The sequence below is a fragment of the Acanthopagrus latus genome, chromosome 9 (assembly GCF_904848185.1).
Source record: "Acanthopagrus latus isolate v.2019 chromosome 9, fAcaLat1.1, whole genome shotgun sequence".
Taxonomy (NCBI): domain Eukaryota; kingdom Metazoa; phylum Chordata; class Actinopteri; order Spariformes; family Sparidae; genus Acanthopagrus; species Acanthopagrus latus.
In genome coordinates, this window is record NC_051047.1 from 18,098,904 (window position 1) to 18,243,082 (window position 144,179).

Here is a 144,179-nt window from a genome sequence, read left to right on the forward strand (position 1 = left end):
CTTTTTTCCCATGCAGTAGTGCACCTGTGAACACTTGTTTACATATTTACTGAGCCAGTTATGATGCTAAATAACTCCAAAGAAGTTGATGAAATTGAGTTGAAGATGCTGAAAAGAGAAATATTAGCTGTACATTTTAATCTTATTTTGGCGAATTTAATGTTTTAGGTCAAAATTAAGAAGAAGAAGAAGAAGAAGAAGAAGAAGAAGAAGAAGAAGAAGAAGAAAAAGAAGACGCTTCCTACCAACAGAGCTTGGGGGCGGGTCGAGTAGAACGTCACTGCCGTTGTTATGACAACCATCACAGCTTACTTCCGCAAACGTTTGGCGGGAGATGCAAGTATCCAGGAAGTAAGTTCGGCCTGTTTTGTAATCTTCGGTGCACACGCAACGAGAAAACAAAGGCGTTAAGAGACGAATAATACTTTTTTTTGCGAAGAAATGGATAATGATGTTCTGGTGCAGACAATGGATTGGAAGAACACGAAGGAGGCGGTCTCGAACTTTCGACGACTGCTTCTTTGCTCCAAGTGGTAAGTTACGTTAACGTTACTGAAGACGTTGTAGAAGGAGCGTCCATTGTTGAGTAAACGTAGGCGCTAACATTATCTTTCCGAACGTTCACATGTTTGTTCGTCAGACTAAACTCGGGTTTATTGTCAGGTCACAAACGTAACCTTAGTTGTCAACAATATATATATATGTGTGTGTGTGTATGTATAAAACTAAGTAGGTAAAGGCTAGTATTTAAACAAATGGAACAGTCTGGTAAGTTCAGAAAAGTACATCACTTAACTGTAACACAATCTTAAGATCCAGCAAACAAAATCACTCACAACATATCACAATATAATAACATCTAAAATATAAGATGATATCTGGTTATCATCATGTGAGACCAGATAATATCAATATATTGCTGACCCTATACTAGAAATTCTTTATTTCACCTATAAATGGTTTATTACGATTTACTATGAATGCTAAGTCGCACGTTCCACGACCTGACACTAGTTCGTTCCATAGTATGTGCTAGAAAGTTGCCATGGCTGCTTTTCAATTTCGCTGTGACTCCTTTTGAAAGTCTGCAGGGTGCACAACAATAGACTGAGCAAAACATTTAGCTCAATGTAGTGGAGGTGATGTTGCCTCTCCTTACTGTACTGACCACTTTTTAAATGTTTTGTTTTTTTCCCCAGCTCAATGTTAATGAAGGATCCTGTGTGTCTGGGAATGTGCGAGCATATGCTATGCAGGTATTGTGCCCTCAGCTGAATGTGCTTTACGCTGACATGCTCTCTAACAGTACACCGGTCACATTTTAGACGTTTCTTATTTGTCAAACACAAGTGCGACTAATAATGTTAATTATGGCTCAATTCCATCCAGGTGTACCACTGCCAGGACTCTGGTATTATGCTTGTTCACTGAAGGGATGAGAGCCGTGATAATGTTTTGTTTATTTTGTATTGAACACCTCCACTTTGCCTTTCCTGTTGCTATAGAATGAAATGTCCACATTAAGGTCATTTGCCTTCTCTTCTCAAATTTGAGGAATCTTTTAATTCACTAAGATTTAATTTCACATATAGTGCGAAGGTGACTAATTACATATTTGTAAACTTATAAAAGATTAAGTAGGGATTAACATTGTTATTCTACTCTTTATCCAGTAATAATAAACATAATTATATTGGCACTAATGCAAGTTTTTAGGCCACTTAGGTTACAGGTATTTAACGCATATTTAAGGACCTGGAAAATAAAGTAATTTTACAGCTCACTTTCTACTAAATGATAAGGAAGTTTTGTAATTAACATGCTTTTATTTTGGCATGGTGCTGATTTCTTGTACGGATGAAATACTGCATAATATCCATGGTAATGGCAATTAATGTCCCCATAGGCATAAACTATATCCTTAATTTATGCTTTCCCTTCATGACTGAGTGGTTTTAAAAGGTGTATCAATCAGCTCATTGCATTACCTCTTACTGAACTGTGAAGTAGCTCCTAATCCAAGATATGTCTGTTGCCCAGGTCCTGTGCTGGCGCCCAGGCAGGAGATGGCTGCGTGGTGTGTCACAGTCCTGCGTGGGTGAAGGACATCCAAATCAACAGGCAGCTCAGCAGCATCATTGAACTCTTCTCTGGTTTGGAGTCTCTGCTCAAGCCCATAGAACAAACAGGTAGGTGGTTGTCATCATACTGTATAGCAGCTTGAAAGCATAAGTAGCTAGTTATCTTCCAATCCATGTGCCTAATTCATTATCTAGTCTGCCCACATACCCTTCTATCAATTGTTGGCTGAAACATTAAACATTTTTCTCCGCCAATCTAATCTCTGAATGACAGTATTAGTGGCTTGTTTGAGTGTTTTTTTAAATCTTCATTGCCCATCCAGCATCCCGATAATGACAGTAATTATGCAATGCAATTTACCACGGGAGTGTTTCGTTTGTAGATCTCAGCTTTGACAAAGAACGACAGGGCAAATTTCTAAGCCCTGTGATTAAAATGTGAACAACTTTGCAGGTTGTTGCGGTGTCTAAATGTACACAGAAAATGGTTAAGTGTTGAAGAAGAAGTTGATAGGGTGTGTCATTACTTTTGACAGAATGTCAGTATTACTAGTTGGCAGCACATCATTTTAAAGTTTGGAGTTTTTTCATCTCAACAGGTAGTGCATTAGAGAGCATTAAAGAGCATTTTTGATGGCTGTTCCCAAAAATTATGGTGTGTGCAGGAGGGGAACATTTAGTTTTTACATTTTTTTTGTTTTCGTTTTTTCTTATCACATTCCAGACTCCTCTCTGACCGAGATTCAAACACGACCTGAGAGCACTGTCTTTCGGCAAAAGAAGAGCTTCAAGATCTGGTTGAGCCCCCGCAGCCGCAAAGTACGTTGCGTGGTAGAGAAGCCCTCAGAGGTCACAGTACCGGAGAGCAGGTCTTCTGGAGAAACGGCTGCAGCACAGCCAGACACCATTACTGCTCAAAGCCAGGACCTGTCAGTTTTCAATTTCACCTCGTCCTCCCAAGACTCGGGCTCTTCTTCTACTCAAAGATGTAGAAATGAAAGCAAAAACGTGAAGAAAAGGTCAACTAAGAAAAATGTGGCCAGCAGGAAGGTGCCGGTGCAGGGAGCCACGAGGAACACACGAAAGCAGACCAATCAGATGATGAAGAAGAACAGGCTGGAGACCATCAACCAGCAATGGGGGATCACCAAGGAGGTAGATCCATTAAAAGGAAAGGAGCAGCCCTGTGCTGAAGGGGCAAGGAGGTCTAGTAAGAGAGTTTCCTTCCTGAGCCCTCCTGTCGCATCTGAAGAGCGTCAGCCAGAAATGGCACAGGGGGGTACTAATGAACTCAGCCCTAGCAGAAGCCCCATGAGGAAGAGTCCCTCAAGGGGTCGGGGTATGTCAGACAGTGTCATTCAACATGACAGACTGTCCACAAATGACTCCAACCCCACTGACAATCCTGAAAAACAGGACGATGTGTCTACCCCGAAGCATTCCTCAAAAAGATCCAGAGCAGAGGAGAAGGTCGCCCCACTGGAGACCACCCCAAAAAGGCCCAGGCCTTCCCTGGGCAGGAGGAGAAAATCACAGATGTCCCCAGCTGTCCTTAACCCTCCAACTCTGTGTAGCCCCAGGTGTGAGAAGATCATCAAAAAGTCAAGACAGGAGCAAGGAGACAGCCCCTCTGCCCTCGCCACTGCTGGCAGAAAATCTCCCTGTGGTCACGGTCGGCCCACCTCAGGGAGCCCTGCAGTTATGAAGAGGAACCACAAGGGAGAGACCCTGCTGCATCTAGCTGCTATAAAGGTCAAGAGGTTATTGAATAATTCACCTTGTGTACCTAAATCCATTTTCTGTTGCATTCTGAAAAAGCAAACGTTAAACAATTTCCAGACGCAATTTTGCAATTTGCACGTCATACTTGATAAAGTGGGAAATTAAAGTGGAAATGGACAACTTATCACCCCTTAACATTTCCAACTGATATTATAGTTTGCACCGCTGTTGTAAACACAATCAGATCACTTTCCATTTTCTTCAGGGTAGCAACCATCCACAACACAAGGCAAATGTGTGAGTTTATTAATTAATGTAGTCTATGGAGACGTGAAAGCAATTATAAATGGTGCCAGACTGACTGGATCTTCACTCAGCCTTCATTTTTCTTGGATATTTTGTGCCCGGTGGCATACAAAATTGCATGATGTAAGCGAGATTTACTGGACACCAAGTCATTATTCTGTAGCAATTACTATGTGTAATAATGAAACAAACTGTGTCATCCTTAAAATTCCTGCTCCATCTATTCTTTTATCATTCAACAAATGATGAAAGTAAATTGTAAAGATATGTCCGTTACAATGATGCAAATATGGCCCTTTAATATTTTTCATTATCTTTTAGTTTCTTTCAAAATGCATCCAAGATAAATCTGCTGCTTTCATTGTCTTCTCTTCCTGTTGGGGGTTTCCCCCCTTAATTGAACGTATTAGTCTTCAGATGATCAGACTGTTCTATTCCGCACTGTTGAGAATAAACTGTCTTGCAGTAATCCTTGTAAACATAGCCATAATCCCCCTCTGGATCCCAGACAAGGTAATCAATGGCCCATTGCAGAGTGTGATTGATAAACACCGGGGCTTTGGTACACTGGGATCAGTTGCTGTGTTTGAAGAGTTGCGTTTACAGGCCTGCAATTCTGACCTCAGGTTTGTTGTTCTCTCTGGATCCTGCAGGGAGATGTAGAGGCTGTCAAAGAACTGCTGGACCAGGGGGCTGACCCCAACCTGAAGGATAATGCTGGGTGGACACCTTTGGTAAGACTAATACACCAAGTGCTATGTGTGAAAGCTTTATTTGTTGTGTGGAAAAACTCTGATAAAATGTTTTGTCAACAGGCCACAGTTGCTTTGTGGTCCATCAGACTTTGATAGCAAGACTGTTTTCTGCACAAGGGCTTGTCTGTAGCTTTTCTTCTCTTACCAACTATTGAAACATTTATCCAACATTTACATTGGTGTATTTACTATTTATTGTATTGTCCTCTCCAGTAAACATTAGTTTTCATTTTTAGAATATGCATGCATGCAAGCTTAGTTTTCCTCTCTAAGTAGCTCTTTTGCCACATCTCTGGCATTCCAACACCTGTTTGTACCATATGATGATTGAGCTGTTTCTCGTTGCATTAAGCCCAAGTTGAACTGCAACCAGAAATGTCAATCTATACTGTTCTGCTGTGTTCATCACTTGTGCTCCAACTGAACGGAACACATGCAAACAGACAAAACGCGGTTTGACAACACATGTGCAGCACAACCAAGCATGTTTGTCCCTGTCAGCCACTGAACTCTTCATGTCTTTGTGGAACAAAACCACAGCAATTTAAGCTGACTTTGATTAGCAGGTGAAGTATGAGTATTTTCATGTCGGAAATCAAGGAGTGAGTCCATCACTGCAAGTGTAAATTTGCAAAATCCTTCAGTCCTTTTTTTCGTTTTAAAAATGAGTGGGTTATTGCTCAGCTAATGTTGGAATTACAAAGCATGAAGAACTTATGGGAATTCTTACACAGACATTATCAAAACAATAATTTCAGACCAGACAATGTTTTCAATTATTTATACACAATCATTACAATGTTTTTGAGGCAAAAAGATTTTTCTCCTAGCTCTGTTAAATGTATTATTAAAAATAAAATAGATCTGTCTGCATAAAAACGTTATCAATATGACCTTTAAGTGTTCTCCTCAAAAGGGTTTTGTTCTATGAGTTAAATCTACAAAATTAATTAGGTGTGTTTAAGCTGTAATATCTGATTGGCAGCTATGAACTTACCTTAGTATTTCATATTTTCAAAACACCCCAGGGAAGCACATTTCATCTAAAACATTCACTTAAAAGATCCAAATTCATTTGAGCTCTCTGAAGCATGTACATCACCTGAAGTAGTTTCAACTTAGCGATTAACAATGGAAGAGAATTTAGAATGCATAAGAATAATAAACCTGTGTTTGGAGGATAACCGAAAAAAATGGAAACGAAGAAGAGCAGGATAACTTCAGAGTGTTATGCCTTTTGTTCCAGCATGAAGCATGTAACCTGGGTCACCTGGCTGTTGTGGAGGTCTTGGTCTCCAAGGGAGCCCTGTTGAATACACCCGGCTATGAAAATGACTCTCCACTCCATGATGCTGTAAGGAACGGACATCTAGCGATTGTCAAACTGCTGCTGCAGCTTGGAGCCTCGCAAAGCGTACTGTAAGTTGTTCACGTTTATGATATGCTTGGCCTTGACTGGATTTACATGTGAAACGTTGTCATAACGCTGCTTGTAATGGGAATTATGTACTTTATAGAGTACTGCAGATGTGTGGCTTTTATAAAGGGTTGCTACAGGTCAAATTGATCACACAGTGAACCGACACAAGATCAGGGTCAGTCTTGCATACACAAAACATGTGACGCTATATATAAGGGCTTTAGCAAGTCAAGTGAATATCTCCCCAGCACTGGTCTTTTGTGCTGACCATGAATTCTGACCTTAAACCAGTTAGCCTTGAAATCATCATTACTTTGTGCTCTAGCACATTCAGTTGTCACACTGGTGCCATTTGTATTTGAATAGCATCATCATCGATTATGTGTAAGATGCAGGTTGTGTGCTGCTGAATGGTGGGAATCTCTAGGCACCTTACGTTTCTCACTGTGTGGCCACTATCTACTTAAACATAGTGTATTTATAGTGGTCCATAATTTAAAAAGGCAGATGAATTCACTTCCCTTATCTTTGTTCACACTCAGCCATCTTCATCAAAGCTGATGACATGACACACGTACACATCAGTTACATTTCACCATCATTTACTCAGCCAAATACAAATAATACAGGCCATCCGTCCAATGTTGGAAACTGGCTTTTAAATCTAATCCAGTAAGTGTGCTTGTGAATCCAATTTGATGCTTCACATTGAGAGTGAGGCTCTTCAAGCAAGCACTTTCTGTAGGCACTAATGAACAGATCAACTGTCAGAATATTGATTTAAAGTTAAACTTTCATATGAATATGATAAATAAGATGTAGTGCCTCTACATGTCTAAGCAAGTCTTGCTGTCCACAGGGACGGGGATGGCAATGTAAGATATAATGAGACATATTACAGTAACAAAATACCTTTTTGAAAATACATTTCAGAAATGCTGGCTACTAGCTTACACACAAATGGCTCACATTTTTCTGCTCATGTAGTTTTTAATTACTGTGGTAAATTCATGCATCAGCCCACATCACTCAGACTGCCGTTTCAGCTGTTCATAAGACACTGACTTCTTTAAAACTGTCACTATTTGGGAGTGTTTTTTCAATCAAATGTAACATTTTTATGTTAAAAAAAGACAATAAAATCTGATTTTTGTTCTAGATTAAGATTCTATTACTCTGTTAATGGTCCACAAGCTTTATACTACCATGAGTAATTTGTTGGCCATACTACACAACTTTCTGTCTTGTAATCCTGGGAGTTTTGCAGTCACTGTGGCTTTCACGTCACGCAACTGATCTGCGATGGGGGTTCATGCATTGTAAGATCACACACTTGCAGTGTGACAGGAATGATGCTGGCTGAGATTTTTGGTGCCCCACTGCCTGCGTGTTGAAGATCAGCTAAAATCTTTTAGTGTGAACTTGATGTGATAGACAAACAAAACCCCTATTTCCAGTAAAGCAATGTTCTATTAAATGAGACAATTTGTGAACGTTTGAAGTCAGTGAGTTAGTTTGTAGTGTTGTACTATAAATTTAGATTTCACATTCATTTGTGAAGTTTTTAAGGTGTTTCTGCTTCTCCATATATATTATAGTAAAGTAACACCTTTTAACTGAGCTGGACAACTTAAGTAGAAACCTCAACAGAAGCAGAACATTTTAAGTAAGTCAATAATTAATGTCTGTCTATTGTATTTCATTGCATTACATCATAGAGGTGCTCCTCTCATTCTCGACCAGTCCTCATTTTACCTTTTAATGAAATGTCAAGTGCCTGGCTCCCAGTTATTGTACTAGGCATTCAGCCCTTTATTTTCAAGAACAGCAGTGTAGTTTATAGTTATATGGATATAAAAAGCAACTGAGGCTGATTAGTTGTTGGTCAATCACTGGATGCTATGTCAGCATTACTGGCCTGTGGAGGCAGGGTAGATGTGCAGCACAATGTCCATAATGAGGGAGGAGATGCTGGCTAATCATTGCAATCAATAGAGGAGTTGGTCAGGGCCCGTATGCTGGTCAGTTAGCGCTCTCTTTGCATCATTTTACACCAATAATCCTCTGTCTTCTCCTGGCTTCATTAATTTAGATTTTTGTCCTTCCCTCCATGATTGCCAGATCTTACTTTTACTTTGTTACTTGTCTGCAAAAAAAGGAGGCAGTAGTTGGGACTATTTGTTTGTCAGGAAGCTGCAAGATGAATGCAATCCTTGCCTAAGTTTTGCCACTCACCACACACACACATATACTCACACAAGAGGCGAACCAAGACATCTGCCAAAGCAATCCCTAATGGATTGACTGGCACACAGCTCAGGGTTTGGAAACACAGGTTTTGCAGAGATTCTCATTGTTCCTTCCTGTATGTGTGTGTGTCTGTATGTGTGTGTGCACTTTAGGTTTGAATGATTGGACTGCATCTTTTCATTGTTTGGGCCCTGTCCCCTAAATCAGTGACTCAGAGTCCACTTTCTGTCCTGCTCAAGTATTAAACTTGCTGGGCAGCTTATTAGAAATACCAAGGGAACTCTTGAATGCTAATATGTTTAATACAGTCAAACATTCCTATTCTTATCTCCAAAACAACAGGTTTAAGCATTTTCTGAGAAACTACACAGCATGCACAGCAGGGCTCCTGACTATAAGTCTCAGTCCTGTCCTGTGAGCATAAACATCTACCAGTGCAGCACATTTGGACCGCAGAGATGAGGTCTGCAAGTTGTACCGCTGTACCATATGTTATGTTCACAAACTTAAAGAAATATGTTAGTATTTTGCGTATTTTCAACATGTACTACACATTTTGTATACATTACCTTATATCCATTTTCTTATATAAATGTTCTTATCATACCTTGGTTTCTAGATTGTCACTTTTCATGTCATGTCAGTGTGAAAATTAGTTTGTGTTAATGAGATGGGGAAAATGAGAATGCATGGTGAATGAGTCCAGTCCTACCGACCACCTTCATTCTAGAGCACTGAGTCCATACCATAATTAGTGTGAATGCTGAAGGCACATATCACCTCTATGTGTGGTGTAACTGAACTACATGCAGAGGCATTGAATGATGAATAAATTTACCAGCTGGCAATGCATTGCTATTACTGACTGTAATATAACCTTACAATATTTGTATTGACATTTAAATGCTGTGAATAGGGCTGTACTGAATAGTTTAAAGCTTCATTCATGATGTTGTCATTCAAATGCATGTTTATTCATTCTGCCTGAGCCTGGTAATTCTGCACAGTTGCAGATAAATATCAAGATACACTTGTATCATAAGTTCTCTACTATTTACAGGATTATATTCCAGTGGTAGATGCATATGATTGTTTCAGTTGAATGTGATCTGAACATTTCCAATAACTCCAGAACGATGTAGTACAGAAGTCAGAACTTACTGTAAAAAGGTAGATGTAGCCAAAACTCACAACATATTTTTTTGTCAAATTAAATATTCAGCTTCAGTCCCTGGTATTCAGCCTTTTTCGATTTTACATGGCAGTTTAGCAGAAATCATAACAGCACTCAAGATAACATTTATATAACCACATTAACAAAACATGGATTTCGGGCTTTAACACTTTTAAAGCAAAATACTCAAGTAGTAACAAAATAGGATCATATTCGCTTTGCAATTGGTGCTTCATCAAGAGGTCATTTCTATACCAACAACACAAGTTTTGTTTGGTCATATTCATTAAAGCACGTTGATTTTAATGGTGTTGTTGATAACATTCAGACACTAAATGTGGCATTTCATCTCCATCATCAAAACTGCTGTTGTTCGAATCATCTGCCTCCTCCAGTGGTTGCCAGTTTGTTATAGTTTACGTTGCCAGTGCTAATGTCGCTAACTTTTGCTAGCTAACTTTAAGGCAGCACAATATACTATAGAAGTTGGCCATTTTTCCTTTTTTTTACATAAACTGGCAACTACTGGCCAGTACTCTTGATTGCTGATGAAACACAGATACAGCAGAGTCCATAGACAGAGTTATAGTTTTGGCTCACAAACGTGGTTTGATGCTGTAAATCAAAAGTTACAATTCTTGCACAGAGATAAACAAAACAATCATTTTGCACCCAACAAACATTTTCAGATTATTCATTCAAAGTCATAATCATGTTTTTCAGGAAGAGAGATACTTTAATTATGCACCTTTCCATAAGCTCTGTAGATGTATTATTTTTGAAGAATGATTTATCTACATAAAAATGTTATTTATCTTTTAATTAATTTGATGATTTAGTCATTTCATCCTGTGATCACTTGATTGAATGGATTTTTACATGAGATTGGTGAATTTGATCAGCAAGCCCTCTCTTGAGATGAAAGATGAAACAATGAAACAATTCTGTCACTTGAATGATACCATTATCTAATTTCTAATCTCTGACATGAACGCAGTTAGTATATAAAGTTTCATCTCATTGGTTATTTTTATGTGATGTGTTGCACAGTTGGGTGTCTGAGACATAACACTTACAGAACAATACACAATGTGGCTACATTTTCCAGTGGAGCTGGGTGTGTCTTGGGCCATATCATAGAGTATTAGCTGTGATGCCAAAGCTGATCCAACCATCAGGAGAAATGGAGAGTGGATTATTTAAGAATCGTAACTAATGAACCTTTTGATTAAAAATGCATTCAGGCCTCACACACTGCTTCATCAGTTTCTTGCCACGTATTTCCATCATTAGACATCTGAATCCTTTAAAGACCTTCCGCTGAGCAATGTACAGACCAACAATAGGCTATATTAGTATCTCTTCTGTTGCTGTTCTCTTGTTTATTTGTGTGCAAAGGCTATGAAAGGTAGTGTTAGGTGTGAACTGAACTCTGAAGTCCCCCTCCCAGTTAGAATAAGATTCATGGTTACAGTGGTGATCCACTATAACTGCCACACATGCCTCCCACTTGTGTTCTTAAGCAGAGGCTTGTGGGAGTGTTTGTGACTTCACCTCCTGCACAATTTTCCATGCTTCCTTACTTTTCTTCAAATATTCATCTCACGTGCAGCTGCTTAAACCAGCGTGTGTGTGCGTGTATGTATAAGTGTCAGGGACATTTTATTTTTGTTTGTTATTTGTGTGTGTCTGGGGTTGGGGGTATGAATCCAAATGAAATATTTTATGGACCAGTGGACCTATTAATTGTCCCCCAGGTGTTATCTTTGCTGACGCCTAATCTTTTAGAGACGACCTGCTGGGCTTGGTTCTTCTCTCTGTCTCCTTCTCTCCTCCTCCTCCTCTTTTTGCTTTTCTTCATTCTCTACTCCTCTTCCTCTTTCCTCAAGGTGACCTCAGTCTTGTTTCATGCAGCTGCCTGCAAGTCACATACAAATGTGTATGTTCAGTATACCTACAATAATGCAGGGGTGGTGGCAGCTTCATCCCCTATACCCAGTTACATCTGGCTTTTGGCTTCAATGGGAAGAAGCTGACATTTACTCCAAGGTCAGACGACTCAGTAGTGAAGGAAACGTGACATTCTGGTAGACACTTACATTTTTGCCCCTTTCCTGGTGCAATGCTATGTGTGAGTTGAAGTTCTGGACTTTAGCACATAAATAGTTTTCTATCTGTCTCAGTCGGCATTAATTTTGAAGTGACAATAAAGTAAAATATATTTTTAAAATAAACCACCTGGAGGCTGCTCTCATCTTTTTCTGATAGAGGAGAGTAAAACTTTAATTTCCCCGTGGGGCAATTTGCTTTGCAGACAGTAGTCAAACACAAATGCATAATACATCAAACCCATACACAAGACAAATTCCACATCGCTAACACTGTCACCTTAGATCATGGAAGTTTGTTGTTTTGTTTAAAAAGCCAATAGCTGAGGTATAAAGGACAATCTGTATCTGTTCGTACTGCCCTCAGGGAGACTGAACCTCTGCCCTGATAAAAGCATTAAAAACTCAACATATAATGGATGTTGAGGTTCCAAAGCAATAGTCTTTGCATTTAAGATGACTCTCACTTCAAACAGATGTGGAAGATCTTTAAGGGTAACCTCTGTAATCTTACTGCACTGCCTAACAATTTTTACCAGTTTGTTCTTGTTTTTGAGACTCAGGCTTCCAAACCAAGAACTCATAAGAGGAGAAAGAACAGACTCAATAAAAGCAGAATTGAACATTTTCATCAGTGTGATGTCTACATTACAACTTTGCAACTTCCTTAAAAAGAACAACTGTTGGCTTGCCTTTTTACATATAGCATCTGTATTAGCATATAGCTCCTGTATTAGTTAAACTTAGCTCTGATGTGTTTGAACAAGACAAGACAGGAATACACAAACATTTCCTGGCTCATTTCCATATTTTGAATATATTTACCTATATTTATGCACAAATCTTATTGTGAAAATGGTATTTAAAATGTTGCTTTTGTGATGAGTAGTTATGGTTAGATAACTACACTAAATTTGTAACGGTGATTTGGTCTCCTCAACAGATAAATATTTATAATTCAAAAAGCTTTGTAATGTTATCAAGCCAGCAGGTCTAGTGCATCGCACAAGAAATGACCTCTGAATGAAGTAAGCACAGATTTCAGCTCACCCTTATATCAAACAATTATGCTCCAACAAGGGACTGACACACATGGGTGCACACTTTCACGGAACAAGCAGGGTGTGACATCGCCAAATTGTTTTTCTCAGAGCTTTGGACTGGCAAATATTGATTTTGTTTTATATATTTTTTTGTCTTGCTTGGCCATTTATATAGAAAACAAATGCCAAATGTGCATGGGTTGTGATGAAATGGTATGACCAATATCTTGTTGGAGAGTTCTGACTTATCATGTAAAACCAACAATGTGTCAGTCTCTGTGAAAGCCTTGTCACATAGGCAGGCAGAGAGGGCAACAACAGGTTGGTTTCACACATTAGTATGGTTAACTTTGGATTTAAGAATAAAACATTTTACGTCAGTTGCTAAGAGACAAGAAGAGGGAACATTGCTCAGGCTGTCACTGGGCAAGACGCTTTACTTTGGCAGATTAAGATGCAGTAAAAGGCATGATTTTCAATTTTGGTCTTTGTGTTCAAAATTGTGAAAAAATGCTCATCACAATTTCCCAGAGCCCAAAGTGACGTGTTCAGATTGCTTCTTGTGTTCTTCCAAAAGTCCATATCCAAAAAGACCCATCATTTACTCTCATAAACAACAAAGAAAAGCAGCAAACTGCCACATTTAAAAAAAACTGGAAACATTAAGTGTTAGGCATTTTTGTTTTTAAGATGACTGAAATTAATGATTTTTTTCATATTAGTTGGCAACTAATCTTCTTCTGATTGACTAAAATCAAGTAATCATTACAGCTCTAATCTGGTCCACTATGAAGTCGGTGTTTTATCATCATTTGAAAACATTTCTTTATTTGCAGTACTTTGTAAAATGCTCAAAAATATGCTTTTTAATTGGTAGTATTTTATTTATTTTTATTTTTTTTACGGTTAGTGTCAACTTACTGTTCTCTTGTGTTTCAGCAGAAATGGAAACAACTTAAAGCATGACAGATCAATATTATTTTATCGCTAGTAATGGCAATAGTATTTTATCATGTCATACAATGCCATGAGCTACATAGGCCTTACTTTATCTAATGTATTTTAAATGAGAATAAGGCTTATAATATATTTCAGACTCTGCATCAAAACTCACAGACACAGCACGGAGCCAGTATTTTCAGTACTTGTATCCATGAATTTGAGAAACCACTGACCACTTGAAAAATCTCTCTTGACTCATATGAATCCTAATCCACCTACAACATTTGTGCAACTACATAACATCATGCTGCAAATTAGCCCAGGTTTTAGCTTTGATGTCTTATTATAAGTTAATGGGAGTTCATTATCACAGTTATTAGAAATGTATGTTCATCAGTTTAAACATGTCTGACGGTCTCTTTGATCACCACCACAAATGCATAAATACACAAATGTGTGCACACTGTGAGACACTGACACACTTCATCTTTTGAATTTTCTTCTTCGCAGTAATCTGTTTGGAAAGCGGCCCTCAGATTACGCAGTGAGTCTGGAGATGCAGGAGATTTTCCAGAAAGCCTCAGAAGGAACCAAAAATGCTGATGCCACTCTCAGCCCCTCAGCCAGTCTCTCCGTGGTACGTGTCTATGTGTGCATGCAAATAACCTTTTTCATTTTCTTACTTTCTTGGGAATTTTTTTAACCCTAGATGGCTAATAAAAAGACATATCTAAACCATGTCCTCTGTTAGGTGAGCGACTGTGTGAGAAAGGATGAAATGGTGGTGTTTCTGGCCAGCAAGCTGTCACAGCTTGAACAGCATCGCCTGGCCAAACTGGGAGAGCTACTGGGAGGGACAATGACTGAAACCTTTTCTGGCTCAGGTAATGTTTGGTGCAGAAACACCTCTTTAGGGGGCCTTATGTGTCTTCAGTGTTCCAGTCAAAGCCTCGTAGGCTATTGCTCATGTATGATTGCTTTTTAATGTAGTTGTTTGAGATATGTGGGCTCTCAGCAACACCGCAAATTAACAGCAGCTACCAGCCAATTGCTGGTACGTTGGAACCATGACAGATGTGTTTACTCACTGCCATACACTCTGATAGGTAATCAGCAGTAATCAGTCATTATTTGGATGCCCTGTTCATGAAAGATGTATTAGATAGGTAAATGCTGGCTCAACCACCCAAAGGCCCTGCAGTCTTGAGGCAGACTCTATCCCTTGTCATTATGTTTGTTAGGAAGATTATATAAAGTACCTTTACCACCACGAAGATGGGATTTTTTTCATCTGAATACAAAGCAAAGACATCAAGGTGTTACTCCCATTCCACAGAGTCTTTTTGCATTGTGCACTCCAACAGTAGGCGCTTATCACTCACAAAGGATCAACAGTAACTAACAAGTGCTTTTGGAGCTGTATACATCATTGTGATACAGCAGGTCCTTCATTGTTGCATAATGGCTGGGAGGAACACCAGAGAGCAAAAGTAATTGAAATCATTCTTCATAAAATGTTTGGTACTGTCAGGGTGATGAATAAGCACTAATGAAAAACACAAGTGTGTCTCACAACTCTGCCTACTCTGACCTGAGGGATGAACGTTGAAGCTTTCAGAGAATTTTCTCTTTTAACTGAAGGCAACAAATCCATGGTCAATGTGCAATGTAAGACAATTTTGACTTGGAGATATAATTATGTTCATTCTGTACTTGTCAATGCTTTTCACAAGTTGAATGAAAAGGCAAGAAGCTCCTTTTTAAACTTTAATTAACCTTCAATTATGCGTCCTTGTCTCAAGCTCTTTTGTGCTATGAAATGCCTCACCTGTTCACTCTGTACATTTACATGCACAGCTTAGTCAGATTACAGCCATAGTTCGACTATGCTACTCAATCGAGCAGCTGCAATTGTCTGAGTATACATGCTGGTAAGAAAAACAAATTAGTGGCAGAAGCGTGTACGCTACCGGTACGCTAGGTGGCGCTGTACCCATTTCAACGAATGGTAATAGAGCAAGCTTCGGCTGACCTCTTTACATCAGCAGCAACTTTCGAGAAAGATGGCGTACAAAGAGCAAGATGAAGCCACGTCTTTGTACATTTCGTATATGGTGTACATAATAATTACACAAACTAGATGCACAATGGCGCTCTTGCTTGCGGTTATTTCGTAGGAAAGACGCTGCCGCCGCCCTTCTACTTCTGGCTCACAACCCCAGGAAAAAAATCTTGAGCCTGCGCAGAACGCAAAATCAAAGTCCAATCTGGTAGAACATATACGTGCACGAGTAATGTGACTATCAATCAAATAATCTAGGTGTTTTAATCCAACGATGAGTAATCCGTTCCAGTCCGATGTTAGTCAGATTTACAGTGTATACATGGATCTTAAAAATCCGATCATAGTTGGACTAACCCGGTAATTCGGTTTTCTTGAGTGTCATGTAAACACACTGACTGAGGCAGTGAGGAACATCTACAGATTATTAGCTGTAGTTGTGTCAGGGCTGATGAATCGGTATCACCGATCGGTTTTGAAATGAAATAATTGCAATATCTTGCTACGTTTTTCTTGATCAAGTCAACATTTAGCACTTTGTTTTCTGAAGTCATCCTCAGCTGGACTTTGTGTAAGTGCTAATTAGCTAGCATTAGCATGTCATCTCATGAAACTCGGATGATTAGGCTATGTCTGCCAAACGGCTATCATGTTGGCGCTTAGATTTGTTTTCTGATATAATATTCTTTTATATTTTTACATAAACAGTTTGATGACATTGAGCCACTAAATGTTGCATTCCATTTCCCCCCTTCTATTGTATTCAGGTCAAAACACCACTCTTGTTCCAATCATCAACTTCCTCCAGTTTGTCGTACCAGTCACCGTTGCTATCGCTGGCTAAGAAACCGTTAATGTTTCTAACACTATTAGCTAACATAAGGCACAGAACAGTATGCGTGGCACATATTGTTTAATTTTACATTTTCTTTTTTTCCATAGTACTCTTGATCACTGACGAAACAGATACCACATGATACCAACTGCTATATAGTACTGGCTCACAAACATCTTTGTAGATGTCATCTCTGACACCTACAACATCATCTCTGTAGCTATATGATAAAAACAAAAAAAATATTTGTCTTTATAAGATGTTATTAATATGACATCTAAAGTCATTTATGTTGCTGGAAGAACTTTGTTTGTCCAAATGAGCGGGGCCTCAGCAGAGCTGTCCTTTTCGTCGCAAAAAATATTCAAGCATTCTGGTACACCAAAAGAAGCATTTAATTTAAAAGAATGAATCCGATATATAACATATTGTACATCAGGGATCTTTGCACCTTTGCAGTCTCTGTCTGGTTAAGTCTCCATGCAGTGAGGCTTCACACTTCAACAGAGCCAGTGGCATGCATGTCTGGACATAAGCCCTCGCTTTCAGTTCTGCCTCTACAGACATTGTCCTCAACAGCCCTTCGGCTTTTGTACAAGCACAAGGGATGTCGACCAAATCCAGACATGTCAGGAAACAAGTTAAGATGTGTCCTAATGTTATTCTGTTGAGATACAGAGTTGTCTCAGTCTTAGCTCGACACTCAGTCTTGAGAGATAGACACGGCAAAGTGGACGGCAGCATGTGGCAGCTATTTGTGTATGTGCAGGTCAACTCATTTGTACAAAATTATAGTGTGTGTGTGTGTGTGTGTGTCTTTTCTTCCTCCAGTGAGCCATGTCGTGCTGCCAGAAGGACACATGCCCACCACCTACTCCACCCTCCTGGGTCTTCTTGCTGGCTGCTGGGTTGTCAAATTCAGCTGTGAGTATAGTGTGAGCCGTCGACAGGGTACTTCTCTGTAGATGCTATTTTAGGGAGCCATGTCAAATAATGTTGCTGTTGGGACCTAGGCTACTTGCTAATGCTGCAGTTAAACTTAAGCAGATTATATCCAAAATATCCAGAAATGTTAAATGCACATGAGGCCAAAGCTTGGCATTGCTTCTGTTATTGTTCTGTTATTATATGCTGCTCTGACCTTAATATTAATCAAAACACAAGTGAAGTGTATATGACCCCACTATCAAAGCAGGAAACAACAGTCTTGGTTAAAGCTGTAGCTGTGGTTGCAAAAAATCAACAATAATAATGATAATAATAATAATAATAATAATAATTCTAGTATAGATCCAAAAGTCCAGTATTTACCTCATCATTTCCTTGATACCGGATTCGAACGGAGAGGTTAGAGTTCATCAGGAACAATGAATGACAATCTTAGCTGCTGACATTGGGCGAGTGGCGGGTTATAATCTGGTGATTCATAGACACAATTGAAGTCAACCAAACATCAAAACGATCCTGTCACCATATTTATTAGTCCCCTGGAGTTAAAATTTGCAAGGGTTAAATAATCACGACAGAAAACATACAGCCAAAGTTAATATGAAGCCAATACACAATACATACCAATATACATACATAACATGTTAGATGTGCGATAAAGGCTTTGAGAATCAGAAATGTTTCCTTTTAATCTACCTTGAAAGTACTTAAAAGGTACTTTTGATGGTGGCGGACTGTTTCTTGCCTAGGAGCAGAATCCCTGCAGGCTGCCAGGTGAGAAACAGTGTGACCGTAACCTTAGATTTAGATTAATGCATGTGAATGGCTTGTGATGCAGAAACTTCACCTTTTGTAATAACCATCTAAGTGAACTACTTTTGCTATTGATATTTATATTATCCATGTCCATTTTTATTTGTGTTTTCATGTTTATGTGCTTCCCACAAGGTCATATTTGCATTCAGCTCAGCTATTCAGTAACCGAAAGACTATTTCTATCTGCATTGAGAGTAATGTTTACTGCAGCAAGGTGACTCTTGGTATGGTATAGTACAAGGAAAAAATGTAGGAGGTAAATACTGGACTCTTGGAACCACAGTGCAGAACAAATGGATTGTGCTGCACAAGCTGTTTGGGATCAGACGAGGAGCACAAAACCCATAAAATTACTCCAAAGAACATCTTACCAGCCATCTTTCTCTTAGAAAAAGCTATGATGGACTTGTATTAGCTCAAGTGTAGCATTGGAACCTCACTGTAAACTTTTTGCAACCTTTTTATTTGGTAAATGTAGTTAAATCCTTCTGAGGCTAGAGTGTTAATTCCTCCTTGTCTGAGATGTGTACATTTGATCTTTCACTTCCTCTTCTCTGCACCCTTTCAAGTGAGTTCAGGCTCCGTGTTTGGAATAAGAACTTCTAAATGCATAACTTTTTATTTTCTACAACACGGAATACCCTGAAAAACATGAAAAGAATATTTGGCATCCAGCTATTTTCAGGTAAATTGTTTTTGCCTGCTGCTGCAGCTGCTGCTGCGTGTGTGTGTGCTCAGACCTGCTTACATGTCTGACAGCCAAATAGAAGCTTGCCGATGACTGGGGGAATTGCTGTGTCTCAAGGCTTCAATATCAATAGCGATGAAAAGATGGCTAACTCTCTTTCCTCTGTTCGATTTATACCAAGTTGAATACTTAGCAGAAATTTAGCGATTCTCAGCCAGTCTCCCCGGCATCCCTGAACCAAGTCAACAAGCTGATTTTCAGAGGAAGTCTTCTTTAGGGGGGAGTAGAAAGAGACTTGCTGTCAAAGAGTTTGCTGGCACCTTGGTGTGCCCTTGACTGGTGTATCCGTCAGTAGCATCTCCTCACTGTGTGGGTGTGTGTGTCTGCCTGCCTGCCTGCCAGTAAGTCATTTCAAGTTTGAATGTGTGTGGTTGTGTCACCATATAAGACTTTGTGTGTGTTTGGACCGTATTGGGCCCCTCCCCTCATCTTTTCGCCACGCAGACTGAGCACTTGACACAGCTTGTCCCCCTCATGACAATCACTGTGGCATCTTATCTGTCTCTGTCCTTGTTTTCGTGTGTGTGCACGCACACACAAGCAGCCAAGTTTTCTGTGTCACCTGCCTTTGTATACCATTACCTGAGCTTATACCTCTTTATTGATCTCATGATTTGTTTAAAAATGTTTTGTCATGTTTTGTTTAAAACCCATAATGAAAATGTAATCCCGCCCTAGCATTCATCAAAGATTAAATGATTGTTACACATCATCTGTACATCACTTAAACAAACAAAAAAAAACTAATTAGAATTTCAAAGAGTGTCGAGAGAAAGAGGTTTTCAGGCCCAGCGCTAGCCTGGCTAGCACAATAACTCTAGTCGATGTCTCCTCAACACAGTACATAGATTTCTTTGACTAAACATCAAAACATTCATTGCTTCACATTCTGCTGATATTTTTTTTAAATGGAGCACCAGTGCTAGTAGTGGAAAAAGTTGGCCTGAAGCCTTGTAGGGATGCCTGATGTGACCACTGAAGATAAGAATCGATCTTGAAGGCATCCACGGTCTACTCCGCAGGCGAGTTTGTACACTTGCATCTGTTTCCATACTTCACATTACCTCGATGACTAGAAACTCCTGTTCCTGTGAATAAGCCACTAGAGTGGAGCAGCCAACTCGATAGCTGTGCTGACTGGAAAAATTACTTCACGTGGAGCTTCCTTCATTAATGATGTATTTTAAATAATAGAGTTATGGCTGGCAGTCGTGGTGGATGAGGAGCTTGTGTAGAGTAATATTGTGTTTTAATGGATACATTTAAAGGCTTCTTTAAGTGTGACCAGAGTCTACAGGGGATATCAACACTGACAAGCAATATTGCAGTTTAGATCTTGGATCATGATTGTGATCCAGTAAACATCCACCCTTCGATCCTAGCTTCACTGAACAGGGAAAAACTATCTCAAGCTGTGGCAGTGTGTGGCTTCAGTAGGACCTGAACTCTGTAGTTACCAGGTTGGTTTTTATTTGGAAACCAAAACTTCTGCTTGCCATTTATCTGGCAACCCTGTCCTATATCTGGAGATGCTGCACAGAAGTTCTGCACTGTTTTTGTTGATGTTTTTTTACATTTCTTTTGTAATGTGGGTCAAACAAACAAGACGCATTATGAAAGCAACGTATACATTGGATGTATACATACATATTTTATTCACTTCAGACAGAGCCAGGCAAAGTGTTTCCTGTGAGAGACTGATCCTCTCATTTCACACAGAAAGAAAACAAAAAGCACATTTCCCAGAATGTTCCTGTTAATATATTTTCCCCATTATTTCCCAATTTGTATTGGCTAATATCCCATCATGCTTGTCTCTGTTACTCCCACTGTTGGCTGGGAAAGGCATGTGTGTGCCCCCACGTGCCATCCTCCCCACACACAGAAGGTTCTAAATGCTTTCTGCAGCTTCTAGCAACGAGCTTCACTCAGGCAGCTGCCCCCAGCTGGACACTTGGTCCTGCCGGAGGCATCGCTATCAGGGATTGAACCCCGGCACTCAATTGCAGGCCGATATTTTGCTTTCTGTGCCACCTGCACACACCAGAATACATAATAGATAATTTTTTCTTGTAGCATGACAGCGGTAAGTTTTTAGAACGCTGACAGTCGATTAAGAATGAGCGACTGTCCTCATAATGATGGCACAGTTGCAGTTGGTCTCATGGTTAATCGGGAAAGTGGGTTCATCTGGCTGTTCACTCATTCACTGACTCAGGAAGGAAGGAGTTGGAGATGTTTTCTGCATTCAGCGTTTGTGAATGTAATTAGCGAATATGCTAATGGCTCCTCAGCTCTAAGCGCCAGCGTCCGGAGCGATTAACCCCAGTATCTCCCCTCTCTTCTGCCCAAGTCTCTGGCAGGGTCCATGTAAGTGACAGCTGTAATTAAGGCGGATGAAGAAATGTAATTACATTGTACCACATGTTCAGGAGACTGTGTCTGTGTGTACACGTACTGTATGTGTGGAATTTGCTGTTTCGTGACGGGGGGCTGTGTTGTGACAGGGTGTAGACTCACACACATTTACCTTAATGTGTTTATGTCACCGTATCTTGCAGCTGGAAGCAACTGTGTGGAAATGCATGTGAAGGTGAACTTAATCACAAATATAGATCCTTTGCAGATGTGTGTTAGGTGTGTGGGACTGTTTGTATCTCTTGCGTTTGGAAGTGTCACAATCAAAATAGTTATTCAGGTCTCGGGTCTGTTTGACATCTTTTATATGCTTTTTTTTTTTTTTAACAAGCTGCAGAGTATTCAACCAAAACTAGTTTCAATATGATGGATTTTTTTCTTAATATACTCCCATTCTATAATATTCAGTAATAAAACACTTACGGAGAACAGTGGCTCTGTGATCTGAATCGTCTTTTTTGTGACAGTGAGGGGTCATTAAAATATGACTTTCTCCCCCTCTGTATCTGCCTATACTTTTTGCTAAAACTTTTCTATCTTTTGAGATGCTTTTCTTAAAAGATGTAGAACAAAAAAGATTCTTTTCCAACTCAAAAGAACGCCGGGATGCTGGCTGTCACGCAGTCACAATTTGACTCTAAAACCTCAAGAGACGGGGAGAGAAGAGATGATGCTCGAGTTCTGCTTAAGCTTGAGATACTTAAAACGAGGGTTGCATCATTAACTCCATCACGCTGTGGGCATCTTTCTCTGTCAACAGTGGCAGCTTTGCCAATACTTGAAATTTTCCAACTCGTCATGATAAAACAGACATGAGCTTTGTCATCCTTGCCTTGTCACACTCTTTCAAGTCAACATAATTAGCTGTAGCTTTAATTCCCCCCCCCCTCTCTCTTTTTGATGCCAGGGGTGGAGGCATGTCTGCAGGCGGGCGAGTGGATGCCCGAAACGGAGCATGAAGCGGGAGAGGGCCCCCAGCGCAGTCGCATCAACAGATGCAGCTTGGTAAATGAGAAACATACAAACAAACAGATGAAATAGACGAGTATAGATGGTCTAGACACACTGTCCTTGGGAGAAATGTGTTTTTCCAGGCAGTGACTCATGGTGATTGTTCAGCAGCATAGAGCACTGTTAACAGTACTCTCTCTGACTTTTTCATGTTTGTTGTTTTAAAGACTGTATATCACAGTGTAATTGTGCTGTTTTTGAGAGAAAACAACAAGTTGAAATCTCTACAAACTGATCTAAATGAATTAGAGGATTAAATTATAGAAATGTAAGTAGTATTAACCCCTTTGCTATGTTGCACATATATCTTTGATTGTGCAACCACTCATTTCAGATTGACACATGCATGCAGAAAAACAAACAGAAGTACCAATTAGGGAAGGCAGTGTAGTCGACACTATCTAAAGTTATAACACCATACATCAGCAGAAATGCACCATCGCCAACTCAAAGCCTGGTGTTAGCAGGATCACGCCATCGGGATGCTTCATTGCAGCAGGCCCCTGTAAGGTTTGTGAGGGCAGAGTGTATAATGAATGCAGCAGAGTCGCTGCAGTCTGCAAGAGAACTGTGATGATTTGGGAGAGGATTTGTCTTCGGAAAAGGCACCTACTCCAAACAAAGCCACAGCTACTCAGGAGAGGCTCCAAAACGACAACATTAATGTCCTGCTGAGGCTGAGGCAGAGTCACGACCTCAGTCCGAGCGAGAATTTGTAGCCGGACTAGAAAATTGTGGTTCACTGGCCCAGGCGCCATGAAACCTGACAGAGGTGAAGAAGAATGGGGACACGCGGCGTCATCGAGATGACAAAGCCAATACAGACTATTTACGCATGCAGACATACACAAGGCTTTACTTCCGCTACAGCTGCCTCTGAGGGGGCTGAATACCTACACGGTTTTGATAAGTCAGTAGAAATTTGGTCCATTGTAAGTCAATGTCAGTGTTAAGGTGCGTTTTTGCCTAGATCTCAGGTTTATGTGTAGATATTGTTATTATGTCTTTAAAATAATGAAATATAAATAAGGTGAATACTTCTTTCAGGCATTGTTTATACAATATGTTGTCAGAGATTACCTTTTTATATTTCTTGAAAGGTGTTAGCGCTCCGAGCGTCTCGCTCACAGGGGACATGATGATAAACTGTAGATTTAAGACGTCCCCATTGTTGGTTTCATCTGTTTTCTTCTTTCTTTTGTACAGAACACTATGTCCATGGTAGCAAAAATGAATACAAATTTAGGACACACATGTGAACGAGCAAAAGTGAAATCAAACTAGAGTGTGACTACGCAAGGAACTCTTGCTAGAAACTGAGAGAGCCAGTTAACACCCCAAAACAGTTGAGTTCATTGATGCTGTGGAAGGAACAGTCTCCAGTGGCCTAATCACCGAACCACTTAGCATTGCTGTGTAAAGCAGCAGAGTCTGTCTGGAGAACGCTGCTGATAAAAAATGTCTCCTGGCTCTGCAGCAAAGAAGTAAATACAAAGCATCCACACAGACACTGGGTAATAGGAGAGCCTAGATTTAGTGGCGATGAAATTAGTCGGTGTTTAACGTCATCATAAACAAAAGAGGAGACTTTAATCCTTTGCCACTGTTCTCACAGGGAGGCTTTCTTCTGATGCTGGCGCGGACTGACATGTTTTTTAAAGGAAGGGGATGATGGGTAACAGATCTTTTCAGGACATGGCTTTTGATGCACAAGAAAGTGTTTGGAAATTCTCTCTAATGCTCAAATTATTATTATTATTATTTATTTTTGTAGCTCCCTCCACTGTTCGACGGCTGTTTCTTCTTCCTCCTCGGCTCTTTCAAGGCACCCTCAAAAGACGAGCTCACCAAGCTGCTCCGGGAAGGAGGAGGTCAATTCCTGAGCCGGCAGCCCAAGCCCGACAGCGATGTGACACAAACCCTCAGTGCGGCCGCCTACCATGCGCTGCCAGGCTCCGACCAGGCGCTTTGCACCCAGTACATCATCTTTGACCCACAGGGCCCACACAAGCCGGCAGTGGTGAGGCGGGGCAAAGTGTGGTCCGCTCCCTCCAGCTGGGTCATCGACTGCATCGCAGCGTTCCGCCTTCTCCCTGTGCCAGACCCTCAGGCATCAGTCTGAGCAGTTTTTTTATACATTTCATAATCATTTTGCACATCACTTTTACATAAGCATAGTCATTATGTGTTGTTTGTGTTTTTGATAATGCAGTGATGAAATAGTCACAAATCACTTCAATGGTAATAAACAATTATGTGTTTCCCTCCTCTGCACAATTTGCTGTTTCTGTATTTTTTGTGCTAAGAGTGTAATGATGTCTCCTGCGTGTGCTGCACAGCATAAACCAATGTTTCCCAAGCAGCCCCTTCAAGAGCCCGAGACAAAATCTGAGGGGATGGGGCAAGAAAAAAGCGAAAACTTGGGGGAGGGGGCATTTTTATATACTCCGTCGAGGAGTTACTCGCCATAACGTGTACCGATGCAAAGTAAATGGGGTGGATCAGAGGTGATATTTGAGTGATATGGCCAAATTAGTTCCTCCATATAGTGTTGCGGAGTATGTTTTGGGTCGTTTGGATTCGATTGGTACATATATGTATTGATACTTTTTTGGATCACATAGTTTGATCTATGGTTAGGCTCAGGCTCAGAGAAAATACTCATCTTTTTTCATCTTCTCTTCTGGGTTCCCAGTTTGTTAACCTAGACACCTCTCGTCTTCGAGATCCGTCTAAGCCTGACCACCCTGTGAAGGACACTGATAGACATTTTGATTCCTTAAACCATTACCCAAAGCTCTTGACCAAAGGTGAAGGCCAGAAAAGTGGATCCGCTGACATGTTGCTCCCTCTTCGCCACAGCATTCCAACACAATGCCTTCTCTCTCTCTCTCTCTCTCTCTCTCTCGCTCTCTCTCTCTCTCTATTTCATCAGCTGCGCCCATCTCTCTTTCGTCTGGAGTTTTTGTTTTGAGTGGTTTCACAGTGGAATTGCGTTCCATAATCTGCATAGTTTTTATACCGGGAAGGAGATAATTATCTAATTGTCTAATTGAAAATGCCTGTTGGATATAAATGGAGCAAGTGGGTCCCTGAAAATGATCGATGAAGATTCAATAGAAAGTGTACAATAGGAAAAACAAAGCAATTAATTGTTCCATCACGCCGCCGGCACTTGCTGTGTCCACCTATTGTGTCCACACTGTGGTTGTGTAGTGGTGTGTGTGTGTGTGTCTGGGGGGCCGAAGGTGTGTGTGCTTTAAGAGGTCTTCTGCTGGCCATCTCCCAAGACGCCATTTTCAATGGGATTAGTCAGGGATGCACCTAATTGCTATTGATTGCTATGTGCTGCATAAAATTGCTTCCCTTTTCTTGCCCACATTGGGAGGTGGGAGAAGGCAATTAGTAGTGTGGACGAGATAGAAGCCCGGGCCGAGTTGTAATGAAGTGGAATGGGGGAATGAACCAGTGAGTAATGCCCTTGAACTGTCTGAGCATTACAAAACCATTAAGCACTGGTATCTGCGTGTTTTTCTCTCCCACACAGCCGAGAGCGAGGAAAATACTGTACATGTATTTTTTTTATTCTATTATTTTTTTTCTGTGTTCTGTTTATAGAAAAGGTTACCTGGAGTTTTCGCCGGGTCCTGAGTCAGCTGTTAAGTTTCACACCGTGTATTGTTTGTATGTTTCTTGCACGGTTTGTAGGATGTGTGGCTAAATTCAAGGAGGATTCGTCCCGCAGCCTCCCCCGAGGGGTTCAATTGAATTTCAGCACACACGCTGCACCCAGCGTACATTCAGTTGGCAGGAACAGCTGTGCTTTCCGCAGTGAGGATTTTCACGTTTTTCAGCAGCTCACAATGGTGCATTTTCATTCCATTCTTAAAGGGACAGTCCAACCCAAAATTCAAAAACATGTTTTCCCACTTACATGTAGTTCTGTTCATCCGTCTAGATTGATTTGGTGTGAGTTGCTGAGTTGAGATGTCAGCCGTGGTGACGTCTGCCTTCTTTGGAACATTAAGGAAGTAGATGGCACTCGCCTTCTTGGGCTCAAAGCACAAAAAAAAAAAACAAAAACGAAATACATTTGAAAAACAGCAACGATTATGATCTGGCTACTCAAGATAATCCACAGACTGTATTGTAAGGGGCTAATTTTCTTTCTTATTTCTTAACAACCTGTCATCTGTGTCACAGGGCTAAAAGAAACTTGCATCTAATCATGGACGAGAAGCTGGTTAATGCAACACCATTAATGTTTATATCTTGTGTTATCGCGAGCATGAGCCTCTCGTCCATAAGATGGCCTGGATTGGGGGTCAGCAACCTGCTGCTCCAGAGCCTCGTGGCATCGACGGTTATTTTTTGACGTCATTGTTGACGCAGGCCTGAAGTGATCATGACTAGAAATGTATATCGTTAGGATTTTATCAATACTGATACCAATACCGATACTCCTTATCGGTACCAATACTTACTGATACTCTTATCGATACTACAACATGTAATTTTGTGTAAAAAAAAAAAAAAGACTTTACAAGATGTTAAAAGATTCAACCTTATTTTTATTACCACAAGGTAATAATAAAGCTTCAACAGAACAGAAGCTAAGCTATTACAAATCCTCCGCAACAGATAGCCATTACTTCTGTATCTACTTCTGAGCACGACGCAGCAATTTAGCTGAATTCAGCACCGAGCAGGCAGGAAGTCAATGACCGAAATAACAACATAACATCCGGTTACTTTTCAAATTAAAACACTCCGTGTTGACACCAGCACACAAATCGCAAAAAAGAGACAAACACAAGCTCTTCTGCTAAGCCTTCGGTCGGGAACACTTCCTGTTTTTTTTTTGTTTTTTTTTTTTACAACACACACCTATAAATGCGCTCGTGAGTGATAATGTGATTATCGCGGGAACTCGCCACACCAGCTGTCTACCGTACTGCGACATGGCGACTCTATATGCGACCGGTGGAGGTGACCGGATGGCGGATGGCGGAGCAAAACCGGACAGGAGCCGTAACGCAGCGGACAGTGTCCAGTGGAAATTCGGGGTAAGCAACATCACCAAACACTTGAAACGCGCGCGTAGTAAGAAGCTAAGGGAGCGCAGTGTGTTTTAATTGCTAAAACAAAGTAAAGTTCGCAGTCAGGCTAACGCTAAAGACTGCAGCGCCTGGCAGCAGCACCCGGTTCGGTTAGGTAGACGTTCAAAAACCATCTATATTACAAACGGATAAAAAAAAATCATCGAAAAAAAGTAAGTGCTGATAACAGTACCAGTAATGGTACCCTGGTAACTATCCCTAACCCAATTAGGAGCCGGTACCAAAAAGCACTGGTCCTCCATATACATCCCCTAATCCTAATGGTGACACTCTTTAATGAAATAAAATAAATTTAAAAAAAAATACATAGCCTACACACAGAACAGTATCCGCTCTAGCAAACTGTGATTTTGTCAGTGAAGTGAACGACCCAGAACTGATACAGCTGTGTGGTATGATTGGACTCAAGGGCTGGTTATTGTGAGTGGCCCAGAAAGAAAAGAAAAAAATGGATGATCAATGAAAACTGAAATGAACTACTGGCCAAATTAAATTTAAACCAGCCTACACCTATTGCACTGTAGTTTTGTGTTGCTAAACTATTTCAGAAGTAGGCTCACACATGCTAGTGGATATTTTCTTCACTTCACAATTGTTCAGTTTTGGATTTTGTTGGTTAAAGCAATGCTCCAATAAAGTATCTCATTATTATCTCTATAATTTCAGAAATGTACCAAAACACGATATTATTGTCATGGAAATGTAAAGTTCAAGCACCCATTAAACATAATTATAGGTTAATGTAAACCTTTTTAGGTGGTGTTGGCTTTATTTTAAAGATCCAGACCACGGAATGCCTCTTTTGTTAGTACAGGTAGTTTACTCGTCCCCTAGATGCACGCCTCTGTGCTGTGATATGGCTCCCACATGAAACTGATCTTGATAATCATTAAACCTCGATAATATCTATTGATTATAAATCCAAAACAAATAACACCGAAGCAGTGTAGATGGATTAAGAGCCACAGAGATAAGAGGAAAGATACCAAGTCAATACATATTCGATTATGGGGTGAACTGTCCCTTAAAGAGAAATCTTATTATGAAACGTCAACATCCCGATTAGACACAACCCCCAAAAAAGAAAAGAAATCCACACTCACTTTTTGCCGAATAACACTTCTTTTCAAGTCTATTTAACAAAATAGGTTTTGTCTTGATGAATGATACACATTTTCATCTTTCTGATGTCTTTTTTCTTTTTTTTTTTTACTCCACCTCAGATTTCAGAATACACATTATACGTTTGAAGATATTTACATATGAACAACATGGGGAACACCAAGGGCTGTTTTTAACTTTTTAAAAAATTTGGACCCTTTTTTGTTTCTTGTACAGCTTAGTAGGGGGATCCTGTGCGAGCATGTGGTCATATACAATCAAAGATGCTCTTGCTTTTTAAGCATACATTTCAAATTTCATAGCCATAGAAATGATTTCCGCATTTGAGTCTGTCACGAAACAGCTCTTGGTGCCCCAGAAAACTAATACAATTGATTGTATAATAACAGTGTTTCTCTCTTCGTATCCCAGATAGTACTCTGTGTAGGTTTTTCAGGCACACTTCATGTAACAGTTTTGTTGCTGAAAAAAATCGTAAGGGACAAGAAAAAAAACAAAAAAACAACAAAAAAAACAAAACATAAAACAATCTTCCATAGTTTCCAGCTACAGTAAGTCGGTGTCTCATGGAAAGGGCGAATGGTATGCTTTTACAAAAAATGCCCATGTACAAGCCTGAAGTGTGGACGACGGGGAGGACAAGTGGGGTCGTCTGAACAGACATAAAGACTTGAGTGTCTTGGCTGAAAATGAACAAAGACAGGCTGATCTGATCTGTCCTTGAAACTGTGCGGCTTCATGTGTTTGCAAGGAGAAATGTTTGTTTGCTCAGGCAGAGGCTCCCTCCCTCCCTCTCTCTCTGAGCCGCACCGTTTCCATTGTGGCGTTTACATGCGGCCTATGCTTTCAATGACACAAACACTGGGAATTACACTGCATGTGAATCCACGTGTGCCTAAAGTCCTTCTGTACAGCTAAAGGTAGCGTTCATGAAATCCGTTTGAGAAGTCAACCTACTTTAACAGTGCAGAGTGACGTATGCTCCAGTACAGTCCTGCTGCATGCCTGCATCTCATTTTCTGTGGCGCTTTTAACTGTACGACCTGCACTGAATGTACGATTTTGCTTATTTGATTTGGTATCTCTGTTTTCCCCCTCTAGCTTTCTAGCAGCTCAGATCGCAGCTCAGGTTTTATGAACCTGACCCTGACGTTACAGAGTTTTTCCGTTGACAGCCGCGCTCTTATCTTAACATAGAGTTTATGATGGCAGCCATGACACCCCCCAGTTTAGTTTAGCTTGGTTTTAGTTCAGTTTTTGCACCTCAGAAGCATGGAAGGACACAACATAACAAAACACTGAAACAAGCTGCTATGTGACTACGTTAAGATGCACACAAACACTCCACCATCATTCCAAATAGGACAACATTCCTAATTTGATATGGGTTGATACAGCATATCCTGATCGGGTATTTCAAATGAGACCTTTGATCGAATTAAGTGTTTTCTTACTTGGGGTGTGCCGATATTATGGCTGTGGGAGCATGTTTTGGACATGTGTGCGGTCCCAGTGTGTTTATGGTCAGCTGTGTGTTGCCTGGCCGACAGTCTGCAAGGCCGGCCGAGACAAAATGCTGGCAGTTCACATTTCTGCGAGCCACAGATTAATTCAGATCACATCGCCCACATTTACTTAAGGAGGCAAATTACGCCTTTCCATTTTGTCCCTTTACTCGAGTGTTTTATACGTTTTATGTTCCTGTGCGTGTAAAAGATTTTGAAAAGGTCAAAGTCTGCACAGAAAGGTTCGTAGCATTAAAGCATGTGAGCCTATTCTAGTAGTGACCCAAAATAAAAGCATGAACCTGAAAGTGAGCATAATATTTCTCCTTTAAACATAATGACAGCACGTTTAAAGGAGAAATGTGAAAATCGGATTGTGAATGTCTTTTTCGGAAATAAGGGCAAGAATCAGAGTACTCTGCACGTAAACAAAGTCAGCCATTGTCGTTAGGATTATCTGCTCCATCGAAAACAAAACAAAAAAAGAAACAAAAACCGTCGACCTGGCATGTTCATCCCTGCCCTTGTACTCTCGTTAATTCACTCTCCTGGAATGTGTAAGGGGTAACTCGACGGCTAGCATTTTTTTTTTTTTTTTTTTTTTGGTAATCCATAACAGTAAACGATTGCACCGACCAGTGCGAACAAAGTAGCACTTAAAGCAGCCACTCATACCGTATGAAGCCTGAAGGCCATGCTGTGTGAATTGTATCTGGAAGAGTAGCAACAAGGCATCGGCGGTGTCCCGTCAACTGACACGCTCACTTCCGTCTCTCTGTGTTGCTACCCAGTAAAGTAATTCCAATATATTTCTGGAGACATGTACTATAGGCTGAGTAATTATTTGGCATTTAAAGTAATTAAGACGAATGACGCTCCTTTTATTAATCCTCAGATGTCTGCGGCGCTGAGGCTGTAACCGATAAACCGCAGATGTCAGTTTTGTTTTATGAGTCTGCAGACCTCAAGCCAGATAGATGAGGTCTGTCTCTTCACACTGAAAGACACTAAATCACTGCAGCTTAATGATGAAAATGACCCAAACTCCATTGTTGCACCTAAGATTGAACTCCACCCACACTCTTTCAATTCGGTGATTGGTTTCGTCACCCACATGCCGCAGCTTGAGACGGCGTGGCGGACTGGATATTCTTCCAACAAAATGAGTTTTAGTGCCTTTTTTAAGGTAATCTGCCTCTTTTTAGTCATTGGTCTTTATCCTATGTTCATTTCTGTCTCATTACAGAGTGCTGGGAGCTGCTATTAAGCAGCCCATCCATCACCGCCCAGGAATAGGGTCTAAAAGGTTAACGGGAACGGATTTTCTGGAAATGGAAAAGAATCTGGTGATGAATGGCGTGAGCTTACTGGAATTCACCTTTGAATTAATGACTGGTATTTATCATCTCAAAAATATCGTGTTTTGGGGTCTGGTTGGCTGCTTTTTTTTCTCCCTTTCCAATTGGACCACTTGAGGATCACTCCGCTCTGGGAAAATATCATGGCAATATATATTAGCCTGTCTCTGTGTTATAGCCACCACATCGCGGGAGCTATTCTAACACATCAGGGAGGGGAGTGACTTAGAATTTATTACGTAATCTATAGCTGGTGGGATAACGCAGTGGCTTTGTATCCTAACAAGCCTTATGGGTTTAAGTGCCTGGGTGGGTGCAGATTCACAAACCGTGGCTATGAGATTGCGGGATGAGTGGCGTGCTTGTGTAAATGCTCACGTGGACAATGTGTGCGTGAGGAAAAGCATTCAGACATATGCAGATTCCCCCCTTTTGTCTGCCGGTTCTCGTAGAGTGTTCCCAGCATGCAGCGCCAAGCACCCAGCTGGATGATTTATCACAGAATACTCCTTGATTAAGGGAAATTAAAGCAGGCTGCTCTTGGCTCGCTAATTGCTTTGATAACAAGTTCAAGGAGTTAGTTAGTGGGAATATTTTGGAGGATATGGACCTCCGAGAGAAAACAATAACTACAATTAAAGCCGGGAAAAGGGGGCTGCCCGAAGTCGTTTGTTTGATGCAGTATTGCAGACTTTTCCTCCTCACAGTTGCCTGCTACCACTTTTTTTCCTGCCTTCCAGCTAATTCTGCAGAACTTGTCCTGCCTGCGCTGCTACTATAGAGAAACATGACTCAAAACCCATGGTATGTTGATGAATAAACTCAGCGTTCTGGGGTTTTCTTATAGAGCAGTTTATAAAATTGACAGTAGCATTGTCTAAGTGTTAGAGGTGAGTTCCTGCCATAGCGGTAAAAAGTCTTAAAGTCTTATGAAGACACAAACATTTATGTCGTGATGTGCGTCTTGTAAACAAGCTCTTGGAGTGAAGCTGTGGAAGTCAAGCGCACACACACCTCTGCAGTGCTTGACCGGTGTTGATCCCCGCGTTGACCAAAAAATAAGCGCTGTTAAGTGTGCTTACGGTTTTGTTTTTCCTGCTTTTGGAATTTTACAACACCTGCGTGACTGTGACAGACGGGTACAACAAGCGAGATGACACACAGACAGAAATCAAAGTGAGCAATTCAACATTGCCAATGGTTAGGAAAGAGTTCGAGGAGCTTAGAAACTTTTTCGTGTTGAGAGCAGCGAGTCAAGCAAGTCAACTTCTGAAAATATATAGGACGATTAAAACTGTACGGAAACAGCCATGAGACAAGTCCCGTCTTCTTCCCAGTGGCTAAATTTCTATTTGTGTGTAGCTTGTGAGAGCATCTCGTCGATGCTATGCTGTCTCAGGTTGCTTAGGAATTGTGCTCCTGCCCTGTCAATCATACAAAATGGTGCAGTAGGCAGGGCCTTGCCTGAGCTTTTCCACCATCCCCGGCGGAGTCTCTCTATGACAACGACTGGCCGTTGAGGCACTCCCGCCGCAAGCACTGCGCCGGCTTCCACCAGTCTCCGTTGTGGCAGCGGCAGATGGTGCAGTCGTCCACCTTTACTTCAATTCCGGCTGGGATGATCGTTGTTCCAGCAAAGCAATTTGGACCTGCCGCATGGGAAGGGGAGGGGAAGGAAGAGGAAGAGAAGACAGGAAAGAAGGAATGAGAACGACTAGAAATGGATGTGGCTCTCTGGAGAGCTTCTCTTTTTTGGAGGGGTGGTGGAGTGATGCAGAAGAGCTGCAGGGAGTTAGAGGGAGTCAGAGCAGACGTACAGATCTTTTCACGGGCATGCACCGATGGGCTTGTTTTTGCAACACTAAAGCGCTTTTGTTAGTCTCCCCTTCTCCCTCGACATGGAGCGCTTTGCATCCTAATGCGCCGCGAGCAGAGGAGCCTGCCAGGCGCTGGCTTGGCAGTATAGAGAGGCTGGAGTACAGAGAGAGACCGAGAGAGAAAGAGAGAGAGAGAAAGAGAGAGAGAGAAAGCTGCTTTTGAAAGGCAGTAGGGAGGATGGTGTTAATCACTTCAGTCTGTCTGAAAAGGCCACAGAACTCCTTAGCAATTCCTTACATGGTTTCTTTTCCACACACTGACTGCACTGACTTTCAAAACAATAAAGAACTCAAGATTAATTCTGACGTCTGATTTATCCTTAAAACACTGTAGGATATACTCGCGTGGAGCCCTCCTTGTTGTTAAGTCTCCTTTCATTCGAAAACGTGTTTGATTGTGTACCACCGGAATACCTCATACCTTTGTGTTTGATCGTCTTAACAGACAGAGAGACGGAGGAACCTGGGAACATTTCAGGATTTGTGCTCGGGAAGCCAGAAACACTGGCTACGTTTGTGGCGCGTTCATTATTGGTAAATACACACATGAATATTATATCCAATTTGTTTTCTCCTGCCTCTGGGGCGATTTGAGGCGTCTTCTTCGACGTCTTCTGACAGAGGAGCCAGAAGGTGCCAGGAATTCGCACCAGTTTTAATCATTTAAATGAAGCAATCAGCAGCTCAATTGGTGTGACGGTGACTTTGGATCGCTCTCGCTACTGTAAAACCTGCAAGATTCAAGACTCCTCTACGAGCGGTCATAAAAACCTCATATGTCTCATAACTCTTGAAGACATAGTAGCTTGCACGGCTAATATTCATGGACATCTTAGTCTCCCAGTGAATTTGATTTAGTACAGGCTAATATAATGCTAGCAATGTAAATGTGAAACAGGATAGTCAGTTGAGATTTGGGGATACAAATCTGCACATTCCTCAACTTTGGCACAATATGGGACTTTTACATGGAAGACGTTTTGACATGGGAGTAGGGAAGGCACAGGCGTAAATAAGGTAATGAGGAATGGCTGAATTCCATTTAGTTGCTTTAGTCTCCTGGTGCAGGTATTGAGGTATTGAGGATAGAGCTGGAGTTAAGGGTACATCTTGTTAACACTTTTTAATAATGAACCAACGATTTTGAGTAGTCACTACAGAACAAATTAACAACAAGCTAAGGATCTAGCTTGTGATTGACGATATTAACACGGCGGCTGTTTTCCTCTGACACTCAGGGCAAAAGCGCAGCTGTGGTACTGCTGTGCTCTTGATTGACAAAAAAAAAACATATTTGATAACCCATTTGCCTCTGTTTGACAACAGCTAACATTAGCATTCAACCACTTTCTAGATAACAATACAGTTTTATAGTGTATCACAATATGAGAGGAGAGGTATACATTTGTTCTAAAATGTCTACATTTATCTTGGACAAAGTTATTTAAGCCTGGATGTAACCAAATGGTAGTGATTCATTAGTATGATGCACCAAAAAGATTAATTGATTGCAGAAGATGATGGTGAAGGAATAAGAGACTTATTAGTAACTGATCAGAATAATGTAACACTACATAAAAGCAGTAACTATTATTTAAGTACTTAGTAATAAAAAAAGTAATTTGTTTTGTGGTGTTCAATGGCTGGTCAGAAGTTAATCAGGAACCACTCTGAAGAAAGTTGTTCACAGATAATTATGAACTAATCATTACCTAATGATTCATTAATATAGTATCTCCCAGTCTGTTCTCCAGTAACTCATCATGAACTATTACTTGGGTCCCTCATTAGGAATTATAAGGGAAGTACATTCATCAATTAGGATCATCTTGATTTGTCCCTCACTTATTTTCTTAATCAATTAATCATTAACTAATTATCAGCAACACTAAAAACATGGATTAGAAGTTACTCATTAAGTAATAGTGAACTAGAAGATTTGTTCCCAAGTAACTACTCAAAACTTTCTGTCCCGTATAGTAAAGTGTTACCCAACTTTCCACTGAAATAATCTCTGTCAACAGATAACTGTATATGAATGCAGACACATTTTTAGGAAACTAATAAAAAGCCTAATTTGGGCTAATGGGATTGGCAGATTTGCATTCCACCTCTTTTTGAGCTCCATATTGAAAGCCTGCTATGGTCGACACTTCTCAGTCTACAAATGGAAACCAGAACATTATACATCCTCAGGCTGACTGTCATTAAAGCTTCAACCCAGATCAACACTACAAATCTGTTTTGTTTTTTAAAACATCACAAAACTTTCAACTCAGACTCCTAAAAAAAGATATTTATTAGAAACATTAGCTGTAGACCTTTTATCCATGATAGGTATTTTGACATGTCCAAGTGGGGGAATCGCAGGAGTTTCACCATAAATTATAACAGAATTAATGATTGCTTTATTCCATTGAGCTGCTCCAGTTTTGGGGACCTGCATTGTTCATGCTGGCTTAGTGTCACACTGTCATGACTTACTGGGACACGTGAACAGAGCAGAGCCATTGTTGATGTTATTATTAACTACTGTGCTTTTCCTGTGTTGACAGGTCAGAATATCTGCTGTGAAAAAGGGCCTTTTAGTTGGATTTATTAATTGCTTTTTTTTATGTCGAGGTCTCGGCAGCTCAAAGCGGTTCAATGTAGGGTAAGGTAAATACCAAGGTCTTGGTTAAATATTGAAAAAGCACGACCTTTTCAATATTTTACCAAGACGGTGACTTTTACCAAGCCCCAACCAAGTATTTAATAGCCTAATAAAGATAAGTAATGGGGTTTGGCCAGTAACTCACAGTATTTTGCAAGCTTCTGCTTCAGGTGGGATTTGGTTCCATTTGCTGCAGTGTTTATGAGTGAAAATAAGGTGCAGGAGGGCCATGCATCTCCATGTGACACTGACAAAGGGAGCTGCTGGCTACCCAGTCATCCTATCCTTTGCCTCTGCGTGGTGGAGCCCCGTGCTCTATTTGGACCTGATAAAAACCCCTTTGATCTGAGCTTAGAGGAGACATTGAGAGAGCGCATGCCAAGTCTTAACTCTCATTGATCTGCCTCTGGACAGCTGGCACAGGTTACAGGACAAACTCGGTGGAGGTAGATGAGGGGAAGAGGGTGACTGGCGCCGCTGCCAAGTGTGATTGTTTATAGCCGGCTAGATTTGAAGCCACAAGGACGCAAGGTTTCCAGCTACCTGTCACCGTTCGAAGGACACGCTGTCACCTGTGATCAATTCATGGCCTGTAAAGTTTTTTTTGGGGGGGAAGTCAGAAAATGTTTGTCTTGCATCAAAAACTGTCTCGGCACGTCATACTTTCCCCCGTCTACAGCTTTAAGGAGCAATGCATATTAGGGCTCATTACAGTCTATTTGGCTCATATTCTATTAGTGTTCTTGCCTGGAGGTAAAAAAAAAAAAAAAAAAAGACTTCCATAAAAACTCACCTGCCCAAAAAGCCTCTAATGCATAAACAAAAAAAAGCTTCAACTTGTTCATGTTACCTAACATCTCTGTGACACTGCTGCTCCATGATACGTCTGTTTAAAAAAAAAACAAAAAAAAAAACAGCGGCCCGCAGACAGATAAGACATGGCAGATCCATAAAAATGGTTTTAATCCCATCACACTGACGAAACAATGGCCGTCTTCACACCACCTCTCATTACCATTTTCCTCACGACAATTACGCAATTACGTGTATCCCCTGATGAATTTACAGTATATAAATCGCGATACAGATCAGAGCTGATTCAGTTGGACAATGAACGTGGAGAGCGGAGATAAGCGCTCCCACTCGCTGACTACTCCATTGTGCAGCTTTTATGCTCCGTGTTGCTGTTTTTCAGGGTGAAACTCCTCGAAGCGCACAAGCTGAAAGTCCTAAATAATGGAAGGCTTCGACAAAAAGGTTGGTGATTTGTTGGTTAAAAGACACCCAATTATCAAGGTTACAACCAGAGTACTTATAGTTGAAATGTTTTTTTGTTTGTTTTTTTTAGATGCTGGAATGCGGTTAAACTGAAATAAAGTCATTGATCCTGTTAAAAATATTCAGTAATTAACCAAATTTGGTCTCATTGTAACCCAAGTATTGAGTGGAGCTAATTAATAACATGCAAAACCTCAATAATACATCAACCTTTGCCTTGCCTTCATGTTTCCGATGAAACAAATGAAAACAACCCAAAAGCTTTTCTTGCTGTGTGGAGATACTAGATCTGAGCTTCCCTCTGGTGTAACGTTTGTCTGCACATGCTACAGCCCGTCAAACTACGCCACTGTGTCTGATGAGAGTAACCCGGCAGATAGTCAGTAATCCATAAAGCTTCCTCGTCTCTGGACAACACACACGTTCTGTGTGACAGTATGGCTAGAAAATGAAATGGAACTGTTGACAATTAAAGAACCTTTTCAGCTTTGGTTTGAGCCCCGTCCACCTAAGCTGTAATCTCTAAAACCTCCTATTTTGTATTATTTGACCTGTCCATGTATTATTTCTTTATTTCTAAGGCACAGGGCAGGAGCTGAAAATATCTTCTGTTGCACTGTATGATATAGCCCATGCCCAGTCACCAGAATTAACTGATGAATATCCCCTGATACCTTTACGTTTGTTTCTGTCATGGACCTTCGTATCATATTGACATTTCTACACACATGACATGTTTCTGACTTGGCTTCCATATTGGGTGGCGGAAGGAGATGGTGGTGGAGTTAAAGGTCCTATTTTTAAGAAAGGTTGGTGAGTTCTGAGTCTCATCCCCAACTCCCAAAAACTGACGCTTTGGGACTGTGGGACAGGTCGGCCACCACCCCAAGGTTGTCGTTTTTTGACGTGTTAAGAAACCCGGAGCTTCGTTATTTGACGCTTCTAACAAACAACACCTTTAAAGCAAGAAGGCTGGCCAGCTAGAGACCACAGCTCAAGACTTTGTTTGTGTGAAACCACTGGATAGATAGCCAAAAGGTTTCAACGGTTCAGATTGGCACCTGTGGATATTTTTAAAGAGACCTCAGGACATTGGGACTTTGATTAGAAGTCGGAACATCTCTGGCTGTGATTGTGGCTACCAAAACAGGTATCAGCCAATTAATGACATGATATTTTCCTCACCCTAACCAAGTGTTTTTTTTTGTATTGTTCATTATAGATAATACTGTTTTTGTTTTTGGTGACTGAAAAAACATTGAACCAAGCCGGCACCAGATCGGTTGCGATCGGGTTTCTCATTCTGACGTTGGCGTTCGGCTCATCATGCTATCGTGATTGTTTACTGAGTAAAGCAATTCTGAGTGGTCTGCGGCTCAACAGACCATCATAGCCACCTCGCTGTAATCTCCTTCATAAAGTCCTCCCCCGGTGAGAAGCGGCTGGTGCACAAACACTTTAAAAGTGTTGTGCTCATTTTGCATAATTATTTGAAACGCTCGCAGCAGGTGAAGTAAAGAGACAAATGTCTGACCATCTTCCGCTAATTGCATGTCTAACCGCAGCACGTAAGTGGATGTCTTCCTTTCACAGTCCCCTGTCCCTTGGCCAGAAATGAGCGCTAAACAGCATTCCTCATTGTCCTTTCTCAACAGCCCTCAGCCATCCACTCCCATAGAGATTTATCTGTCTGCCAGAGCCTGACCAGGCACCCTTGGGGAGCCTGGAAACGGCAGGCCTACCCTGAAATGCCAAGGGTGTCACTGTGTCCTGTCAGCCTGGATTAGCTCTCTCCTAGAAGCTTCTGCAGCCTTGTTAGTGTGGGTGTTTGTGTGTTGAAAGAAAAGAAAAGCAAGCAAGCAAGCAAGGGGGGGATAAGGAAGGAAATGAGAGATAGTGTGAAGGGAAAATGTGGGCAGTTGTGGCGAAATAGCCATTTAGCAGCCGCCTCAAACTACATTCCTTTCTTCACATTTATAGGTCAACCGCAGCTTGAAAGGAAAAAAGGGAAAATATTTGAGGATATTTCTTCTTTGCCTTTTTTCAACAGAACAATTTCTCTATTTTTGGTTGACACCCAACATAATGAGAAGACTGCATTGCAATAACAAGGCGTATAATCATGAGAGCGCATCACATTGTCAACCGGGAGAGGGAAAAACTTTCTTTGCCAGCTCTTTTCGGCTCTCAAATTATCTGAGGGGGTTTACATTAGAGTTCTGTCGTGTCTGCATTCGTGCTCCCTGCTGATGATCCTTTCCCGTTAGGACAACGTCGCAGTTACTGTACTTCGGTCATAAAGCTCCGTCTGTCCCTCAGGATCCTGCTGGCAAAGGGAAATCTCCCACCTTGCCTTGTAAATAGCCAATGAACCATTGGAATCCTATAATTCTAATTTAGGGATTGGCTGTGTGTGACAAGGGCGTCAGGGCACTGGGAGATAAAAGGCTCTCAGAGGACCCATTAGTCCCTCCTACCATGCCTTTAATCAATGGGCTAATGTTTACTCTGCTTAGTGTGTCATTTATAATTAAAACTAGTTCTGCTCATTAGTGTCCAACGGGCCCAAGGTAATAATTTTAATTCATAAAACATCAATTACATCCTAATCCTCTAAAGGCGCGGCCATCAAACGGCGATATACAGATAAACTTTCCGTCATTGGTTTAATGAAAATTTAATGACTTCGTAAAGGAGAGTGCGTTGAATTCCAGAGATGAGTGTTTACCGTTTTTACAGATGGGGCAGCATTGCTCCGGCTCGTACACAGGGTTGACGCACTCTGGGACGGCGCAGTCGGACACCACGCAGTGCACCTCATTATTTGGTTCGCAGCGGCACCATTCACAGGGTGACGGCTGTGGGCAGAGAGGTGGAAGAGAGACAGGGAATCAGGGGTTAGATGATTCAGAAGGTGTCACTGAGGCTCTGCATGGCACTCTGAAGAAACAGCCCGGCTCCTATGTGCATGTTTAGTGGGCGTTTCCCTCAATTAAAAGTGTCACTGCTCTATGCATCGCGTCCTGTCTCCATAAACAAAGCTGCAAGTTAATAAATGATTCACAAAGGCAGTTATATTAGGCCCGCTTGCCTCTTAACAAACAGAGCCTGTAGCTGACTGAATAAAATCACAAGATATAACCTATAAGGCAGTGTATAGACTTCGTGATATTTAGTGTTTTGCTGCATCCTTCTGCGGCCAGCCTCAGGAAACAGTTCAGAGGCTTATCTTACCACCTCTGCAACATGTAAATCAGTGCTATGCAGCTCTCCCTGCTGCTGCTGCTGCTGCTGCTGCTGCTGCTGCTGCTGCTGCTGCCGCCTCATACTTGACTCTATCTTTACAAAGTCTCTTGACCGGAAAATGAACTGTAATGCAATTACATGGAGTGGAAAAATACAAACTGTTTCCAAATCACGAAAGGTCAGCTGTTCATCATATTAGATTTTTCTTTCTGCTCATCATAGAAGGGGGCCCTCTGCTCCGTCTACTCAGTGCTAACCTTGGAGGGTAGAAGTGCTTTTGATAACCCTCTCACAGTCTACGTCGGATAAAGTATTGTTTTTCTTTTCTGGGTGGGTAGGTCAATGTATGTGGAGAGCAGCAACAGCGAGAGCACAGAATTTTTCGGATAAGTCATAATTAACTGAGCTTTTCATTTTGCGATCACCCACAGATTGACGCAGACCCCATTCATATATTCAAAGCTCCATTGTGAGCAAATTTTGACTCTTGAATGGCGTTGAAGTGATTGACTTTATGATTAAAAAAAAAAGCGCTGCTATGCGCTGAATCGATTTTAAGCTATAGTTAAACTGAGGGTTAAAGTGAGGATATTAACAGCACTCTAAAGCTGAGAACGTATGAAAACAGAAGCACAGCTTGTCCAAAGGTCTGCCAGCATTCTGGAAGCCCACTAATTACACTGACATTACATATGTCGTTTGATTAGTTGCTAGGTAACCAGCAGAGGCAGGAGGTTCCTGGTCAAACCCGAGGAACCTGTGAGAGAAAGAAGGGGCGTCACATTACGTCAGAAGTCTATGGGAGATGCACGAACAGGCAGATTCAAACCCAACATACGAAACGTCGTATGACCTTTGGTGAAGACATGCCTTGACAAAATGAAAACGCCTCAGAGAACCGGCTGATGGCTCATTTTTACAAATGGGCACATTTAGTTATTTGCTGTTGGTCTCCCAGCAGTATTGAAAACATGATTATAGATGTACTTTACAGTGCACAAGGCGTGTCCGAAGAGATTACTCCACAAATCTCTATCCCTCATTCCCTCTCTCATCCTTTTATTTGATCTGAGGATGATTTGTGATGATTGACAGGTCTAACAATGGCTAATCTTACAGATACGTGCTGCTAACATATTCAAATGAAATATTTACAAACGACCTCCGACTACTAATTATGCTTTGAAGTAACCTTTAGCGATAAAACAACAAAGAAGCTTTCAGGAGAGCAAATTTGATCTTCAGAAAGTGATGCATTCAACACATGGCTAATCTCCCTAACGCCTGGTCAGCATACCAAAACCTGTAGGTAACATCACCTGGTGAGTTAGTTTGGTTATGGTATTATCATAGCTAAGTTAATCTCCAAGGCAGGAAGTAACAAATACTTATTGTATTTAAGCAGACTTTTCAGGTCTGTACTTTTTACTTTGACTCCCTACATTCAACACAAATATCTTTACTTTCTACTCATTTTTAGTTTGAATACATTTGAGGGGAATTATCAGTTATTTTTATTTTTTTCATCTGCAGCATTCCCAACATCACAAGACTGATTTCAAGCTAGGTGTTTAACGCCCTGGAAATGAGACTCAACAATCGGCTAGCTTCCTCAGCTCGGACAAAATCCCACTGATGCTACCTTTAGGTTTAACAGTCGTAGAATTCTATTAATATGAGGTTCAGTTAGGTTTGTACAGAAAAGGCTGGTAGAAATGTCCTTCAGAGGGATACTCTTTACTTCTATACTTGAAGTTGAATCAGTATTTACCAGTTTTACCAGCGTTGATTTGTTTTGTCAGTACTTCTACTGGAGTAAAACGTGTGTGTAATTTTGCCGGCTGGCTAACTTACAAACATTAATCTGTTACTAACCTCAGTCAGAAGCTCCAGTCCATCATAAATCTAGGATAAGATTAATGCAATGCAATTCAATTAGCATACAGATTAAATGAAATGAACTTTAAAAACACATGAAACGAGCAAATCAACAACATTCTTGAAATAAAGACTTAATTAGTGACCTACAGAGGTGCGCATACAGAACGAAGCTGAATTCCCTCCTGGTTTTTTCAGTCATTCAACCAAGCTCGCTAACCAGCTGCCGGTTTCAGCTACATATTTACTGTACAGACGTGAGAGTGGTATCAACATCAGTCAAACTATTGCTTTTAAACGCCGACTGTTCAGCTCTAGTTTGCTGTATTTCTGTCTCATACAACTGAACAGTAGCAGAAGCAGCAGCAGCAATGACAAGAAGAGACGCACTGTTTATAATCCAGTAGAGACCAGTGGAAGGGCTGTAGTGATGCTGGATGCTTTAATGCGACTTTTATCAGCCAATTTTGCCAGGACGCATTAGGAGGCACCAAATGGGAAGTAGCCAGGCTTGTATTTTCTAATGGAATCCACGGCAGTCTAGATGTGCTGCAGCCCCGAACTGAATATGAGTGACATTCAGTAGAGAGGGGGGAGGGACACTGGAAATGAAAGTGAATACGTAACCCCTCTCTCTCACTTTGCTCGTCCTTCCTGAAGTTAAAAAACAATCAAAATGCAGAATGAGATCCACGCGATCATGTTGAAATGACTGTTTAACTGTAGAGCCAGTGGTAGAATATGTCCTGTTTATCAGATGTAGCTTCCTCTGATATGTCTGACAGCTGCCTGCTGGGATTAAAAACAAAAACGTGTATGTGAAGCTGTTTATCGGATGTGAAGTTTTCTAAAGGGGCGCCGAAAGTTGTCAGAATATTTAGTTAAAAATCAGACTTTCTCTTTTTTTTAAAAAAAAAAAAGGGCAATAAGAGCAGAAACAGTGTCTCCACTTTCTGTGCTGAAACGTCTGTCGCCTATTTGTGTTCTGGTGTAAGAAGCCGCGCTCCGCGTCCCGGCTTTAAAAGCTTCACGCTCCCAGTGATGTTAATGATGATCGATTTTGTCTGCTCGCTCATTGCGTCTGTTGCATATTTTAGAGCCGCTGCTCCCTGATGTAGAGCACTTCTCCGGGCCTTTCTCTTTTTCAGTGGCGCTGCACTGAAATGATAAAGACTTGTGAGCGTGCGCATCGATGGCACCCACACTTTGAAAACTTTGCTCTGCCCTCATTGGAAATTCTTGCAAAAAAAAAAAAAATCAGCTTTGCTTTTTAACACAGTCGAATTGCTTGTTACTGATGGTGCACCAGTATTGTGGACTGATAAATGTATGTAGATGTGTTAAATTGGGGAACCTGATGTGTAGAATAAGGTGCATAAGGTCCATTTTACCTACAAGTGGGTGACACTACTTTACTGGTGCATCATTAGTACAATTACACTATAAACTGTGAAGAATCGTGTTGTACCATAATATGAAGCTTTACCACACATTCCTCTCATATTCTACCCACACAGGCAGCTGTCACCAGACACTAAATATACCCCAGCAAGAGTTAAACACACCTATAGTCCTCCTCGCTGTCACATTGAGCGATCATACAGAAATGTAGCAGCGGCGTCTCATACATATGGACGATGGACTGCATTTTGACAGAGTTAATCGGCCAGGGGCAGGCGAGGTGGGATTCAGGGTCAGCAGTGGAAAATATATAAGGGGGTTGCCGTGGTGTGCCGTGGCTGCAGTTTGGCTTCACGGCTCTGCTCATTTCTCCTCCAGCTGCGGTGTTCCGGCTCCGTCTTGTTGTCGGTAATTAGATATATAAAGCTCACTTAGCTCTGTTGTCCATGAGTGAAGATGAAGTACTCTAACCTTGGGCAACATATAACAGCAATTACACACCTCACTTTATATTGACACTTCCAGCAGCAGAAACCCAGAGTTCAGTAAAGATTATGTTGGGTAATAATAAATACGCCTCGTTGGGGAGTTGAGGCAACGGCAGTTTGCAGTAATGAGCTTGTGTGTTTATTGCAGCCTTTAAATGGGTCCAAACTAACATGGTGTGTTTACATGCACACTCACATCCCTGTTATGATCTTTCAGAACAAATGATTTGCTTTTCATGTAAACATTGTATCTTTTCAGAAACCTGGATAGGCATCTCTAACCCCTCCTCTGAGAAACCTAATGTCAGAGTTGTATAAAGAACTCAGAAGTCAGACTTTAAGAAGCATAAAGATATTGTGTCAAAGCAACAATATGTAACACTTTCGTGCACCACCACTTGTGGCAAAAAGAGGCGATGCCCATAGAATTACATATTACCCGCAACCCCCTCCAGCCTGATTGATGGTCACTTCTGCACCCTGAATTCTGTATATTTTCTTAAGAGAAAGTCTGGAAAAACAAAATTCTGACTCTCTTAACGCTTTATTGTTGCTCTCGTCCTTTTATTACTGCTGATAAAATGGTTGAAACTAAATGCAGAATGCAGCAGGCTCCTTGCAGCCAGAAAACAAAAAAAAAAAAATTGACTCATTCTTAAATGCTGAGAGAGCTCAGCTGGTGCAGAGATGAGAACCGGCTGGATGTGGTGGAGTCAGACGGACCTGCATTGATGCAGATGAACAGACGCTGGGATATTGCTGCAATGATATGTAAAAAGGGAATGAGTTGCCAGGTTTTTTTTCAAGGTGTCTACAAGTTCACATCTCAGTTGTGATCATTCGCAACGCTGAACACTTAAAACCAGGATACTAGTGTCAAAGTTAGGTTCATGTCTGATGACCGTCCTAACGAAAGCAGCAACAGGCAGGGTCAACACAAAAACATCCATCTAATGTTTATAACGTCTTTTTTCTTAACATAACATTCCTGTCCAGGACAGAGCCTTTACTCAGCAGTGGATGGTCGATCACATGTTAGTCCGAAGTGTCTAATTATGGTTAAAAGCACGGCACAAACATGAATTCTCTGTAGCAGCAGGACAATTAGTTAAGTGGATGGTAAGGATCCAGCTAACACCACTTTGGATTAATATTTGATCAGCTGCCAGACATGCAGCAAGGACATTCCTCTAAAACATAACAAAGGGAATAATTAGACACAGTTTTTTTCCAGTCTGCATATGGCACAGATTCAGTCTCCCCATTTTCTCCCTATAAGGCATATCGCTATCTTAAGAGGATAGAGGAGGAGACGATTAGACATCTTATAGTCCTTAGAGCGCAAATTAGTGATGCAGGACTAAGTCCGCTAAACCTTTCATTTGTTTTTCTGAGCAAAATGCTTTGCCTCAAATAGCGGCTGCTGGTAGATTGTAGGAATAAATCGGAATTTAATTCAACATCAGTATTAACATATATTACTCATTTGGTTTGAGGCGATGCGATCAATATTTTTTGAAAGTGAGTGTAAGCTAGGAGGATGAAAACTAAGACTTAGCTTTGTTGTCGCTCACATTCATATTTATAATTGCCAAACTAACCTAAGGATAGTAAAAGTCGGCTGGCTTCCCGACATACTGTATGCATCGTTGAGTTTTCTCCTCCGAGGGTATGTTTTGCTATCACAGGCATCATTTCATCCATTACTGACCATAACATTACTGCTGGTCACTTTTTCAAAACCTTCTACACTGTCGGCACAACAGAGTGCCTGCATTGGTTCCTGTTTTGCATTCAGTGGCCACATCGTTCAAACCAGCCCAGTCGCCAGGATAAAATGGGCACCAATCATTTCTGCACACCACTGATCCATTTACGTGTGTGTGTGCCATGTTATTACATGTTTACATTACATGTAACCTGACCATCACATTGGTAGGTAAGGGGGATGGTGACGAACTTACAGGCAAGAAGTCTGCCAAGCCACTGACAACGGTTCAAGACTGTGTTTCAACATTTATAATTGAGAAACCGTGCAGTGTTTTCATTTTCCAGCTGTGTTTTTGTGGTTCAAAAAACACATTTCTTGTGGAGAAATCGGAGCAACTGAAGTCATGTTTATGACCAAAGCAGCAGCTATTTTAAACCAAAACACAATCTTGTAATTTGTTTTGATAGAGTGAGCATAACCATTATTTTCACAACATAAAGTAGACGAATCAAAGAAATGTGAATCTGCAATGTAAAGAAGCGCAAAGATTTAATTTCAGTGGTTTGCAGAAACGCATTTCCAACATTGACTGTATCACCAAAACTGTGTATTAACTCTCCTTTTGGCATATTTACTTAGTTTCAGGTTTATGTTTAACGTTAAATCCAAGTATATTAAACTGGAATTTCTTGCATTCACATCTTTATCTAAAAAGCCATAAATGAATAAAATCCTAAGTATGAAATTTGACACTGAGCGCTTCTTTTCAATGATTCATGACCTATATGGCAGACCTGTTGCAGCTGAGGAAAGAGGACACTTGTCATCGCTTGGGATGATGTGGCATTAATGCCATTCTCCTCCGGTCACAGAGTGGTTTACAGTCTTTACTCTCCATTCCTCAACTCCATACTGGAATTCTTTTCATTGTGGAAAGTTGGAAAAGGTCAAAAGTTGACCACTGCTCATGTGACAGGATGTTATGGATGTCTGGACGTATCTGCATATGATTGTTAGTGAAGATCGTGCATGCAAAAAACATTCTCCCCCACATAATGTGTGACGTTGATGAGAGCAGACAGGGTTGACTAACACTGTAGCTATCCAATGCAAATGTATATTGACTACATATAGTTTTGTATTGTGTTACGTAATTAGTCTCATTTTGTGAGTTTGAAATGACTGTGCAAAAATGGAAAAAAAATACATCATGATTAAAAGACACTTCAATTAAAAACAGTGATACACACTGTAATGCTAGCTGTTTTTAGGCCGATTGTGTAAGAGTGACACAATGTTACTCCTGGCTGAGTAATGTTGTCGGTGCTGCGGCAGAAGGGTTGATTCGGAGATGTGTATGAAGTGCTGCATTCATGCATTCTGAATGTGAAATGACTTGTCGGGCTGGGCTGCATGTCTGTAAAGAGAACGGTGTGAGGAGATTTGAACCTAGTCCAGACCATTGTGGTTTACCAATTGCACAGAACTGTGAAACACAAAGCAGAGGGCTAACTGTGAGAGACGTTGTTTGTTCACCTCACGAGTGGCCTTTAAAAAAGAAATCATTTCAGAGCAGAAGTGGCATTTTTTTCTGCTGGTCGTGAAGCGGCTGAGGTTGAAGCCTGCTGTTGCCACTGCCTTATAGCCATGAGTATATTAGAAATGCCATTTGAAAAAGAAAACTACGGCAGTCCTTCAATGTATTCAGCAGTGCCTTCGTCCTTTTGTGTGAGGTCCACCATGAAGAGGATCAGTCATGGCTCAGCCCAGACACACAAAAGAAAATGGAGCACCGGCACCACTCTTAGACGTGCTGCCAGATGTTTTGGTGAAGAAAAAGTCTCCTGTTGTCGCCGTCTTATTGGCCGGGTATTAGAGTGAATCGGCCGTTGTGCCTTTCAATCCTGCTCTGAGACAAATGGAGACGGGGCTGGGAAGCAATGAATAGTCTAATAACCTTCAGTTGGGGCAAATGGTAATGTGAAATACTCAAACGCTGCACAACAGGGTCATGTGAACCTCACCCATGCGGCTAATGGGAGTGATGGGAATGGGCTGACAGTCAAACTGCATGCTGCTGTTGACCAAGACAAAACAGTGTTTGACTGGCGGTCAGGAAATACAGAGAGAGAGAAAGAGGAGGCACAAGTTGGATGCTAAAACACCCCTGATACTTGAACGAGGGTACTTTAAGTGAGTTCAGACCAGAAAAGAACTTCTTTTAAAATTCTTTGTGGCCTAATTGTTTGCGCTTAATAACGTCTTCTAATTAGGACCTTTGTTGCCGCTGGCAAATTGGATAGGAAAATCAATTTGAGCAATCATTTTTACAGCTTTTATAGCTGATTTGTCTCATAGGTGTCAGTGCTGAAAAGCAGAGTCACTAATTACTGTTGTGTGCGATGTGTAGGCAGCGCTGTGTATATGCTGTTTTAAATTCATTGTTGTGACTGTACATGTGCTTCATCAGTACGTTTCAGTAATTACGGTACATCAATTTCTGCAAAGACTTTTGTTTTATTGAAAGAACAATTAAAAGTTAAGAAAAACTGGGAAATTACAAAGTGTATTCTATTGTTTATATCTATTATAAGTGCAGACTGGTAATAAGCAATATGTTTTTCTCTGGAAATGAAATTGCCTCAACTCAGTCATGAGCCTTAGCTGCACTGCACAGGATAGATTAGTACCTGTCTCCTGGGGATTTAAGGAAAGGTGCGTAGAAATGAAAGTACTAAGGCTGCCAGTTTTATTTCCAAATCAAGCAATTAACATCACTTTTCTCTAAATTAGAAACTATTCAAGATAATCTGACTGTGTGTACCTTTGTCACTGAAAGAGTCGGAGCCCTCCCCCACTTTTTCAACTCTGCATCCCTTCCCTAGGGGGGATCGCAGGAAGCACGGACGGGATTGTTCACATTTGAGTTCACATCCCAGCCCTAGCCTGACGATCTGGGATCTGAACTCACCCTATAGCTCCTGGTTCTTGATTGCAGCTGCGCTGAGGCCAGAGGCACGCCGGCAGCCGTGCTGGGGGCACTGGTCCCTTCCTCATCTGACGGGGAACCCTGTAGGTGAAACACCTACTAAGGTTGAGTGGCAGGACTAAGAAAACAAGAGTAGAAAATACACCCACTGCTAGAAAATCTACATTGTATTAAATATGATGTGGCTAAAAGTAAAAATCTGCGCGGACAAGTTGGTGCTGGGAAATTCATACCAGGTTGCTGATGCATGAGTTATACCAGCATTAGATTCAGCTACTGACATTGCGCTGCAGTCAGCAGCTTTGTGACTTGCCCAATACCACTTGCATGACAATAACTGACCTATTGCATGATGAGATTTTTCAGCATAATGAAACAGGGAACTTAACCAAGAGTTGCTTGATGACAAGCAGTGATCAATTACTCATTTAAATTCTCAAGCATCTGGGGGACCCAGAGGCTCCAAACTCCAAACATCTCAGTCTTAGATGCTGTGTCTCTGCATGTCCATCATCTGCTACTGAATATAAATGCAAAACCTTTAGCAAGTCGCACAATCACGGCAAAGGAAATGCCACGAGGCCCACACCAAAGGTTAACCTGTCGCCATCTCTAAGCAGGGTCTGTATACCAGATAGTGGCGACCTTTGATTTCCTTGAACACTGCAGGGGTCTGACGCTTTCATGCACTCACTGAAGATCCCCAGCCTTCCTGCAGGATGTGGACTAAGACGTAAGAGTTAGGTGTGTGGTCTTCGATAGGGGAGGGCGGGCGGGGGACAGATTCACGACAGATGCACGACAGATTCCTTCTCTCCTCCTTTCGGTCATGTCATTTTCACTGAGATAATCAATAAGAACGAATGAAGGCTTTTTTTTTCCACCCTCAACTACGAAGAAATGCCCTTCCCTCTGCAGGCCTCCCAGTCAAGGTTAGCAGGGGAGCGAGCCGCACTATTGATGGACTTGATCTCACAACAAACTGCGAGGTTTATGCACTCACAGCGGCTCCTCGCAAAATCTGTGGGGCTGCATCCTAATGTGGGACTGAGCTTGATGCTGTCTGACGTGCAAATGCACCAATCAGTGCAGATTAAGTACATAGGTTTTAAATGGGCTGATCTCACACGCCCGATATCAACAGCAACACTATGTCACTATAACCCTGACGTGCCGATCATGAAATATGATGTTTGATATTTTGCATGATCAATTTCTTGATTGTTCATTTTTTTCAGAGCCCTTGGTAAACTCTTTAAAACGCTTGTTTTCATCCAATTAACAATTTAAATCCCAAAGGCATTCATTTTTAAATTTTCTTTGAAGTTGACCCATTTCTCATGGATGTAGTATGAAAAGTGTCAGGGATCATATATGTTGTATCACTTATACTGCATGACAGTTCATGGGGATGTTGAAGTGGTGCGTTTTTGCATGTTGTGGATCATCAAGCTTGTTTTCACTCCCAACATGTTGAATACAGCAGCCTGGTCAGTGGCCGTATGCTTTCATGTTGGACGCTATAGGTGAGCCTCTAGTCCAGTCGTATAACCAGCAACAAGTCCAAGTTAGGGGGTGGATGGGCGGGTCATTCATGGAAGTGAGGTTTTTTTTTTTTGTAGTTTTAGTGCCTAACCCTTACCAAGTGTTTATGTTAGCCTAACCCTGACCACGCAGTATTGATGCCTAACCCTAACCAAGTAGGTTTTTTTTTGCCTAAACCTTACAAAGTATGTTTGGTTCCTTCACATAATCAAGTTGTTTTAGCTCCTAATCCTAATCAAATTGTGGCCTTTTGATAACATAATAATAATAATAATAATAATAATAATAATAATAATAATAATAATAATAACAACAACAATCTAAATGTCCCAATATGTTTTTGTTGTTATGCTTTGTTTTGAAAGTGTAACTTAACGTTGTAGATTACATATCGTTGCTAACTCGACTGCAGAAGCCTTCATTTGAAAGTCAAGCCAGACTTTGCATGAAGCTTGACAGTGCTAAGTTGAGGAGCACTTTGTGTAAAAATGAATAAATAACTGACATTAGAGGAGTTTGTAGAGTGTCACAGTTTGTAGCTTGAGGTCACCGAGCCAACCAAGCTGCTGTGTTTGATGAGCTGGGAGTGAGAACGTGCTGCAACCGCCATGTAATTGTGGACTGTAATCAAGAACTATGCTACTTTGTGATTGTTGAGTCTTGAGAAAGCTCTTTTTGACCTAAACAATGACCTTTTGTGATAAAAGTGTGCGGGGGAATTGTTTATTTTTCCATTAGAATTAGATTTTTCTGGGGATTTGATCCCTGGCGCCACAAAAAAGGAGTCAAAGCCCTTGATGCGCATGTTGTCTTTGACTCATTAAACACAGAGAAGCATAAATTAGACTTTCTTCTTTGATGAATGCCCCAAATCACAATCCCAAATCAGAACACTGTGACTTGATGCTCATCCAGCTGAATGCACTAAAAGGCAGATGAAAAATTAAAAGCAATTAAAAAAAAAACCAAACAGTTTAACATTGACAATTGAATCCGTTGTTTTTTCTGTCTGGTTCTTTGTTGTTTTTTTTTTGTTTTTTTTTTGTGGTTACTCAAGGATTTCCACAAAATGTACCTGAATGGTTAACGAGGATGCTTGTCTGCATTTTATTTGGCTGAACTCACCGTGTCACCCCCCCTGCCTGCTTCAATTTGTTTCGGTGACATGAAATGCTAATATTCACAGGTGCAACACGCTCCTACATCTTCCCCCGCTTCGCCCCGAAGTCATGAAACCAAACGGAAACAATTACACTGAGATGACAAAAAGTTTGTGCTGGAGCATTGTGTGTCAGCTAAAGAGAAGGAGACAATGAGACGTACAGGGTTTTTTTTTTTTCATACTGATAACTAGTTGTGATTTTTATCTAAACATTGATTTAAGTTTTGCATACAGTCATTGTTGTTGTGTACCCAGGTTCATGCTCCTGTCATACTAGTAACACTGCAACGCTTTACTATATCTTCATACTGTATCAATAATGGGCTGAATTACTTTGTATAATGTGAAAAGTGTTGCTTGAAGTGACACATCCGCAGTAAGTTATCACAGACTCTGCAGTTTTGCTCAACTCTGTGAGACATTTTAGCACCTTTGAACAAACTGTGTTGGTTTAACAGCTTGCAGTGTTAATGTTCTAGTCCAGTGTGTAGGATTTATGGGGATCTATTAGCAAAAAAGGGATGCTACTTTTTATTTATTTATTTATTTTTATTTCATTAGTGTTCATTAGTTATCACCTGAAACTAAGGATTGTTGTGTTTTTGTTCTCCTCCATGGAGTCAGCCATTTTGTACCACCGCGTTTCAACAGTTTCCACATTTTTCGCTGCCACTGTAAGGGAGGTTGAGATGACAGGGTACTAACTCGGTTGGCTGCAATCTGCCACATCACTGCTAGATACCACTAAATCCTATGCACTGGACCTTTTAAACTCACGCCAAGCTGCACCAAACAGCAGGTTAAACCACCTTCATGCTACCTGTGCAGATCCAAACAGCCAACAGATAAAAATAGTGCAGAGCTAGTTGAGCATTTAGAGCCGGACATCTCCTACAGAGGTCTTAGAGACCAAAAACACAGCTAACAGAGAATGACTACTGGACTGACATTCATCAGCTGGGCTAGAGTCCAAATGAATGCTAATGTCTGCTGGATGTGTAAACACCTCCACCATAAAAACTACAGGTGGACTTCATATGTTGAGGTCGTCCTCATGGCTTGTTCTGATGCCTCCAGGTGGACCCAGAAATAGAAGCCTAAAATGTTTTAGTTGGAGTGCTGAGTTGCATCGACAAATTGTATCCACTGTATTTTCCCAGTGTCCAGTTGTCTTTGACGTTGGCTTTGAACGTTTTGCGGATATGAACAACGCAAAAATAACATCTGATCCTTCCACGGAAAAAAGGGAAAGTGCCAGATTGACTTCGGAGAGCGAAACAGTGCTCCTTGGAAACTTTTTCTATGACTTATTGATCACAGAGGAAAGTACAAGTCTAACCACCGTTTCCTGGTTTCACACTTCAAATGTGAAATATTTGCAATATTTACAGGCTTATCTGTCTCTACAAGGCTAGAGGCATGAAACGTCCAAGCTCTGACAGAAGAAGAAAAACGGCTTTTAATGAGATGGCATGCTCAGAGTTCAAAATTGAACAAATGTTCTCTGTTGTTTTAGATGAACTGTCTTTAAAATGCCGATATGAAATGTTGTACGTAGGTGTCATGTATAGATGCAACATTGCATATTCGATTCATTGGTTTTCTTCCTTTGAATTACACATTATTTGATCTCTTAATGTCTCTATAATGGTGAACACTCACGACGGTAGTCCATCTGAGATGCCTTTTGAGGCTTAATTTCAAGTATTCATTTATTCCTGGAGAGTGTCTGTCATTTCAAGTTGGTTGCGCACAATACATGTTTGAGAGGTGCACTGACATTTCAACTCTTCTACAACAGATTGAAGGAAGCGATTACATTGTGAATCCAATATTTTAGACGGGGAGAAAAAAAATGATGAAATAAGCCAAAGAGAAAATTGGCAATGTCATCCTAATACCAATTTGCTGGCTTGAAGACGTCGGTTTTCTACCTCTAATATGATGTCAAAGCATGTAATAGCTAAATCCAGAAAAAAAGGTACATTCAGGTATAAAATAATAAGAGAAGAAACCAAGAAATCACGACAGATCCGATACTTAGAGACTTGCAGCATTAAGCTGATACAACTACAGTGGACACACTAATCTTAACTGGTTGCTGATATTTATTCTCAAAGACACGAACAAGTGCCATGATTAACAATGGAGCGACACCAATGTTTAGGCTGCATTGTGTCATATTGTGTCTCAATCACTTATAGCCCCGACCCACATGTGAGAAATGTGAATGAGGAGGGTTTTTTTCCTCGTGGCCAGCAACAGTTTAAACGCAGACTGCCGTTGTCATGCTCATAGTGTCATTTTAAATCAGACCGTGCTGTCATGCTCCATAACAACCGCTGAGACGCCGGTCTGATGGGTAAAAAAAAAAAAAACAGCGCTCCCTTTTGCAGGAGACACAGGGAAACTGATTGTGCCAGCAGTGACTCAGTGTCCACAAATCAAAGCATTAAAAATATGGTTATAGCATCTGTCAGATTGGTGATGCTGGGTGAGTGTTCAGTTGATGGGTGCGAAGAGGGGGGCGGGGGGGTATGACATCACTCTGGGTGGCAGCCATCTTTGTGCCCTTGGCCAATAAACACATTTTCATGATATTTTTTACAGTACGCCAGGAATCGATATGTATTCACACCAACCCGAGAGCCTCGCTGACCCGAACCCTACCACCTCACTCCACCCACCCCCACCTCAGGTCAGTGCTGCCATTGAGCTGCGTATGAACAGTATTTACACACTGGATTCTGTCAACAAGTTGCAACAACAGAACAGGGTCGCGAAAGGTGTGAGATTTTCACAGTACGTGCCATCTGGGAAAATATCACAGTTTCCACGCTCCAGCGGTCTTACACAATTACTATTACTAATTACTATTACTTGTGGGCTCAGATCTGGCAAACAGGAGTGGACCGTATGTGGGCCGGCTGAACACGTCTGGTGTGGGCCAGATCTGGGCAACAGCAATTTTGCTATCAGGGAAGCCTAAAAAATTTGATGGATACAATCTCCTGGCAGATATAACTATATATTTATATTTTCAAAAATAAGACTAATATGGTAGAATTAAATACCAGAGATGCACCGTGTGATAAACCTCACTTTTCATACCATGGTATCCCTGCAATCCTAGGACCTGAAGCAGCAGTGTAAGTTGATGCCATATGTATGAATTTTTGTTGAAAACATTCCAAAAAAAAAAAAGGACTATAAAAGGATCGAGAGGATGTGAAGAAACACTTCTGACATTATGTCCAAGATGTCTCTGCATCATGTGGCAAATATATCTTTAGAAGTTAGCATGCTAACCAGCTAGCCCCTTCTTGGATGTAGTCTGATGTAAACATTGCTCTGAGCTCCCAGTCCAAGCAGAGTCAACCGAAACGACTCCTAGCTGCACAGTTAACCATGCGGCTATAGTTAGTAGCAGTTAGCAATTATGTTGGTGCTCTTAAAGGTTTAGTATGTAAGAATTGGTGCTCCCTATTTATACTCCATACAAATCTCCTGGCAGATTTGTACTCCATACAAATCAGGGGCACCAGTTCTTACATACTATGCCTTTAATATCGGCCTCTGTCCCCCTGAGACATGGCTGCTGCCACAATGACACCATCATGACCTCACATCTCATTTCACATTTAATTCATTGATCACTTTTTATGAACGTGCATGTCCGGTTATTTAGCGTTCATATTCCTGTGTGTATGTGACAGGAAATGTAAGATGGTTCCCTCAGTGGCTTCCAGACTGACTGACTCAACCCTGCACGAACTCAACTCATGAGCACCAGTCACTACAGCCCTTCAACTGTGATCTAAACGGTTCAATCATTAAAAGAAATACCAAATATAATGCCAGCAGAACAAAAAAACATATATGCATGTTCCCTCTACTGTATGAGGCAAGTTGATACCGATTATGTTTTATACTTCTGCCATGACTTTGATTCAAGTTGACGAATCTAAAATGTAAAAAAAAAAAAAAAAATGCAATGTATAATGTTTTAAGAGAGCTTACCTTGAATTCTTCCAGGATTTTATAGGTTTTCCCTCGGTACTCGCAAAAGTTTTTAACCTCCTTGCACTCGGGGCAGCATCCGTTGTGCTCCACTTTGGTGCACTTGGGGTGAAGTTTGGGGCACTCCGGCTGGTCGCACACGGGCCCGTCCTCCGTGCACACGCACGGACAGTTCGAGTGTCCCGGGTAGAAGCGCTCCCCGAGTTTGTAGACGAAGCCGCTGTCGTCCACGCATCCTTTCCCCCGGTAGTCGTCGAAGACGATGTTCTCTCCGGCGCTCCGCTCCGCCTCATCCGCAGCGTAATCCTCGGGGTTACCCACCGAGGCCGGGGACACGGCGCTCAGGGCCAGCAGGAGGACGGAGGCGGCCGACAGGAGAGGGCCCATCCTTCGCCGTGGCATCGAAATCCACACTGAGCAAAGATTATGTGGACGTCATCCCTAGGCTCCCGGTATCCTCTCCGGATCCGTCCTGCGCTTCATTATCACCATCATCATCATCATCATCATCAAGTGAGGAAATGGGGCTGCAGTGAGAAATAAGAGGTGGTGTGATGGGTGGTGACTCACTGCTGTTGTTTTGAACACCCCAATAAACCAAACAAATACTTTACATCCCCTCCCCTCCTCCCCCCAGGCCTACAGTGCGTCCTGTCCTGCTGCTGCAGCCGGTTGTGTTCATTTCTTTATTATTCTACAATCCAGAGACTAACGGGACCCCCCACCCCCCACATCACGGCTGCTACTCAACAGGCTAATGCCACCTATCATCTCTGAAAGACAAACCCTTTTCTTTAACACGAGCTGTGTAGTCCACTGTATGTGCGCTTGTGTTGGTGTTGGTGATGGAGGTGGAGGTGCTGATTCACATGACATCTCTCGCAAAGAATCTCTAAGCGACGGGGTTAAAACATCCATTATGTGAGGTGGGTGGAGTGGGATCCTCAACCGCGTTCTCCCTCCACATTCTCTAACGCCCAACCTATTTGCTCAATTTCTTATTTATTTATTGTATAAAACTCCAGGAGACAACAGGTAGCTTCATCCGTCTATTTCAGCCGATCAAAAAAAAAGAAAAAGAAAAAAACAACAACAAAACACACAAAACATAAACGGATCACAAACGACTGCTCCAACATCTGGACTTAACAATAACCTGTTCAGTCATGTGACATGCAGATGTTCTGATTCATAAATGCGCAATGAATTGAACCCAAAATGCATCACTCGCCTTTTTTTTCTTTCCCTTTTCTTTCCCCCTCCACACACACACACACACACACACACACACACACACACACACACACACACACACACACACACACACACACACACACACACAGAGAGAGAGAGCTGGATACAGACAGTTGAGCAACATACAGCTGCAAATAAAGACCCCCCCCCCCCCATCCTCATCCTCCTCCACCTCCTCCTCCTCCCTTCTTCCTCTCCTCCTCGGCTTAGAATCGCCTGGTCTCTAAGTGTTGCGCGTCCTGACAGATCAATCGCAAACGCAAGTGACAACAGGAATGTATACTCAACTCACCGCGGTTTTTTAGCGGGGAGGGGAGAGGTTGGGGGGGGGGTCGCCTGGTAGTCCGCTGAGTGTGAAGCAGCAGATCGGAGAGAGAGCCGCCTATAGCCTGTGGGAAACTTCACTTTATCCACCGGGTTTTGAATTCACCCCAAGACTCCACCAGATACTATAATCCTCCCTTCTCGGTCGTGATGGTGGCTTTTTGATTTTTTTTTTTTTTTTTTTTTTTAATTATTTTTTTTTTCTTTTAAGGAAAGCAAGCAATTTAACACCACAAGCCTCTCGGAGGTGTGCTCCCCTCCTCTCCGGCGCAAAGACAAAAAAAGATATCCACATAAAAGTAGGTCTGCTTCATGGTTATCCTCCCCGGACTCACCTTATTCGAGACAATATCACAGTTCACGTCCGAAGGCATGCGGTACAGAGACACACAGACAGAGAGAAAGAGAGAAAAGGAGAGAGAGAGAGAGAGAGAGAACGAGAAAAAAACCTCTTTAACGTTCCCTGAGAATTAAAATTCAGTATTTCCCAACGAAGCAGGTGGACGTTAGAGAGCGACCAGCAGCAGCAGCAGCAGTCAGTCTTGTTGCACACATGTGTGCGCGTACATCCAGCGGTGGTTCGGAAAAAATGAAAATGAAATAAAAATCCACCAGGGCAGAAGTTAGATGAGACAACGAAACCGAGCGGGATCGGAGTTCGGTCATCGCTCGAGGGTCGCGTTCAATCGTGCGTCAGGCGAGAGCCCGAGAGAGGAGGGAGCGCTCCGACTTTCAGCACCTTGGAGAGCGACTGTCCTCCTGCGTCCTGCGCCGAGCTGAGCAGAGCCGAGCCGAGCAGAGCAGAGCGCCCCCCTCCTCCCCCTCTCTGTCATCCACAGACACAACACATCCCGCCAGCCGAGAACTCCCACTGCATTCCCTGGGAAAAAAAAGAAGGGCTGGTCGAGAATAAGTGGTCAGTGGCTGGTCAGAGAGAGAGAGAGAGGTTTGTCCTGGAAGAGCAGCGCGTAAACGGACGAGGTGGCCTACATGTGTCAAAAACGAGTGCCGTGTTGTGTCTGTGCGCGTGTCTTCACGCACGACCCGCGGCGTGTTTTTTTTTTTTTTTTCTTCTTCCCCCCCTGACTCACTCACTCACTATTTGCAGCACAGTTTACAGGAACACATTTGTATTCTAGGTGCGACGCAAAAGGAAAAAAAAAAAAAAAAAAAAGCCAGTCCTACTTCTCAGCACTCACAACAACAACAACAACAGAAAAATACAGTATAAGTTTTTGGTTTTTTTGCAGAGCAGCCTCAGCTTTGTTTTACAGACGGTAGCCCGTAGGGGCCACTGCCTGACTACATTCAGTGTGAGAGCAGATGACTGAGTGAGACCCCCCAAGACTATCACTTAATTAGTTACTCCCAGGAGGAATAGTGCACATCTTATCAACAGCAACCTTATGGCCCTGTCTTGTTCAAATATAACCACGTGTCCAATGTCTTTATCTGAGTAATGATTAAAACCTGCTTTTTCTACAAGAGCTCTTTTTTAATTGTTGCTTGAAACACCTGACAGTCCCCATGATACCTCTGCTGAAAGCTCACCTTTGCAAAGTATTACAAAATGATACCTGTGCTGCACACTTGACCCTTCGCGGAGAAGGTTAAATCCAAACCGAAGCAGCCTCATTAACAGAATGTATCTGCATGCTGGGCCATGGCAATGGATCCTGGGTATTTACTGCACATTATCTACCCCACTGAAAACTAGCTTTCAAAAGATTTCTACATCCACTTAGTGAGTCATATGCACACCAGGCATGGGATGATATGAAACTGCCACGTCACAATGATCCTGTCTCGTATATCGTCCCAGTAATCATCGAAAGTCTACTTTCTTGCAACTTTAAAGGGGCACTGTGTTGTTTTTGGGAAAAGAAATGAAAGATATTTGCTGTTCTCAGAGGAACATAAGGTCCCTGGAACACTGTCTGAAGATGTGGCAGGGTCCGCCACGCATAAGCAAAGTAAAACCGCGTGAAACTACATCATCCGTTAAGGTCAGTTTGTTTATTCAGTCATGAAAACAAAGAGAGTTTGTTAATCTAATTTGTTTAGGCATAAAAACTCAGTCAGTGGTCGAGACAGTCAATTGTCTTCTGATTAAAAAAACTACATAGTGCCTCTTTAAAGTAAAAACTAAAATTGCACTGCAACATAGTGGAATCAGTTTAACTGCACATTTCATTAGGAAACAAACCTTTCTGTCGCATCACAGATTGGACACATTAGTTGCATAAATAAATGGTGGTAACCTCATCTCCGTGTTTTGGTTATTTTGAAGTCTGTACTATTCACACACATCTGATTTAACTTGTTTTTACGGGTCTACATTGTACAAACCATGGTGTGGGACTGCACATCAGCGAGCTTGACAACTTTTTCGTTCGTGTCATTCATGTGAGGCATTTCACAATCATCTCGATTCATTATAATCCTGATTTACCACAACACATTTACTCTGAGTGTGTTTAATGCTATCCATGATGAAAATCCCCTAACATACACAAATGAGTATTTAGAACTTGTGCAGCTTCAAGTTGTTTAATTTGTCAAACCAGCAGTCCAAAGCCCAAAAACTCTACATTTGCTGTCATAAATGACCACTGGTAGACGCCAACCCTAGTATTTAAAAATCACTGTGAATGTGCCTTCAATGGTATAAAACATGATAAAGAGCCATCTGAGGTGCCCTTATATCACTTGGTGGTGCCCACCGCACACAGCTAATGCTCCCGTCTCCCAGACATCCTGAGTCTGCCACTGTTAATGACAAAGAAAATATGAATATCCTTAAATTTAAGTTGCTGGAACCAGTAAACATTAGTAATATTTGCTTGAAAAACGACTGAAACATTTTTTTTAAAAGTAGTCGGTAACTAATTTTCTTTTTATTGTATTCTAATCCATGAGTGCACAGACTTTTTCCACTGAAGGGCCAAAACTTAAACTAAATAATGGACTGCCAAAAGATGCAAAATGGTACTATATGGAAGCCCTGATCAGCTAGTGAGGAATAAATGGTGGTGATGCATTCTCTAAATCTGACATAAATTGTTCTCTGTCCTGTGTTTATGATTTAAAAACAAAAAAAAAAAGCTAAGGAGGAGGATCTTTTTTAAGTTCCTTTATTTATTCTTCACTTGTTTCTCAGGGCCTCTGCAGTACAATGATCCCAAGTTCTATTAAATGATTATGAAAAATGAATAAAATATGTTTTATTTTATCATTATTATTTATTATCATTATTATTATTTTATTATTATTATTATTATTATTACATTTTGGTCAGGCCAGCTTTGGGCTGTGGGCCCCACTGTGAGCAGCCCTGGTCTAATCAATATATAGGGTAATTAGATGCAGCAGGGGTAAAGAATAGACGGGGAACATCATCTCATATAATGTAAAGAACAACGGGGCACCGCATCAGCTGATGAGGTGAACTCACCCTCCATCCTACGTTGATTTCCCTTATTAAATCTTCATTAACACAGAGGGAGATGTGGACATAAAGAGAAGCAGGCCAATTAGTTTGAGACTTTAAAAATGTTCCAGACAGCTAAAGTGTGGTTTCGTGAAAAATAAGGGCTGCAGCTCAACATCAAGAAGATGTCCCAAATATATCAAGTGTATATGCTCATTAATGCACGGGCACATCCCAGGCCTGATGTCCTCTGAGTATGAGTCTGGGCGGCAACCAGCAAGCCTGCTCTCTGGTAGTGTTTATTAAGTAAATTTAGCATCAAGCTAAGGCTTGATGACATTCAACCTCCGTAGCTACGACTCCACCTAAACAGCAGTGTGTTAGTCAGCTCCTCTCATTATTTCCCCAATGCAACAGAATCTACAGGCTCAGACATTTCCGTCATAATATATATATGATCTCTATCATTAGACAGAAAAACATAGAATCCGAGCGCAGCGCTAGGGCACGGTCTCCGGCTGTGAGGCCGTGCAGTCGGCGCCATCGGCTCGGATCACGCGCGGGGGGTTAGTTATCTCTAAAAGGTGGCAGGTGTTTGATATGCAGATGACGGCGAGGCTGCAATCACAACAAAACCTGTGGCAAGCGGGGGGTTTGTCGAACTCCTGGTGACGCGCACAAAGTGCATAATTACTGTGTCAGCCGAAGCATTTAGCAGGCAAAGGCACGAGGGCGAAGTGAGGTCACGCCGTTAAACTTTTTTCCTCCCTGACTGAATGCAGAAACGAGGAGGGCATCTTTTCATTTTATTACCTTCCCTGTTAATCACCTCAAACGTTCACCGCTCTTCTCTCGTCATTTCCAATTCTGCATTTCGTCAGGTTCCGTGTGTGGGCTGCTTTTTCTTCCAACTTCGCTCTTAACAAGACTCTTTCTGAGACTTTGTTTCCTCTCGTCGTTCCTCCTCCACAAGCAGACGTGTTTTGTTGTCGGATCGGATTAGGAATCTGTTAATGACACCAAACAATCCCCTCTGGTTCTTTGACAGCCTGTCTTTCTCCCAGCGAATGTCTGCCAAAGACAGCGGGTGATACAAAGGAGCAGTGATAAAAAAAACTTTTGCCTCCTTGCAAGATGGTTTTGGGCTCCAAGCGTGGGCCGGCTGAGTCTGTGGAGCTTGTAGAGGCTGTCTGTCGTGAACTGGCAGTGTCCAATGATCGCAGTGATCGTCTCCAGCCCCTGAGAGAGGATAAGTGGTTATAGATAATGGATGGATGGATGATGGAATTTGCCTTTATCAAGTTGCATGCGTGGGCTGCATTTCCCTCTTCACTCGAACAAGACATCAAAGCTCATTGCATTCCTGACTTTGATTCCTCTTCACATTACTCCAGAAAACAGATGTATGAGGAATCTGTTAATAGCACCAAACAATCCCCTGTGGTTTCTTCTCCCGGTGCATGTTTGTCCAAGAAAATGGACAGCTCGACGAAGCACTGCTGCCTCACAGGGAGACGGCTCTGCATTCAAATCATCTGAGCTGGCCGAGGCCTTGCTGCGTGGAGTTTATATGTCCTCCTCCTGTCTCCGTGGGTTTCCTCCGGGTACTGTCGCCTCTTCCCACAGGACCGAGGACCAGGTTAACTGCCTGAAAGTTTGGATGTGAGCGTGAATAATTGTCTGTCTATGTATCACCCCTGTGATGAACTGGAGACCGTTTCCTGAGTCTAACTCGCCCACTAGCACAATGTTAGCAGGGACTGGTTCTGGAAAACTCCAACAAGAGGATTGGTTCCCTTCTGAAGCCGTTGCTCTACTGATCAGAGTTGGTCACATCGGATTCTCCTCATATCTAGATCCCTGATGGAAACCACAAATGGAAAGCTCAGAGATGACTCTTTTTTTAACTTTTGGGGTTAAAAAGCAGATTTCTACACTCCTATCTATCAACCTGACTGTAGCAGCAATCTGCAAAGGTGACCTGTTACTTCACTTCCTGGACATTGCACCACAGAGAGGGGAGGGAGGAAAAGAGAGAGAATCAGAGTCTCAGCTGAGTGCTGAGTTAAGTGATTGACCTTGTTTGCTACCTCACAGCTCATGTGCAGTATTTTGGCTAGTTTCGCTGGTGATGAACACCATTAAATGACCACCATTAAATGACCACCATTGGTGATGAAAATCTACCTCATGTGATTCGGGCCCATATGTTCATGGCAGGGGTTAATGTTAGCGTTTAATCTGCTGTACATTTACTCTGCACAGGGTAGTTTTTCCTCTCTGTTACCTTCAGCAAACTTGTGATGTCTCTGGTTTCGAACATTGTTGGAAACATTTGGAATCCTGTAAGTACACTACTCAACTCAATAGGTAACACTGGTCGAAGTACTTTTAGACATTTCAGTGCATAATTCTTACATATTATATCTTTAATGACACAAGGCCCATCTTCTTCCAGCGCTTGTCTTGTCCAAAATGTGCATGTTTGCCTGGGATAAAAACATGCATTTTTCAGCCAGTACCACACTGTGTGGTTAACTATGCATCACAATCTCCCCTCAACCACCCACCCACCCCCGCTGCCTTCCCCGCCCACATGCCTTCCCCAACTCCTTGTAAAGAAACATCTTGGTCGCTGACCTGGTTTCAAAGACAAGGAACACTTATGGTTCGTGAAGTCTCTCATCTTCCAACCACTTCTCACACCACTCTCTGCGATGGAGCTGGAACAAGTATATATATCATTTATTAAATCTGACATTGCACTTGGGTCCTAATGTGAGATGTGTTGTCTACTCCGGCACGCCATGGTCCATTAGGCCTTCACTCTAGCTCACGAAAAACATCGGGCGGATGATACAAAACAACACCGGCGCTGAGAGATGTGCTGCAGCAACCACCTCTATTAACAAACAACCTGCTGGAAGTAGTCTCGTTGCTGGGGACAATGCTTTCATATGACATTTTTTCCTGAGCACTAACAGGGGTGTTTACATCTCGGTTGTGTTTGATGTGAGGCAAACAGTCCCCGGCACACAGGACTTGGTTCCAATTCAATCAGCTAATGGAAAGGGAGCTCTTCATCCCCCAGCCTCCTGTCATCCACCACCTCCGTTTTCCTGCAGCGCCACATTCACCGCGGTAGACTCTGTACCAAATGCTATAATGGTTTAGCCATTAGGGCCACATTTATAGCCTGCTAGCAGGTCTGAGGCATTATATTCTGCCACAGCTATTCACGCTAACTTATTAAACTGAATGCCAGAGAGGGGGAGAGCAGAGTGAGCGGAAGCAAGTGAGAAAGAGAAAAGGAGCAGGAACAGATAGTAGGAGGGGAGGTAGGCCTCAGGCAAATCAAGACTTTTGTGTTAGTGATGCATCCATTTTTTTTCTCTTTCTTTTCCATGGAAATGGGTTATGCTTAATAAAGCGAGGGGCCCTGTACTAAGGTCTCTAGCAGGGAAATTGACTTGTAACGACGCACTTATGCCTCTCACTTTTCTGTTGGTGCCTTTTAAATTAACACTAGTCATACAATTTCACTGTAACAAATTTAATCCTTGGCCTTAGCTCCTGCAATCCCCTGCTGATTTGACTGGGTAACAATGGGACTCCATGTCTCTCTCACTGATCCACACACACTACTTAAGAAAAAAAAAAAAAAAAAGGCTTGTCGAGTCTTCTTCCTGGAGTCTCTAAAGTCATTTTGTCATCCTATTGTGTGTTAGCAATTAAATCATTTGGATTTTTATACACAGACTTCCCATTTTCATCCTCATTCCTCCAGGAATGTTGCCAGTGTTTTGTATTATTAATATACTTCTATTAGTTTAATAAAACTACAGAGAATTTGTATATTACAAATGGTATCAATTTTACAAGGCTGCATAATGGATTTGCTACAGTAGTCAAAGAATAAAAAGAGTGCCTTAAAGGAAAAATTCACCCAAAATTGAGAATGAAATCAGCCATTATCTCAGAATCAGGAATCCTTTCATGTCCTACAACCGGAGAAATGTGTTGTCCCAGCAGCCAAATGACAGAATATTACAAAAGACAAAAAAATAGCAAAAATAAACAATATAGTTAAAAAGGTAAGAAATAAGATAGACATATATACATATAAACATGATGTAGTACCACATTAACAGCAGAATTTTGATTGACAGTATACAAATAATAAATGTGGGTGTTTATTAAATTACCAGATTGTGCAAGTGAGGTCTATATGGAGCAGTGCTAGTTGTACAGTCTGACAGCAGCAGGAAGGAATGACCTTCAATACCTCTCCTTCACACACTTATGGTGCATCAGTCTGTGGCTGAAGGAGCTGCCCAGTGCTGTGATAGTGACCTGCAAGGGGTGGGACTTCTGCACCAGCAGTGATGACAGCTTGTCCATCATCCTGCTCTCTCCCACCACCTGCACTGGGTCAAGAGGAGATCCAGGGTGGAGCTGGCCTCCAGCAGATGGAGTCTGCTTTGAACTTTCTTGTATGTAGCTGCAGTGTGATCAGTCCAGTCCAGTTTATTGTTCATGTGAACTCCCAGGTACTTGTATGATGTCACTATCTCAATGTCGGTTCCCTGGATGTTTACCTGTGTGCAGGGTTGTTTGTGCCAGCAGAAATCCACCACCAGCTCTTTGGTCTTCCTGGCGTTAAGCTGGAGGTGGTTCCGCTGGCGCCAGTCCACAAAGTTGTTAATAAGTTCTCTGTGGGCTCTGTCGTCCCCGTCCCTGATGAGGCTGATGACAGCAGAGTCATCAGAGAACTTTTGTAGATGGCAGTGAGTTGATTGGCGGTAGAAGTCTGCGGTGTACACAGTGAACAGGAAAGGGGCCATCTGCTCATCCCCATACAGATGGAGAGTTGGGTGAAATTACGTAGTGGACATTACAGCTATGCAGCATTATCCCAAACATCTGGAGAAGATGGGGACTCGTTTAAAACCTAAAAATACAGCTTAATCAAAAAAACATAAAACAGCTCGTCCGGCATAATCAAATTATCCAGAGAGCCCCAAGATGCCAAAAAAAAATTGATTTGAAAAGACATAATTTACACCCTTGACACAAAGGTTCTTGTGCACCCACGTCAAACAGGGAATATGCTAATGCTTTTAGCCTGGCAGCTAATGTGAAGATCTCAGCTTAAAAGAGGGCGTAAATAATATCTTTCCAAATCAACTTGGCTCTTCCAGCTTCCAGAGACTTTGATTACACAAGACAAGTTGTGCGAGCAATTTTATGTTTTCTGCAAAACATTTTTTTGCATTTTATACAAGTCTCCATTTACTTCAGGTGTGTGGGAGAATGTAGTGGTTGGAAAATAATGACAAAGCTTTCATTTTTGGGTGAACTTATCCTTTAAGATTGTTTGATTTCTTGGTTCTAAAGTTTCAAAAGATACCAAATATGTGATATACATTTAAAAAAAAAAAAACTTGGTTGGTTTCATTTTTTTTTTTTATTACACATGCACACATCATGTAGACTGATAAAACACACAGTATGAAGCTGTCAGAATAAGATGATTTTAACCAGCTTAAAGGATAAAAAGAAGGAAACTGTGTGTCGGGTTGTGAAGGGAAGTATAAAACAGTGTAATAAATCCAAAGTGTGATCCTCTGTATGTGCTCTGTGGATTATATGCCTAAGTGTTTCAATTCAAGTCTGCCATCCAGAGCGTGCATCTCATAGCCCCACACTGTTTCACCCCATCCACTTTCCCCTGTGGTCCTATAAACCACATCCTGTATTACATGGCACACTGACTCAGACATTCAAATAGCCCTTCCAAAGCGGAAAGGGAAAAGAGATTCATTGGCTTTTTGGGATGAGTCAGCTTGGTGGCAACACTGAATGGGGGAGAAATCCATGCCCTGGTCTCAGATTGCTGGTGGATCGTGGGTCTCCCTGTGATACTTATTATCCCAGCTGTGTGTAACAGTGCCCCTGTGGGTGCTGGCATTTTCCACCAAGTTAGAATAAGAGCTCTCTTCTCCTCCCATAGGGGACCTGTAGAGACTCTCTTATTCGCTTTCTCCAAAGGCTGACGATGCCTGGGCTGCTCCAGGGAGGTGCTGAGCACTGAGACTGTGTCACCGTGGTTGGTTGCCTCTTAATGACTCTGCTGCTTTAGACATGCAAATGGAGTTGAAGTGGAGAGAGAGCGCCCAGAGGGACAATTTGGCATGTGCATCAAATGTAATGTGCTGGATTTGCAGTGTAATGTGTGACACAGTTATGTGTGTATGAATGACTGAATTAATGAATTCATGAAAAAAAATAACCAATTGACATGGCTAACAATAGTGTGTGCATGTGGCTATTCAAGATTTTTGACAGCCTCAAAAAAAATTGCATTTTTTTATGATACAGAATTAATTCATGGAGGTTTCACTGTGGTGAAGATGTGACGAGAGAAGCGACTGTATGGTTGAAAACGACGATGGCGGCTCTCAGAGATGTTAGAATAGATGCTGCTCAAGCATCAGTTATACCCTCCAAACTGGAGAGTTTGTCTTTATTGCAAGAAGCACAAAGAATGGCACTCAAGGCTTTTCTCAACAGATTAACCAACAGGCTCCGCTTGTGGCAAGGCTCTCCTACTGTTTGATGTTAGCCTCTGATTGACAAATGGTTCCTCAAATGACCTACTAAATACCTTTTCCTATACTTTTGATTTTTTATATACTTTTGATGATTTTGGTTGCCCACCAGTTTACAATTCTCTGTTGGACAAAGTTTTACCACCTTCCTTAAGTTACGCTGTTACTGACAGAATTCTGTGCGCCGGTTGTCACTTGTTTGTTGTGCAAATGACATTAGAATGGAAAAAAAAGCTACTATAAGTCCTTGTTCTCTCCAAAATGTTGCTCTTTTGTATTTGTTCCTCTGCTTTGTGAACACTTGGTCACACAAGAATACAAGGTTTTGTTTATCTTCCATTCCATATCCAGTTTGAAAAACGTCTGAAAACAGCTGTCCAGATGTGTGTACATTCATCTCGGTTTAATCTTTCGGCACCGCAAACACTCAGATGAAGACAGCATTACGCCATGTGCAATTAACTCATTATGAATTAGACCAAAGGCAATCATTACGAAAATTAACTCCCAGGACTTGAATTGCTGCTCTCAACGTGCAAGAATGCCAAGAACTGTTTTCATTGTACAACATTTTGCAGAGCTGATGTGAACCTCCGCCTGACTCACTGTATTATCACTAAATGACACAAAGCAGGCCCGTTTTACTTAGCACATTTTCCTCCATGATCTCCTAAATTACATGCAGCCAGTGTGGGTGTAGAAATCATCCTAATCACTTCTGACAATCATTCAAATGAATTTGCATAGGTGACACCCGTATCCACTTCCTGTACAGTCCCCCACAGCTCAGGGATAACTTATAATGATTACCAGTATTGACTGCTGTAAGTTGGCTTTACACAGTGACGCACTCTGTTATAGCATTAACTTCCCTCAGGTTTCACGACACACTCATGCAGCACAAGGGAGTAATGCTTCCCAACATTTGGCAGCCAATTACATTGATTGTCACCACATACAGAGGCTGTCAAAAGATGTCAGTCATAATGTATTCAGCAGTAATTACACAAACCCCCGGGGGTGTGAACTACCAAATTGTGGCCTTTCCTGCTTCAGACAGAATTCTCATGGTTGTTGTCACAAAACTTTCATTGCTAGGCTGTGATTAAAGGTCATTTTTGCTCTTTTTTTTAATTTCACTTTTTCATCAACCACCACTGCTACAAACCGCCAGTATTAGTGCCTCCAAATGGCTGCTTTGGCAAAGCCCTTTGAATGATGATGATGAATTATTCACTCTAAGGTTTTGGAGTACTTACTGTCCATTAATGGGTCAAATTGAATTAATGATGGCCGAATTTTAAAAGCACAAATCTGTTAAAGATTATTTCAAAAAGAGAACCGTGCACAGGACACACAGAGGCAGGGAGGCGATAGAAGAAAAATCAGATTTAATCAAAAACTGATGTCTGAAGTCCAAAAACTGAAAATGCAAGCAACAAAAGAAAAGGCAAAAGAGAGTCCAGGAAAAAAACAAAGGACAAATACAAATACTGAGGACAAATCAGATACCACAGACAACAAACCCAGCTTATTGTTCCAAAAAAGTACGTTACCCAGTATGTTACCTAGAATGTTCTTGTAATGTTTTCAATGGGAAGTTTTCTTAAAGTTCCCAGAATGTTGGAGGATAACATTCTCTAAAAACATTACAAAAATGTTTTGTGATAACCTCCTTAAAATGTTCACTGACAACATTGCTTGAATGTTATGCCCTAATATTCTTGAAAACATTCTCAGTGGAAGTTTTCTTTAAGTTCCCAGAATGTTCGTGGATAACGTTATCTAAAAACATTACAAAAACGTTTAGTGATAACCTTCTTAAAATGTTTACTAAAAGCCCTGTTAGAACATTATGCCCAAATGTTCTTAAAAATGTTTTAGATGAAAGTTTTTAATGTTCTTGGAATTATATTATTTTAGAGTTGGATAACATGCTTTGAAAACAAATCTAGCAATGTTTTGCAGTAGCTTTTCATATCATGTGCATTTCATTGCACTTTCCCCACCAGACATTCTGCTAGAACCAAAAACACAAAAAAAATCAACAAAAACTGGCAAAGTCCCCGGACATGTGCACTTTAAACCTTAACTTTTAACTTAACTTTTTGGCAACAATAATAATGTAAAACGTACTGTAAAACACTCGTGTTGATCCGCCAATGTCATCCTCCTAAATTTATCACTAATTTTGTCACCCAGATTGTCCATACTGGCATTTTACATGCATATTACATGTCTTTCAATCCCGGGAGAGGGATCCGACCATGTTGCTCTTCCTGAGGTTTCCTCCATTGCTCACCCTGTAAGAAATCTGCCCCATGTAGCCTGTGCTGTAGAATACATATTGTAAAGCCCCCTTGCGATTTGTGATATTGGGCTGTGAAATGATTTGTTTGATTTTAGCTGAATATTCTTGACTCATTGATTGTGATTGCTTGTGAGTTAGAATTACGCTTAGGTAGCATGCTATAAGTCATGATCCACGAATGGCCTGTTGGAGATAAATCTAAAACTTGTCCGTATTCGCACTGTAAATTTGATTATCAGTGTATAACTCACAAAACCCAGCTAATTACATCTAAGCTACAGTACACATCAGGTGTGAGATTGTATGCACTGGTAATAATGCCACCTGATCACCTTTCTTTTGATAGTCTCAATTTGTCCTGGAAAAGTAGAGACTAGGACAAACGGACATCAGGGAAGTGGACAGTCATGTCAATTAATCCCCTATCCCTATATCATTCAAAAGATCTTTTGTTACACTTGGATGTTCTCACCAATTTAAATGTGGGCCTACTAGGCCTATGTGTAAGAATCACAATGACACTGATGGCCATTAGGGAAACTGCAGACAGCGACTGCTCTACAGGAGCGAGCAGCCAGTGGCCAGACAGCGTGGATCTGGCATTAGTTGCTTTAAAGATGATAAAGTCTGGGAGACTGGATAGATTAGTGATGTCATTGTGGTGTGTTTGGTCGTGTCTTGGCTTGCATTGGATTTTCTGAGGTTACTTAGCCTGCTTCCCTTGAGCTGGCATGGGTTTATGACAGTTTATAAAAAAAAGTTCTGTCATCTGTTATCTAAGGCCTTAAAAACGTCCCAAAAACATTTTCCAAGTGTTGCTTACAGAATGTTTTTCCTTTGTTATCATATAACATTGTGGGAATGTTTTAAAGAAGAACATTCTATGTTTACTCAGCAACATCACCAAAACATTCTCAGAATGTTGCAGACAAAGTGTTCTACCTTTATTAACATATCACATTACAGGAATGATGTAGACGTAATGTTTTGGGATTGTAGGCCTTCATAATATTCTGAAAACATTTTCCGTGTGTTGCTTTGACAGTGTTCTTCCTTTGTTATCGTATAACATTGTGGGAAAGATCTATAAAAAACGTTCTGTAATTGGAGGCCTTAAAAACATGCCAAAAACATTTTCTAAATATTGCCGTAAGAATGTTCTTTCCTTTGATATTCTCAGCCAAATGTAGTAAAGACAAAAGCATGGAAATTCAACAGAAATAATGTCCTTGGAATAAGTGTGTTCTGAGGGGAAGACAGTCTAATGCGATGACGAGTAGTAGCAGGCAAAAATGTATTTTACATCCTGAACATAACGATAATGGTGTTGGATAATGATCAGGGGGTTGACACCTCTGTAATTACCCCTTCATTGTCATGCTGCCCTTACAGGGAGCACTTTTCCTTGTGACAATACTTGCTGGAAGGGAGCAAAGTGAACAGACGAAAACGTTTTCTTGGCGCTGAGAATCTGACCCTCGTTAAAGCCGACCAAAAGCAAGGAGGAGAAGAACGCCAAGCTGCTGCTGTGGCAACAGAGCAGCAGTCAAAACAAATAAACATCAGAACTCATCAGCAGAATATACTGGCAGTAAACACACAACACATTAATTGCGAAGTCTATGCTTTCTCCTGCTGCGTTTATTTTACATGCGTCTGGTCCGCCTTTTAATTATTTATTGTATTATCTCGTTCTGAGCTCAGTTGCTCGTCTTTAAAGCTACACACACTGTGAGCGGCCATATGGGACCGCCTGTAACCTCCCAGTAAACTGACATCTGATCAATGTTTGAGTCCGTGCGAGTCCTCTAATGAGATGACTGAATTAGACACGTGCATTCTGCTTGTTGACCAAATGCTGCACAAACAACATTTAGCAGTTATCCATAGGGGGCTTACATATAGACGCCTTCCTGGTGATGTAAATCAATCCATTGTGATGCATCAGTTTTTGGTCTAAAAGCCCGTGCATTGATTAGAAAAACAGAGGCTTATGTTATTCGATTAATGTTGCATTGAAAAAAAAAAACAGGCTTGTGCTGACCTGTACTTGCTATTGACATGAGGGCGGAGTAAACATTCTAACTAACAGATATCACCATAAAACTGTGTGCAGGTGATTACATACCTGGTCAAAACCTCCTGACATCATCAGTATTATGAATTGTTTATGTTGACTGAGGAGAAATTAGGGCTTTTGCCAGTGACCATAATTTTACCTTACTGGCCTACTTAGTGTTGCCTACCTGGTTCTAAGCTAAATAGCTATTGCTGCTGTGGCCTATATAGTGTCAGCTCTAGTTAGGCCTTAAGTTCTGTCAAGCTTTCTCAAACCCAAACGCAAAACACCAAGGTAGGCAGGTAGAAAAAACAAACAGCAAGCCCTGATAAAATAAGCTGTAACCCACAGAACAAAGCTGACAGGAAGGGGCAGATCGAGAGCTAATGGAGCACAGAAATAAAAAAGAATAAACAGCGTAGAAACCAACGAAGCAGTGGGAACACAGGCAGGAACGCAAGGAGCAAAACAGGACTGGGAAGTAGACACAGAAAACCCAGGAGATGCAGAAAAAACAACGACTGAGGGGAAAACACAGGCCTCAATACATAGGAGCGATCAGGAAAAACAGACAGTGGCAGGAAGCGGAAATTAAAATATGACACATGACGATGAACCAAAACTAAGGACAGCGACAGGTTCTAGACTATAAAGATGACAGGTTGGGACATAAACAACACATAGAATATCTCACCCTGAGCCTCACTTCAAGGCATATAATGTGAATTTAAGCATTACCCTGTGCATGCTTCTCCTTTCCATTTCGGCAGACGAATATTCCTCATGCTAATGTTTGATATTAGTCTAATGGTGTGTGGTGGATGTGAGCAGCTGGTTTTCCCTTGTTGGGCTGATAATTAGCCAGAAGCATACAGAAGAGTTACCGCACGTGGCCTCCTCTCCATCCTCCCCGTCTCCGCTGCTCAGAGACCGTTTTCTCGAGGGAGCGCCGGCTTCCAGCAGAATCAAACCTCGCTCACTGCGGGGATTTTCATCTCCTCTCTCTCTCTCCCATTCTGCTCATCCCACTCTTCATCAGCTCTCTTTTCTTCCATCCATCGCCGCTGATTCAGGGAGATGTAGAGGTGGGAATAGTTACCCACTGAGGTCCTGACATCACTGCTACAGATGGCAGAATGTGGATTTGTGCACTATACTAATAGGACCAGGTGTTCCACCGCGAGAGACACGGCATTTTAAATGGGCCTGCAAATGAAATGCAAACCCATTTAACTGTTAAGTGTGTGTAAGGTGCAGAAAGCCCAGCATCTGGAATGCTTTTAATATTCATGGCCTTATCCATTTATGAAAGTACTTTCCAAACACACACACACCCACTGATTCCCTGACTTGTTGACTAATTGTTCAGCGAGTAGAGCGGTGGCAAGAACTAGAAAGCAAACTGTGACAAATAGATTTTCCCCTGGCGCCGCATACTCTATCTACATAATGAACAAGGTCAGCAGGCACCCTCATTTATCTGTTATTGTACAAGTAGTGTTAGACGGGATACTATGTAGTATATGGCCCGAATTTGAAAGTAGCTCCAAAAAACATCGGGGGCAGCATATCGCCAGAGTAACCGACAACTGCTGCTCTTTGCTACCTACCGTCAGCTAATTGGCTCATGGCTCAGTTAGCTGCGGAGCCAGTGTCCCTAGAGTTATTTCTAGACCAGATCCTCAGGTTTCAGGGGGCGGCGGACATCAGCAGAAGGCAAGAATGACTTGTAGAGCTGGAGTATTTTGCCAGCTTACTCAGTGAGTGAGTATTTATTTCAGTCAAACCAGAAGCGATTGGGAAAAGACATCTCAAGACTCGGCTGGTGAGTTTTATTTAGTTTCTGTCAAGTTTGAGCAAAGTGTTTTGTGAGCTGTTGATAGGGCAACTAAGCTAATCTTAGTTCGGTACAAGAAAGAAACTCAGTTCAGAAAAAGGTCAGGTGTATTTTATCTCATTAGTAGCAAAAATAGTAGTATGAATATTTCATTTCTTTAAATGTTTTGAGTTAATCTTGCTCATTTATTATGCTAACAGGTGACACTTAGCACCTCTTGCCAATCTGTAGTTGTATTATGAGACAGAATGGGCCGGATGGTTAGCTGGTTACCATCGATGCAACACAATACATAGACGTCTGAGATACAACGTCAACACTGTTGTCTCTTTACTCTCTGTCAGTACTGTTTTAAACCAGTATTCTGGCCATATCTAACAAATTGCTCCTTAAATGGTGAACTCAGGGCAGTTTACTATGATGGCTCCTTCATTAATTTCTTCACATCATCTTTAAGCCCTAGATTTGTTTTTCATCCAAGCCTCCACATTACTTGGCTACTTCTCAGCAGCAACAAGTTGAGACAAAACTCAAAATGTGTCTCTGTTTGTCAATTACAGCAGCATGTTGCTGCCACTATAACAGAAGATGATGAAGAAGAAAGAGGAGTCAGTTTCTTGGAAAAAAATTAAAAAGCTAATTGTCCAATTATTACGAGAACATGGTTGAACAAGTTCTTCGTCTAGAATACTAATCTGTATTCATTCTTTTCTGTTGATTTTTTTGGCATTGTATTTAGTTTAATGAGATCACAGTGGCTGCTTTTGAGCCCCAATGGGAGATACATTACAGTGATGTTTAGTGGTGATGCAATAATTACAATATTGTAATGTATTAAAAATAAACTAAAATAGAATGTATACACTACTACAGAGGTGACTGAGTCTTTTCACTGTTGACATGGCCTTGACTTCAACCCAGCGCTGGGCTAAAAATACTCTTCAGTGTTGAATAATCTTTGACTGTGTACTTTTCTCCATCTGTGTCCTTCCTGCTGAAAAATGAGAATCGACACCACTTTACACCTTATTTCTAAACCCCTCTTTGTATGCACACTTAAATCAATGTACTGTCCTCAATAACAACAAGGTCTTACCATGTCTCCGCCGAGCATGAAGTGGGACTCAATCAATACGTGTAAGCGACAATTGTCTATTTTCCTTAGGCTTCAGTGTGTCTGCTCATTGTTGAGGTAGGAACTTGTCCTTGCTTCATTTCTTCCATAAAGATGTATGGTATCTATTAAAACTGTGTGTAAAATGTTAAGAACAATCCATTTTTATACCCAAGTGACTGAACATGTTGAATGCTAATGACTCCCATAATGACAGCTTGCAGTAAGGTTAGGGTTTAGGCAAGAAAACTACATGGCCCAGTTCAGGAAAACACTGTGGTTTAGCTTAAAATAACTATGTTATTTATGTACCTACCTTTCGTATTCAATGTCATGTGCGTAATATCACTTAAACTTGCTGTAAGTTTAACTTGCATTTCTTAGCGTGCATTTTGCAGTGGGTAATCACCTCCCTCATTCTTTTCTTTGGTCCACGCAAAGCCTTTTATTATTGCTTGGCCTGTTTGGTGGCAGTAGCCGTCATCAGCAGCAAAACTTGGAAACGGTGGGTTTTCACTGGTAATAATATCTGATGGAGCTGAGCATAAACATGAGTTAGCAGCCATGAGCTGGACTCAAGTGTAGGAGCTAGTTATACCTGACAAGGCGTCAGCTGATTTCAGGTTTAATATTTGCGTTTTGATAATCCTCTGCAGTCAGTGTGGTGTGTGAAGTAGTAGTCTGGATGAGTGGTTCTCAAAAAGGCTGCAGTGACCAATACCTGAAGCCGAGCAGTCGAACAGGCACATCTTTAATGAATGTGGCACTGGAATACATTTGTGTTACTAAAAATAGATGGAGACAGACATAGCTAAAGACATATATATCATGTCATATACATTTTCTCTTTGCCTTCGCTGAAGATGGCCCAAAGACAATATAGGCCTATATGCATGTTCTGGCATTATGTATGTATGCATATATATATTTATGGAGTACAACAATTAGCATAGGCCCACATGGCTTACGATGAAAACACTGGAGGTATCACTTAACTGCTCTGCTATGCTGTTTCTTTGTAGGGCAACGTACACTCCCTTGACCTTCTACTCTGCATTTGAGCATGAATACAGAAATTCTGTCTTATTTAAGATGAGAGGACACTATGGTGGAAACTTTGGGGTATCCGTAACATTTTGTTTGCCACGTACACTCATGAGCTTCAACTGTAGCCCCCCCAAACCAGAATCTTTACTTGTTATTCACATTAAGAGATCAAAAATTTGGGTGCCGTCATCAAACGCCAGATTCCTGGATTTGTTCATTGAACAGCAACCGTTCCTAATCACCCGTGCACAGTTTACAAAATACATGTTCCAGTTAGATTAGCACACAGAAGAGAAACACAGATAGCATTGATTGATGTTGTTTGTTCAATAAATGTGCGTGCACCCATTAATGTAACAGCTAATCGAGTGGACATGGAGTTTAATTTTTCACTTGGTTGTACAATATAGTCCTAATGCCGTCTCCTGTGGCGGATCTTTCACCCATGACATGAATACTAATGCCCAGTGAGGGAAACCCTCTCTGAAATCAAGAGTATCAATCGACTTATCCATTTCAAATATATAGTACCTTTTTTTCTGTGGTTGTCTGAGCTCTGAAGACTCTGTTTCTCCATCAAAGCATCATTTTCCAGTCTGGAGCTGATCCATTGCAAAATTTCACAAAACGCTCAAATATCCCAAATAATCACCGCCGCTGCTTTTTAGGCAGCATGTGATGATTCTTTCAGTCATAAACGTATCGAGATCACAAGAATAGCAAATGTGAATTTCGTTTTGGGGTAGATATCTGCCTTCATTTGCATCACAATTAGCCTACAAATTAATTCTTAATTCCTATTTTGGCATTCCACGGCTCTTGTGTTTGTGCTGAATAATTTGATACCGAACCATTTGCAGAGTTCTAATATGAGGTCTGCCTGTGAATAGAGCCGGTCTAATGTTTTGAAGTCGGTTGAAATGGGTATGCATATTTACTGAAGCCAGACCGGTTACCTAATTATTCACAACTTTATCACCCTAATAAATTAAGTGCTCAGTGTGCCTTCTATATAGTGCTGAAGAAATGAAATGAATCAGTTTTTCTCTTTAGAAATAAGGACAGCCTACATGAGTAGAAGACTACAAACAAAACAAACGGATACGAGGCTGCCAATACTAAAGTAAATCCATTATTATAAGCCATTATTATTTAACATTAAAACCCTTTGGTCTAAAGACTATGCATACAAAATCTACTTCAAGGACCAAATGCTATTTAGAACCAGAGAAAATGTGCCTTTGCGGAACTTACTGCATAATGTGAAACTGCGAGTGCAAATGAGCTGAAGTTGACAGAACTGACATGGCGTTGCATAATATCGATGTTATTTTTCCCAGTTATGTCAGAATTCTTATTCATGTTTCATACGTTCACACCACTTGTTGATGTGGCTCTTTGGCTTTCAATAATTTAAAGACTTTAAAGGAGATATATTATGCTCATTTTCAGGTTTGTTTATTTTATTTATTTTACGTTTATTTTGGGTTACAACTTGAATATTTTTTCATGCGTTAGTGCTCATAAAACACAGTAGTCTTCTCATACAGTCCAGTGCTACACCGCGGTATTCCCCGTCTGTCTGATTTGCTCTCTTTCAGCTCCTGTCTCTTTAAGGCCCCCCTCCTGAATACCCAGTCTGCTGTGATTGGTCAGCTCACACATGCCTGACCCAGCATTGCTAACAACAACAACAGAGCAGTTGTGCTAAATCAGTCCTTATGCACCAAACTAGCCGCTAGGCAAAAGTTATGTTTGACATGGAGATGTAGCGTAATGTCTCAAAGTCACAGAAGTAATGGCAGGGCTACTGACGAGGCGTTCCAGGAGCAGTGTTTTCTGTGGGAGAGAAGAGCTTCTGTTACCTTTTACATACAGAGGAAACTGTTTAAAACACAGAGGGGAAGGGAAAAAACACAGAAAAGCACAAGAGTTCTTCTTTACAATAATTATCTGAAATAATTTAATGCAATAATAATTTGTCACAGCTGTCCAAGTTGTAAATAATGGATTTAAGAAAATGGAATGATTTAGGAAACCTCTGTATCCATGACAACTGAAAGATTACAGACCACTGAGAAGGATGATATGCTTTCTCCCTAGCCAGAGTGACTTGTTATGTGAGATAGATTTTTAGCTCTGCCCTCACACATCCCCGCGGCGTGGCTTTTCCTCTGTTTTTATTGACACAGATAAAGATCAGACAAGTGAGGATGACCAAAATGAGAGCGTGGCCTGACGGAGGCTGATCCGCAGTCACAGAGCAGAGGCAACACAAGCAACAGGCTCATTAAAAACAACAAGCAGGAGGAGAAGATAGGCTCCTCTTCTTAACAGTCCCTTAATAACAGACTGGTTTATAGCTGCTTTTATCGTCAACAACTCTCTTTGGGACTTTGGCCCATTCTGCAAGTGAACGTTGAAGGCTATTTATTGAATAAATTTGATGCCAAATTGCCCACTTGGAATTGTTGCTGATGGAAGCCAACCAAGATCAAACAAGTAAGCAAAAATGCAGATGTTTTGTATCAATGTGTAAACGCTCTTTGGCATTCATCCCAGCTATGGAATCCATCTAAAATGTAAAATGTAGAGGATTCAGAGAGTCATGAGAGATAGACGGGGCTTTGACATCATCTGTCAGTAAGGTGGCATTTAGTGCAAGGAGCAAAAAGGGCGAAAGATGGTGTCTTAGATATCCTTCAGCTGGGATGCAGAAAATCCAGCATGCCTACAGAGTTCACAAAATCACTGTGGAAGAGACTCAGTATGATGGGAAATTGAACAACTGACAATTAACTGAGAGATTTCTACTATTTTACATGATGCTCTTCATTGTTTATCATCATAAATACTGGCCCCAGGATCATAGCTTCTCCCTACATTCCTACCAGTTTGCTTTGCATTTATCGTGTTTCAGTATTTTTTAATGTTAAGGAGCTCGCAGTTAGATTATCTTAATGCTCTGTGAGTCATTTGTATTATTTATTTTGTGGATCCATTTTATGATTAAAACAACATGCTAACAGTTTGAGTACTGCGGAGTAAGAAAACTACTTTCAGCCCTTTTTTCGTTTCACTTAATGTTTGCTGTGGATTATGTGCTGACAAAAGAAGTGGTTCAAAAACCACAACAGAGCACTTGAACTCAGTAACTTCTTGTGATGACGTTTTAACTTTTGTCCCTTGTCCCCATGTGCTGAAGTGGACTGTGACATGCAAGATTGTGTCTTTCTCAAGCCCTTTTCATAACAGCATTTATCATTTCGATTTTTTTCAAAATATTGTTCCTGTGAAGGAAAACCTTCCCTCCCTCGTAATGATGACTGCTGACAAGAGACTGCTGCGTAGGATTCTATAAGGAACATTTTGCAACAATTAAATGGAAACAGTAAGAGGCGTTCCCGGCAGCGTTCCACGGGAATCAATTGTTCTACCTACAGTCAGTGAGTCTATATTTGTGAGGGGGAGAAGACAGGCCGGTGTGTTGCCCTGTGAAATTGACTTGACTTGTTAGTGCAGAAGCCTGCCTCCCCTGCATTCACATGCATAATACATCTCAGTCCCATCTTTCATTCCCTTGTCTAAATAGGAGGCTTGCCCTCGTGACACACACAGCAGCATGGAAGCAGGCTGAGCTGGCAGGCCCTGCCGGTGGACACCTTGGACTCATCTCATATCTGCCCTGAACTGTGATCCTGTCAACTTCACTAACACTCCCAGGTAGGGGATGCAATGTATCAGGAAACTGACACTCGGTAATACGGAAGCTCCAGGATAGAATTACAGAAATTATACAACCAGTGCAGTGCACATTCAAAACATGGTATTTGGCACAGGTTATCTGGTAAAGTGAGGGGTTTACAGATCCAGTCTTAAGACTCCTGAACTGCTCACAGACTCATCGGGGCTAGCCATGATGATAATATTAAACATGACCTAAAATCTGGCAGATTACATCACTACTTGTTAGACCAAAATAAAGAATGAGAGAAGCATCCTCGAGTAGCTGACAAGGCTGCCGAGCAACGCTAAACATGCTAGCCCTCAAGGCTAATGTTAGTTGTCACTGCCAGTTCTTGCTGAAGAAAAGAAAACGTGTGTTGACCTTGTCTCCCTGGTCACCCACACTTGTCTAACCTTCTGCTTTAGTTTTTTCTCTCACCACAGCTGTTACTACAGCGAGTTGATGCACCACGGTAATCTTCCTTTTGTTTACATCTACTTCCCAGTGATATCATATGACATTAGATCATGTACTATTGAGCCTGCTAATATCTAGATTGCACCAAATTCTACGTTGCACTTCGCTGGCCCCGCAACAACAAACCTTCCAAGTGTGAAATGGATGTTATGAACAGTTCTTGAGATATGCGAACCAACAGAAACACAGACAGACAGGCAGCGATTCCTTGCTTTAAAGTTAGATTGTTGGAAAATCTGGCAACAATTTATTTTAAGGTGCGTGACAGTTTATAGGTAACAAGGCATTTATAAGATTCTCATTAACATTATCACCAAGACTTTATGTGTCTAAATATTGGCACCAAAATGCATTTGTTGTTCAGTTTATAAAACATTTATAAGCACTTACAAAGAACTTGTCAACATTTTAAAGACTGCTTAAAGTTATAAAAGCCTTGACTTTATTATATCTGTTTGTAATAGCATTCAAATAAATGTTCCATAACAGCACAGATAACCACAATGTTAATAAGCCTCTGTGGGGGGTTATGAAGGTCTTATAACATATTAAGTAATGCTTATTACAAGGACCTTCATTAAAATAAATTAAGGTGTCAACACAAATCTTCCATTTATAGCAGGCGTTGACTGTATTCAAGATCAAATAAGGACATAACAAATAGCTATGATGCTTTATGTTATCACAAAAGCCCCAGTTATAACCACGACATAAATTGTGGTAGTATTAAAAGCACTATTTTAAGATGACAGTGGAGTAGTATGCTATTGGATGGCCGGCCAAACTGCACACTTATGAAATAACTCAGCCTGAGCATTGAGCTATTAAGGGTGCACTGTCCTTAATTAGATGAAGACATAAACTCTTTAGATGAGTCGATAAGAACGAGCCGACTAATGTGATCTCCAGCAGATTGAAAAGCATTTAAGGCAAAGTACCAGTGACTGCTCAAATGGGATTGTGGCCACTGCTTTGGTCCCATCAGCATTCAGCTGCTCTACCCCCAGTGATGTCGCTGACCCAGTAAAAAAAAAAAAAAAAGGAGGAGGAGGAGTGATTACTAATGCACACAGAAGGCCTTTCAATAATGTTGTAAGTAGGAGGGGGGCTTGAAGATCTCAGCATTGTCTTTTTTTAAAGTTGACACAATTATGCTTGATAAAAAAATACAGCTATGACATGTTTTGCTTTGGTGCGATGTGACTCACTTTCTGTATAAACTTGAGTCTTTTCATGAGGGGACTCGGAAACGCTCTAACACTGTGTCGCTGTCTATATGAAGCAGCACAGCAACAGTCATCAGAGAGATTCATTTATGCTATCTAAAATAGCACTAATTAGACGTATGGCGTGTTGAATTATTGTGATTATTGTGAAGTGTTACTTAACTTGCCAGCAAAGGAAACAAGTCTGGAGTGATGTTAGCAGCTCTGTGAGGGTGCACTGAGGCACACTGTGTTTACATGTACCGACCGACAATGCAAACAAACTGGAGGTACATTTGCTATGTTCACCATCTCAGTTTAGAGTGTTGGCGTGCTAGTATTTGCAAGCCAGTTACCAGGATGAAAAATAGTAACCTAATTTGCAACCTAAACTCTGGTTAGGTTTAGACACATAAATCACTTGATTAGTGTTTGGAAAATGTCGTTGATTGGTTTAAAGAACCTGGTTTGGGAGCCACAAATATAGCTGGAAATTGTTCAGAGAAGAATTTTAGAGTAAAATAATAACAAAATTAATTAGATAATATGACACAGCTAACAAGCTAAGAGTAGTTACAGTCATAAACGGACCACAATAACAAGCAGAGACCACTATACATTCAACAGGTGGCCATACCTGTTACATACAGTATCGCAACTTTGAAACTATCCAGTGGTGTCCCACTTCAACAAATGTTGAAACGCAGACTCGAACTGTTGTCACTGGTTTCGCAGCCCTGTCACCTGTAACTTCACCACCATGGCACAAGACAAAAGTCACCAAAGTTGCTACCATTCATCCTGAAGGGAACACGGATGTCTGCAAAAACTGGATGGATGGCCTGAAAGACGAAAATGTCAATCTCATGTTTGGAAGGAAAGGAAAAGTCACAGGATTGCCAAAGTCAGTTCATCCTCTGTGGACCACGAATCTGTGTCTGAATTGTGATGGCAATCCATCCAATAGTTGGTGAGAAATTTAATTCTACACCAAAGTGATGGAGCCACTCTAACCTGGTTTGAAAAAATAAATAAAAATGCAATAGAATGGTGGCCTGGCAATGGTCCAAAGAGCTCGCAGTTGAGGATAAAATCAAACATTCGACAAACAAATCTCAATTCATGACGAAGAAGTGAATGTATTTGCAGAGCACCAAACTGAAATTGCTTCTCCAAAAATGTCTCAGCAAAATTAAATGACAAAGCCAGGGGAGAAATCTCATCAGTGATATTATCAGCATGACAAATGATTGATTTGCATGCTTGTTTATCCATTTACAGGAGACCACACAGGCCTCCTGAGTGTCTCTTGTCTGACAGCTTTGTAGCCTGTCATGTGGACCATGCAACAGAGGCCCTCTGCAGATATACAAGTGTCACCTAATCTACTAATAGTTCAAGCCAGAGTACAGAGACGGAGCTGAACACACCCTGGCATTTATCAAAAATGCCACAGTTATCTCATAACAGATAAATGTCTCCAACAGTAAGAAATCCATCATTTGTCTGTCATTGTTTCAAATGAAGCTGAGCACTCCATATTTCAGGAGCAGATTGAAAAGTTGCCAGTGTGCCATGTTCGCCATTACCAACACTTGATAGGATATAAAATAATGAGGCGTCTCAACGCTGTCCAAATTGTTTAATCCCATTCTTTCTTTACAGCTCCTTATCTCATCTGCAGTGTTTCCCTAAATTGGAATAAGAGTCTTGGACAGTTTGACTCTGTTAAATCTCATTTGTGAGCTCATGAATTAGAATTGGTAAAAACAAAAAACCAAAAACATTTTTATTATCAAACAGCGTGGATGGCAGAGTGTTGCGCGGGCCGCTGAGTGGTTCTGATAAAAACTGAGTGGCAGCTCACGAGAATACAGGCCCATTTTTCATTTTGCGTGGTGCCTGAGATGAAGCTGAGATACCGTGTATCAGGTAGATTTGGTGCATTAGAAACCAACGCGTATTCCCTCTACTTCAGCGTAATGGCAGTTTTAAAAATACTTCATAAAACTCCAAGTGGAAGGACAGAGAGCAGAGAGAGAAGGACGTTTTAAAGACCACAGTTTTATTCATGAGGCATGCAGCTTAGGCCGTTCTTCTGAGTTAAGACAAGCACTTATACTGCACGGGGCTGTTTCAAGTGCAACATGATGGGCTGTGTAGGAGAGTTGCTTCTCTGATTCTTTCCTTGTGCAAACACAAGTGACGACTGGATGCACATCTGTCAGCATTCATTTTCTTCCGTGCCTGACAAGCCTTTTCGTCTATTGTTTTTTTTATGTTCTAGAAAAAAGTTTTGGTTCTAATTTTACAGTCCTATTTTTTTCTTAAGCAGCCCAGTCTCCCGGTTAACCCTGACCCAGGATATAATGCTAGCAGTTAGAATCTCTGCAAGCCACAGATGTGTTCAGATTTGTATGTGTCGTAGGCTGCCGTACCGTACTGACATTTTCCACAGGACACATTATATCACGTTCACACTACATGTCTGGGCGACATAGATATTTTATTGTAGAATTTTCTGTTTCTCTCTCATCCCAGTACTGTGTTTCTGGCCTGTTTAGGTTTAGGCACTCAAATCACTTGGTTAGGATTTGGCAAAGATCATGGTTTGACTTTTTACGGTTGCCATGATCACAGATGGAGATGATCTGATCTGCCATGAAAAACTGACAGCTTTGGTCGGCTGCTAAACTGCTGGAAATATTCAAGGTGTCCTTGAAAAAACAACTGCTTTTGGCGCAACAAAAACTGATGGAAATTTGGCCTTGTTGGCTGTCAGAACGCCACCTCTGTCCCCGCCACCTCTTGATGTGAAAGTCAGGTAATAATCATTTAATGGGAACATGACATGTCATGTTTGCTATATCTTCTTGCACATATCTGTAGATTGCAGAAACGTGGGGCTGCTTTTTGGCATTTGTAAAATTGGAACCACTGGACACTCACATTTTGTAAATGTGACACTACTGGATATTTTTAGGAACAATTTTCTGCAGTGTTTGTCATGACCAGAACAGTGTTGTGACGTGAGGAAAATTTAGAATTCATCCCAAAAAAGGCAATGTATATAAATGTAATCTTTCCAGCATTTATTCTGGCCATCGGGCCGGTTTAGGAGGCACCTTCTGCAGTTTCACCTTCATTCTTTGACTTCGTGCAGGTAGAATATCAGCTACAGCCTCACACATTGCCTCTTACTTTGTTTCCCTCATGGTTCCCATCCATTATTAATGCATTACCTGGATCCATATGAATTATCATCAGGCACATTCCTGTGCATGCCCGACAGACTGTAAAGTGAGACCGTACTGTTGCCAGTGAGACTGATCTACAGTGTGAGAGGCTCTGGATTCCATTATTGTTGGGCCGACGCTATTTCATTGCTGTGAGTGATGGAGAGCGTGGTGGCAATTGTTTGAAGACGTAGTTCTGGTGCAACAGCTTCTCGCCACGAGGGAGTGTGGGGTAATATTTTTTCTCCTCCTGGATCAGGGATGGTACACTCCTCCATGCTACACTGCCTTCTCTGCCGGAGCTCAATAATAAGCCTGTCAGCTTGATTTAAAAAGCCTGTGGCAGTATTATGAGAGACACCATCAGATTTACAATAATTCATAAATCTCGAGCAATAAAGGATAAATCAATAGAGGTGTGAGTTTAAACTGTTTTCAGTTCCCTTGCTCTCTGTGTCATAGCTCAAAGGAGGGACACAATTCAATTGCGGAGGTGCCGCCGCACATTGCACAATATACTAATATTGTTGGCAGTGCAATGAGACAAATCCCCCTTAGTGCATAAATTGGCAGCGTAAAAATTTCAAATTTGTCGATATGATTGGAAAACACTTCGCTGGACCCCAATGAACTGAATGATATCATAAACTGTTGGAACCAGCTGCGTCACTTCCCCAATTACACTTATTACTCTGCATTCTGCTTTCCTTTTAATTGCTGTGGTCCCACATTATAAAAATCGTCATAATGAATGTTTATAAAATAATGATATACGTATTTAGAAAATCATTCAGGTTTACATGGTAACTCCAGGGTGACCGACTTCTCACACAGTGGCAAATGAATCTGTTGAATCTTGGATTCCTGACAAGTTGTAGGGAGTCTGAGCCACAGAGGGTTAGTGATGTGTGCTAGCATCTATGTGATTATGAATGCTACATTTCATTGCCTGGTAATTACTGGGAGAGGGAAGCCATATCATAGTCTGTCTTTTGTTTATTTCATGCATCGGTTGTATTGTTAATACCAGGGGGTGCAATAAGTGCACGTATCAAACACATTTACATTTACACAATTGCCATTCAAGCTAATGAACAAACCCGCACTGCAGAGAGGCAGACAAAAGGAAAAAAAAACAGGCAGGTTAGTTTTGTAGCTTATGATTTCTCTGATTTAGCAGCATGCAATACATCAGTCTTTTTAGGTCATCTCACTACTATTGAATATCCATCTCTACCTCCACTTACAAACAAACAATGTTCAACCCGAACCATCTTGGAGTTGTAGCACGACCTTGTCGATGCCTAAACATGTCAAGTCTTTTTCAGTGTTGGCTTTCTAAAGGAGAAAACTTTTGGCTTTTTTTGCAAGAACAAAAAAGGAAATTAAACAACATCAAGGTGAAAACTCAAAGCTCCCCTTTTGAAATCTTGATTAAAACCAGTCTTACAACCCATTTTTAGCTTGCGGAGCTGAATTACTGGATTTTTTTTTCTTTTTTTTTTTTAAAGAGGTCATAGCATTTTCTTACTAAATTGGTGATAGTTTACACAAAAAATTGAACACATTCTTGGCTTTTTTCTCAACTGAAAGAAGCCACGAATGTGCTTGGCAGTGCCTCCTCTGCACCTTTCCAGAGGAGAATACATCTATTAAATATCTTTACAAAAGAATGTGCTATAAATGGAAATGTTCTCTTGGCATAAACAGCCTTGTGTAAGAGTGGTTGGCCCGTGGCTACAGAGGATTTTTGAAGGTCTTCGAAAATAAACTTTTTTTTTTTTTCTAAAAAAGAAAAAAAAACCAAAACATCTGTTCCATTCCCAGAAATATTGTGTTAGTAGAAAACAAGTTTAAAGAAGGAGCCCTAATACATTCTACAGATGGATTTGAAAAAAAACATTTGACACAATTGAAATACTCTGGAAGGTTAAGAAAGTTTTGTCCAATATGTCGATCCAGATGCAGATTAAAGACTCAGCAACTCCATTTTCAGTAAACATATGCTCATTCTGAAATGAATGCCAGCATCACATTTCAAACAAATTGAGAAAGTTATTGAATCCTTGAACACCTGTTTGGAACATATTGGTAACAAGTGATAGTATCTTGACTGGTATGAACAGGGCATCCTCGAAAGGCTTAGTGGTGCTCAAGCAAGGATGGGGCGAGGTTCACCACTTTGTGAAACACATCACTGCACAGGCTCAGGAACCTTTTGTAAACGCAGTTGGTTGCAAATCGTCGGTGTTATAGAACATTGTGAAGCTTCGACAGAGTCATAGGCTCCCGTGGTGATCCCAGGGTTCTGGTGCACAATTTGAGCCTAAATCAAACAGTGACAGAGATCTGCCTCCACCAAAACATCTTGTAACAAGCTGTTGCACTCTATGGGCGGAATGTGTTCTGAGCAGTACAGAGCGCAGGATTACCTCGGGACAAGGAGAGGTGGACTCCGTGTTTACCTGAACTTGAACTCTTGGTGCGGGGATGCCGACCATGTTATCACTGACATCTTGTTGCCACTGTGCCACTACAGAATCATTTCTTGGGTGCAATTTACATATATTAATAACTGTTAATATATTCTGTGTTTGTGTAGCATGTCAGAGACATTTGTTCATTGTGCAACTCTGTGTTATATAATGACAAAAACATCACCTTGAATCTTGATCTCTACTCTGCAGATATTGAATAAATGCCTCCTAAAAAAGAATTTAAAAAAAAACAACTTATTTTGCCACTTATACTCTCCAGCCTACAGCTGGGCTGTGGTCATACTGTAGCTGCCCATTGTCCCCAGAGGAGTGGCCCGAAGTAACCTTTTGGGTGGTCATAAACCTCTTGACATGAAAATGTGTACAATAGTGTTTAATTACTCTCTATTCAGAAACACAAAAACTGTGTTTCTACATTGGAAACTTTCCAGCATAGTAATCGCTGGTAGCAATGGAGAAATTAAGCAGTGTTTTTATTCAAAGGGGGCTTTACCATGTAAAAAAAAAAATCAATGAAGTGACAAGAGATGTACTGATGTACTGCCTACCCCTAAAATATTTAGCTTTTTTATCAGGCAGCTGGCATGGTTAAACAGCCTACAGGACCATCCATTAAAACCGGCTGCCTGGCAGGCTACCTTTCAGACCATCCATTTATTGCTTTGCTTGAGGCTGCTGCTGTTAAATACGCAGTCCCCAGTTCCAAAAACAAAAACAAACACAAAAAAAGACCACAGACTTGTCCACCGAGAGACTGTTTGATGTTCAAAACAGCTGACTTAAAAAACAGCATTTTTAATCATCGTTATCATTATTAAATTATATCTATGGGAGAAGAAAATGTTGCTCTGTGGTGGAAAATGTACATAAAACCACTACTGGAGTCAAAGTCCTCAGGTGAACTATCACCTGTTATTTATTTAAATATCTAAGTGTATACTGATCATACTGAAATATGTTGCTGAAATAAAACAAAAACCACCACTCTGGCTCGAGTGCTTTTTTTGCACTATCACAGACAGAGAAGTGATGACCATACACAGTAAACAGTACATTCATAAGACGATAACAACTTTTAATTCCAGACGGGGGCTCATGGGGCGGCTGTAGCTCAGCGGGTAGAGCAGGTCGACTAGTGATCGGAAGGTCATTGGTTCAAATCCCAGCTCCGGGCAGGGCTGTCGAAGTGTCCTTGAGCGAGACCCTGAACCCCAAATTGCTCACTAGTGAGGCGACTTATCCAGGGAGTACCCTGCCCTCGCCATGAGACAAGGCTGGGATTGGCTCCAGCAGCAAGACCCTGCAACCCCATGGAAAGGGATAAACGGTTCGGACAATGACATGACTGGTGTACCAGTCAATGGGTTGTTGCTGTTGCCTTAATATCCATACTGACCAGCAGTCAGTAAAGCAACTGATTTGTTGTCCTTGTAATGAAGACCAGATTTAAGGACAGCCATTCATTTCTTTAATCAGAAAGTTACTTAAGGCTCATATCCCTTTTCTCTGTCAATCAAGTTGAAAAATCCCTCTCTGCTACCTGCTAAGACAACAACACTGGCTTTGTCTCACTTGTGTGTGTTAAAATAATGAGATGTCTTCATGTACTTGAGGCTGATTCTCTCCCCAAGTGTGAATAAATTATGATCCACTGTTGATTGGATTTCTGTCAAGAGACTGAACAGGAAATGAAAGCCTTTGCATGGGAAGGGGTTACAGTAGGAGAGAAAACTGTGCGCTGTGATTAATGGTTTTGTGCAATTTATGCAGCCATTTTCTGGCTTCGGAATACAGGAAGTAAACAGGGCAACGGCTGAGACGGCTAATCCTCCGCATCATTCAGCCTTTGGTATCTGTCTGAAAGGGTCAATGATTGACTCTGATTGAGCTTGTTCCCAGTTCAGAGGAAATGAATAGATGCCAATCGCACTCCTGCTGTTCTGTCAGCAGGACGGCCCGGCTATGAATAGATGGTGCACAGTGCAATTCTTTATATCAGTCCTAAGTTCAAATTAAATGCTACATTACTTGTAATTGTGCTATGCACACCACATGAGTATACTGCAATAAAAAATATGATTCAGGAATAATACATGGTAATACATATAAAGTAGGGCTGGACAATATGTCAACATCATGTTGTTGTCATAATATGAGACTGCTGTGGAATGCCATAGATTTTGGATGAAGTTGTTTTGTGATAAGGCATGAGTGTTGTCTTTTTCTGGATTTGAAGGCTATATTGCTATAATTCATAAAATTATGAAACTTTTGAACTCCCCAGACTTGTTCTAATACTTGTCTTTACCCACTTAGTCATTAGATCAACATTACTGTTGTTAATTTATAGCAGTAATTGACGTAACAATTCCAAATATTGAGACGCATATTGTTTATGCCGATAGAGCCTTAAAAATATCACAGTATTTTTTTTAAGGTCATATTACTATGTTAAAGTCAAAAAGATGTTTTCTTGAGGTATTAAAGGTGTCATATTATTCTGATTTTCATGTTCATATTATCTAGTAGATTTACATGCTTTAATTTTTAATTTGAACGATAATGTACAAAAACACATCAGTTTTCTCACACTGTCCAGTGCTGCAGCTCTGTTTTCCCCCTCTGTCTGAAATGCTCTGTTTTAGCTCCTGTCTCTTTAAGGCCCCTCCTCCTGAATACCCAGTCTGCTCTGATTGGTCAACTTACACACATCTGAGCCAGCACCGCTCACCTTGTCTACTGTCTGCTTCTAGTTAGCATCATGTCTACAGTGAGCACAGGCATAAATTACACAAATGTGTGACATGGTGACATAGCTTGATGTTGGAAAATCAGGGAAATAAAGGTGTGACCACGGACAAGGCATTTCAGGAGCAGTGTTTCATATGAGTGACCGGAGCTCATCTTGGCACGGACTTTGGGCTAGTTAACATTAAAGATCATTTACATGCACAAGAACCTATAAAACACACAGAGGGAAATACATTAATTAATCAATAAGTCATAATATGTCTCCTTTAAATCTGAAAAGTCAATAATTGGTGCTTGAAAGCTCACAAATAAGTTTAAAAACTCAGCATGGGCTCATTCACACCAAACATTCACCAACACTGAGTTTATCTACCAGAACACCTGCCTCTTTATAAAAATTGGAACAAACCACAAAATGTCTCGTCAGGGCCATTCAGTATCTCGAGAATGGCTCCCTAAGAACTGGCTTCACTAACTGAGACAAGAACCAGCCAAATGTGGTGGCATTATTAGGCAACTCGGGATGCTTCAGCACATCATGGTACCCTCATGTCTTGAGGAGCTGTTTGAATAACTAATGCAATGTATTCTCTCTCTTGGTGAGGAAGAACCAGGTGCTTTTATAAAAACTCAAAAATCAGCTACATGGCCAGGGCTCAGCTGAATTAAGATCTGTTGTATTCAAAAAAGCATGAAAAGCAGAGAAACACCTGTGTCTTTGAGTCAAAAGGGAAGAATCTATGAAAACTACAGTGGCCTTGCAAGCACTCACAGGTATGTATGGCCTTTATATTATTTAAAAAGGAACATGTACATCTTTGCTTTATGTTCATCACCTTTCAAATAAACGTCTTTCAATGCATTTGGTCTGTTCAATCAGTGTCTTAACCTGTTTTTTAAGATGAATCATACACAGATGAAAACCACCTTGTTTATCTCGTGTCAAAGCCACTTTGTGTTACCGTGCAGCGCCTCTGCAGAGACTGAGGAGCCGACTTCATACAGCCCTTATTAAAAGTCTCATCACTGTGTGTCTGCAACTGCTCCCGTCCCACTGTGATTTTCACTGAAGACCTTTTGTGTTGCAAGTATTTCAATATTTTGTATTCTGGTCCTGCCAAAGCACCTCATACATACATTATGTCCAGACAATTGCCGGCATACATATTAGAATGACTGAACTACTGAGGCTAAGGTTATTCAAAAGTTCTCTGTTCAAGTCTTGTAATTTTTATAAATGACACGCATCATCAGGAAAATGTCTGAGTGCTTCAGATTTATGAATTCTAATAAATGTATGTGCATGTACCGTTACTCTGGAACAAAAATTAAAAGTGAGCTCCAAATGCAGCAGCTTTTACTATTATATATTTTACGAGTGCCTGAAGATATTTCTGTACCGTTCAGAAGCAGAGGTGGACTCAAGATGTTTGTTGGAGTGGGTAAGGGTACCAGCTGTACGCGGTGGGGCACCAGCATGCACAAAGTCTGAAAAAGTAACACTTCTGTGAAGCTCCCACACATTGCGGTTCTTCTTTGATGGTTTTATTCTTTTATCATTCAGAGAAATGACAATAGTTAGGAATTGCTAGTTGCTGAATTGAATCACTGAATGAGCCTCTTTCAAAAAGCACAAATTGTGTTCATCCAGCTCTGCTCATCCAAGTCTGTTCTACCCTTTTGGTCCCAAAATGTGTTTTAGACCAGCTAAACACACTGCGGCAGCTGGTAATAATGCTGTTTTGGAGGTCCACTAAATTATTTCCGTGACTTGCTGCACCCTGTCGTTTCCCTTCATTATCATGTTCTGATTAAAACGCTAATGAGAGGGAGCTGAGGATGAAATTGCTGCCATTCATGTCTTTTTTAAAAAGCATTAACATTCTAATGTCATCATGTGACTTGTTCTGTGTTGAAGAAATGAGAATGTTTTATGGAAGCAGCTTGAATGATGATGCAGAGAAGGAATAAAAAATATCTAAAATACAATGAAAGCTGGAAGATTTTAGTATTTCTTTTAAAGATGGTTTGGTCTTGATGCTCCAGGATCAGCCACGGCATTAAGACCACCTGCTTGGTATTGTGCAGGTTCCCTTGGTTTCTGGGGATGTTTGCAGTGAATCCTTTGGGTCATGTGGGTTGATGGGTTGGCCCCTCCGTAGATCAGACTTATTCCTGCACGTGTCAGAGATGCTTGTCAGATTGGGATCCGGCGAATGCCAGGAGGTGCCCAAGGTTTCCCAGCAGAACACTGCATTGTAACGAGATGATCGATGTTACTCACACCACCTGGCAGTGGGTTTAATGATGTGGCTGATTATTATATGTGAGAGCAGGGGTAGTGCTACACAAAGTGATGATTTCTAAAGCTGTAATGAGTGACATTTGTATGTTGGCACTGAATCAGATGACAATCGGCGGTCTCCTTGTATCTGATACCTCTGAGAATTAATTATCCGTCTGTATTGATGCTCCATTGATGTCCCATCCCAGTTAGTTCCTTTTGTTATATTTTGGGTCTGGGTATTTTTCTATTTTCTTTTTTTTTTTTTTTTGGGCTTATCCTGAAATATGTGTGTCGTGGTTCGGGTGTTGTTTTTCTTCAAAGCCTTGAGAATAATGTATTGATGTTGTTGTTCCATCAGCAGATCTCACTATGGTGATCGGCTGAGAATGTCCTCCCAGGGTAAACGACACCATCAGTCATTTCAGCAGGCACCCCAAAACTGGGCATTTCTGTGTCCAAGTGACAAAGGGGAAGTCAGGTGACAATATGATGGGAGGCAAAGTCTGCACAGGGAGGACATCGCAGGGCACATAATGTATAGCGTGGTCCTGTCGATAGGGGCGTTAGATCAGAGAACATTCTAGAGGCTTTTATTCAGGGAGAGTAAAGATCAGTCATGTTTGGTGAGTAGTGAGGATAAAGAATCAATATGTAAACGACAGGTAAAACAAATGTGCTTCTACAGTTCAACCCTGTTACACACATCCCCCTGCATAAGTAGTTGGTGGTAAGAATGGTAAGAAGCTATGATCACTAATATACAATATATGTAATGCAGTAACCAATTCAGGTGACTACATGATGCAGCTCAGTGAGAGAAGGCCAAGGGTTTGCAGCGCTGTCAACAAAGCAAAGGGTGAATCTAAACTATCTAGCATAATATGTATAGTACAACAGTATCATACACAGCAGTATAGTATAGCATAGTATTATATATTGTAGTGTACAATAGCATTGCAAAACACAGCAGAGTATTGCATACTATAGTATAGCATAGCAGATCATAACATAGTATATTATAGCATAGTATTGTTTATTAAAGTGTAGCATATCGTATTGTTGGATAGTACAGCATAGTGCAGTGTAGTATATATGTGGACAAAGGTTGGCGAGGCAGCACTACCCTGAGCAACAGCCCTGTTCATCACAGGATTCTCTGCTGCAGCGCTGGTCCAAACGTGTCAGTGTAACTTTGAGTATTCAGTGTGTATCTTCCAGGACTCTGCTTCTATATTCAGTCCCACCTCACCTATCAAAGTGTGCTAAGCCAGCTGATGATCTAACCATGCGGTGTGCAGATGCTATGGGACTTTGTTTTCCTTAATTCTCAAATCCTAAAATCCTAAAAATCCTTTACAACAGCCATGTGTACTGGGCCAGTACAACACAAAGGAGGATATGACTGCGAAGTGCCTGCTGGAAGTACTGAGCAGTGCTTTTTTTTTTTTTTTTTTTCAAACTTTTTAGTGGGCTGTGCTCGCCAGCCCACTATGGACACCTCTATAGCTCTGCTATAGGGTGTCCATAGTGGGCTGTGCGGAGCACAGCCCACTATTATTATTGCTCGCGCCTCTTCTTATTAGTGGGCTGTGCTCGCAAGCCCACTATGGACACCACTATAGCTCTGCTATAGGGTGTCCATAGTGGGCTGTGCGGAGCACAGCCCACTATTACTATTGCTCGCGCCTCTTCTTAATAATATTTTTCATCCTCCCGCTCGTTTTTGGCAGCTAACTAGTCCCGCACCGTTTGTCGCACACAAACAAAAAATATATCAAAACGTGCGTCTCGATCTGACTCGGTATGCTATCATTCAGATTTTTGAAATTCGAATTTTTCGCGTCGTAAGACGCGAAAAACTGCGAAAAATTTCCCATAAGGAATGAATGGGACGGGGTCAAAAACGTCGCAAATCTGCAACGTTATTCAAACATCTCCTGCTCTGGCATACGTGCGCCTAGAAACACCATTCCAACTTTAAAACGTAGGCACAAGTCTCGACTATTTAAGTTGTATTTGAACTTTTTTCCTACGATGTATAGTTTTTGAACTCTGACCCTTTAACGATGATGAGTGATTTGGGGAAAATTCAGGGTTTTCAATGAGTGTGTATGGCGGAATGTTCGCGCAGCAGAGTGCAGGAGACCAACTGACAGAGTGAGAGAGCCTCAAAAAAACACTCAGAAATTTTCTCTTTCCGTGACGATCCCGGCCACAAATTATGCTCAAAAACAGTGATATTTTCCAGAGTTTTAGCCACACTTGTCTTCTCTCTCACAATGTGTCCGCTTTTTCAGTCGGATTTACGGTTTTTGAATTATCTGCCTCTGACCGACCAGAGTAGCTCTCACTTCCTCCATTCACTCCAATGTTAATCGCGAAGAGGATTTTCGAGACTGCACCCTTTTTCAACTCGCTCGTGTTACCACATTTCGGACACGAGGACCACGAAACTTGGTGAGCGTGTTCTTTAAGGCATTTCTGGCTTGATCGTGAAAAAATTTTGGTGCTATCATGTATGGTTTTGAATATATAGCACCAGTTTGACGTCCTGCATGTGAGGCTGAAAGGGCTGAGAAACAGCAGTCCCAGTCCGTTACCGGGGAGCAGGGGGGGGGTCGGCAACGATCACCGTGGCAACCGAGATCAGCTGGGCCAGCACAGACAGTCTGTCTGTCTCTCTCTCTCTCTCTGTCTGTCTATGCATATATCTCTCTCTATCTGTCTGTGAGTCTCTATCTCTCTCTCTTTGTCTGTCTCTCTCTCTCTCTCTTTATTTGTCTGTCTCTCTCTCTCTCTATCTGTCTATCTCTCTCTCTCTCTACCTGTCTGTCTCTCTCTCTCTCTCTCTCTACCTGTCTCTCTCTACCTGTCTATCTCTCTCTCTCTCTACCTGCCTATCTCTCTCTCTCTCTGTCTGTGCATACATATATCTCTCTCTATCTGTCTGTCTTCTGTCTCTATCTGTCTGTCTGTCTGTCTGTCTCTCTCTCTCTCTCTCTCTCTCTCTCTCTCTCTCTCTCTCTGTCTGTCTCTATCTGTCTCTCTCTCTCTCCCTCTCTCTGTCTGTCTGTCTCTGTCTTTCTCTCTCTCTCTATCTGTCTGTCTTTCTCAGTCTATCTGTCTGTCTCTCTCTCTTTTCTCTCTTTTCTCCCTTTTTTCTGTCGCTAACTCTTCCCACATCGCTGAGTGCACACAAACAAACAATAGATCACAACGTGCAGCTCGATCTGACTCGGTATGCCATCATTCAGTTTTTCAGAATATAGATAATTCGCATCGTAAGACGCGAAAAACTGCCAAACATTTCTCATAAGGAATGTGTGGACGAGGTCAAAAAAATCGCAAATCTCCTTCTCTGGCATACGTTGACCTAGACACACCATTCAAACTGTAAAATGTACATAGAAGTCAAAATTATCAACATGATAGCATACTTTTGCCTTAGCTTTCATAGTTTTTTCGTCACGGGGCAAAGCGCACAGCCCACTCTTGTGATTCCCCGGCGGGGAATTGTCTAGTTAGTGGGCTGTGCTCGCCAGCCCACTATGGACACCTCTATAGCTCTGCTATAGGGTGTCCATAGTGGGCTGTGCGGAGCACAGCCCACTATTACTATTGCTCGCGCCTCTTCTTAATAATTAGTGGGCTGTGCTCGCCAGCCCACTATGGACACCTCTATAGCTCTGCTATAGGGTGTCCATAGTGGGCTGTGCGGAGCACAGCCCACTATTACTATTGCTCGCGCCTCTTCTTAATTAGTGGGCTGTGCTCGCCAGCCCACTATGGACACCTCTATAGCTCTGCTATAGGGTGTCCATAGTGGGCTGTGCGGAGCACAGCCCACTATTACTATTGCTCGCGCCTCTTCTTAATAATAATAATAATAATATTTTTCATCCTCCCGCTCGTTTTTGGCAGCTAACTAGTCCCGCACCGTTTGTCGCACACAAACAAAAAATATATCAAAACGTGCGTCTTGATCTGACTCGGTATGCTATCATTCAGATTTTTGAAATTCGAATTTTTCGCGTCGTGAGACGCGAAAAACTGCGAAAAATTTCCCATAAGGAATGAATGGGACGAGGTCAAAAATGTCGCAAATCTGCAACGTTTTTCAAACATCTCCTGCTCGGGCATAAATTCGCCTAGAAACACCATTCTAACTTTAAAACGTAGGCACAAGTCTCGACTACTTAAGTTGTATTTGAACTTTTTTCCTACGATGTATAGTTTTTGAACTCTGACCCTTTAACGACGATGAGTGATTTCGGGAAAATTCAGGGTTTTCAATGAGTGTGTATGGCGGAATGTTCGCGCAGCAGAGTGCAGGAGACCAACTGACAGAGTGAGAGAGGCTCAAAAAAAACCTCAGAAATGTTCTCTTTCCGTGACGATCCCGGCCACAAATTACGCTCAAAAACAGTGATATTTTCCAGAGTTGTAGCCACACTTGTCTTCTCTCTCACAATGTGTCCGCTTTTTCGGTCAGATTTACGGTTTTTGAATCATCTGCCTCTGACCGACCAGAGGAGCTCTCACTGGCTCCATTTACTCCAATGTTAATCGGGAAGAGGATTTTCGAAACTGCACCCTTTTTCAACTCGCTGGCATTTCCACATTTGTGACACCAGGACCATGAAACTTGGTGAGCGTGCTCTTTAAGGCATTTCTGGCTTGACCGTGAAAAAATTTTGCTGCTATCATGTATGGTTTTGAATATATAGCACCAGTTTGACGTCCTGCATGTGAGGCTGAAAGGGCTGAGAAACAGCAGTCCCAGTCCGTTACCGGGGAGCAGGGGGGGGGTCGGCAACGATCACCGTGGCAACCGAGATCAGCTGGGCCAGCACAGACAGTCTGTCTGTCTCTCTCTCTCTATCTCTCTCTATCTTTCTCTGTCTTTGTCTCTCTCTCTCTCTCTCTCTCTCTATCTGTCTGTCTGTCTGTCTCTCTCTCTCTCTCTCTCTCTCTCTCTCTGTCTGTCTCTGTCTATCTGTCTGTCTCTCTCTGCCTGTCTTTCTCTCTCTCTCTCTCTCTCTCTCTCTCTTTATTTGTCTGTCTCTCTCTCTCTCTCTATCTGTCTATCTCTCTCTCTCTACCTGTCTGTCTCTCTCTCTCTCTCTCTCTCTCTCTACCTGTCTCTCTCTCTCTCTACATGTCTGTCTCTCTCTCTCTCTCTCTCTCTCTATCTCTCTCTCTCTCTAACTGTCTGTCTCTCTGTCTCTCTCTCTCTAACTGTCTCTCTCTCTCTCTACATGTCTGTCTCTCTCTCTCTCTCTACCTGTCTCTCTCTCTCTCTCTCTCTACCTGTCTCTCTCTCTCTCTCTCTCTACCTGCCTATCTCTCTCTCTCTATCTGTCTGTCCATACATATATCTTTCTCTATCTGTCTGTCTGTCTCTCTCTCTCTCTCTCTCTGTCTGTCAGTCTCTATCTGTCTCTCTCTCTCTCTCTTTCTCTCTGTCTTTCTGTCTCTGTCTTTCTCTCTCTCTCTATCTGTCTGTCTTTCTCGGTCTATCTGTCTGTCTCTTTCTCTATCTCTGTGTTTATTTTCCAACCCACTGTACATTGAGGGCCCTTTTTCTGTCGCTAACTCTTCCCACACCGCTGACTGCATACAAACAAACAATAGATCACAACGTGCAGCTCGATCTGACTTGGTATGCTATCATGTAGTTTTTCAGAATGTCAATTTTTTTGCGTCGCAAGACGCGAAAAACTGCAAAACATTTCCCATAAGGAATGAATGGGACGAAGTCAAAAAAGTCGCAAATCTCCTGCTCTGGCATACGTTGACCTAGACACACCATTCGAACTACCAAATGTAGATAAAACTCCAAATTATCAACGTGATGTCATACTTTTGCCTTAGCTTTCATAGTTTTTTTGACCCGGGGCAAAGCGCACAGCCCACTCTCGCGATTCCCCGGCGGGGAATTGTCTAGTTAGTGGGCTGTGCTCGCCAGCCCACTATGGACACCTCTATAGCTCTGCTATAGGGTGTCCATAGTGGGCTGTGCGGAGCACAGCCCACTATTACTATTGCTCGCGCCTCTTCTTAATAATAATAATAATAATAATAATATTTTTCATCCTCCCGCTCGTTTTTGGCAGCTAACTAGTCCCGCACCGTTTGTCGCACACAAACAAAAAATATATCAAAACGTGCGTCTCGATCTGACTCGGTATGCTATCATTCAGATTTTTGAAATACGAATTTTTCGCGTCGTAAGACGCGAAAAACTGCGAAAAATTTCCCATAAGGAATGAATGGGACGGGGTCAAAAACGTCGCAAATCTGCAACGTTATTCAAACATCTCCTGCTCTGGCATACGTGCGCCTAGAAACACCATTCCAACTTTAAAACGTAGGCACAAGTCTCGACTATTTAAGTTGTATTTGAACTTTTTTCCTACGATGTATAGTTTTTGAACTCTGACCCTTTAACGATGATGAGTGATTTGGGGAAAATTCAGGGTTTTCAATGAGTGTGTATGGCGGAATGTTCGCGCAGCAGAGTGCAGGAGACCAACTGACAGAGTGAGAGAGCCTCAAAAAAACACTCCGAAATTTTCTCTTTCCGTGACGATCCCGGCCACAAATTATGCTCAAAAACAGTGATATTTTCCAGAGTTGTAGCCACACTTGTCTTCTCTCTCACAATGTGTCCGCTTTTTCGGTGGGATTTACGGTTTTTGAATTATCTGCCTCTGACCGACCAGAGTAGCTCTCACTTTGTCCATTCACTCCAATGTTAATCGCGAAGAGGATTTTCGAAACTGCACCCTTTTTCAACTCGCTCGTGTTACCACATTTCGGATACGAGGACCACGAAACTTGGTGAGCGTGTTCTTTAAGGCATTTCTGGCTTGATCGTGAAAAAATTTTGGTGCTATGATGTATGGTTTTGAATATATAGCACCAGTTTGACGTCCTACATGTGAGGCTGAAAGGGCTGAGAAAACAGCTGTCCCCAGTCCGTTAGCGGGGGGGAGGGGGGTCAGCACGATCACCGTGGCAACCGAGATCAGCTGGGCAAGCACAGACAGTCTGTCTGTCTCTCTCTCTCTATCTGTCTGTCTATGCATATATCTCTCTTTATCTGTCTGTCTCTATCTGTCTGTCTCTCTCTCTCTCTATCTGACTGTCTGTCTCTCTCTATCTGTCTCTCTCTGTCTCTCTCTATCTGTCTGTCTCTCTCTCTCTCTATCTGTCTGTCTCTGTCTGTCTGTATCTGTTTTCCTCTCTCTCTCTATCTTTCTGTCTCTCTCTCTCTCTATCTGTCTGTCTCTGTCTCTGTCTCTCCCTGTCTCTCTATCTCTCTGTCTTTCTCTCTCTCTCTCTGTCTGTCTGCCTCTGTCTCTCTATCTATCTGTGTCTCTCTCTCTCTCTCTGTCTGTCCTTCTCTCTCTCTGTCTCTCTCTCTCTATCTTTCTATCTCTCTCTCTCTATCTGTCTGTCTATACATATATCTCTATCTGTCTGTCTGTCTCTCTCTCTATCTGTCTCTCTCTGTCTCTCTCTCTCTCTATCTGTCTGTCTGTCTCTCTCTCTATCTGTCTCTCTCTGTCTCTCTCTCTCTCTATCTTTCTATCTGTCTCTCTCTATCTGTCTATCTCTCTCTCTATCTCTCTCTCTCTCTATATCGGTCTGTTTCTCTCTCTCTGTCTGTCTGTCTCTCTCTCTCTATCTATCTATCTGTCTCTCTCTCTCTATCTGTCTGTCTGTCTCTTTCTATGTCTCTCTCTCTCTCTCTCTCTATCTGTCTATCTGCCTCTCTCTCTCTCTCTCTCTCTCTGGCATACATTGACCTAGGAACACCATTCGAACTTTAAAATGTAGATACAAGTCCAAATTATCAACGTGGAATTCAAATTTGCTCTCGCTTTCATAGTTTCTTCGTCACGGGGCAAAGCGCACAGCCCACTCTCGCGATTCCCCGGCGGGGAATTGTCTAGTAATATTTTTCATCCTCCCGCTCGTTTTTGGCACTTAACTAGTCCCGCACCGTTTGTCGCACCCACACAAAAATATACCAAAACGTGCGTCTCGATCTGACTCGGTATGCTATCATTCAGATTTTTGAAATACGAATTTTTCGCGTCGTAAGACGCGAAAAACTGCGAAAAATTTCCCATAAGGAATGAATGGGACGGGGTCAAAAACGTCGCAAATCTGCAACGTTATTCAAACATCTCCTGCTCTGGCATACGTGCGCCTAGAAACACCATTCCAACTTTAAAACGTAGGCACGAGTCTCGACTATTTAAGTTGTATTTGAACTTTTTTCCTACGATGTATAGTTTTTGAACTCTGACCCTTTAACGATGATGAGTGATTTGGGGAAAATTCAGGGTTTTCAATGAGTGTGTATGTCGGAATGTTCGCGCAGCAGAGTGCAGGAGACCAACTGACAGAGTGAGAGAGACTCAAAAAAACACTGAGAAATTTTCTCTTTCCGTGACGATGCCGGCCACAAATTATGCTCAAAGACAGTGATATTTTCCAGAGTTGTAGCCACACTTGTCTTCTCTCTCACAATGTGTCCGCTTTTTCGGTCGGATTTACGGTTTTTGAATTATCTGCCTCTGACCGACCAGAGTAGCTCTCACTTCCTCCATTCACTCCAATGTTAATCGCGAAGAGGATTTTCGAAACTGCACCCTTTTTCAACTCGCTCGTGTTACCACATTTCGGACACGAGGACAACGAAACTTGGTGAGTTTGTTCTTCAAGGCATTTCTGGCTTGATCGTGAAAAAATTTTGCTGCTATCATGTATGGTTTTGAATATATAGCACCAGTTTGACGTCCTGCATGTGAGGCTGAAAGGGTTGAGAAAACAGCTGTCCCCAGTCCGTTAGAGGGGGGGGGGGGGGGTCAGCACGATCACCGTGGCAACCGAGATCAGCTGGGCAAGCACAGACAGTGTGTCTGTCTCTCTCTCTCTCTGTCTTTCTCTCTCTCTCTACCTGTCTGTCTGTCTCTCTCTCTACCTGTCTGTCTCTCTCTCTCTACCTGTCTGTCTCTCTCTCTATCTGTCTGTCTCTCTCTCTATCTGTCTGTCTCTCTCTCTCTATCTGTCTGTCTGTCTGTCTGTCTCTCTATCTGTCTGTCTCTCTCTCTCTATCTGTCTGTCTGTCTGTCTGTCTCTCTCTCTCTCTCTCTGTCTGTCTGTCTGTCTGTCTGCCTCTCTCTCTATCTATCTGTCTGTCTGCCTCTCTCTCTCTCTGTCTGTCTGTCTGTCTGTCTGTCTGTCTCTCTCTCTCTCTCTCTCTCTCTCTCTCTCTCTATCTATATATATATATATATATATATATATATATATATATATATATATATGTATCTGTCTTTCTGTCTCTCTTTCTGTCTGTCTCTGTCTCCCTCTCTCTGTCTGTCTGTCTGTCTCTCTCTCTCTTTCTGTCTGTCTCTCTCTCTCTATCTGCCTGTGCGCACAAACAAACAATACATCACAATGTGCAGCTCGATCTGACTCGGTATGCTATCATTCAGTTCTTCAGAATATCAATTTTTCGCGTCTTACGACGCGAAAAACTGCCAAACATTTCCTATAAGGAATGAATGGGACGGGGTTAAAAAAGTCGCAAATCTTCAACATTTTTCAAACATCTCTTGCTCTGGCATACGTTGACCTAGACACACCATTCTAACTATAACATGTACATAAAACTCCAAATTATCAACATGATGTCATACTTTTGCCTTACCTTTCGTAGTTTTTTCGTCACGGGGCAAAGCGCACAGCCCACTCTCGCGATTCCCCGGCGGGGAATTGTCTAGTGTTTATTTTACAATCCACTGTACATTGAGAGCCATTTTTTCTGTCGCTAACTCGTCCCACACCGTTGAGTGCACACAAACAAACAATACATCAAAACATGCGGTTCAATCTGACTCGGTATGCTATCATTCAGTTTTTCAGAATATCAATTTTTGGCGTCGTAAGACGCGAAAAACTGCCAAATATTTCCCATAAGGAATGAATGGGACGGGCTCAAAAAGTCGCAAATCTGCAACGTTTTTCAAACGTCTCCTGCTCTGGCATACATTCACCTAGAAACACCATTCAAACTTTAAAATGTAGGCACAAATCCTGTGTATTAGAGGTGTCTTCAACTTTTTTCCTATACTGTGTAGTTTTTGAATGCTGGCCCTTGAAAGATGGTGAGGGAAATTTTCTCTTTACATGACGCTCCCAGCCACAAATTTCACTCAAAAACAGTGAAATTTTCCAGAGTTGTAGCCACACTTGTCTTCTTTCTCCCAATGTGTCTATTTTCTCGGTGGGATTCACGGTTTTTGAATTATCTGCCCCTAACCAACAAGAGTAGCTCTCAACTGTCCCATTAACTCCATTGTAAATCGGGAAGAGGATTTGCAAAACTGCACCCTTCTCTAACTCGCTCCTGTTACCAAATTTCTCAAACAGGGACCACAGAACTTGGTGAATGTGTTCTTTAAGGCCTTTCCCGCTTGATGGTGGAGACATTTTGCCGATACCATGTTTGCTTTTTCGTCACGGGGCAAAGCGCACAGCCCACTCTCGCGATTCCCCGGCGGGGAATTGTCTAGTAATAATATTTTTCATCCTCCCGCTCTTTTTTGGCACTTAACTAGTCCCGCACCGTTTGTCGCACCCACACAAAAATATACCAAAACGTGCGTCTCGATCTGACTCGGTATGCTATCATTCAGATTTTTGAAATACGAATTTTTCGCGTCGTAAGACGCGAAAAACTGCGAAAAATTTCCCATAAGGAATGAATGGGACAAGGTCAAAAATGTCGCAAATTTGCAACGTTTTTCAAACATCTCCTGCTCGGGCATACATTCGCCTAGAAACACCATTCTAACTTTAAAACGTAGGCACAGGTCTTGTCTATTTAAGTTGTATTTGAACTTTTTTCCTACAATGTATAGTTTTTGAACTCTGACCCTTTAACGATGATGAGTGATTTGGGGAAAATTCAGGGTTTTCAATGAGTGTGTATGGCGGAATGTTCGCGCAGCAGAGTGCAGGAGACCAACTGACAGAGTGAGAGAGACTCAAAAAAAACCTCAGAAATTTTCTCTTTCCGTGACGATCCCGGCCACAAATTACGCTCAAAAAACCGTGATATTTTCCAGAGTTGTAGCCACACTTGTCTTCTCTCTCACAATGTGTCCGCTTTTTCGGTCGGATTTACGGTTTTTGAATTATCTGCCTCTGACCGACCAGAGGAGCTCTCACTGGCTCCATTTACTCCAATGTTAATCGGGAAGAGGATTTTCGAAACTGCACCCTTTTTCAACTCGCTTGTGTTACCACATTTCGGACACGAGGACCACGAAACTTGGTGAGCGTGTTCTTTAAGGCATTTCTGGCTTGATCGTGAAAAAATTTTGGTGCTATCATGTATGGTTTTGAATATATAGCACCAGTTTGACGTCCTGCATGTGAGGCTGAAAGGGCTGAGAAAACAGCTGTCCCCAGTCCGTTAGCGGGGGGGGGGGTCAGCACGATCACCGTGGCACCCGAGATCAGCTGGGCAAGCACAAACAGTCTGTCTGTCTCTCTCTCTCTATCTGTCTGTCTATGCATATATCTCTCTTTATCTGTCTGTCTCTATCTGTCTGTCTCTCTCTCTTTCTCTATCTGTCTGTCTCTGTCTGTCTGTATCTGTCTTCCTCTCTCTATCTTTCTGTCTCTCTCTCTCTCTATCTGTCTGTCTCTGTCTCTGTCTCTCCCTGTCTCTCTATCTCTCTGTCTTTCTCTCTCTCTCTCTGTCTCTCTGCCTCTCTCTCTCTCTCTATCTATCTGTCTCTCTCTCTCTATCTGTCTCTCTCTATCTGTCTATCTCTCTCTCTCTCTATATCGGTCTGTTTCTCTCTCTCTGTCTGTCTGTCTCTGTCTGTCTGTCTGTCTCTCTCTCTCTCTATCTATCTGTCTCTCTCTCTCTCTATCTGTCTGTCTATACATATATCTCTCTCTCTCTATCTGTCTATCTGTCTGTCTGCCTCTCTCTCTCTCTCTCTCTTTCTCTGGCATACATTGACCTAGGAACACCATTCGAACTTTAAAATGTAGATACAAGTCCAAATTATCAACGTGGAATTCAACTTTTGCTCTAGCTTTCATAGTTTCTTCGTCACGGGGCAAAGCGCACAGCCCACTCTCGCGATTCCCCGGCGGGGAATTGTCTAGTTAGTGGGCTGTGCTCGCCAGCCCACTATGGACACCTCTATAGCTCTGCTATAGGGTGTCCATAGTGGGCTGTGAGGAGCACAGCCCACTATTACTATTGCTCGCGCCTCTTCTTAATAATAATAATAATAATAATATTTTTCATCCTCCCGCTCGTTTTTGGCAGCTAACTAGTCCCGCACCGTTTGTCGCAGACAAACAAAAAATATATCAAAACGTGCGTCTTGATCTGACTCGGTATGCTATCATTCAGATTTTTGAAATTCGAATTTTTCGCGTCGTAAGACGCGAAAAACTGCGAAAAATTTCCCATAAGGAATGAATGGGACGAGGTCAAAAATGTCGCAAATCTGCAACGTTATTCAAACATCTCCTGCTCGGGCATAAATTCGCCTAGAAACACCATTCTAACTTTAAAACGTAGGCACAAGTCTCAACTACTTAAGTTGTATTTGAACTTTTTTCCTACGATGTATAGTTTTTGAACTCTGACCCTTTAACGACGATGAGTGATTTCGGGAAAATTCAGGGTTTTCAATGAGTGTGTATGGCGGAATGTTCGTGCAGCAGAGTGCAGGAGACCAACTGACAGAGTGAGAGAGACTCAAAAAAAACCTCAGAAATTTTCTGTTTCCGTGACGATCCCGGCCACAAATTACGCTCAAAAACAGTGATATTTTCCAGAGTTGTAGCCACACTTGTCTTCTCTCTCACAATGCGTCCACTTTTTCGGTCGGATTTACGGTTTTTGAATCATCTGCCTCTGACCGACCAGAGGAGCTCTCACTGGCTCCATTCACTCCAATGTTAATCGGGAAGAGGATTTTCGAAACTGCACCCTTTTTGAGATCGCTCCCGTTACCACATTTCTGACACAAGGACCACGAAACTTGGTGAGCTTGTTCTTTAAGGCATTTCTGGCTTGACCGTGAAAAAATTTTGCTGCTATCATGTACGGTTTTGAAGATATGGCACCGGTTTGACGTCCTGCATGTGAGGCTGAAAGGGCTGAGAAACAGCTGTGCCAGTCCGTTACCGGGGGGCAGGGGGGGGGGGGGGTCAGCAACGATCACCGTGGCAACCAAGATCAGCTGGGCCAGCACAGACAGTCTGTCTGTCTCTCTCTCTCTATCTGTCTGTCTCTCTCTCTCTCTCTCTCTACCTGTCTATCTCTCTCTCTCTCTCTACCTGTCTATCTCTCTCTCTCTCTACCTGTCTATCTCTCTCTCTCTCTACCTGTCTATCTCTCTCTCTCTCTCTCTACCTGTCTATCTCTCTCTCTCTCTATCTGTCTTTCTCTATCTGTCTGTCTGTCTGTCTCTCTCTCTGTCTGTCTGTCTCTCTCTCTCTATCTTTCTCTGTCTCTGTCTTTGTCTCTCTCTCTCTCTCTCTCTATCTTTCTCTGTCTCTGTCTTTGTCTCTCTCTCTCTCTCTCTCTCTCTCTCTCTCTCTATCTGTCTGTCTGTCTCTATCTGCCTGTCTTTCTCTCTCTCTCTCTCTCTCTTTATTTGTCTGTCTCTCTCTCTCTCTATCTGTCTGTCTCTCTCTCTCTCTCTCTAACTGTCTCTCTCTCTCTCTCTCTCTCTCTCTCTCTCTCTCTCTCTCTCTCTCTCTACCTGTCTATCTCTCTCTCTCTACCTGCCTATCTCTCTCTCTCTCTCTATCTGTCTGTCTATACATATATCTCTCTCTATTTCTGTCTCTCTCTCTCTCTCTCTCTCTCTCTCTCTCTCTCTCTCTCTCTCTCTCTGTCTGTCAGTCTCTATCTGTCTGTCTCTCTCTCTCTGTCTCTCTGACTGTCTGTCTCTGTCTTTCTCTCTCTCTCTATCTGTCTGTCTTTCTCGGTCTATCTGTCTGTCTCTTTCTCTATCTCTGTGTTTATTTTCCAATCCACTGTACATTGAGGGCCCTTTTTTCTGTCACTAACTCTTCCCACACCGCTGACTGCATACAAACAAACAATAGATCACAACGTGCAGGTCGATCTGACTTGGTATGCTATCATGTAGTTTTTCAGAATGTCAATTTTTTCGCGTCACAAGACGCGAAAAACTGCCAAACATTTCCCATAAGGAATGAATGGGACGAAGTCAAAAAAGTCGCAAATCTCCTTCTCTGGCATACGTTGACCTAGACACACCATTCAAACTGTAAAATGTACATACAAGTCAAAATTATCAACATGATAGCATACTTTTGCCTTAGCTTTCATAGTATTTTCGTCACGGGGCAAAGCGCACAGCCCACTCTCGCGATTCCCCGGCGGGGAATTGTCTAGTAATATTTTTCATCCTCCCGCTCGTTTTTGGCACTTAACTAGTCCCGCACCGTTTGTCGCACCCACACAAAAATATACCAAAACGTGCGTCTCGATCTGACTCGGTATGCTATCATTCAGATTTTTGAAATACGAATTTTTCGCGTCGTAAGACGCGAAAAACTGCGAAAAATTTCCCATAAGGAATGAATGGGACAAGGTCAAAAATGTCGCAAATTTGCAACGTTTTTCAAACATCTCCTGCTCGGGCATACATTCGCCTAGAAACACCATTCTAACTTTAAAACGTAGGCACAGGTCTTGTCTATTTAAGTTGTATTTGAACTTTTTTCCTACAATGTATAGTTTTTGAACTCTGACCCTTTAACGATGATGAGTGATTTGGGGAAAATTCAGGGTTTTCAATGAGTGTGTATGGCGGAATGTTCGCGCAGCAGAGTGCAGGAGACCAACTGACAGAGTGAGAGAGACTCAAAAAAAAACTCAGAAATTTTCTCTTTCCGTGACGATCCCGGCCACAAATTACGCTCAAAAACAGTGATATTTTCCAGAGTTGTAGCCACACTTGTCTTCTCTCTCACAATGTGTCCACTTTTTCGGTCGGATTTACGGTTTTTGAATCATCTGCCTCTAACCGACCAGAGGAGCGCTCACTGGCTCCATTTACTCCAATGTTAATCGGGAAGAGGATTTTCGAAACTGCACCCTTTTTCAACTCGCTGGCATTTCCACATTTCTGACACCAGGACCATGAAACTTGGTGAGCGTGCTCTTTAAGGCATTTCTGGCTTGACCGTGAAAAAATTTTGCTGCTATCATGTATGGTTTTGAATATATAGCACCAGTTTGACGTCCTGCATGTGAGGCTGAAAGGGCTGAGAAACAGCAGTCCCAGTCCGTTACCGGGGAGCAGGGGGGGGGGGGGTCGGCAACGATCACCGTGGCAACCGAGATCAGCTGGGCCAGCACAGACAGTCTGTCTGTCTCTCTCTCTCTATCTGTCTGTCTATGCATATATCTCTCTTTATCTGTCTGTCTCTATCTGTCTGTCTCTCTCTCTCTCTATCTGTCTGTCTCTGTCTTTCTGTATCTGTCTGCCTCTCTCTCTCTATCTTTCTGTCTCTCTCTCTCTCTATCTGTCTGTCTCTGTCTCTGTCTCTCCCTGTCTCTCTATCTATCTGTCTCTCTCTCTCTCTCTCTCTCTCTCTGTCTGTCCTTCTCTCTCTCTGTCTCTCTCTCTCTATCTTTCTATCTCTCTCTCTCTATCTGTCTGTCTATACATATATCTCTATCTGTCTGTCTGTCTCTCTCTCTATCTGTCTCTCTCTGTCTCTCTGTCTCTCTCTCTCTCTATCTCTCTGTCTCTCTCTCTCTATCTCTCTCTCTCTCTCTCTATATCGGTCTGTTTCTCTCTCTCTGTCTGTCTGTCTCTGTCTGTATGTCTCTCTCTCTCTCTCTCTCTATCTATCTGTCTCTCTCTCTCTATCTGTCTGTATATACATATCTCTCTCTCTCTCTCTATCTGTCTGTCTGTCTCTGTCTCTCTCTCTCTCTCTCTCTCTCTCTCTCTATCTGTCTGTCTGCCTCTCTCTCTCTCTCTCTCTCTCTCTGGCATACATTGACGTAGGAACACCATTCGAACTTTAAAATGTAGATACAAGTCCAAATTATCAACGTGATCTCATACTTTTGCCTTAGCTTTCATAGTTTTTTCATCACGGGACAAAGCGCACAGCCCACTCTCGCGATTCCCCGGCGGGGAATTGTCTAGTTAGTGGGCTGTGCTCGCCAGCCCACTATGGACACCTCTATAGCTCTGCTATAGGGTGTCCATAGTGGGCTGTGCGGAGCACAGCCCACTATTACTATTGCTCGCGCCTCTTCTTAATAATAATTAGTGGGCTGTGCTCGCCAGCCCACTATGGACACCTCTATAGCTCTGCTATAGGGTGTCCATAGTGGGCTGTGCGGAGCACAGCCCACTATTACTATTGCTCGCGCCTCTTCTTAATAATATTTTTCATCCTCCCGCTCGTTTTTGGCAGCTAACTAGTCCCGCACCGTTTGTCGCACCCAAACAAAAAATATATCAAAACGTGCGTCTCGATCTGACTCGGTATGCTATCATTCAGATTTTTGAAATACGAATTTTTCGCGTCGTAAGACGCGAAAAACTGCGAAAAATTTCCCATAAGGAATGAATGGGACGAGGTCAAAAACGTCGCAAATCTGCAACGTTATTCAAACATCTCCTGCTCTGGCATACGTGCGCCTAGAAACACCATTCCAACTTTAAAACGTAGGCACAAGTCTCGACTATTTAAGTTGTATCTGAACTTTTTTCCTACGATGTATAGTTTTTGAACTCTGAGCCTTTAACGATGATGAGTGATTTGGGGGAAATTCAGGGTTTTCAATGAGTGTGTATGGCGGAATGTTCGTGCAGCAGAGTGCAGGAGACCAACTGACAGAGTGAGAGAGCCTCAAAAAAACACTCAGAAATTTTCTCTTTCCATGACGATCCCGGCCACAAATTACGCTCAAAAACAGTGATACTTTCCAGAGTTGTAGCCGCACTTGTCTTCTCTCTCACAATGCGTCCGCTTTTTCGGTCGGATTTACGGTTTTTGAATTATCTGCCTCTGACCGACCAGAGTAGCTCTCACTGGCTCCATTTACTCCAATGTTAATCGGGAAGAGGATTTTCGAAACTGCTCCCTTTTTCCAACTCGCTCCCGTTTCCACATTTCTGACACAAGGACCATGAAACTTGGTGAGCGTGTTCTTTAAGGCATTTCTGGCTTGACCGTGAAAAAAATTTGCTGCTGTCATGTATGGTTTTGAAAATATAGCACCAGTTTGATGTCCTGCATGTGAGGCTGAAAGGGCTGAGAAACAGCTGTGCCAGTCCGTTACCGGGGGGGGGGGGGGGGGGGGGGGGGGGTGTCAGCAACGATCACCGTGGCAACCAAGATCAGCTGGGCCAGCACAGACAGTCTGTCTGTCTCTCTCTCTCTATCTGTCTGTCTATGCATATATCTCTCTTTATCTGTTTGTCTGTCTCTATCTGTCTGTCTCTCTCTCTCTCTCTCTCTACCTGTCTATCTCTCTCTCTCTCTCTACCTGTCTATCTCTCTCTCTCTCTACCTGTCTATCTCTCTCTCTCTCTATCTGTCTGTCTCTATCTGTCTGTCTGTCTGTCTCTCTCTCTGTCTTTCTCTGTCTCTCTCTCTTACTCTGTCTGTCTCTCTGTCTGTCTGTCTCTGTCTCTCTCTCTCTTTATCTCTCTCTCTCTCTCTACCTGTCTATCTCTCTCTCTCTCTCTCTCTATCTGTCTTTCCATACATATATCTCTCTCTATCTGTCTGTCTGTCTTTCTCGGTCTGTCTGTCTGTCTCTCTCTCTATCTGTCTGTCTCTGTCTCTCTCTCTCTCTTTATCTCTCTCTCTCTCTATCTGTCTATCTCTCTCTCTCTCTCTACCTGTCTCTCTCTCTCTCTCTCTCTCTCTCTCTACCTGTCTATCTCTCTCTCTCTCTCTCTCTCTCTCTCTACCTGCCTATCTCTCTCTCTCTATCTGTCCATACATATATCTCTCTCTATCTGTCTTTCTCTCTCTCTCTCTCTCTCTCTCTCTCTCTCTCTCTCTTTATTTGTCTGTCTCTCTCTCTCTCTCTCTATCTGTCTATCTGTCTGTCTATGCATATATCTCTCTCTATCTGTCTGTCTGTCTCTATCTCTCTGTCTGTCTGTCTGTCTGTCTGTCTGTCTCTCTATATATATGTATATATATCTGTCTGTCTGTCTGTCTGTCTCTATCTCACTCTGTCTGTCTCTCTGTCTGTCTCTGTCTCTCTCTTTATTTGTCTGTCTCTCTCTCTCTATCTGTCTATCTCTCTCTCTCTACCTGTCTGTCTCTCTCTCTCTCTCTCTCTCTCTGCCTGTTTATCTCTCTCTCTCTCTCTCTACCTGTCTCTCTCTCTTTCTCTATCTGTCTGTCCATACATATATCTCTCTCTATCTGTCTGTCTCTATCTGTCTGTCTGTCTCTCTCTCTCTGTCTTTCTCTCTCTCTCTCTCTCTCTATCTGTCTGTCTGTCTCTGTCTATCTGTCTGTCTGCCTCTCTGTCTCTCTCTCTCTCTATCTGTCTGTCTGTCTGTCTGTCTGTCTCTCCCTCTATCTCTCTGTTTATTTTACAATCCACTGTACATTGAGAGCCAGTTTTTCTGTCGCTAACTCGTCCCACACTGTTGAGCGCACACAAACAAACAATTTTTCGGTCGGATTTACGGTTTTTGAATCATCTGCCTCTGACCGACCAGAGGAGCTCTCACTGGCTCCATTTACTCCAATGTTAATCGGGAAGAGGATTTTCGAAACTGCACCCTTTTTCAACTCGCTGGCATTTCCACATTTCTGACACCAGGACCATGAAACTTGGTGAGCATGCTCTTTAAGGCATTTCTGGCTTAACCGTGAAAAAATTTTGCTGCTATCATGTATGGTTTTGAATATATAGCACCAGTTTGACGTCCTGCATGTGAGGCTGAAAGGGCTGAGAAAAGAGCTGTCCCAGTCCGTTACCGGCGGGGTCGGCAACGATCACCGTGGCAACCGAGATCAGCTGGGCAAGCACAGTCTGTCTGTCTCTCTCTCTATCTGTCTATCTGTCTCTATCTCTCTGTCTCTCTCTGTCTGTCTCTCTCTCTCTATATATATATATATATATATCTGTCTCTCTGTCTGTCTCTGTCTCTCTCTCTCTATCTGTCTATCTCTCTCTCTCTCTACCTGTCTGTCTGTCTGTCTCTCTCTACCTGTCTATCTCTCTCTACCTGTCTATCTATCTCTCTCTCTCTACCTGTATATCTCTCTCTCTACCTGTCTATCTCTCTCTCTCTCTATCTGTCTGTCCATACATATATCTCTCTCTATCTGTCTCTCTCTATCTGTCTGTCTGCCTCTCTCTCTCTCTCTCTCTGGCATACGTTGACCTAGACACACCATTCAAACTGTAAAATGTACATACAAGTCAAAATTATCAACATGATAGCATACTTTTGCCTTAGCTTTCATAGTATTTTCGTCACGGGGCAAAGCGCACAGCCCACTCTCGCGATTCCCCGGCGGGGAATTGTCTAGTAATATTTTTCATCCTCCCGCTCGTTTTTGGCACTTAACTAGTCCCGCACCGTTTGTCGCACCCACACAAAAATATACCAAAACGTGCGTCTCGATCTGACTCGGTATGCTATCATTCAGATTTTTGAAATACGAATTTTTCGCGTCGTAAGACGCGAAAAACTGCGAAAAATTTCCCATAAGGAATGAATGGGACGAGGTCAAAAATGTCGCAAATTTGCAACGTTTTTCAAACATCTCCTGCTCGGGCATACATTCGCCTAGAAACACCATTCTAACTTCAAAACGTAGGCACAGGTCTTGTCTATTTAAGTTGTATTTGAACTTTTTTCCTACGATGTATAGTTTTTGAACTCTGACCCTTTAACGATGATGAGTGATTTGGGGAAAATTCAGGGTTTTCAATGAGTGTGTATGGCGGAATGTTCGCGCAGCAGAGTGCAGGAGACCAACTGACAGAGTGAGAGAGCCTCAAAAAAAACACTCAGAAATTTTCTCTTTCCGTGACGATCCCGGCCACAAATTATGCTCAAAAACAGTGATATTTTCCAGAGTTTTAGCCACACTTGTCTTCTCTCTCACAATGTGTCCGCTTTTTCGGTGGGATTTACGGTTTTTGAATTATCTGCCTCTGACCGACCAGAGTAGCTCTCACTTCCTCCATTCACTCCAATGTTAATCGCGAAGAGGATTTTCGAAACTGCACCCTTTTTCAACTCGCTCGTGTTACCACATTTCGGACACGAGGACCACGAAACTTGGTGAGCGTGTTCTTTAAGGCATTTCTGGCTTGATCGTCAAAAAATTTTGGTAGTATCATGTATGGTTTTGAATGTATAGCACCAGTTTGACGTCCTGCATGTGAGGCTGAAAGGGCTGAGAAAACGGCTGTCCCCAGTCCGTTAGCGGGGGTCAGCACGATCACCGTGGCAACCGAGATCAGCTGGGCAAGCACAGACAGTCTGTCTGTCTCTCTCTCTCTATCTGTCTGTCTATGCATATATCTCTCTTTATCTGTCTGTCTCTATCTGTCTGTCTCTCTCTCTCTCTCTCTATCTGTCTGTCTGTCTGTATCTGTCTGCCTCTCTCTCTCTATCTTTCTGTCTCTCTCTCTATCTGTCTGTCTCTGTCTCTGTCTCTCCCTGTCTCTCTATCTCTCTGTCTTTCTCTCTCTCTCTCTGTCTGTCTGCCTCTGTCTCTCTATCTATCTGTCTCTCTCTCTCTCTCTCTCTCTCTCTCTCTCTCTCTGTCTGTCCTTCTCTCTCTCTGTCTCTCTCTCTCTATCTGTCTGTCTATACATATATCTCTATCTGTCTGTCTGTCTCTCTATCTGTCTCTCTCTGTCTCTCTGTCTCTCTCTCTCTCTATCTTTCTATCTGTCTCTCTGTCTGTCTGTCTCTGTCTGTCTGTCTGTCTCTCTCTCTCTCTATATCGGTCTGTTTCTCTCTCTCTGTCTGTCTGTCTCTGTCTGTCTGCCTGTCTCTCTCTCTCTCTATCTATCTGTCTCTCTCTCTCTATCTGTCTGTCTATACATATCTCTCTCTCTCTCTCTCTCTCTATCTGTCTGTCTGTCTCTGTCTCTGTCTCTCTCTCTCTCTCTCTATCTGTCTATCTGTCTGTCTGCCTCTCTCTCTCTCTCTCTCTCTCTGGCATACATTGACCTAGGAACACCATTCGAACTTTAAAATGTAGATACAAGTCCAAATTATCAACGTGGAATTCAACTTTTGCTCTAGCTTTCATAGTTTCTTCGTCACGGGGCAAAGCGCACAGCCCACTCTCGCGATTCCCCGGCGGGGAATTGTCTAGTAATAATATTTTTCATCCTCCCGCTCGTTTTTGGCAGCTAACTAGTCCCGCACCGTTTGTCGCACACAAACAAAAAATATATCAAAACGTGCGTCTCGATCTGACTCGGTATGCTATCATTCAGATTTTTGAAATTCGAATTTTTCGCGTCGTAAGACGCGAAAAACTGCGAAAAATTTCCCATAAGGAATGAATGGGACGGGGTCAAAAACGTCGCAAATCTGCAACGTTATTCAAACATCTCCTGCTCTGGCATACGTGCGCCTAGAAACACCATTCCAACTTTAAAACGTAGGCACAAGTCTCGACTATTTAAGTTGTATTTGAACTTTTTTCCTACGATGTATAGTTTTTGAACTCTGACCCTTTAACGATGATGAGTGATTTGGGGAAAATTCAGGGTTTTCAATGAGTGTGTATGGCGGAATGTTCGCGCAGCAGAGTGCAGGAGACCAACTGACAGAGTGAGAGAGCCTCAAAAAAACACTCAGAAATTTTCTCTTTCCGTGACGATCCCGGCCACAAATTATGCTCCAAAACAGTGATATTTTCCAGAGTTTTAGCCACACTTGTCTTCTCTCTCACAATGTGTCCGCTTTTTCGGTGGGATTTACGGTTTTTGAATTATCTGCCTCTGACCGACCAGAGTAGCTCTCACTTCCTCCATTCACTCCAATGTTAATCGCGAAGAGGATTTTCGAAACTGCACCCTTTTTCAACTCGCTCGTGTTACCACATTTCGGACACGAGGACCACGAAACTTGGTGAGCGTGTTCTTTAAGGCATTTCTGGCTTGATCGTGAAAAAATTTTGGTGCTATCATGTATGGTTTTGAATATATAGCACCAGTTTGACGTCCTGCATGTGAGCCTGAAAGGGCTGAGAAAACAGCTGTCCCCAGTCCGTTAGCGGGGGGGGGGTCAGCACGATCACCGTGGCAACCGAGATCAGCTGGGCAAGCACAGACAGTCTGTCTGTCTCTCTCTCTCTGTCTGTCTATGCATATACACTATATTACCAAAAGTATTCGCTCACCCATTCAAATGATCAGAATCAGGTGTTCTAATCACTTGGCCTGGCCCCAGGTGTATAAATTCAAGCACTCAGGCATGCAGACTGTGAAACAAGACATTTGTGAAAGAATGGGCTGCTCTCAGGAGCTCAGTGAATTCCAGCGTGGAACTGTCATAGGATGCCACTTGTGCAACAAATCCAGTCGTGAAATTTCCTCGCTCCTAAATATTCCACAGTCAACTGTCAGCTCTATTATAACAAAATGGAAGCGTTTGGGAACAACAGCAACTCAGCCACGAAGTGGTAGGCCACGTAAAGTGACGGAGAGGGGTCAGCGGATGCTGAAGCGCATAGTGCAAAGAGGTCACCGACTTTCTGCACAGTCAATTGCTAGAGAGCTACAAACTTCATGTGACCTTCAGATTAGCCCAAGTACAGTACGCAGAGAGCTTCATGGAATGGGTTTCCATGGCCGAGCAGCTGCAGCCAAGCCACACATCACCAAGTGCAATGCAAGGCGTCGGATGCAATGGTGTAAAGCACGCCGTCACTGGCCTCTAGAGCAGTGGAGACGCGTTCTCTGGAGTGATGAATCACGCTTTTCCATCTGGCAATCTGATGGACGAGTCTGGGTTTGGAGGTTGCCAGGAGAACGGTACATTTCAGATTGCATTGTGCCAACTGTGAAATTTGGTGGAGGAGGAATTATGGTATGGGGTTGTTTTTCAGGAGCTGGGCTTGGCCCCTTAGTTCCAGTGAAAGGAACATTGAATGCTTCAGGATACCAAAACATTTTGGACAATTCCATGCTCCCAACCTTGTGGGAACAGTTTGGAGCGGGCCCCTTCCTCTTCCAACATGACTGTGCACCAGTGCACAAAGCAAGGTCCATAAAGACGTGGATGACAGAGTCTGGTGTGGATGAACTTGACTGGCCTGCACAGAGTCCTGACCTGAACCCGATAGAACACCTTTGGGATGAATTAGAGCGGAGACTGAGAGCCAGGCCTTCTCGACCAACATCAGTGTGTGACCTCACCAATGCGCTTTTGGAAGAATGGTCAAAAATTCCTATAAACACTCTCCTCAACCTTGTGGACAGTCTTCCCAGAAGAGTTGAAGCTGTAATAGCTGCAAAAGGTGGACAGACATCATATTGAATTCTATGAGTTAGGAATGGGATGGCACTTCAGTTCATAGAATGAGTAAAGGCAGGTGAGCGAATACTTTTGGTAATATAGTGTATCTCTCTTTATCTGTCTGTCTCTATCTGTCTGTCTCTCTCTCTCTCTATCTGACTGTCTGTCTCTCTCTATCTGTCTCTCTCTATCTCTCTCTATCTGTCTGTCTCTATCTGTCTGTCTCTCTCTCTTTCTCTATCTGTCTGTCTCTGTCTGTCTGTATCTGTCTTCCTCTCTCTCTCTATCTTTCTGTCTCTCTCTCTCTCTATCTGTCTGTCTCTGTCTCTGTCTCTCCCTGTCTCTGTATCTCTCTGTCTTTCTCTCTCTCTCTCTGTCTGTCTGCCTCTCTCTCTCTCTATCTATCTGTCTCTCTCTGTCTCTCTCTCTCTGTCTGTCCTTCTCTCTCTCTGTCTCTCTCTCTCTCTATCTTTCTATCTCTCTCTCTCTATCTGTCTGTCTATACATATATCTCTATCTGTCTGTCTGTTTCTCTCTCTATCTGTCTCTCTCTGTCTCTCTGTCTCTCTCTCTCTCTCTATCTTTCTATCTGTCTCTCTCTATCTGTCTATCTCTCTCTCTATCTCTCTCTCTCTCTATATCGGTCTGTTTCTCTCTCTCTGTCTGTCTGTCTCTGTCTGTCTGTCTGTCTCTCTCTCTCTCTGTCTATCTGTCTCTCTCTCTCTATCTGTCTGTCTATACATATATCTCTATTTGACGTCCTGCATGTGAGGCTGAAAGGGCTGAGAAAACAGCTGTCCCCAGTCCGTTAGCGGGGGGGGGGTCAGCACGATCACCGTGGCAACCGAGATCAGCTGGGCAAGCACAGACAGTCTGTCTGTCTCTCTCTCTCTGTCTGTCTATGCATATATCTCTCTTTATCTGTCTGTCTCTATCTGTCTGTCTCTCTCTCTCTCTATCTGACTGTCTGTCTCTCTCTATCTGTCTCTCTCTATCTCTCTCTATCTGTCTGTCTCTATCTGTCTGTCTCTCTCTCTTTCTCTATCTGTCTGTCTCTGTCTGTCTGTATCTGTCTTCCTCTCTCTCTCTATCTTTCTGTCTCTCTCTCTCTCTATCTGTCTGTCTCTGTCTCTGTCTCTCCCTGTCTCTGTATCTCTCTGTCTTTCTCTCTCTCTCTCTGTCTGTCTGCCTCTCTCTCTCTCTATCTATCTGTCTCTCTCTGTCTCTCTCTCTCTGTCTGTCCTTCTCTCTCTCTGTCTCTCTCTCTCTCTATCTGTCTGTCTCTGTCTCTGTCTCTCCCTGTCTCTGTATCTCTCTGTCTTTCTCTCTCTCTCTCTATCTGTCTGTTCATACATATATCTCTCTCTATCTGTATGTCTGTCTTTCTCGGTCTGTCTGTCTCTGTCTCTCTATCTGTCTGTCTCTCTCTCTCTCGCTCTTTCTCTGTCTGTCTCTATCTGTCTGTCTCTCTCTCTCTGTCTGTCTGCCTCTCTCTCTCTATCTGTCTGTCATTCTGTCTGTCTGTCTGTCTGTCTGTCTCTCTCTATCTGTCTGTCTGTCTGTCTGTCTGTCTGTCTCTCCCTCTATCTCTCTGTTTATTTTACAATCCACTGTACATTGAGAACCAATTTTTGTGTCGCTAACTCATCCCACACCGTTGAGTGCACACAAACAAACAATACATCAAAATGTGTGGTTCGATCTGACTCGTTATGCTATCATTCAGTCTTCAGAATATCAATTTTTCGCGTCGTAAGACGCGAAAAACTGCCAAACATTTCCCATAAGGAATGAATGGGACGAGGTAAAAAAAGTGGCAGATCTTCAACATTTTTCAAACACCTCCTGCTCTGGCATACGTTGACCTAGACACACCATTCAAACTGTAAAATGTAGATAAAACTCCAAATTATCAACGTGATGTCATACTTTTGCCTAAGCTTTCGTAGTTTTTATGACCCGGGGCAAAGCGCACAGCCCACTCTCGCGATTCCCCGGCGGGGAATTGTCTAGTTATTATTCATCCTCCTTCCGATTTTGGCACTTAACTCGTCTCGCACCGTTTGTCGCACACAAACAAAAAATATATCAAAACGTGCGTCTCGATCTGACTCGGTATGCTATCATTCAGATTTTTGAAATTTTGATTTTTCGCGTCGTAAGACGCGAAAAACTGCGAAAAATTTCCCATAAGGAATGAATGGGACGAGGTCAAAAATGTCGCAAATCTGCAACGTCTTTCAAACATCTCCTGCTCTGGCATACGTTGACCTAGAAACACCATTCCAACTTTAAAACGTAGGCACAGGTCTCGTCTATTTAAGTTGTATTTGAACTTTTTTCCTACGATGTATCGTTTTTGAACTCTGACCCTTTAACGATGATGCGTGATTTGGGGAAAATTCAGGGTTTTCAATGAGTGTGTATGGCGGAATGTTCGCGCAGCAGAGTGCAGGAGACCAACTGACAGAGTGAGAGAGGCTCAAAAAAAACCTCAGAAATTTTCTCTTTCCGTGGCGATCCCGGCCACAAATTACGCTCAAAAACAGTGATATTTTCCAGAGTTGTAGCCACACTTGTCTTCTCTCTCACAATGTGTCCACTTTTTCGGTCGGATTTACGGTTTTTGAATCATCTGCCTCTGACCGACCAGAGGAGCTCTCACTGGCTCCATTTACTCCAATGTTAATCGGGAAGAGGATTTTCGAAACTGCACCCTTTTTCAACTCGCTGGCATTTCCACATTTCTGACACCAGGACCACGAAACTTGGTGAGCGTGTTCTTTAAGGCATTTCTGGCTTGACCGTGAAACATTTTTGCTGCTATCATGTATGGTTTTCAATATATAGCACCAGTTTGACGTCCTGCATGTGAGGCTGACAGGGCTGAGAAAACAGCTGTCCCCAGTCCGTTAGCGTGGGGGGGGGGGGGGGGGGGTCAGCACGATAACCGTGGCAACCGAGATCAGCTGGGCCAGCCCAGACAGTCTGTCTGTCTGTCTCTCTCTCTCTATCTCTCTCTATCTTTCTCTGTCTCTGTCTTTGTCTCTCTCTCTCTCTCTCTCTCTCTCTCTATCTGTCTGTCTGTCTGTCTCTCTCTCTCTCTATCTATCTTTCTGTCTGCCTCTGTCTCTCTATCTATCTGTCTGTCATCCTCTCTCTCTATCTGTCTGTCTGTCTCTATCTGTCTGTCTCTCTATCTCTCTCTATCTGTCTCTCTCTCTATATATATATGTATATATATATATGTTTTTCTTTCTGTCTCTCTGTCTGTCTGTCTCTGTCTCTCTCTCACTCTGTCTCTCTGACTGTCTGTGTCTGTCTCTCTCTCTCTCTCTCAATCTGTCTCTCTCTCTCTCAATCTGTCTATCTCTCTCTCTCTATCTCTCTCTCTCTCTACCTGTCTATCTCTCTCTCTCTCTCTCTATCTCTCTCTCTATCTGTCTGTCTCTGTCTATCTGTCTGTCTGCCTCTCTCTCTTTTTATATATATATGTCTGTCTGTCTGTCTCTCCCTCTATCTCTCTGTTTATTTTACAATCCACTGTACATTGAGAGCCAGTTTTTCTGTCGCTAACTCGTCCCACACCGTTGAGCGCACACAAACAAACAATACATCAAAACGTGCGGCTCGATCTGACTCGGTAGGCTATAATTCAGTTTTCCAGAATATCAATTTTTCGCGTCGTAAGACGCGAAAAACTACCAAACATCTCCCATAAGTAATGAATGGGACGAGGTCAAAAAAGTTGCAAATCTTCAACATTATTCAAACATCTCTTGCTCTGGCATACGTTGACCTAGACACACCATTCAAACTTTAAAATGTAGATAAAACTCCAAATTATCCACGTGATGTCATACTTTAGCCTTAGCTTTCGTAGTTTTTTCGTCACGGGGCAAAGCGCACAGCCCACTCTCGCGATTCCCCGGCGGGGAATTGTCTAGTTCTTCATGTCAGCAAGACCTTCACACCTCTGCTGGAGGTAAATTATGGGCTGATTTTGACACAGTGGACTTCTGAGATGATTTATTTAAGGAAGGTTTTGCTGTAGCTGAAGGTAAATGAATCGCGATCCTTCTTACTCTTTTCTTACGCTGTCTCTGATGAATCATGTTCAAGTAAAACAATACTGACCCAGTTTAGGGTGGATGGATTGAAAGGAACCAAGGGCACAGGTCTGTGTCGAGACGTCTGTAAAATCTCTAAAGGTATTTTTATATTTTAAACCATGCTGGGCTACATACAATATTTCTCCTTTGTGTGTTTGTGAGTGGTGAGGATTACTGATGACAACAGTGGGTGATGGGGTCACTTCACTGACTGACAACCATCTTTTTATGTCTATAGATTCTCTTTAGTGTCTTATTTGGTGATAATCAGTGTTCCAAATAGCTCACGCAAATGAATCCGATTTCTCTTTCTCTGATTTCAATTCATCTTTTTCGGCGATGAGCCAACTGGTTCATCCAAAAAAAAAAAAAACATTGTATAACTTGAGTCCTCTGGCTGCAGATTAGCGGCTTAAGGACGAATGGCAAACACAGTGTTTTTTCATCCTTTTACCTGTTCAACCATGAGAAAAAGAGCAGGAGGCTTTAAAGCCTTGGAGAGCAGTATATCCAATTCATAAGGGTCACTGCCCCAGCGTTTCAGCACGACACAGGAACACCACAGCCTTTTTGCCCTCTGCGTGCCCTGCTGTGTTTGTGCAATTTTCCCCCCCATGGTGGCCTCCATGTTTGTCACCGTTATCTCCTGTGACCGAGTCGCTGCTCACAGGGCCAACCTTTAGGGAAGACTGCAGTTGACCCGAGCTGTGGACACACTTCAGAGACCTGTGAGGCTTTGTCGCGACCCAGAACCCCGCCGCCCACCTTTTGACTTTGCCAAGGGGCGCAGACTGTCGTTCGCACATCACTCATCAAGGTGCTTAAAATGACAGTGAACGAGGGAGGATTTGACTACGTGATATAATGGAGTGTGATGGGTGGATGTCAAACCGCCCCCAAGGAAACGAAACCCACTGAATTTAGTTGGAGGAGGAATAACGATACCATACATTAACCAATGAACGCCAAGTACAATATTAACCTTGAGAATAAAAAGAAAAAAAAACGTTAGTATGTTTTTAAATCTGCAGCACACCATAGCACCCATTTATAACACAATAGCAAAATTCTCTATTTTAATGTGATTATTTTTAAGCCCTGCTGGTCCATTATCTCTCGACTGATGGCCGGAGGGGAGTTCAGGGGGTTTCACATAACAAGACAAGGCACTGACCTCATTCCCAACCATCGACTGAGCTGTGTGATGAGCCACACATCAACCCCACAACGATATTTAAAGAAAAAGTTTTTTTCTTTTTCTTTTACCCCAGCCTTGGCTTTGACATTAGATTTCTTTGGGATTCTGATTTGAATGCAAATGGAATAAATGTTTAATACCAAAGCACTGGCGCTGCATGGAGATTATTAACAGCTTGGCAGTGCGTTGGCTGGTGAATTAATATTCCCCCCTTTTCCTCTGGGCTCCGTCCGGCTCCTGTCTGCCAGAGAGATGATAGGCCTGGCTCTGCAGACGGGGACATCCCTGAAAATGTGACACTGCCATCTCTGCAATAACTGTTAATGCCTGACAAAGGCTCGCTTTTGACTGATGTCTGCATTGTGTATCAACATCAGTGGAGCGCTCGGTGGGCCTATGCACGTGTCAAAAAAGGTTCAGTGCAACCAAGTGAGGGCATCAGCGACGTGACTTTGAAATAACATCGAGACTGCATTAAGATCCCGTTTGGAATTAATTTTGTTTTTGTTTGACTTTGCAGGCAACACCAGCCAGAGTACAGTACAACTCCACCAGTAAAACCTCTGTCATCGGTCTGCGTTGGAGGACGCCAGCATGTGTGAGATTTTGGTTTTGTGCTACACAAAAGAGAAAAAAAGCCCATTACTTTGCAATCAGGGACACTGCAGGGAGTCTTAAAGAATCCCTTCACAGGCTTGTCAGTCTTTTTTTTTTTTTAAAAAAAAACCTCAAGCCATATTCATTGTCCCTTTACCAATAATCTTGTTTTACAGTTCCTTTTAGTGACTCTCTTTTGTTATTGCAATAATTGGAAAGCTCCTACGTGACGATCTTTTCTTGTTTGAGTTTTGGTATATAAGTTGGTCTTAGCTGCTGGTGTGATTAATAGTGCATAAAACATTATCATCTAGATTGGCCGGAAGGAAGTTTGTTGATTTTGTTTTGTCGTCTTGCTGAGAACCAAAGGATGTGTGAACAATACAAATCACCTTTTATTTTTGAAAGTTTTTGTGAAAAACAGTCAATGCAAGACTCTATCAGATGTTACAGTGCTATGCTACAACCACTATACAATTATCATAATTAGGAAATGGATACTTCAGAGACTTTAACTTACAGTCTGATTATTATGCATACATGGACATGTGTACATGGACTACTCCAGCAGAGAACAAGGGGTAAAAACTTTGTATTTACAAGGTTTGTATAAATAAATGCTGCGGAAAGATTGAATTCCTAATCACTAAATTGCAGTTTTATTATTCCCAGGTAACACAACGGGGAAAACTGTGAAAAGCTTTTCTATTACAGTCAAGTTATTATGATGATTTGTTTGAAAATGATAGATGATATCACCATGAAACAAAATAAAGTTAAAGTGTGACTTTGTAGCTCAGAAAGCAATTTAAGTTTTTAAATTGTTGGCGTTGTTGGTGGGGAACAAAACAAAGACAGGATGTGCTTCAATAGCTATAACAGAGTTATATTTATGTTTCTCAGAGGTTAAAATTAATTGGTACCACTGTATAGAGATGTCAATTTCACGATATTATGGTGACATTTTCTTGTAGATATGCCTACTAGAAACTAAATTATTCAGTTTTTAGAAGAAACTGCTTCTACAATAACAACATACTACTTTATTTTGTTACAACACATGTCAGCAGCATGATCGCCATGATTTCATTTCATTTATAAGCAGGTATTTTAAGTAGTGTAAGCAAAGTAGTGTTGCAAATGCAAACTAGGCTTTTTTGTGAATGTATACGAGTCAAACTTTTGCGTAGAAGCATAATTACGACAAAAGAGGCACTTTTAAGATTTACCATATTTTAATTTTTTGGTCAAACTCATTGCTAATCTGCCCCATGCTCTCCCATTTAAAATGAAAATAAAGGTTTGACGCACATGCATTCACAAATAAAAGCCTTGGTTGCATTTTGGCGAGAGTTTCACTTTAAACAGTGTTTTTTGGACCTAAAGAAACACAAAGTAGCAACAGATCCCTGGCTTGCAGAAACGTAGAAAAATAGGCAAGAATTACAGCATTACATGGATGGATGTTACCTTCTGGTGACAACACCCTCTGGGAATAACAATAAAAACATGGGAGAAAAATGATCTTGCCGTGTTCAGACTCAGGAATATTGGCTGTAAAATAAAATGGTCCCTTGTTCAGCACCTCTTCACCGTAAGGACACTGGCTGAGCCTGCCGGTGCCTCACCTTTGCTCTGTAATGATCCGGTGTGTGCCGTTTTGAAATGCTATTTTATGTTTGTAATACTTGTTTTTCTTGACCCAAGTAAGTATTCTGTAGTACTCCATACGTGCACAAGTATTTACACTGTACATAGTGGACAGCGATCTTGCGCTTTTTCCAAATGTTCCAGTTTTGTGAGTCCTGCCACACACTGCAGACAATGAGGTGGGAAACGGAGACGTTATAGTCTCCTCATCTGATTCACTGTTCATCACTGGACTGTTATAATGATGTACGTGATGCGCCTTACTCAGGGCTGACACTGCAGTACGACTGTGGCCTCGTCTTTTAGCCGCTAATTTCCTCTGCCTTTTGTCTCCACTTGTATCAGGCATGTTACTGAAACCACTGTGTCTCCTCCTTCATTACAGAGTCCGTGAAAAACCTCCAGTCCCTGATTCTTCATTAAAAAAGCTAATTACGCCTTTAATCAAGAGGACTCACGTTACAAACATGAAAGTGCACATAATCTCAAATAAGTTCCAGATGATTCAAATGAGAATGCCGGTCATGCATGTCACATTTCTATTAGCGTTTTAGCGCCTCTCTCCCTTTTTTTTTTCTTTTTTTTTTTTTGTCGAATGTTGAAAATTAAAATATAAATGGTTCTTTATTTTCAAGGTCCATTGAAAAGCTCTCATCTAGAAACACGCTCTTCAAACTGCAAAGTAAGGACAGTGCATTTTCTGTAAGAAGTGCTGTATCTTGACGTCTTTGAAAAAGTGCAGTTGATCCGAAGGCTGAAAGGCTCTCTGTCACAATAACAAGTAATTGACATCAGTGTGACAAGAGACATGAGAAATAAAAGAGCAGATGTGAAGAATTTTTTTTTTTTTCTTTTGGATCTTCTCTAATCATGCTTCACGTACAAACTGCTGATTGTCCCTCGACGATTTCAGCGCTGCAGCTTCAAACTGTCCTTGGTCTCCTGAGAGCGGAGCCCTATTAAATGATTTACTGACTGGATCCTCGAGGGAGGTTATCTGGAGGATGTCTGTTGGACGCCGCTACAACTCCTGCTGCCATTATCATCGGTGCCGAAAGGGCTCAGAGCTCAGACAGTGAAGGACACGGAGCATATGGCACTGCGGGACTGTAGTGAGGACGGAGTCGCGTACACTCTGACCGATGGGGGAACACACTCTGGACAGCCCCCAGAGAGTTGGCATCGCCGAGCCATAATCCCGAATGCATTAACTTCCATCCTCGAATTTGGCCTGATGCGAGAGAAGAAAACAGGTGGGGAGACTGCAGCGAGGTGGATGGGAAAACACACAGACGCTTTGTCCAACAAGAACCGGAAGGTTTTGTGGACTCGCGCTACAAAACGTGGCGTCGCTAATATTACATCAGACGGGAGTGTAAGCCTTGTGAGGGCCTTTTCCAATACAGATGTTGAGGCAATAATAAAGAGGAAAAACAATCATTAATCACAATCAGTGTTCCTTGACTAAGCAAAGCCCTTTACCTGAGGATACCGTATCCAAAGGCCTGACTGAGTGCGTGTGCACTTCTCCGGAAGAAAAACCGCCCCGTAGCCGAGCTCACTCATCAGGCCCGGCGGAAGAAAGCAATATTTTGTAAACGAGCTTTACTCCTCAACCATTAAGTCCATAGTTCCTCTTCCACTGAGGACCTTAATAGCCCCCCTGCCTGCGACAGGTGCTGTGCAAATTGCCTTCCTTGAATGATTAATGAGGGAAGCTCTGTCCATGTTGAGGCTTGGACTGAAGGCTGCGCAGCACAAAAAGTAGAGGATTTAACGTTCAGCTTGGAGATGATGAAAAAACTAAGACCCGCAAGGAAAAAAAAAACACCTTTTTTCTTTTTTTTTTTACACTTGATTCAAGCTATGTGGATCATTAAATGTACATAAAGGAGCTTCTGTCAACTAATTGACTCATCGGCTCCTAAATATCAACACAGACAGGTCTGGTGTGCAGTCTCCCAGTGATAAGGCACAGAGGTGTGACGCTGCATGGAATATAAAAGCAATTTCAGATAGAAATGAATGAGCTTGCTAATGAGAACTTATTAACCACAGACATTAAAATGCAATATAAATAAGCAACATTTAAAACAAAAAAAAAAACTTGTTTTGTTGTCATCTCCTCACTCTCTGTGTTGAGGTGCTGTGAATGTGGGTAGCTGCTGTTGCTCAGTTGTTGTTTTTTTATTATCCAGTATGCATCATGCAACATTGCTGTAAAAATTCATTTTTGCCTTTGCCCTGTGGGGTGAACTTTAGCAGTACCTGATTATATGACAAGCCATTATTATTGAGGTTAAACTTAAATACAATGTCTTTAACATCCCACTCTTATGCTGTCATGATGGCGCTGTATGATTAAGGGGTTATTTTGTGATCAAGGGTGGCAATTTGCTTTTTTGTTGTTGCTGGTAAAAATAGTTTTTAAAAGGAGGCTTTTTGTTATGTTTACTGTAAGGGATGGGCTTTTACTTCAGGTTCTAAATGAATAACTGTTTTCAACAGTTCACACTCTGTCACTGTGCCGCTATTCTTCCATGCATCTTATAGAAATCTAAGACAAAAGAGCAAAAGAAAGAAAACGAAAATGCAAAACAGCAACTTTTTTTTTCCCTTTTCTTTTCCATTTGCTGATCTCTCCGCTGGCTGCATCAGGCAGTTCTTCAAGCATTTGCAGTGGGTGCTTCACCATCTGTTCCCTCAGTCATTTCGCCTCTCTTTGTTTCATACCTGGCGGAGATCTGCGCTCTACTTAGTTTCACTTGTCTTGTTCTTCTCACTGTCAGTCATAAAACAAATATATTTTCCTGGAAGAGACTGACACGATGACAAGATGTTGTCTTGTCGATATCGAATGAACAAACAAATCGCCGCGGTAAAATGTTAGCAGTTTGAGATTGAGATTAAGATTAAGGTGCTCGTTTATTGATCTCCCTTGGGAGAAATGTGCAGGTAACACAGCAGTGCAGAGGCAAAGAGTAAGTCTAAAATAATAGAGACAATAATATGTTTGTCATTTGTACGTGTTGTATGCTACCATCCTGACGTCTCTACTAATCTGTCACATCACGTTCACATGACATGTTTATGACCTGACCTTCATACCTGGAGGTGGAGGGGATCGGGTGAAGTGAAAAGCAGGAAACTGCTGGATATCTACAGCTATATGTTTAACAAGTCAGGGCATTTACCAGCTATACTGTGTGTGTTTGGCGACAAAACCCCAACCCTAACTGAATATTTTTGACAAGAACTCTGAACACCTCTTGCTGTGATTTTAAGGAAAATCATACATTTTTCCTAGTGGCTTTTGTGCCTTAGCCTAACCTGATCATAATCGTAGCACTGTCACAGGATAAAATTGAAATATTTACCCCAAGAACCATAAAGTTGCAACATCAACAGAAACAGAAACGTAAATTTCCAACAGTTATTCTGTCGATCAAATTGTACCAACACATCTCTTTTGTCTCTCGGAGGCTTGGTTCTGTAAAAATATTTCAAAGCGTGGTCTCACTTTTTTCTATTTCTGACTTGTTATTCACAACAACCAACAACTCAAAACATCACCAACACAATCAACAATTCTTTAAAAGGAAGAGTCAAATTTTCCCTCCAACTTCTATGTACTATAGATCCAAGGGTACGTCTCATTTGTATTCCACCATTATATTCCAAGAGTTGATGTCTTCCATCAAGTAGCTGTCACCCCCTGCTGTCCTCGACACCTCCGTCTCTGCAGTAACAAGAGGGCAGACTCTGACCATTACCCCCTTTAATGTGTGCGCTTGTGCTCAAATGTGAGGGCTTTGTAAATGCTGCCATTCTTCTTTGGCAGGGGTTTTATCTCACAGGCACAAGCTGTCGACACAGTCTGCTCTGGTCACGCCAGTGTTCTCCCCAGCACAGCCATGGCCAGCTGTATTTATTTCCTCAAACTATTGATATACTGACATTTTTAAGTGGGCAGGGAAGCCCACTTTTTGCTCCCCCACATTACACATGCCATAAAACCCCATATAACCCAAATACAAACCACACATAATAAAGAAGATTCCACGGTTTATAATCGTAAGATGGGAAAACAGAGTTAGATTGTCCAATTCATCTGTGCCATGTTAAAGGGGGAGCACTGCTCCAATGAAATACAAATGACCTAATTTAATTTTTTTCCCCAGACCATTATCCAAACTTTCTAAGGATTTAGTACTGCATAATATAAAGTATTACAGGTTAGATTTATATCCTGAGCTATGAAAACTCTTGTATTTCCTTGACCTTTTGCTCTGATAGTTCTCAAGTTATTTGCGGATTTCAGGCTGACATGAATACAGCTGCCTCAGTGCAGTGAAAGAATCTTCCTACTGAGACAAAACTAAGAGACAAAACTCTCCCGTGTGCCACGAGGTCCCTTCCAGGAAATACTGTATTGTTCTGATTGCAAGCTGCCAAGAATAAGAGTTAAAGCAGTTCTTTTTGGGAAATAACCCTCAAAAATCACTTGTCAAACCTGGTAAATCATCCCCATCATGCTCAAGGCCCCAAACAGCCTTACTTACAATGAATGACCCTCACTTACATTGGGAATGTCATTCTCCAGACATACTTTCTGTCCCTGAGGTGGGTGAGATGTCTTGTTACTTTGGACAAAAGCCCTGAAATAACAGTGTCAAATACACCTTTGTGATAAACCTACAGTGAAAAGATACTGAGAAAGGGCTTTGACGGACATCTTGCAGGCAGAGCTTCCACCAAGCGGTTGACAAATGTCAGTATATTGAGTCTAGAATAGGTCCAATAAAATAACTGATTGTAGAGATACATGTATTTAAGTCATATTTTTACAATATAGATGACTGTAGGAAATGTATCTGAATTTTTGAGCTGTCATGTGAGATGGCTCGTCGTAGCATGTGACGATAGTGGCAAGCTCCCTCCCCCATTTGCTAGCCAGTGTTAGCAACATTAACGTTTGCTAACTTGTTAGCGACATTACATCATGCGACACACTCGCAACCACTTGAGGGCGCAGATATGGTTGGGGAAAATGGAGTACCACTTTTAGTGGCTGAATTTTAGTGTAACACCTTTAACTCTATGGTTGCGAGTGTGCTTCGATTGTGTGTGCTCATGTGTGAAGGACAGATACCTTATGTAAGTCAATGTCTTATACAGCACAGAGTGGTAAGACACTTTTAATGCTCTGTTGTTGGTACTGGGCGGCTGTGGCTCAAGGGTAGAGCCACTGTTTTAAAGGTTGCTGGTTCGATTCCCCTGGTTTGCATGTCGAAGTGTCCTGGGGCAAGATACTGAACTCCAAACTGCTCCTGATGTGCTGGTCGGCACATTGCATGGCAGCCACAGCCATCAGTGCATGAATGAATGTATGTATGAATTACTGTAAGTCGCTTTGGACCAAAGTGTGTGTTAAATGCCCTAAATGTACTGCTGTCTTCTGTTACTGTATACGTCACGCGATAGTTGATCTGTGCGTACTCGCGTCAGTTAAGCACAAATGTCAAACTCTGCCTACGGGGCAACTGTTCAATTTTCATGATGGGATGTTGTGCAGTCTACTAGAAAAATGCTGGCTCTTAGGTAAGAGCTGCGTTTCGCCTCCTCCTATTAATTTTCTTTTCATGCAAATGCTATTAAGCCCATGCTGTGTGGTGTGAAGGATCTGCGCTGGGTAGCAGTCACATTAAGACAAACACAACTCAGCAGCGCAGGAAAACCGCTGCGCGCCATATCCCAACTGTATCATGTAATCACATTCAAATTGCGCTCAGGAATAACTGGGAGCTACTGCTGAAACCACACTCTCATCATCGCCATCACCATCATCGTCATTGTCGCGATCATCATCATCATCATAGATGTCATCATCATTGTGGGTAGTATTTCCCGTGGATATCAAAATAAATACACGGTTATTATTACACTGGGATTGCTCGCAGAGATCTCAAGAGCACTTCAGCAGTCATCACCTCACCTCACCTGATGTGGATGGACTCATCACGTAAACAAAACTCTCACCTCACCCACTCAGATGGCTTGTTAGAGGTCTGGAATAGAGAATGCCCAAGGCTAAGCAGAAGCGTTATTCCTGATGTCAGACACGGATGTGTTTCAGTCCGTGCGATGTCTTCCACACCACTGGTAATTATGGCCGCGACTCTGTGTTTGTGTATGCGTGTGTCAGAGGTGAGGTTTTCCGCCCTTTTATTTTTTTCCTGTCCATGCGCTGGTAATCACAGGATAATGGGTAGCCAGCTTCATTAGCTCTGATTTTCTGCTCCTGTCAGGAGTTTTGTGGCGTCTCGCTGTTGAACAATGGGTGGTAGATGGTTTTAGAGACACGGTCTGCCTCATGGAAACAAAGAGAGCAATCAATTGCGGGTCACAGGTCACTGTAACAAGAGTTGCTTGTGATGAAAAAGACTTTAAGTGCAATCACAAGCTTCCTCTTTGGCTTTTCATTTTTGAAAATGACGGGAAGAGAGCTACAGAGAGTAATTGAAAACTGGAGAGCATCACATCACATTTCATTTTAAAAAGGTGCAATAATTTAAGAATTGGCCTCCTGTCAAATTAATTCTTAAAACAGAGGGCAGTGTATGACCGGAGTAACTGCTAGCTGCTTCTAATTCTTAGCTAGTGAGCTCAGTTAGCCGTGCAGCTAGCGGCTCAGACTTTGACCAGTGGAGTGATGGCAAAAACACTGGGCTTTATATCTTTTCTCGTTGAACGACGATACTTTGTGAGTTTTGGTTGGATTTCTGCTGTAAATACATGAATACTCTGTGCGATTCAGGTCTGTTTTTAAAAAAAAACAGATTTCTAATCATTTGGAAGCAGGAGTTACTGGAGGGATATTTCCTCACGCTAGGATTCTCCCAAACTGTGAATCAACTGCGCAACTCACACGCGTGGCATCGTAAAACGCTGAACTCTGCGTGCGCCAGAGCCGTTTTGAGGGTAATGGAGGCATTTCTAGCTGTGCTCACAAATCCATGAATTCACACACGAAAAAAGTCACTTTTAGGTTTTTAATGATCTGCGATATCGACTCGCGCTGAGCACAGTGGTGGACGATGACAATTAGACACGGCCGACCGGTCATGTAAATCAACATGCTCTAGGCGCACAGTCAGGCGGATCACACCCATACAGGAGCTCACAGGAAGTGAACCCCAGGCAACTATCTTGAGCTTGTCGAATAATTGGGTGTAATCAAGAAAGGGCTTCATAAGACACCCAATTATTAGATTTTTGTACTTCGTCAAATGTGCTGAAAAGGAAAAAAACAGCCTTGCATGAAGCCGAAGTGTGAAATTACTGTCTGTCTTGTTGCAAAGATGTATCTCTTACGGGCTTTTGTCGCTAAAGTTGACAAGGCTCATGTTGAAGGAGACACATTAGATCAATGACGCACAACACCTGCTTGCCAACAGAGGTGAGCAGGATTGTTTTTTTCACACACATAGAAATCTTTGCCATCTTGAAATCATTATGCCTGTTTCGAGACTTACCTTCAGAAAAAAAAGGAAAAAAAAAAAACGCTTGGCATTTTTGTCGGGAAAAAAAATAAATAAGAGAAGGCAGAAATGTCAACAAAGCGGCTCCATTTATCAGATCATGCGTAATTTAAACTGCACTGACATTTTCCTCTGCAGCCTTTAAGATCAACAGAGGCACCAGTCATTTGATTCTGCTGTTTGTTCTACTCATTTCGAGGCCGGGTCCGAGATGTCTGGGGCGTATCAAAGGAGCGTTTGGATTGAAGTCTGGTGATCAGAACTGAGGAGGTCTGCGTGCATGCCGCGGCGGGAGGTGGTGAAATCGCACAGAACTATCAGCAAAGAGAAAATGGCTTTGAAAACACAGCCGGAACGCACAGATTGAGCGGAGGAGAGAGCGAGAGTGACTGTGTTGCTAAAATTACTAGATGGGCCCCAACATATGAAAAAGTCATTCTTCTCTGTGTTGTTCTCAACAAGTATTATCGTGTACAATAACACAAATGAAAACAGCCATCCTCAGATGATAACTCTCTCAACCGGGGACTATCTTTACTTGCGTATGTGCCTGAAAATGATGCCACTGTATGAATACAATGACCTCGCTGCGTCGAGATGGGTATAGGAGAACTGCTGAGAAGGCGAGATCAAAGATGAATCCACCCCCTCTCCCCAAAGCCCATGAGTCCTGGCACCTGAAGATCTCCACTGTGTGAAATCCAGCAAGTCTTGCAACTTTATGAGCAGCTTTCCCTCTGTAATACATTGCTCAGTCCACACTGAGCTGTCTGCGGTGCTGGGCAGCCTCAGGGGGGAGGGAGGGATATTGCGGTGATGTGATTCAAAGAGTTGCGGACCAAAATGTCAGCGCCATTCATTCTGATCTGATTAGATGACCGAGCGGAACGAAAAGCCTTTCATTCTATTACAGTGTGGCTTAAAAACTATGTAAAAATGGCCTTACTAGGAATGAGTGAGTACAGTCCACCTGCCGGGATGAAAAACTTTAAAGGTCTTATTGAACCAACCATCAGAACTCTGACATACAGAGATAAACAAAACAATCACTTTGGACTGGACAGACATTTTAAGATGATCAATTTACAGTCATAATAATGTTTTTACGGAAGACTGTAGATTTTGGAATAATTTTTGTCTCGATCCACTCCCTCCTCTCTATGAAACCCCTCTCTCCTCTGTTCCTCAAGCATTTTTCTCTGTTCACTTACGCCGGGTTTTCAAGAAATTAAACTTTTGCATGTACCTGCCCCCATTTCATTAAATCTGGATAACAGCAGCGCTCATTTCACCCGCCTCAATCAGAGGAGCCGATCGAGAACCCCGTCACGAGGCCTTTAACTAGAACTAATGAATGGGATGGGATCTAATGACAGGGATGGAATTAATCACCAGTCATTGAAGATATGATTTCCAAAGCGGTCATTTAAACCTTCAGCTTCATATCCGACACCTCACGCGCAGCTTAATCATGTGTAAACTAACAGGAACATATTGCCGCCCTGCAAGCAGTGGTTAAATAATGCGATAGAATTCTGGATTTCAAGTTCATTCCACTTCTATTGTTGAAGAAGGCGTATTGGCCTATTATTCTAGCAGAACTCCAACCCAATCGCCAAAATAAATGTTGGCAATGTACGATTCTGCAAACAATGGATGTTTTGAAACATTGCATTTTTTCTTTATGATGCAACTTTATGTTTCTTCGAGGTTCAGTTTTCAATTTTGTTTTGTGACAACACTGTTCCTATGGTCCGGTTAGGTTTAGGCACAACAAAAAAACAAAAAACAAAACACTGGATCAGGGTTCAGAAAACATCCTGTTTTTGCTTTAAATAATGCCACAGACAAAGTTGGATATGAATATAAAAATGTTCACCATATGATATGGATGCAGTCAAGGCTGTCTGTATGGGTTTCATTACATTCCATCCATCCATCCATCCATCTTCTACCGCTTATCCGTTACCGGGTCGCGGGGGCAGCTGTCTGAGCAGGGACACCCAGACTTCCCTCACCCCGGACACTTCCTCCAGCTCTTCTGGGAGGATCCCAAGGCGTTCCCAGGCCAGCTGGGCGACATAGTCGCTCCAGCGTGTCCTGGGTCTTCCCCGGGGTCTCCTCCCAGTGGGACATGCCAGGAACACCTCCCGTGGAAGGCGTCCCGGGGGCATCCGAAACAGATGCCCGAGCCACCTCAACTGGCTCCTCTCGATGTGGAGGAGCAGCGGCTCTACTCCGAGCTCCTCCCGGGTGACAGAGCTCCTCACCCTATCTCTAAGGGAGCGCCCCGCCACCCTGCGGAGGAAACTCATTTCAGCCGCTTGTATCCGGGATCTTATTCTTTCGGTCATGACCCAAAGTTCATGACCATAGGTGAGGGTAGGAACGTAGATTGACCGGTAAATCGAGAGCTTCGCCTTTCGACTCAGCTCTCTCTTCACCACGACAGACCGGTATAACGACCGCATTACTGCGGCCACCGCACCGATCCGCCCGTCAATCTCACGCTCCATCCTTCCCTCACTCGTGAACAAGACCCCAAGATACTTAAACTCCTCCACCTGAGGCAGTAACTCTCCTCCAACCCGGAGGGGACAAGCCACCTTTTTCCGGTCAAGAACCATGGCCTCAGATTTGGAGGTGCTGATTCTCATCCCAGCCGCTTCACACTCGGCTGCAAACCGCCCCAGGACATGCTGGAGGTCCCGGCTCGAAGGAGCCAACAAGACCACATCATCCGCAAAAAGCAGAGATTCATACAGGAATTTAGTATTACTTTGCAATATTACAGCCATTCATTACATTTACAGAAACCAGCAGAAAACAGCGATATAGCCGACATGTCACTCTTAAGTTATACTTAAATGAAGGGTCTTTGTGAAGTTTTTAGGGTAAATCTGAAGATTTCATGCTGCAGCAATACTGTACTTATAGTCCGATTAGGTTTAGGCACAGAAAACTTTTGGTTAGGCTTAGGAAAAGGTCAAGTCTGGTTTAAAATACCTGTTTTCGGTCACCGCAGACAAGGCTGGAGACTTGAGTCGCAACCCGATATGTGGCCGCTCTCTTGTAACTCCATCACCAATCCCTCCTCCCTCTGGTATGACAGTCGTTGGAAAAAACCTAAGATAAACGTGATGTGACACCCACTGTAGAAATGTCACTACGGCAGGTATCTGACACGTACAAATGTGAGTGTAACAGTGGTTTTATTCTGGCGACTGGGCTCTGAATTCTGAGGCACATCCGCCTTGCCTCTGACTTCAGTGGCTCCCCAGTGCAGATGATGTGTCTCGCTCGAGACAGTCTTGCTCACTGTAAGACACAGAAGAGTCTGCGACTGTGTCTGTGTGACTACACTCGCCGCTACTGAATGCATCTGTCATTGCTCACACTGTGCTGTGAGCTGCCTCACTCTGACACAGAACACCATTAGGATCTTTTTTTTTTTTTTTTTCTCATCGCATGGCGCCTTTGGTGCGACTATCACCTTCCTAACCCGATGGCATTTGGAGAACGGAACACGACAGAGTCACTGAGCATGATGAGAATATCTATTCCCTGCCTCCTAGACACAGGCTCTTTGCTCTGTGTGGCGTAATTTAGCATCCTGTCTTAAGTAATTAAGGACTTTAATCATTTGGTGGCGATTATGCCCCCCTTATGTGTCCTAGTCTGAGTAATGTATGTCATGTAACATTAGGCAGCTATTGTTATTTCAGTGTAATAAATAAAACACGCTGACGGGACAATGCATCAAATAAATACAGTGAATGGCCTCGTTTAGTTTACAGACTTACATGCTCGCTTAATCCTGGAGTTTCACATATATTGCGAAAAAGTTAAGTATCAGCACACACAGCAGAACCAGAGTAGGAGGTGATGATTCAGTGACCCTGGTTAAGGCCAACTGTGATCCAGTAAACAAATGCATAAATTCACTTCATTGCATCAAAATTAGCCCTCCTGCTTGTGTGCGGACCCTTGTGGATGCGTCATACCGCGTTAAGTCAAAGTGCAAAGAGTCGTCGACTTCGCTTTTAAATGTTTTAACAACTTTGCGCACAGCTTTACTCCGGGAAGCTCAGCCACTTGTCGTGCTGGCGCTTGAGGCTTAAAAATAGAGCACTGTTCTGTTTTCGCTCTGTCTTCGCGCTGCCGTGATGAGAGCTCGCTAATCAGAGCCCGGCGGCACAAAATGGTGCTCGGTGAATCTTGCGCTTTGTCGTGAGGTCCGTTGTGCTTTCCCCCAAGTTTTTGGGTAGATAACGTTGAGCTTTCTGTCGCTGTGGACATCCATTCGTTGCTGGAGGTGGTGCAGAGGTTGAGAGGGGAGAGACATGCCTGCCTTGGGAGACAGTGATGTGTCAAAGAGGCATCCACCCTCCCTGCTCCCAATTACAAAACGAGCGAGTGGGTGGCCTTTCTTAAACTCTATGTGTGTCTGAATGATGCGAGTGTGTGGGGGGGGTGGACTTTGAACTGTGGTGCGGCGCACGGAATGACAACTCTAGCCCACTTTCTGCCTCCGCTTTATCTCTCTCCACGGCATCTCACCCTCCACTGCTGTCTGATGACGCCTTCATTTGTTGTGCAGGCGCTCTGCAATTCATCAGGGCTTTTCCCAAGGGTCCTCAGATATATTTAAGGAGTCTGATATATCGAAGCCATCCTGAAAAAATGGAGGCGCACAAGCAGCTTAAAAATTTCCGAAGTGCATTTGAGACAAGCCATTGAGAGGGAGCGTTTATACCAAAAATCCCCCCAAAAGTTTCTTACTATTTTCACTCAAGCTAAATGATTTCCTGAGCCCTTAACATAAGTGAGTGTGTGCGTGTTGGTAAGGCCGGGGTTTATACAGTGATACTAGGCTCTGTGAACGTTGCTTTTTGAAATGTCCTTGGGAGTGCCCCTGCTCCACTAATTAAATGTCAGCTAATTTGTAAAAATTTAAGTACAGTTTAAGAACGAACATGTGCTTTTTTCTTGTTTGCATAGGCATGAAAAATGACTCCAATGATCCGGCACTGAGGCTGGGAATGTAGCAAAATGGGCCTAATTGGGCTTGCAGCCTTGAGTGTACTCAGCAGGAAACAACTAATAAACCAAAGTGCCTGGTCTGAAACTTGTTCCTGTGTTGGCCTGCAGGGATAACAAAGTGTCAGACAGCACTGCGCCGTATGCCCTTAAACATAACTGTGTTTTTAATGTTGCAATTGAGCAGTGAAATGTACAACATTTGGTGGTCTGACAGCGCACACACTGTGTGCTTGTTGTTGGCGTGCAATCCATGTTTAGCCGTGCTTGAGAACATCGCCAAAGTGAATGAGCCGTATGAAAAAGACATCAGCTCCCTTCTTTGCATGAGCAGAATTCAATAGAGACCCAGTAAATATTTCAGAAAAAAAAGTTATGTACATATATATAGGGTACAGCATCCAAGATAATGGTGAAACTTCGAGCAATCAGCAACTTGGCTGCTCCAGCTTGGCATGCAAAACAGTTTTCTGTTTAATAATACAGCACACGAATAACATGAGCCTTTATATAGAGCTCCACGGTCATTCATAATTCATACTGTGATGCTAATAAGGCTTTGTGCACTCTGCTCCAAAAGGAAGAAACTAAAATCTGGTGCTAAAGTCAAGAGTGTGACACTCGCAGATCGATTGGGAAATGATCGTTTGCATCAAATGGATGTCATGGTCAGCCACTGTGATGATCTAGCGCAGTTGCATGTCCAGTAAAATTGGACATAAACTAAGAAACTGCAATGCTTCTGCACAAAGTAATTAGTATGCGTTTTCTATACGGTTGCAGTAAGTCGCTGTACCCTTTCAATGATGCGGTGTGTTTCACAACAGAGATTGTCATTGATAGACATGAGCAGTATGTGACTTTCAAGTGTTTCTCCAATTGTGCATTTCTTCTATGGTATGCAAAGATATAATATGTCACCCATTGATGTAATTGGCCACCTGTTGAAAACAAACAGGGGGCAGCATAACACTGGGGCAGTCGCTAACTGCTGCAGATGTGGCTGCTGTTCGCTAGTTAGCTTAGATAGCCAGGTGCCTGCTGGTTGTATTAGCTGGCTCTGCTTTATTTGGTGCTTGTATTTACACCATTAGCACTGAAGCTTTGGACAGCGAGGAGGAGGAGGAGTTTTTCAAGCCTGGGGCGGAGATGGTGTGGTGGGAAGCCCAGTTAGATGACTGGAATGCAGTAACGTGGTGTTTACATTTTCAGTAGACATCTACAAGGTTACAGGGTACATGTATTTGTATTTTTCTCTTTTTAAAGGTTTGAACAAAACAAAATTATGTTTGAGCCCTTCGTGCTAAGTCTTTTTTTCTTTTTTTTTTTCATAAATGGGTTGTTGAAGAAGCTGCTCTATGTTCTGGCGGCCTGGCAGTGGAGACTTCTGTATCTTTTGGCAGATGGCAGCAGGGTGAACAGACTGTGGCCGGGGTGGGTATCAAACTATTATCCTGGGCACTGTACAGGCATCTAGCTTTATTCATATTTCTGATGCTCTGTAGATGAGTAACAGTAACGTTCCAGGTGGTTTTAATCACCCACTTTAGAGCCTTCCTGTCCTGGGCCATGAACAAACAATGCCAGTTTGTTGTTTTTTTACAGTCAGGGTGCTTTCTACAGCTTCTCTGTAAATGTACCAAGAACCAAGTTTCCTGAAAAAAGTAGTGGTGTTGTGTGATGACTATAATAACTGTAGTTTCTCAGTGATAGTAATTCCAATGAACTGAAATTGTTCACCTGCTCCACCTCAGCTAAACTGATGCAGACAGGGGTGTGTTTCTCCACCTCCTCCTTTTTTAAAATCAACGAGCAACTTCTTGGCTTTGCTGACATTGAGCAGTAGATTGTCTTCTGAGCACCACTTTGCATGATTGTTCATTGCCTCCTGATATGAATGCTCATTGGTGTTTGTAACATAGCGGATGATTGTGGTATTGTCCACATACTTAACAACAGAGTAATAGATGTCTGGGAATGCAGTCATGGGTGTGCAGTGTGAACAGAAGGGGGCTGAGCACACAGCCCTGGGGGGGCTCCGGGGTTGAGCACTATTGTGGAGGCGTCTCCCATACATATCTGAAATAATCCCAAAACTGTTATTACCTCATATTCTGCTGATCATTTCAGTTCACTTCTGATTTTTTTTAAACGTAAGCTATTACATATTGCAGCTTTAAACTAAAAATGAAAACACACTGGAACCTAAATAGGTTCAGTGAATAATAACACTGCAAGAAGAAGATTACTGTAAAAGATTACAAAGGTAAAATGTTCTAGGAAGTTCAGTTCGGAAGATGGTTTAATTGATATTCATAATGAGTGGCTATTAGTCAAACTTGAATCTTCAGGGTCAGGTGCATCCTTACTGTAATTATAGCTTAACATTTTCTTGTTAATTCTGTACACTTATTGAACTTGTTGAATAATAGGTATTGAATCTTTTCATTCTCTTGTTAACACAGCTAATATGTGTAAGCATGAGTCATTTTTGGCTGTATTTAAGAGCCCGCTGTAACATTTAAAATGGCAGATGTTAAAGATCACTGTCAATAGCTGCACTGATATTTTAAAAAAAAAACATAATGCAGTCTGATTCCACCTGAAACTCCCTGGCAGCTGTTTCCAACTCATGCAGGCAGTTGGCAGCGCTCGTGTGATTCCGATCAACAGTGGTTGTTTTGCTTGGAGCAGCAGGGACAGGAATGAGAATGTGTGCGTCCCTAATTCGGAGCAGATGGAATTTAAATGGATGTGCCGTGGACTGCACGAGGTCACATTGCAAGACTCAATTGTAGTGTTTGGTTTATTCAATTAGCTGCCTCCTCTGAGTCTCACAACAACCAGGTGGGACTCTCATAATTCTATTTCAATCTACCACGGAAAACCACACCTCGGCAGAACACTGCTAATGTGTTGTGAGGAAATTAGAAGTAAAACAACACTTTCATGAACGGAATGAATGATTCTTTTTACAATGATCAGTCAAGTGAACTCATGATATTTGTTTGCTTATTAGGTTTTTTTCATGCTAAGGGGAAAGAGCCTTTCTACAGCATGGACGTGATGAATAAATTATGCAAAAACGTGAACAGCTCACCTTTAGATATTTCCACTAAAACTCCACTCTGGTCTAACCCCTAGTGCATTGAAAGCAGCAGCCTGGTCAGTGGCCCTATTCTTTTAAATTTGACACCGTAGTTTTGCCTCTAGCATCACGTCTTATAGTAGATTTCGAATGCAGTAGAATAATTAGCAAGAACAATTTCAGCCAGAGGGTGTTTGGATCGTTCAGATACTTTACCCTATAGACTGGGATTTGCATCTCACATATGACCAAAGGTCAACATTGATTTCTCTTAAGGTTATGTTACCTAAGTAAGTAAATGTACATAAATTGTGTAAGTCAAGTAAGTGTAATGCCTGAAGGTAGTTGAGCTCGATCTTAAACCTAACCTAAACCTAACCAAACCATGATTGTTTCATAAAATGTCAGTCATAATATCAGATATTATGTTTGTCAGCAAGCTTTATTTTGAAAGTCTAACTGGGTGTTGGATTTGTATAGCTGCTTAATGGGACTTCAGATTTTATATCTGAACTTGAGAACCTGTTGACTGTTCATAACAGTAGCGATGCGAATTCGTGATGGTTGCAACATTTTCTTCATTAAAAAAATATTGGTTTCAAAGTCATTTGTGATGATCTCATGCGATGAGTGAAAATAACATTTCATGAAGCAGAGAAAGAAACGGGAATTCCACTGAATGATTCATGACCAGTTACGGACATATTTTAGGACGGGACCATTTTGAATTATCTATGATATTAAAATCTCTCTCTCTCTCTCTCTCTCTCTCTCTCTCTCTCTCTCTCTCTCTCTCTGTCACTCTGTCAATCATGCACTCTCTCTGCTCTATGCTTGAAAAAGATGACCTCGTTCCAAAACAAAAAATAATAAAAATGTGAAAGTACTCATCACAAGAAAAGAAGTCAGAAACCATATATTGACATGCAGATAAATCACATGCCCCTGGTGTGTAAAGGCCCTTAATTCAAATAGTATTCTGTCACTAATATGCAGCGAATGTCCTCTTCTTTTGATTTAGAGCTCGACTGCGGACGATGATTGATTGCTGCAGTGAAACACACACATCAAGTGTTTAAGTATGAATTATGATTTTTATGGTTTTTGCGCATTATAGCCTCCCATCTAATTTCTTCATTCTAAATTCAATTGTGAAGCCCATTAACTGTAAACTTCATATTAATCCAACCATAAGATTATGAGCGATAGGAAACAGTGGGATGTCCGCTGAGAACTGTTGTGCTTAATCCATCTTTTCCATAGATCTTTTATTTTCACTGCAGTAGAAAAAAAAAATGCAACAGAGCATGACAGGCTTCTCCGAGGAGTTTACAGCCTAATCGGGAGGTCTGATCACATTAGTGATTTATTACTGGACAGAAGGTACAGTTGATAAGAAAAAGACATGTTGAAATTTTTAAACACTTGGATACTAACACTTTTTTTTTCTTATGCAGCTGTTAAGATGTGACAGTGATGTGAATAAACAATGCATTGCTGTTCATTTTTATTATTGCTCTTATTGTTGTTGTGTTTCTTGGATATTTGTTCAGCAGTTTGGTTTGACTCATTTGACTGGACGTGTCATGGATTCATGGTCATGGTTCAAGTCCTGGGAAGTTCTTTTGCAAACAATTCTTTTATCTGTCCCCCAAAAATGACAGTTTACCCCAGTTTTTTTTTTTTTTTTTTTTACAGCTGGGCACCTTGTTTCCGTTTCAGAGCTCATAAATATCAAAGTGCACTTCATTGCTTCTCTTTTTCATCTGACCTGATTCCAAGCTTAATAATAAAACAGCGCTGTCTTGCTCCTCCAAACATTTCCTACCCATAAATCTAATTAGAACAAACATCCACCATTGCTAAATTTATGCACCAGCCCCGGAGCCAGCTCCTGCATGGTAAATGCAAAGAAATATCTGGGCTGCTAATGGGGAAGGTTAGAGAGCTGAGGTCAGCAGCTTTAGTTCAACTCAGCTCTGTGTTCACTGGAAGCTGGACTGTAGCCTTTAGGGACTGTCACAGAGTGCTCAGAGAGCTGGGCACTAAGGGATTGCCCTCATTGCAGATTGAAGAAGCAGGAGAGACTCTGAGACACATCCTCTGTTGATGAGTTATGCAAAAGCTGAAATAAGCGTATGACTCGTGATATCTATTGGTGGTGGATCCTTTAAAGCATTCGACTGTCAAGTCATTATATCAGAGAGAACTTTGATGGAGGCATTGTGCTCGTATCCGTCTCATCGGGGCTTTGAGTGCACAGGCGGCAATGTGTCGACATGCTTGTGAACACAAATAAGGAACATTACTGGCATATAGGGGAGAACAGGGTATTGCCATTGGATTATTTTACTGCAAGAAAAGTGTATTTCTTTCAAACAATAGATAATATATATACCTCTGGTTGTTGTGTAACCATGAAAATTAATAAGTTATCTAACTATGAAACTTGTATTATATTTTATTCAATATTATATATTTATTTATTATATAATAATCTATATATTTCAGCAATTTCCTTCGGGATTAATAAAGTCCTTATCTTATCTTATATGTATTATATAAATATTATATAGTTCATTCATCTGTGTATTAATCGATTCATTCAAGTCACTATACAGTAAGGATTAGATTTGAAAAATAACCAAAACAAAAATAATCGGAAAAAAAAGAGTTGCTCATTTGCATACAGTCACGTTTGGGTTAGTAGTGTCCTCATTGGTCAGGTGTTGACCTGTTGACCTATGACCTGAAGGCTTGACGACGTCGAGTTGATGTTGTCATCACGTCAAAATAAGCGCGAACGGAGCTCACAGTGAGCTAAATCAGCCAACGAATATTTGCTAAAAACAGAAATGGATATCAGAAAATGGTTACATGGCGGTGCTGCTTCTTCTGCAAGGCCTCCGTCGGCTCTGCCGGCGACAGAAGAGGGAGCAAGTGTACACAGAGCCGCCACTTCTGAAGAGCAGGAGCCTGCAGCTAATGTTAGCCTGACAGAAGCAACGTTAGCCGTGACAGAAGCAACCCTGGCAACGATACGGCTGCGGCTAGCAGGAGCGCTAGCTGCCTAAGAAAAAACCATTGACAAACTCGGGACTGAACAGCCCGCTCAAGTTGTTTTACAACATAACCCAGCCAGCATTTTCAGGGGGAGGAAGCGTTCATCTGTCTCTACATGGTACCATGACCGTGACTGGCTTGAATGCAGCGTCAAAGCAGATGCAGCGTTTCGCCTTTGTTGTCGGCAGTTTAGTTGATCCAGAGAGCACCGCATTCCCTTGACGTAGTGCTGTGAAGCACATTATGGACCTGTCACAAGTGGATGTCATTGAGACACAGTTCAAAGTTGCTGAGCAGTTTTTCAGCTCGCGGAAGCAATCGGAACCGCCAGGGGTGGATTGGACTGTACAGTAACGTTACATCCTCTCAAAGTACCACACGCATCTGATGGCGGTGCCAAGTGTGCTAACTGCGTTTAAACTTGGCCGGACATTTGGTGCTTCCACGGCAATGTGCACGAATTCATTCTCTACGTTGAGAAATGTGTTTACGGACCAAAAACGCGCAATGCTTCACAAAAGGAAGGCCCAGTTGGTTCAGCTGGCCTTTGAGAGAGACTTGACCCGAAGATGCACCACCGAGTGGAAAGATACCGTTCTTCGAAGGTTTAGTGGCCGCACTCCTCGCATACAGCTCTTCTAAAGGTAGGTCGTGCTTTTAATGTACCTTTTTTGCCCGCCGTGGCATACTCGTTTATAACGCTTAAAGCTGAATGGGTTTTTGTCCTGTCTGAATTTATGCTGCATCTGGCTGTGTGATATATTACAGTTGTTTAAGTGATGCGCGATGGCTGCGCGCGTGAAAGAGAGAGAGGCTCTATGTGTGTGTGAGAGAGATTTGGGTGTTTTGGTATGACATGGATTAGCGTGTTTATTGTTGACAGAAAACTGATATTATCACGTATTTACATGGTATATTGAGTTGTTGAGTGGCAGAAAGTGACCCCCCACACTCACTGAATGCCCCCCGGTTAAATGTGCTCTGAGGCCGACTGTGGTGTTGGGTAAATAGAGCCCTCTGCCACCTTTAGATGCTGATATGTAAATCACTCAATATCAAACAGTTTTGAGATATTTTGGAACTTTATTTGAAACCAATATGTAAGAATTAGCCACCTGTGGGATTCATACTCAAAACAACTATGGAGCCGCAGTTAGAGAAGGCAACTAAATGTAACTATTTGTAGCTGCTTACAGCTAGTCATTTGGACTGCTAATCGATTACCAGTGCAGTAGATTTCTGCAGCTCAAGGATGAAAATGTGTTTTTATAACTCCATGGAAATGCAATCAAAGTTTATATCTGTCTTGCCTACCAGTTTATAACTGGGAAAAGAGTGGAATTGAGCATTTCGCAGGGCTTCCTCACAAGGAGCAAGCTGCAGCAGGAGAGTGGTGAACTGTGTTCTCTAGAGATGGACTTTATCATGCGATGTCGAGATTCACTTTCTGTCGAGATTCATTTTCTGTCGGTCAGTTCAGCAGGAAGAATGGTTCATGTCGTTTGTTCGTTCATTAAGTCGCGTTTCCGGTACAATGACTTTTAGCGGTGAATCATGTAATGAACAGTTTTGATCATGCGGTCAACATAACACTGTAGTTCTAGGCATATTCTTGGCTGTAACTTAATGATTATGTGTACTTTTAGAACAACAACACAGTTTTTTTTATTTGTAGACAGTGTCCAAGGCTCAGCATAGGATTGGCTTGCTCTCAGTCCTCTTCACCACTCATAACTAAACAGTGAACAACACAGCGACTAGCCTGTGAGAACAACAGAGCGAATGAGAGTAGGGATGTAACGGTTACCAGTGTCACGGTAAACCACGATAAAATTCCCGGTGAAGGTTACCATTACCATGGTAACTTCTGTGGTCTATAACCACGGTGTGGAAAACAAGTGAGATACTTTATCCAAGTCTCACTACGTAGGCGCAGCGTGCAACATGCGCTTGTTATATAGTGACGAAGACATGGCGGAGGGAGGACGTGACAGTAGCGGCGCTCAAGGCATTTTTCTGCCTTCAAAGAAACCAAATATGAAGTCTGGGCATATTCTGGTTATTGTAAGAATGCTCAGGGACAGCTCGTTGAGGATGGCAGCCCTATCTGCAGGAGCTGCGAGAAGTAAGTTGTTGCGAGGA

The 144,179-nt window shown here is 42.1% G+C and overlaps 3 protein-coding genes and 1 long non-coding RNA gene across 11 annotated transcripts in view; 2 read left to right on the plus strand and 2 right to left on the minus strand.

Annotated features, from left to right (window-relative positions):
* The first annotated feature begins 297 nt into the window (after positions 1–297).
* Positions 298–24,918, plus strand: bard1 (BRCA1 associated RING domain 1). Of its 3 annotated transcripts, none has more exons than XM_037110601.1 (11): positions 298–533; positions 1,200–1,256; positions 2,041–2,189; positions 2,806–3,833; positions 4,763–4,843; positions 6,111–6,283; positions 14,312–14,438; positions 14,553–14,685; positions 17,530–17,622; positions 22,536–22,633; positions 24,465–24,918. In XM_037110601.1, the coding sequence occupies exons 1-11, from the start codon at positions 442–444 to the stop codon at positions 24,759–24,761; spliced, it is 2,328 nt and encodes a 775-aa protein (XP_036966496.1). In that variant the 5' UTR covers positions 298–441; the 3' UTR covers positions 24,762–24,918. The 3 variants fall into 3 exon arrangements, with proteins under 3 accessions (XP_036966496.1, XP_036966498.1, XP_036966495.1); XM_037110600.1 differs by having other exon boundaries at positions 300–533; positions 24,414–24,918; XM_037110603.1 differs by lacking the exon at positions 22,536–22,633 and having other exon boundaries at positions 299–533; positions 24,414–24,765.
* A 6,856-nt stretch (positions 24,919–31,774) lies between these two features.
* vwc2l (von Willebrand factor C domain containing 2 like) lies at positions 31,775–62,275 on the minus strand. 5 transcript variants are annotated; one of them, XM_037110838.1, is made up of 5 exons: positions 61,830–62,275; positions 55,993–56,519; positions 49,248–49,361; positions 40,281–40,410; positions 31,775–33,393 (listed from the first exon to the last, which is right to left on the minus strand). In XM_037110838.1, the coding sequence occupies exons 2-5, from the start codon at positions 56,392–56,394 to the stop codon at positions 33,242–33,244; spliced, it is 798 nt and encodes a 265-aa protein (XP_036966733.1). In that variant the 5' UTR covers positions 56,395–56,519; positions 61,830–62,275; the 3' UTR covers positions 31,775–33,241. The 5 variants fall into 5 exon arrangements, with proteins under 5 accessions (XP_036966733.1, XP_036966731.1, XP_036966734.1 ...); XM_037110836.1 differs by lacking the exon at positions 61,830–62,275 and adding an exon at positions 57,539–58,674; XM_037110839.1 differs by lacking the exon at positions 61,830–62,275 and adding an exon at positions 57,539–58,672 and having other exon boundaries at positions 49,248–49,346.
* A 23,327-nt stretch (positions 62,276–85,602) lies between these two features.
* On the minus strand, positions 85,603–88,202 carry LOC119026445. Its single transcript, XR_005077153.1, has 2 exons — positions 85,872–88,202; positions 85,603–85,729 (listed from the first exon to the last, which is right to left on the minus strand). It is a non-coding gene; the product is annotated as an uncharacterized LOC119026445 (long non-coding RNA).
* A 53,527-nt stretch (positions 88,203–141,729) lies between these two features.
* The window catches only part of ikzf2 (IKAROS family zinc finger 2), a 199,249-nt gene continuing 196,799 nt past the window's right edge, over positions 141,730–144,179 (plus strand). For both annotated transcript variants that reach the window (XM_037110834.1, XM_037110835.1), the window contains exon 1: positions 141,730–142,681. The gene's annotated coding sequence lies outside the window, so the exon portion shown is untranslated. The remainder of the gene's footprint in view (positions 142,682–144,179) is intronic.

Excerpts from the sequence above, each read along its gene's own strand:
- vwc2l (XM_037110838.1), bottom strand. The coding sequence starts at position 56,394 with ATGCCACGGCGAAGGATGGGCCCTCTCCTGTCGGCCGCCTCCGTCCTC. Across the intron at positions 49,362-55,992 it reads AAATCCTGGAAGAATTCAAG|GTGTTTCACCTACAGGGTTC; the intron begins GTAAGCTCTCTT and ends CAACCTTAGTAG. Across the intron at positions 40,411-49,247 it reads CAAGAACCAGGAGCTATAGG|CCGTCACCCTGTGAATGGTG; the intron begins GTGAGTTCAGAT and ends CTCTGCCCACAG.
- bard1 (XM_037110600.1), top strand. The coding sequence starts at position 442 with ATGGATAATGATGTTCTGGTGCAGACAATGGATTGGAAGAACACGAAG. Across the intron at positions 14,439-14,552 it reads CCTCAGCCAGTCTCTCCGTG|GTGAGCGACTGTGTGAGAAA; the intron begins GTACGTGTCTAT and ends GTCCTCTGTTAG. Across the intron at positions 22,634-24,413 it reads GCATCAACAGATGCAGCTTG|CTCCCTCCACTGTTCGACGG; the intron begins GTAAATGAGAAA and ends TTATTTTTGTAG.